Source organism: Heterodontus francisci, chromosome 15 (assembly GCF_036365525.1).
Source record: "Heterodontus francisci isolate sHetFra1 chromosome 15, sHetFra1.hap1, whole genome shotgun sequence".
NCBI lineage: Eukaryota > Metazoa > Chordata > Chondrichthyes > Heterodontiformes > Heterodontidae > Heterodontus > Heterodontus francisci.
In genome coordinates, this window is record NC_090385.1 from 8,924,466 (window position 1) to 9,068,644 (window position 144,179).

Here is a 144,179-nt window from a genome sequence, read left to right on the forward strand (position 1 = left end):
TCATTAAATAGAGCTCTGTGCATTTAGTGGGCAGACTTTGTGTTGGACAAGGAATAGGATGTCTGCTGTTAGGCAGAGGTTATTGTTAATATCAGAGTTTATGTGTGGGATGTGGTTACTGTGGAGTGCCACAAGGATTGGTGTTAGGGCCACTTGCTTTTCACCATCTTCATCAATGATGAGACTGAGGGCGTACAGGAAGTGTGGGGATAAAAGGACTTCTGATGAGAATAATCGATTATGCCAGATTTATACACGATGGGGAAATAGGCCCACGGCATTTAATATGAGATAAATGTAGCATTAATGTATGGGTAGGGCTAATAGCAAGCAGGTCTACACCATGCAGGGCTGTGAATTTAAGGCTGTTATGCAGGAGAAAGACAGGAAGGCTATTGTGAAAGCACGGAGAGTGTTGCCAGAATGATCAAATTCCAAAGAAAAAATACAATACTGTCCTTGTGTAGGAGCTTGATTCGACCTCAAGTAGAATATATTGTGTGCAGTTTTGTTCCCCTGATATGGTGGGTGATAGAGAAACTCTGGGAATGATTCAGAGGAAGTCCACTAATCTAGTACCAAGGTTAAACGCCCTTAGTTGTCATGTTAGGTGTAGAGAATCAGGTCTTTATACCCTGGCAAAGCATAGACTTTGAGAAAAAAAATTCAGGTCTTTAAAATATTAGAAGGATTGGATTTGATCTGTACAGACATGTTATTTGAGTTAAATAGGTTAGGGAGCACTGGGAAATAAGCATAGATCGAATAGATGGAGTAGTGAGTGATGCGTCTCTTGGAATTTGTTTGATCACTTTCAGGGTCCAGAAAGGAATTTCCCTAAATTGATATCATATTTATTTTTCTATTTCCTTTTGTCTTTTGGGAGATTGAGTGGCTGGATGGTGGGAGGGAGCAATGGATTTCCGAGTGAGCTTAAGTTGCACCATGAAAATGTTGGATAGGCTTGATGGGTCAGTTGATCTTTACAAGTCCATCATTTTCATATATATTTAACAGCTGACTGGAAAAATGAAGCAACAATCTACAATTTAAGAGCAGAGGACTTTGAATTTTCAAGGTTCATTCATTTCAGATCATCCGATCCTCCATTCAACAAATGACATTATTTTCTTAAATTTTAATTTTTTGGTTAAACCAGCTGAAGCATTCATTAATGGGATTGGGGAATGTTAGTCACCCATTAAATTGCTGGAGTAAATCGCATCGTATAATGAGCTGTAATGTTATTAAAGGATATTTCAGTAATTCCTCAAATACATTTCTGAATTCCAGAAAAGCCATATTGTCAATTTAAAGTAGCTGGAAGACTGACTCAACCAAATGCGCACTACTGCGCATGCTGAAAGTCTGAAATAAAACAGGAAATGTTGGAAATACTCAGCAGGTCAGGCACCATTTGTGGAGAGAGAAACAGAGTTCATGAGCTGAATTTTCCAGTGGGCTATGTCAGGACCAGAACATTGGGATGATATGGGGGTCCCGAGCACAATCATGTCACCAGAGTGCCCGCAGGCACAATTTTCCGGGAAACAGCCTCCTAAATGGATGCCTCCGCTTTCATGTCCAGCGGTTTTCCAAGGCAGAAGGCCCAATCAGAAGGCCTGCAGCATAGGATGGCTGGTGGCCCCAACTGGGGCATTGGGTGTTCCTGAGGCAGAAAGACAAGTGTGAAGTTCCCTTGGACTGCATCTGCAAATTTGAGAATGAAGAAGCCCACAGCTGGTAGAGCCATCGACGTGGAGGGGGATTCCTTCCACAGGATTGGTTTTAGCCACAGCTGCATCCTTTCCTCCTGGTGACTACTTCAATGGAGCATGGACTGGTGCTGGGAGGTTGCCTCCAAGGAGCTGTCAGGCTCCGCAATCTGTGGGAGTCCACCCCGACGGCGGAAAACTGCTGTCACCTTCGGAAAATATCCCTTAAGAGGGGCCTTAATTGTCCTAACTAGCTGCCTGCCTCTGTCGAGCAGGCTGCTGACTTTGTTCCCAGCCCGGCACCGGGAAATTCCCCTGGAGGTGGGAAGGCCCTGGGCAGCCGTCCCAATGCAGTTTCCCACTATTTTCCCAGCACCCTGCCCTTCCCCACCTCCAAAGCTGTCTCCATGGGGCTGGGAAATTCAGCCTAATGTTTCAGGTTGGTGAACTTTCACCAGTATCCTGCTGTGTTGGGTGGAGTTTCCCCACAATAAAGGTTTCTTTCTGCTTTTGGTCTGCTGCCTCTTCCTTCCCAGAGCATTTATCCTGGAGATCAGAGTATCAGTGACCTGCTCGATGGTTCTGTGCCCTGCAGATTGACTGATGTTCCATGTTGCCCCAGATGAACCATGGCATAACATTTCAGCACTGTGGAAGGTAAGGGATGTTCATTTACTCACAGACTGACTGGGGAGGTGTGAGGCTAAGGATAAATAAGAGACTTGATTCTTGTACGTTAAACCTGCTTACATCCCACCATAGATCCTCCTTCATATAAATCAAATATGCCAAAAAGAGAGGAATATCTATTGGGAATCCCCTATCCAGGGTTTAGACAAGAAATTCTGCCAGAAAATCTGGGACAAAACCTCCCAAAATAAGTAAGCTGACAAAATACAAATCATTGAATGAATTGCAGTGTCTCAAAGCCAGAGTTAAAGTCTACTTAACAATATGCTGAAACAAAAATACAAAATAAACCAGCTTCATCGGGAAACATTGACTTCCTGTGGGTCCTGACAGAATGTAGAGGTTAAAGTTCAGCTCAGGGTCAAATAGAAGACTGAAGTTACAGCATTTATGCCTAACAATTCTTTGTGTCATTGATTGTTATCATTTGGAAATTATGTCAGTCTTACAGATGAGGGTTTCACAGGACAGATGTTTTCTCTGGTTGGAGAGTCCAGAGCACGAGGTCAGAGTCTCAGGATAAGGGGTCATCCATTTCGGACTGAGATGAGGAGATATTTCTTCATTCAGAGGGTTGCAGACTTCTGGAATTCTCTACTGCAGAGAACTGTGGATGTTCCGCTATTGAGCGTATTCAAGACTAAGATTGATGGACTTTGGGATACTAAGGGACTCAAGGAATATAGAGATTGGGTACGAAAGTGGAGTTGATGTAGAAGATTAGCCATGACCTTATTGAAAGAGGCCCAATGGTCTACTCCTGCTCCTGTTTCTTATGTTCTTAGGAGTGCAAAATTTGCATGTTGGTTTATGTGGATGCCTTGGGTATCCATTGTTGACCTGGGTCTGGGCCGATGGCTGTTGCTGGTTAGAGGGAGAAACCCTAACTAGAATATTGTATCAAATTCTGGGCACCACAATTTAGGATGGATGTCAAAGTCTTGGGGAGGGTGCAGAGAAGATTTATTAAAATGGTACCAGGGATGAGGGATTTCAGTTCTGTGAAGAGACTGGAGAAGCTGGGATTGTTCTCCTTAGAGCAGAGAAGGTTAGGAAGACCTTTGATACAGGTGTTCAAAATCATGAAGGGATTTGATAAATTAAAAAAGGAGGAATTATTTCCAGTGGCAGGGATGTCAGTAAGCAGAGGATAAAGATTTAAGGTAATCGGCACCACAACCAATGGGGGAGATGAGCAGAATTCTTTTTATGAAATGAGTTATGATCTGGGATGAACTGCCTGAAAGGGTGGAGGAAGCAAATTCAATAGTAAATTAAATAGTTAGGAAATATTTGCAGGGCTACGGCAGGGGGAGTGGGATGAATTGGAGAGCTCTTTCACTGAGCTATCACAGACACGATGGGCAGAATGGCCTCTTTTTGGGCATTAAGCTTCATTGGCCCTGAAATTTCAGGGCAGTGGGAGAGAGCAGAGGAGCATGGTGGCATAGAATAGACACTGTGAGGCTGCGATGTTTATTGTCAGGGCATCAGCAAAAACAAAAATACTTACATTTCCTGGACAGCAGCCGGCCAAATTGACATTGTGCTTGTCTTTTGGGGAAAGGCCAATGAAAGGAGGTCACAACGGGGACAGTCCTGGGCAGTCGGGAGGGAGAAAGGCCAGAGATCAGGGCTTGATGGGGGCAGGGTTAGAGAGAGGCTATCGCAGGAGAGGGTAAGGCTCAAGATTGGGGCTGGAGGCAGGAAAGGAACCATCCATGATGGCGGTACACAGGTGACATCAGTACCTGGAGAAGGGAGATATGTGAACACGGCAGGATGAGGAGAGAGAGACTGCAATCAGCAGAGGGAAAGACAAAGTCTTCTTTGAGGCACCGAGGGAGTACTCCTGCTCTTCCTGACCCACAAGGAGTGATAGAAAAGGCACTTACCTTCTTGAGCAGTCATCTTGTGCCTCCCTTTCACTCTTGGGTTTCCCGACCTGGGAAACCTGGCCATCATCTGATAGATTCAAATCAGTCTCCCAATTGCGCTGTGGGGGCCCACATTAAATAGTTAAACGAGTGTTCCACCTCTCCAACACGGTGGAAAGGCATGCCTCACAACCCACCACTGGGAAAATGGCAATGTACCCAGTGGATTGGGGTTACATTTGTTATATTCCTGAAAACCAGTTGGTTAAGGATAGTACTGGAGCCAATCTTTACTTTGTGTAACATTTATTTACAGAGTGAAGCATTACCAGCGTACACTGCCTAACTCAACTACACCATTGTTTCAGTAAGTGTCTCTTTATATGTGTTCCAATGAATTCCCAATTAATGGCGTCCATCTGCATATAATTAAACACAATCGATACGCAATTAACAGCTTTCCCCGTTTTTTTCATTTTAAACCCTACCCATCAACCCTCTCCCACACGTCATTAGGCAGATGGTGGGGTTAATATTGAGGCTCAAGATTCTAACCCCTTTTTTTAACCAAAGTTATGGAAACAGCTACATTTAAGAAATGCTAAGAGCAGACTTTCGGAACAATGCCATGGTATTGATTAACTGTGCTGCTACAGTGCCATGCTGACCAGTACAAGGTCAACTGAAGTAGTTGGGGAATTAGATGGCAGTGAGCAGAAACAAGGGTCATCCTTCATCCTAAAGAACTATTCTGAAACTTGAGTTATTAATATCAGGCTGGTGAGCGATAGGCAGTTGCAATGCAAATACATCTGAAGGTCTAACAAAAATTGGAACATAAAGCTGTAAAAACCAAGAGAGCTTGGGCGCTACATATAATTGAAGATTAAGTGAAAGAGTAAATTTTTGTTTGCAGAGTGTGAGATCCACATCCTAATGGAGCACCAATGTTTTGTGTGATAGACAGGTTGCAGCAAACAGAGACCAAGCACATCTCCACCAGGATAGAGTGAGTCACACCAGATGCCTGCCACATGTCTGATTCCATCAAGACTGTGCTGAACACCTGAGACCAGGAGCCCGTCCTGACATCCTCTTGCCCAGAGTGCAGGCTCGGCAGTTTCAGCCAGGATTCACTTGGTTGAATCCTCACCTCCACATCAGAAATCATGGGACTAAATCCCACTCCAGTGACTTGATCCAGCTGATACCCTAGTGCAGCACTGTGGGACGGCTACATTGTTGGACGCGCTGTCTTTTTAAAAATTCATTCATGAGATGTAGACCAGCATATATAAACCATCCCTAATTGCCCTTGAGAAGGTGGTGGTGAGCTGCCTTCTTGAACCACTGCAGTCCATGTGGGGTAAGTACACCCACAGTGCTGTTAGGAAGGGAGTTCCAGGATTTTGACCCAACAACAGTGAAGGAATGGCGATATAGTTCCAAGTCAGGATGGTGTGTGACTTGGAGGGGAACTTGCAGGTGGTGGTGTTTCCATGTATTTGCTGTCCATGTCCTTCTAGGTGGGAGAGGTCGCGGGTTTGGAAGGTGCTGTCGAAGAAGTCTTGGTGCATTGTTGCAGTGCATCTTGTAGATGGTACACACTGCTGCCACTGTGCGTTGGTGGTGGAGGGAGTGAATGTTTGTGGATGGGGTGCCGATAAAGTGGGCTGTTTTGTCCTGGATGGTGTCAAGCTTCTTCAATGTTGTTGGAGCTGCAGCCATCCAGGCAAGTGGAGAGTATTCCATCACCCCCCTGACATGTGCCTTGTAGATGCTGGACAGGCTTTGGGGAGTCAGGAGGTGAGTTACTCACCGCAGAATTCTGATCTGCTTTTGTAGCCATGGTATTTATATGGGTACTCCAGTTCAGTTTCTGGTCAATGGTATCCCCCAGGGTGTTGATAGTTGGGAATTCAGTGAAGATAATGCCATTGAATGTCAAGGGGAGATGGTTAGATTCTCTCTTGTTAGAGCTGTTCATTGCCTGGCACTTGTGTGGCATGAATGTTACTTGCCAATTATCAGCACAGCCTAGATATTATCCAGGTCTTGCTGCATTTCATACAGACTGCTTCAGTATCTGAGGAGTCACGAATGGTGCTGAACATTGTGCAATCATCAACGACGTTATGATTGAAGGAAGATCATTGATGAAGCAGATGAAGATGGTTCAGCCTAGGACACTAGCATGAGGAACTCCTGCAGTGATGTCCTGGAGCTGAGATGATTGACCTCCAACAATCACAACCATCTTGCTTTGCACTAGGTACGACAGCTCTACCTGGGTCCCAGCCAGGTAGAGCTTTTGAATGAGATGTGAATGAGATGTGAAACTGAGGCCTCATCTGCTCTCTCAGGTGGACGTAAAAGATCCCACAGCCTACAAAGAAGAGCAGGGGAGTTCTCCCCGGTGACCTGGCCCAATATTTAGCCCTCAATGAACATCACTGGAAAAGAAAAATATCTTTCTGTTTATGGGAGCTTGCTGTGTGCAAATTAGCTGTCATACTTCGTACATTAAAGTAACTCACTTTAAAATTGTACTTCATTGGTTGTAAAACACTTTGGGACATCCTCAGATTGTGAAAGGTGCTATAGAAACGCAAGATCTTTCTTTCATTGGCAAAACTGGTGACACTGAATTGACTTCAATGAGAATGAAATCCACGTGAGCTGTGTAATATGTAAATGACTGTTTAATGCCCATTCCATACCTCTGACATGCGTTGAATTTCACTCCATTGTACATTACAGGGATACCAAGGAAAGAGCAAAAATGTCCTTGAAAATATAAACCCTCGGGAAAGAAATTATAAAAGTGTAGGCATAAACAACGTTCACAGTTAATAATAATAACATACAGAAGCATGTTGAAGCAAGTTCCATTTATACAGCTCGATAGTTTTCACATAACTCCTGAAGTAACTCCATTTCTATTTATTCTGTTACACAATCTTTAGTGATATCATGCCCAAGCTCTCTCAGACTTCGCAGCTTTACATTTCAATTCTTACGTAAGGACTTAAGAAATAGGGGCAGGAGTAGCCTCTGCCATACAATAAGATCATGGGTGATCTTCTTCCTCACTCCACTTTCTTGCCTGATTTCCACATCCCTTTATTCCCTTTGAGTTCAAAAGTCTATTAATTTCAGCCCTGAATATACTCAACGACTGAACATCCACAGCCCTCTGGGATAGAGAATTCCAAAGATTCACAACCCTCTGAGTGAAGAAATTTCTCCTCAACTCAGTCCTAAATGGCCGACACCTTATCCTGAGACTATGCCCTCTTGTTTTGGACTCTTCAGCCAGGGGAAACAGGCACTCAGCATCTACCCTGTCAAGCCCTCTTAAAATTTTACAATTTCAGTGAGATCACCTCTCGCTCTTCTAACCCCCAGGGAATATAGGCCCATTCTACTCAATCTTTCCTCATAGGACAATCCCCTCATCCCAGGCATCAATCGAGTAAATTTTCATTTCATCCCCTTGAAGGCAAGTTACACCTTCAGATGCATTTACAATGCAGCTCTCTACCTCATACGAGACTGACATTAGTGTTGCAGTTTAGGTTCCAGCTAGGCAGAGCTGAGGTCACATTTCTTGGCTGGTGCCTGTGTTATAGACGGGTGAGAGATGATAGGGATGGTTCCTCCTTTTTCACCTCTCCACTGACTGAAGACAGCGAGCTGGATTTTAAGAGGCCCTCAATGTCTTGATCTGTGGCGGCGGGGCAGGGGGGGCCTGAAGGTGGCTCTGGATGAAGCCCGCCATGGACCTCGACACCAGCAGGGCTGGGCCCGATCCTCCCAGCAGCGGCAAGGCTCCGGGAAGGTCCCCCCACCGCTGGGTGACAGGATCACGATTAACATATTCAAATCAATAAAATGAATACATTTAAATTCACTTACCGGAGATCGCAAGGGCCCACCATGACCTTTGGCGTGGCGGCTGGCGCTCCCAAGCCTTCAGATCCCCAGCCGAGGAAACGAGGCATGATACTGGTGGAGAGGGGGGAAGAAGTAAGTTTTATCAGTGCAGAGGATCGGGGGTGCGGGGTAGCGGGGTCAAATATTTGTACTGGGTGTAGGGAATGGTGGGAAGGATTGAACCTTAGACTTTGTGCAGATGGCGGGGGAAGCCCAGATGTAAAAGGACAGTGTTTGTTTTTGGGGGGGCGAAGGGCAAATACTTACTGTGTAATTGTTGTTGGGGGGGTGGGAAAGGGGCATAAGAAATTTATATATTTACTTTTGGGGGAATCTTTCTTTAAAAATTTAAATATGCGATAAGGGCGTTGGATGCCCTTTAATAATGGTGCCAGCACCTGCGCACAGGCAACTAATGCATTGCCAGTGACGGACAGCCCGCCTCTTCATGTGATTGGGGGGGTGGGGGGTGGCCACCCCAGCTATTTAAATGAGATTGTGACAGCTCTTTGGTGTGCGGCCCGTACGGCCGGGTGGCCATTTTTTTGAATTTGCTGCCTCGATCGGTAGCGGGCTCATAAAATCCATCCCAGTGTCTTGTTTTAAAAAAGGTGCTTTTTTGACCCCTGCATGCTTTAATGGTCAAGAACAGGTTTTCTCGTAAGTTTTTAAAAAGTTAAATGCTTATTATACAACACCCAAAATATATGCAACAACTCCTACGCTCATACAGATACACACATACTCAAGAAAAGATAAAGATTGTAAAGATAACATGCTTTCCGTCTGATGATTTGTAAAGAGTCATCTATTAAACTTGATTTTCCCTGGGGTGAAGACTTGAAATGGTGTGGACTAGTAATCTTTTCCATTGTTCACTGAAGAAAGACTTGGGAGGTTCAGGAAGATGGATGCACTGTTGCAGACTGCTCTTGTTATATTTCAGCCAATGGTGAAGTCCTGGTACGATTTCGCAGGTAGGGAGGTCAAGGCCAAACTGCCTACATGTAGTTTAAAGCTGGTAATCTTAGGCAGGGTTCTTTCTCTTCAATGCCATAGATGTCTGGCCAGAATATATTTTTATCAAAGTTCCTTATCAGAAATGTAGTTTCTGTCATGTGACCATAATTTCTCTTTCCATTGTCCTCATAAATAGTGTCTGATGGTGAGGCCATTGTTAGATAATGGAGTCCGGGTGCCATTCATTGCCTTGATAAAGTAAGGTTTTTCAAACCCATTCCTTGGATTTTGTGTTTGGGCCAAAACGTCAGCAACATCATTGTTAACCCAATCAGTTGGAGAGAAGCAGTCATTTCCACAGAAAAAGGTAATTTTCATTTTAATGATTTTTCAGAGATGTGTCCAGAAAAGTCATTTGTATTTTAATGACTTCTCCAAGACTTGACCAGACATGAAAATTAGCTCAGGGTTCTTGTAGCTCCATGTGTAGTGGCAGGAAAGAAAGGGTCACCTGACCTCTTACGCCATTTTGTTTACAAGAAAAGTGTCCATTTCGGGTTTACATCATAAGTTCATTTTATAGTTCACAAGTTTGAATTGCGTGGGCGTAACAACTGGCCGGAACTTTGTCCACTCAGCAGATAGCTATGCATAGCTATAGATACATAGAGCTATCTCCAAAAAGATAGAAATTTAAATCCCAGTCTCTAACCATTCAAATTAAGATCAGGTAAGTTTGCACACCCCTCTGGATGTTTGGCAAACCAGGTTTGGTACCTCACTGGATTTACATTTCATCACATGTCAATCAGCAGTGATGAGTAACTCCTGGGAGAGTAGTGAGTTTAGATTTACACTGCCACCAGAAACAACTTCATACAGACACGCAGCGTAAGTGCAACCTTAGACTGAAGGAATCTTATTTCAAAGAATTGAAAGTGATATGTTGAAAACAAAAAGAGAAACTTGACATGGACGCAGAGAGGGAGCACCAAGACAGATTAGCTTTGAAAGTGGGAGAAAGATGATTCATCCATGACTGACCCAACACCTTTAGCTAACAAATCTGATGTATTTATGATCATTTACATGCTTTTCTGGCAAACTGATGGCTTATCTATCTTTGATCTTCTAATTTTAAGAACATAGAATCATCGACTGATATAGCGCTGAAGGAGATTATTCAAGTCATCAGATCTGTGCTGCCTCTTTAAAAGAGCAATCCAATTAATTTCACACTGCTTGCTCCTTCCTCAAAGCCCGACAAATTACTTTAGCGTCTGAGTTGTTTGATCATTGAAAGAATAAAAATGACAAAGAAAAGAAAGACTTTCACTTTTTCATTCATTCACAGGATTTGGGTGTTACTAGCAAGGCCAGCATTTATTGTCTATCCCTAATTGCCCTTGAGAAGGTGATAGTGAGCTGCCTTCTTGAACCGCTCCAATGTGTCATAGTGGCTTTGGCAGAACTGAGTGGCTTACTCGACCATTTCAGTTGGCCATTAAGAGTGAATGACATGTGGCTGTGGGTCTGGAGTCACATGTCGACCAGATGTTGTAAGGACGGCAGATTGCCTTCCCTAAAGGACGTTGTTGAACCAGATGAGTTATTGAAACAATCTTGTAGTTTCATGGTCACCATTACTGAGAATAGCTTTTTATGCCAGATTTATTTAATTAACTGAATATAAATTCCTCAACTTCTGTGGTGGGATTTGAACTCATGTCTTTAGATTACTAGTCCAGGTATCTGGATTACTGCACCAATAACATAACCATAATCCTACCGTACCTACTGTATACCATCTTGCACCACCTCAGGATGTTCCAAAGCATTTAGCAGCTAAAGGGACGCTACAACCAATTTGGGGACAGTAAGCTCCCACAATCAGCAATGCAATAAATGATTTTGTACAGAGATTAAATCCACTACCTCTCCCTCTATGAACAAAGAGCAGCAGCCTCAGGTGAGGGTCAGAATGTAGCATATGGAGCATGTAGGACAGGTTATGATAGGTACCTTGCTTTGTGGAATAGCTAAATGTATCTAATTGGGTCTGGGACTTTAAGTCTTGTAGATCATACCAAAGATTTGACTAAATTTGAATTTGGATTAACTCTGACAATCTTACATAAATTATCCCATTATTCTGAAGGTTTATTTGAAGTGAAAGCCTTGAGATTTAATAAATATGAATTTGTATGTGCTTAGTTGGCTGTTCAGCAGTAAACAGAAAGTTCTTTATCTACAACATTGGAGAAATCTTGTCTTTATTTGAACAGCCTGAGGCAAACAACCAGGATCATCCAAACATGCAAAAACTAAATTCATCTTTAGAAATCATCGACATGAAGTTGAACAGATCTGAGACAGCAGGCTAGAAATTCATCTCGAGCAGCAGCACAAAGTAGGCGCTATCACAACGGCCATTTGTTATATGCCCTGCCTGATATATATTGACAGCAATGAAGCTGATTACCTGGCAGAATGGATACAGGGAGGCCACTATAATAAACTCGTTTTACGCTCCCACTCCAGGTAAATTTCAATCCCAGAGTTCATTCAATTAGATTTGATCTTTCTTTATAATAGCAACAACTTAACTTTATATAAGATCACTGCCTCTAAAGTGCTTGGGACATCCAGAAGTCTTGAAAGACTCTATATAAATGCAGGTTCTTTCTTTTTCGTTCCTTTGAAGCATCTTATCATGCTGCATAGGGCTGGATTGGCAGACAGCAAGCACGGGCCATGTGCCTCGATGCTGATGCTATCTAGAGCCTTGTGGCTCATTAGAATATGCAGGGTGGCCGCCCCCACAATCATGTGGTGGGAGCAGCCTCGGTGATGCCATGAACGGTGTCAACTGTCTCTGCGCAGGCACGGGCACCATTTTTTAAAGGATTGTCAGCCTTGCGTAGAGAATGTAGAGTTTCCCCCCATCAACCCCACTACACTGAAAATAAATGCTTGCCCCGTTCCCTCCCCCACTACACTACAATTGCAGAGTTAACCCCTCCACCCCCCCCCGCCCCACTACGCTAAAAACGCGGAGTTGACCACCTCCCCCACCCCCCCCCCCCCCACCCCCACGCCGCCGCTCCACTACAATAAAAATGCTGGGCTTCCCCCCTCCCCCACCTTGGTGGCGCCATCTTTCCCTAGACGGGAAAGCAAAGGCCCTAATGCTGCCCGTCACACTGAAGATACGGAACTGCCAGTAGGATTGCTGTGGCTTTGGTTTTAATGCATGCAGACACCCTATTTAAATATTTAAAGTCGGGTCCCATTGCCAAGTGGCGGAGGGGCCGCCACCGGGAAGATTGGGCCCGGCAATCCTGGCGTCGGGCTCCGTGGCAGGCCACTGCCACTCCAATCTTACGGCCCCCACCCCGCCCCTGGCACGGAGCCCGATGTTGGGAGCTGAATAAAATTCAGCCCATCATGAGGGGTGACAGACAGCTTGGTCACAGAGGTGGGTTTTAATGAGGGGTTTAAAGGAGGAGACAGTGACAGAGGAACAGAGGGATTTAGGAAGGGAATTACAGAGATTGGGACCTAGGCAGCTGAAGGCATGACCGCCAATGGCGGATCAAAGAGAGGAGGAAATACACAAGAGGTTTTAGGGTTCGACAAGGTTACAAAGGTAGGGAGTGTTGTGGCCATGGGGAGTCTCAATAAAGAGAACTACAATTTTAAACTATTGGGAACAGGGAGCTGGCAGGGACAAGGTGACGGGTGAGGGGAACTTGGTGTGGTATTGCACACAAATAGTAGAGTTTTGGAGAAGAGCATTAGCACTCATTTAAACATGATTCTCTCTATTCAGTTGCATTACTGTACATGACAGAGATAAGCAGAGAGGGCGGAGATCATTCAGCCCATCTTGCCCTTAGAAATCCATGGTCCTGTGTCTGTCTTTTGAAAGACTTCATATTTGCTGCTTTTACACTGATCTATCACTAGCAGTTGGTCGCACTGTCTCCTCTGAGCCAGAAGGTTGTGGATACAAGTCCCACTCCAGAAACTTGAGCACAAAAATCAAGGCTGACACTGCAGTGCAGTACTGAGGGAGTGCTGCACTGTTGGAGGTGCTGTCTTTCAGATTAGATGTTAAACTGAGGTCCTGTCGACCCTCTTAGGTGGACGTTAAATGATCCGATGGCATTATTTTAGAGAAGAGCAGGGGAGTTCAACCAGTTAATAAGAGAGTGAGCACTGAATTGGGATTTTTAAAAATTTTAATGTATTAAAACTCTGAAATTAAAAACTGAACATAATAGGATCATGTCAGTAGTGTTTAATACAGCTTTAGTAAATGTACAGTTATACCATGGAAATCATGTTGTAACAAGAGTGCTTTTAAAATCTGCAGTACCCCGTTGTAAATTAGTTTAGTTTTACAGATTGAGCATGCCTCTCATTTTGCTGCAGAACAAATTCCCATTACACAATTAAACAAAATCCATTTTATGATCTTTTACAAAGGGTTCCTGTAGTTTTTAGAAATAATAGCTTTTTTTAAAAGCTGTAAATGCTGAAAAGCTGCAATAAAAAAAGACATTGTGGAAAAAAAAACACATTTTGTAATTTCTGAGCTGCTGCTTATGATTCCATTGATTCCATTACTGTTGAAACAACAATTTGCATTTATATAGTGTCTTTAATATACTAAAACATCCCAAGATGCTTCACAGGAGCAATCATCAAACAAATTTTACATCTAAATAAAAAAAGCAAAATACTGCAGATGCTGGAAATCTGAAATAAAAACAAGAAATGCTGGAACCACTCAGCAGGTCTGGCAGCATCTGTGGAAAGAGAAGCAGAGTTAACGTTTCGGGTCAGTGACCCTTCTTTGGAACTTTTACATCTAACCTTCCTTTGTTGGCAACATCTGAAACTTGAGGCTAAATTTTTCTGCGTGGGTTGCAATCTTGACGTCAGTCTTAATTCTGGGTCAGGAAGCCCGAAGAGGCCGTGGCAGGACGTCACTCATGATTGTCCCAGATACGACCAATTAAGAAGCCGCTTCCAACAGCCCTGTCCAATTAAGGATGGCGGGCGGACCAGGGAAGCACGAGGCCCAAGGCCGCAACGATGTCTGGCCGGCAGCCCCACCGGGAGAGGTGGATGTTTCTGAGGCAGGTAGGGGAGCACAAAAGTACATCACCATGGATGCATGCTCCAACACCTTCTACAAATGATTGAAGAGGTCTGCAGTAGGCAGGGCCATTGGTGTGGAGGGTGCATCCCGCTACAGGACTGGTTTTGACCTTCTGTCTTGGCAGTGCATTTATTGGGGCATGGAGCTGTTCGCTTCAATGTCCCCCAGGCCTGCCACTAGGAGGCAGGCGCCGCGCATGGTGGTGGGTGGGGGGGGTGGGCGGTCATTCTGATGGCGGGAAGATCCCATCTCCATCGGAAAACGGCACCTAAAAAGGAGCTTAAGTTATTGGCTGTTAGGAGAGGACTGCTGACTTTCTTCCCCACCCACCCTGGGAAGCGGGAACGTGTTGAGGAACGCCACCTCGTGGCTTCCCCCCTGCTATTTTCCTGGCTCACCCACCTCCAGCCCAGTCTGTACAGAACCGGGAAAATTCAGCCCTTTGACTGATTTGCATTGAATTTCTGAATCCGGTGCATTTGGTGTGAGTTAGAGGTAGCAGAGATCCTAATGACATATCCTGGAGCAATCCCACCCGGTCATACCTCCTCTAACAAGTACCCATTGTTGTCTACACTTTGGACAACTCCTTATCCATTCTCAAGATTTATGCAAGATCACAAAGCTTTGAAATTAACCAGTTGGCTCTCATGTAGAAGTTCAGCAAATGCCTCAATCTTCATGCACAGAAGGACAGAAATTGAACTATATAGAATCTTACAGTGTGGAAGGAGACCATTTGGCCCATCATGCTTGTGAAGGAAAATTGCTGAAGAATTGTCCTCCAATTGCTTTCCTCTCTTCTGATCTTCCTAGCTTGTGCACATGAATTACATTATTATAACAAAGCCTCCTAATAAGATATGCCATTTTATACATTCATTACTCCACCATTAGCAGCCATATCTTCAGCTGTCTAGACCCTAAACTCTGGAATTCCTTGACTGAACCTCTTTGCCTCTCCTCCTTTCAGACTCACCAAGCTTTTAGTCACCTGTCCTAATATCATCCTTACAGTGTCAAATTTTGTCTGCCCACATTCCTATCAAGTGCCTTGGGACATTTTTAACTACATTAAAAGCACTGAATAAATGCAATTAGTTGCAGTTCACACAGTTATTATTTACAGCAGATGTTCCATTGCTCTGTTTAATCTGATGACAAAGTTAACCAGGGAGCTGGCTGAGGGCCAGTTACAATGGCTGAGCCAAATGCGGAGCCCATGTTACAATCTACTTATCCCAGTTCATTTCTGCTTTTCAACGTTGAATGACGTGAGGGGGGGGGGGGGGGGGGTGGGGGGGGGGGAATGGGGACATCACTGGGAAGATGACAATGCTGCCTGAATCTTTCAGCCGTGAATTTTATGTCTAGAGGCAAAAAACAGCAGCATGCTTGCTCTGAAATAACACAGGAAAGTCACTTGTAAAATTAGCCTTCTGTATGTAATGAGAATCAAAGAAGTTGAAAGCAATGTGCATAACAGCATGGCCTTTTCTACTGTACTGTGTATAAATGACACAACTAACAGTTGGAATTCAAAAGATCAGCATTAAAGCATCCAGCATTAAATGTGGTTACTTATTATAGTTAAGCCGATTTTAAAGTTCATGCTTCAACTGCTACGTAGAATTGCCACTCATTCGAAATCCCAGAACTATCTTCCTAACAGCACTGTATCTGCACCATACAGACTGTAGCGGTTCATGAAGAACATCCATCACCACCTTCTCAAGGGCAACTAAAGATGAACAATACATGCTGGTCTTGCCATCTCAAGTACGAATTGAAGAAAAAGATTTTACAGCTCACAAAGAACTATCCTTTTACCACCACTTCTATATTGCTGCAGCTTCGTTAAGATGTTTTCTGTGATGTAAGTTGCTCGACGTACATCTGGTTAGATGGGGAGTGTGTGTAGCATGATGCACAAGAGCACAAGGCATCCCATTTGTGTGGGACAGGCTGAATGAACCATTAGATATTTTCCTGGTTGTTATTCCTCCTGGCTTGGAATTTGTGTTTTTTTTTATGGTGAATTTTTAGCGTTCACTGTCATTACCCGTCTGAATCAGACTGCAATTTCAGGATTTAGCACAGGCTCAAATTAAGGAGGAAATCCCGATGTTGCGGTCAGTCGCTCACTGCTCCATCTCGGGTTGCTCTGTGGAGCCCTCCTTGAGCTGGCAATCAGCGAAATCAATTGATGTAGTGAGAACTTCCCCTTTTCTGTGCCCACATCACTGTTCAAAACCCCATAAAAAGGTACACTTTGTTCAATCAGGTGTAACTGTGTTTTTACCAGCAATCTGAGTAATAACATCTGCTGGACAACAGAGCTGGCCCTAAAAAAAATAATTTTCTAATTGTGGACTACTGTTAAATATCTCTATCACTGATTACTAGATCTTTTTAAACTAGATTTTATATAATTGTTTTTAAATTAAGTTCATGACATTTCAGCTTCTGCCTTAACCCCATGTGTATGCCCCAATCTTTATTTCTCTCTCAGTAAAGCTTTTAAAAAGCGATTTGATTTCTGTGCTTTTCATTTCCTGGTTGGCTGCCTGTGTGAATTCTTTAATGTGATTGGCTGCGTGGACAGCTTGCTGCCATCACTGTATCTCCACACTGGGAATCCCCATTAAACATAGAAACATAGAAAATAGGAGCAGGAGTAGGCCATTTGGCCCTTTCAGCCTGCTCCGCCATTCATTATGATCATGGCTGATCATCCAACTCAGTAACTTGTTCCCGCTTTCGCCCCATACCCTTTGATCCCTTTCGCCCTAAGAGCTATATCTAACTCCTTCTTGAAAACATACAATGTTTTGGCCTCAACTGCTTTCTGTGGTAGCGAATTCCACAGGCACACCACTCTGTGGATGAAGTAATTTCTCCTCTTCTCAGTCCTTAAAGGTTAACCCCGTATCCTCAGACCAGGACCTATGGTTCTGGACTCCCCCAGGATCGGGAACATCCTTCCTGCCTCCACCCTGTCAAGTCCTGTTCGAATTTTATAGGTTTCTATGAGATCCTCCCTCAGTCTTCTGAACTCCAGCGAATATAATCCTAACCGCCTCAATCTCTCCTCATACGTCAGTCCCGCCATCCCAGGAATCAGTCTGGTAAACCTTCGCTGCACTCCCTCCATAGCAAGAACATCCTTCCTCAGATAAGGAGACCAAACTGCACACAATATTCCAGGTGTGGCCTCACCAAGGCCCTGTATAATTGCAGCAAGACATCCCTGCTCCTGTACTCAAATCCTCTCGCTATGAAGGCCAACACACCATTTGCCTTTTTTACCGCCTATTGCAGCTGCATGCTTACCTTCAGTGACTTGTGTATAAGAACACCCAGGTCTCGTTGCATATTCCCCTCTCTCAGTTTATAGCCATTCAGATAATAATCTGCCTTCCTGTTTTTGCTACCAAAGTGGATAACCTCATATTTATCCACATTATACTGCATCTGCCATGCATTTGCCCACTCACTCAACTTGTCCAAATCACCCTGAAGCTTCTCTGTATCCTCCTCACAACTCACCCTCCCAAGCAGTTTTGTGTCATCTGCAAATTTGGAGATATTACATTTAGTTCCCTCATCTAAATCATTAATATATATTGTGAATAGCTGGGGTCCTAGCACCAATCCCTGCGGTACCTCACTAGTCAGTGCCTGTCATTCGGAAAAAGACCCGTTTAGCCCTACTCTTTGTTTCCCGCCTGCCAACCAATTTTCTATCCATCGCAATACACTACCCCCAATCCCTGCACTTTAATTTTACACACTAATCTCTTATGTGGGATTTTGTCGAAAGCCTTCTTAAAGTCCAAATAAACCACATCCACTAGCTGTCCTTCATCAACTCTACTAGTTACATCCTCAAAGAATTCTAATAGATTTGTCAAGCACCATTTCCCTTTCATAAATCCATGCTGACTCAGTCCGATTCTGTTCTCCAAGTGCTCCGCTATAAAATCTTTGATAATGGACTCTAGAATTTTCCCCACTACCGACGTCAGGCTGACTGGTCTATAATTCCCTGTTTTCTCTCTACCTCCCTCTTTAAATAGTGGGGTTACATTAGCTCCCCTCCAATCTGTAGGAACTGTTCCAGAGTCTATAGAATCTTGGAAGATGCATCCACTCTTTCTAAGGCCACTTCCTTAAGTACTCTGGGATGCATACCATCAACCCCTGGGGATTTATCGGCCTTCAATCCCATCAATTTCCCCAACACCATTTCTCTACTAATACTGATTTCCTTCAGTTCCTCCCTTTCACCATACCCTGTGTTCCCCAACATTTCTTGTATGATATTTGTGTCCTCCTTTGTGAAGACAGAACCAAAGTATGCATTTAGTTGGTCAGCCATTTCTTTGTTTCCCATAATAAATTCCCCTGTTTCTGACTGTAAGGGACCTACATTTGTCTTCACCAATCTTTTTCTCTTCAAATACCTATAGAAACTTTTACAGTCAGTTTTTATGTTCCCCGCAAGCTTACTCTCGTACGCTATTTTCCCCTTCTTAATCAATCCCTTGGTCCTCCTTTGCTGAATTCTAAACTGCTCCCAATCCTTGGGTCTGTTGTTTTTTCTGGAAAATGTGTATGCCTCTTCCTTGGATCTAATGCTCTCTCTAATTTCCCTTGTAAGCCATCGTTTAGCTACCTTTCCCTTTTTACTTCTGCGCCAGACAGGAATAAACAATTGTTGCGGTTCATCCATGCGTTCTTTGAATGTTTGCCATTGCATATCCACCGTCATCCCTTTAAGTAGCATTTCCCAATCCATCATAAGATTCAGGACCCTAGTCTCAGAATGAACTACATCACTCTCCATCTTGATGAAGAATTCTGTCATATTATGGTCGCTCATCCCCAATGGGTCTCGCACCACTAGATTGTCAATTATTCCTCTCTCATTACACAATACTCAGTCTAGGATGGTCTGTTCTCTAATCGGTTCCTCAGCGTATTGGTCCAGAAAACCATCCCATATACACTCCATGAATTCCTCCTCTACGGTATTGTGACTAATTTGATTAAAGAACACTACAATCCACAGCATGGTGAGAGAGGTGAAGTTCTCACCACTCGTTAGGTCCCTCATGTTTCTTCGAGGTCAGCTGAGAGTGCTCTTGCTTTGCCGCTGAATGTAAAATTCCGGCCCATGTGTTTGTATACAGTGGAGCTGAACTTGACCTTGTGTAATAATGTAAGATTGCTGACAGCGAGACTGCAGCAGGTTTTACAGCTCTCCTGTTGAAATCAGTGGAAATGATAATGAGATGTAAAAGGAGCCGGTGACTTGCTGTCACCTGTTTTACACTATCACGCAATGTCGAGGTCAACCCCCAGTGTGCATTGCAAACTGTTAGAATATCAGACACACTACACCTAAGCCTGGACCTGTCCTGGGCAATGTCCAAGAATGCACATCCAGGTTTCACTGAATAGCAATCAGGAGCAAGAAAACTGGCAAAGTCTGCAGCCTTCACTTGCTCAGGTACAGTGAGGCTACTTATTGTATGTTGGCTTGGCTCAGTTTGATAAACTCTTGCTCCAAAGCAGGAGGTAATGGGTTCAATCCCCATTAGAGTCTGGAATACATAAAGGCTGATATTGGACCTCATTGCACCTTGTTTTCTGGTTGAAAAATGGGTGCAAAGAGGTACAATTTAGCAGGCCAAACTCCTATGCTGCAACAGTGTTAGAAGCATGACCAATGCCACATTTGTTTCAGGCACTATAGAGACCTCCATATCGACCACTTGGAATAGGCATTAGGTTCCTTGAATATACCAATAAGTGGCCTAATGTCTATTACAGACTGCAATGGGAAATTGAATTGCCTTAAACACAGCTTGGATTACTAGATAAACATGTAGCCTCATGGTGGTCATTAAAGGTGCCAACACCAAAACGGTTTGTTTTTAATAAAGTGTTTACCTGAATGTGAAGCCTGGAAAGATCAGGATTGACCCGCCCAACCCCACATTAAAGTTGCAGGCCAGTTCTCATGAAAGGTCATCGACCTGAAATGTTAACTTGTTAATTCTGTCCAATCTAGAGTCAGGCAGGGCTGTCCTCTCTCCCCTGCCTTGTTTGTATGCAACATAAATGAGATGTATGGAGTCCAGTTGGTTGAAGCTCTCAAACAGGTTTATTAACAGTTGACTAGTATAGACAGAACAGAGCAAACTATTTACAGAACCTTCCTCTATGTGTTACAGTTGCCGGGTGAATGGCAAAAGAACCAAAGGCAACATGAGGAAAAAAGATTTTTCATGCAGCGAGTGGCTGCATAGCTTTCATAGCTTTCTAAAGCGAATTGGATAATTATCTCTGCTCCAGATCAAATTAATAACTATTGCAGGCTTTCGCTTATTGTGCCTGTTTGCAGACATTCAAGAAGGCTTTTTAAAATTAAGCTGGCTCTTATGGGGGAAGGATACTTATGCGCATTTTAAAAGCTTTTTTTTTATTTACTAAGAAACTGACTACTGTACCTCAATCAAACTAACAAATAGTTCTGCATAATTTTTTAAAGTGATTTTCAGTTATTAAACGTTAACATACACACAGGTGGCAGATTGAACTGCTTAAAAGTGCTTATCTTCTGTGATCGTCCCATTTCCAGCTGAAACGGTACAATGTCACTGCGCTTAAATATATCAAGGAATATTTTTAAAGCAATTTTTATTACATTGCATTCTAAACTGCTGCCGATTGCGCTAGATCATGGCAGATTTTACGTCTGGTGATCTACAAATGAGTTTGAGCATAAACTTGGGGTAAAAAAGCACTATTCAAAACAAGTGCAAATTACACCTGAATCACCGATTGCTCCCCCTGTCCCCCACTGCCCCACCCACCCCACCCCACCCCACCCCCACTGCCCCACCCACCACTCTCCCCCCCCCCCGTGCCCCACCCACCACCACCAGAAGCAGTCATTCATCTATTTCCTGTTTGTGAGAACTTACTTTTTGCAAACTGGCTCCCATGTTTTCCTGCAAAACAGTGAAAATAATCCATTGGTTGTGAAGACACAAAAGGTGCTATAATAATGCAAATTTCTTTTCTTTCCTGTCACACTATAGAAATCAGCTCTCTCAGCACAGAGTTGAAATTGATCCTGTGATATTTCTAGTTTGCATTCATCAGTTTCAGACTGGGTTCACTAACTGAGCTACATCCTCCTTGTTATTTTATAGGATAAGGAAGAGATAATGGGTAAAACCTACTTCCTGCCATTTAATTTTGTTAGTGCCCATATAAATGCAAGTATTATACATCATCCCAGGAGAGTGCTTTGGATTGAAAGTTAATCAGCATCGTAGAAGGACATGTTGATAGAGAGAGATGAAGTAGAGGTGACGGGAGGTTAGTGTGCACCATTAACAGCACATAGACTAGTTGGGCCAAATGGCCTGTTTCTCTGCTGTGAATTTGATGTTTTAACCAATATAATTATTTTATATAAATGCCTAAAATGCACTGAAATAGCTAGAGATACAGTGCAGTACTGAAATCCAGGGAATTATGCAGAATGCTTTCCTTGCATATCTAAGACATGAACAGATACAGCTAAGTCTAAAATGTACATGGAAGTGGAGATAACAGCATTAATTGACGCATGAGGCATCAAGTTTAAAGACAAAGGAAAATACTTCAGTGACTTGTACACAAAGCAACATTACAATGAGCTGCCTGGAGGCAAAGACTTGTGGGCTATAAATGTCTATTTCTGTAACCTAGCATGACTTCAATCATGCCTTGTGATTGTTCATTAGTTCATAGGTCAAAGGTCCCTCCATCAATGTGACACAGAAAGCTAACATCTTCATCTTATTACCAAAGAATAATCAGCATCCGTTAAAAGGGTTACTTATTCCTAATGTCTGATCCCATGAGGTTAGTTAATCCAACAGATCACCTGATAGAGTGAACTTATTTAATGTCATATGATTCAAGTTTCACGTCAAGCATAAAAATGTTTCATAATGTGTTATAAGTCATACATTAATAAAGTGTTGTTTGTGGCGGATGGAGGAAATATTACCAGCCTTCATGGTACACAATAACGGAAAGAAAGAGCTCCCTGTATTAAAACTGTTCAAGCACAGTTCCCCTTTTGTACTGATGGCCTTTGATCTGCCTCTATTCTGTGCACTAATGAGACTCTTCCTTGGTTTAGTTAAAAACTTAATCCTTAGCGTCTTCATATTTTGACTTTTTAACAAATGTTTGGCAATCTGTACAGTGGAACAGTTTCACTTACAACTCCTCCTGTGTCACATTTATCCTACAGTAAAGAAAGAAGGATTTGCTTTTATATGGTACCTTTCACAAACTGAGATGTCCCAAAGCACTTTACACCCAGCAAAGTGCTTTATAAACTATAATCACTGTTGTAATGTATTAACATTTTTCAGAATATCAGCAATAATATGCAATGCTCCTCACATCCTGTGAAAATTGTAGGACCAAGGAAAACACGATTAATGCTAGCTTGATGGTTATATTTTTTTAAATGCCATGTATATAGCATCATTCATGTTCTCAGGATGTCCCAAGATGCTTTACAACAAATGGATTACTTTAAGTGCAATTATTGAAGCAATTCAGGTAAATATGGCCACCAAGTGTCACAAGAAGCATATGGATGGATCAATGACCAGAAAAGGTGGTTTTAGAGTTACTGGTTAAGGGAAAGGTGTTGGCAAAGACTCTGTGAGGGCTGACTTCTCTTCATCAAAGGGTGTCTTGGAACCTTCTGTTGTGGGATGACCTTAAGTGGACCATCTGAAGAAGCTGTAAGTGATGGTCACCAGAGGAAGTGATATTGCATCATACACAACCAGGGAGTTGCAGGTGCAGCCCGACAGAGTGAGGTGTGTGTCGGTGTTGCGCTTGAAGTAGTTGTATGTATATATATGTTCCAGATAAGTTATAATAAAATCCCATGTTTTCTTTGGATGTGACTTGTAGTCCTGTGAGTCTTATAATAGTTCACATACCAAAGGAACAAGTAATATTATATGGTGGCAACATACGGGATTTTTTTTTCTGAAGACCAACAAATATTAGATCTTTGCAATGTTTCATTTTTTCTGAAGAACACACCAAGAGAGAACAAGGAACAGAAGGTTACTTATGTGGAGTGGCTGAAGATTCAGGTGAAGAGCAGAGAAAGGATCCTGGGAGATGTTGAAACTCTGTGCGTACTGTAGGCAATTTGCGAGGAGATCAGAGCTCTCAAGTAATCTTTCAGTGGCACTAAAAATTTAAGAAGAAGTAGTACATACATTGCTGCTTTAGTTTTCACATTTTGTTATGCATCATGAGCAGGGCCTAAGATGAAAATCATGGGAAGTGCTCAACAGCACCACTGGAGGTCCAGCAAAAAGTAAAAGGCTGGTTGTGGCAGCTGCCAGTACTGCAAGCTGCAGCTTTCTTAAGAAAAACTGCTGTGACTTTTAAAAAGAATCAATCAAGCTGTATAAACAAGGAATTGCTCTCTCAGTTTTTTAAAACAAAAACACAAGCTGTGTAAACAAAGCAGCCAATAGTCTTTTACTCTTAAAAGGACAGGCCTACAAAAAAAAACTGTTAAAAAAGGAAACAGAATGAAGTTTGCCAGTGAAAAAGAAAACCTGTGAAAATGCTGTATTTGTGAAACAGCAGGATCATCCAGAAAATGGCTTTCAAGTATCCAGTTATGGACTGGAAGGCTTTGGAGATAGCATCTGAATTTAAACTGTTTCGACAATGGATGGAACTGTGTTTCATGGAACAAGAAGTGAGCAAACCAGAGAAACAAGCAATAAAAATTAAGATCGCACTGGGCAACGAGGGCCTGTAATGAATCAATACATCAGGATTGTCAGCTGAGGATCTGAAGGACCCTAGCTAGCTATGGACATTTCTGAAGCAGCAACTCAAGGCAAAAGTCAATTTCTGAGTACATAGGCTTGAGCTTATGACCTACCGGCATAAGCAAAATTAGTCCATTGACCTGTTTATTGCAAGGTGCTGAGACAAAGCTCAAGAATGCGACTTTGCAGATATCGAATTGTTGGACCGGGTTATAGTAATCGGGTTATAGTAACCAATAGAGGCCTTTCAAAAACACCTTCTAGAAAAGGATAAAGGGCACACCATAGATGCACTACTCAATGATGGAAGGAAATTTGAAGCCATCAGAGCTGAGCATCAGCAGTTACAAGCGTTGGGGGCGGCTACGACAATTGTTATGGTAACCAAGGCTCAGACGTCTGCTAAGCCTATTGGCAAATGTGGTCTGACACCCAATTCACCGTTGTCCAGCATAGCAGGACCAATGCAAAGCTTGTGGCGTGTGAGTTCATTGGGCATTGGGCAAGGCAGTGCAGAAGGCCGAGCTCAGATTCTGAACACAGGAATAGTAGCAGATCACATGCAGAGAAAGAGTCTGCAAAACAGGATGGCAAATGCAACGAGAGCATGCCAACACCCAACAAAAACTCAAGCAAGTACATCAGGTCATCAGGGAGACAGATGGCCAGGAGGACACGGATGAAGAATGACTCATGTGAACAGCGAACATGCATTTCACATAGTCAATTTGGATCAACATGTTGATGCTAGTGCACAATCTGAGGCATTCACCATGATCAAGAATGTATGTCTGCAGAAGAGTGACAAGCATATACTCTGAGTAAAAATTGACACTGGAGCAAGTGCAAATATTCTGCCCATCCATATACTGAAGGACATGGACTTAAAGAAATGGCAATCTCTGCTACAACCCACCACAGCTAGGCTGACTGCCCACAATGGTTTTCAAATCAAGTGCATTGGAATGATAAAATTGCAGTACAGCGATGGGAGCTCTGAATGGCTATTACAAATGTTTTATATTGTAGACACAACTGGTCCAGCTGTCACAGGACTTCCAGTATGCCAAGGTTTCCAAGGTGTAACAATACATGAAGCCAGTAATGCACGGAAGATGTTAGAAAATATCCAGGTCGAGTGTATCAGGTCGGTCCATGTAAAGGATGACACAAAGGCTGGGAGTCTTGACAAGAAGAGATGATATGACTGGGAGTCTCTCCAGTGTCCTTGACGACCATGTGTGCAGGAAGTGTATCCATCTGCAACTACTGGCTACCCGCGTTACGGAGCTGGAGCTGTGGGTGGATTCACTGTGGAGCATCCGCGATGCTGAGGACATCATGGTTAGCACGTTTAGTGAGGTGGTCTCACCGCAGGTAATGGCTGCACAGGCAGAAAAGGGATGGGTGACCACCAGACAGAGTAGTAGGTGCAGGCAGGTAGTGCAGGAGTCCCCTGTGGCCATCCCCCTCTCAAACAGATGTATCGCTTTGGATACTGTTGGGGGAGATGACTTCCCAGGGAAAAGCAGCAACAGCCAGGTCCATGGCACCATGGAGGGCACAGCAGGGGAGGAAACGGGGTGGAAGAGCTATAGTGATAGGGGATTCTATCGTAAGGGGTGCAGATAGGCATTTCTGTGGCCACAAACAAGACTCTAGGATGATATATTGCCTCCCTGGTGCTAGGGTCAAGGATGTCTCGGAGTGGCTGCAGGGCATTCTGAAAGGGGAGGGTGAGCAGCCAGAGGTTGTGGTCCATATTGGTACTAATGACATAGGCAGGAAGAGAGATGAGGTCCTGCAAAATGAATATAGGGAGTTAGGCAGAAGATTAAAAAGCAGGACCTCTAGGGTTGTAATTTCAGGATTACTCCCTATGCCACGTGCTAGTGAGGTTAGGAATAGGAGGATTAGGCAAATGAGTGCATGACTGAAGAGCTGGTATAGGCGGGAGGGCTTCAGCTAGTTGGGTCACTGGGATCTCTTCTGGTGCAGAGGTAACCTGTACAAGAGGGACGTGTTGCATCTGAACTGGAAGGGGACAATATCCTTGCAGGGAGGTTTGCTAGTAATACTCGGGAGGGTTTAAACTAGTCCTGCAGGGGGGTGGGATCCAAAGTAATACTCTCTCAGATGAGATAGTTGAGGCAAATGTAGAGGTTAAAGCAAGCAAGTCCAGTAGGCAGGCCGGGCAGGGGTAGGACAGGGAGCGTGGAAGGTTTGGTAGGCTAAACTGCATTTACTTTAATGCAAGAAGCCTTACAGGTAAGGCAGATGAACTCAGAGCATGGATCGGTACATGGGATTGTGATATTATAGCTATTACAGAAATGTGGTTGAGGAATGGGCAGGACTGGCAGCTCAATGTTCCGGGGTACCGATGCTTCCGGCGTGACAGAGGTGGAGGTAAGAGAGGAGGGGGAGTTGCACTATTGATTAGGGAGGACATCATGGCAGTACTTAGAGAGGATATCCCGGGGGGAATGTCCAGTGAGGCCATATGGGCGGAATTTAGAAATAGGAAAGGGGTGACCATTTTGACGGGATTATACTATAGGCCCCCCAATAGTCAGAGGGAATTGGAGGAGCATATATGTATGGAAATCACAGATAGGTGTAGGAATTATAGGATTGTAATAGTAGGTGATTTTAACTTCCCTAATATTGACTGGGACTGCCTTAATGCTAAGGGATCAGATGGGGAAGAATTTGGTAAGTGTGTCCAAGATAGTTTTCTGAAGCAGTATGTGGATGGCCCTACTAGAGAAGGGGCTACACATGACCTCCCCTTGAGAAATGAGGCTGGACAGGTGGTTGATGTGTCAGTGGGGGAGCACTTTGGGACCAGTGACCATAACTCTATTCGCTTCAAGATAGTTATGGAAAAGGATTGGACTGGTCCTCAGGTTGAAGTCCTAAATTGGGGGAAGGCTAATTTCGATGGCATCAGACAGGTTCTCTCAAAAGTTGAATGGGAGAGGCTGTTTACAGGTAAAGGGACGTCTGGCAAGTGGGAGGCGTTTAAAAGTGAGATAGGAAGAGATCAGGGCTGGCATGTTCCTGTAGATTGAAGGGCAAGACTGGCAAGTTTAGGGAACCTTGGTTGACGAGGGATATTGAGGGTCTGGTCAGGACAAAGAAGGAGGCATATGTCAGGTTTAGGCAGCTGGGATCAAGCGACTCCCTCGAGGAGTTCAGGGGATGTAGGAGTACACTTAAGAAGGAGGGCGAAAAGGGGCCATGAGATTTCCCTGGCAGATAAGATAAAGGAGAATCCTAAAAGGTTCTATAAGTATATTAAGAGTAAAAGGGTAGCTAGGGAGAGAGTAGGTCCCGTTAACGATCAGTGTAGTAATCTATGTGTGGAGCCACGGGAAATGGGTGAGGACTTAATTGGGGGAAGGCTAATTATAACATATTAGGCAGGAACTGAAGAATTTAGATTGGGGGCGGCTGTTTGAGGGTAAATCAACATCTGACATGTGGGAGTCTTTCAAATGTCAGTTGATTAGAATCCAGGACCAGCATGTTCCTGTGAGGAAGAAGAATAAGTTTGGCAAGTTTCGGGAACCTTGGATAACGCGGGATATCGTGAGCCTCGTCAAAAAGAAAAAGGAAGCATTCGTAAGGGCTGGAAGGCTAGGAACATCCGAACCCCTTGAGGAATATAAAGACAGTAGGAAGGAACTTAAGCAAGGAGTCAGGAGGGCTAAAAGGGGTCATGAAAAGTCATTGGCAAACAGGATTAAGGAAAATCCCAAGGATTTTTATACATATATAAAGAGCAAGAGGCTAACGAGGGAAAGGGTTGGCCCACTCAAGGACAGAGGAGGGAATCTATGCGTGGAGCCAGAGGAAATGGGCGAGGTGCTAAATGAGTACTTTGCTTCAGTATTCACCAAACAGAAGGACTTGGTGGATGATGAGCCTAGGGAAGGGAGTGCAGATAGTCTCAGTCATCTCATTATCAAAAAGGAGGAGGTGTTGGGCGTCTTGCAAAGTATTAAGGTAGATAAGTCCCCAGGGCCTGATGGGATCTACCCCAGAATACTGAGGGAGGCAAGGGAAGAAATTGCTGGGGCCTTGACAGAAATCTTTGCATCCTCATTGGCCACAGGTGAGGTCCCAGAGGACTGGAGAATAGCCAATGTTGTTCCTTTGTTTAGGAAGGGTAGCAAGGATAATCCAGGAAATTATAGGCCGGTGAGCCTTACGTCAGTGGTAGGGAAATTATTAGAGAGGAATCTTCGGGACAGGATTTACTCCCATTTGGAAACAAACAAACTTATTAGCGAGAGGCAGCATGGTTTTGTGAAGGGGAGGTTGTGTCTTACTAATTTGATTGAGTTTTTTGAGGAAGTGACGAAGATGATTGATGAAGGAAGGGCAGTGGATGTTATCGAGATGGACTTCAGTAAAGCCTTTGACAAGGTCCCGCATGGCAGACTGGTGCAAAAGGTGAAGTCACACGGGATCAGAGGTGAGCTGGCAAGATGGATACAGAACTGGCTCAGTCATAGAAGACAGAGGATATCAGTGGATGGGTGTTTTTCTGAATGGAGGAATGTGACTAGTGGTGTTCCGCAGGGATCAATGCTGGGAACTTTGCTGTTTGTAGTATATATAAATGATTTGGAGGAAAATGTAGCTGGTCTGATTAGTAAGTTTGCAGACGACACAAAGGTTGGTGGAGTTGCGGATAATGATGAGGATTGTCAGAGGATACAGCAGGATATAGATCGGTTGGAGACTTGGGTAGAGAAATGGCAGATGGAGTTTAATCTGGACAAATGTGAGGTAATGCATTTTGGAAGGTCTAATGCAGGTGGGAAGTATACATTAAATGGCAGAACCCTTAGGAGTATTGACAGGCAGAGAAATCTGGGCGTACAGGTCCACAGGTCACTGAAAGTGGCAACGCAGGTGGATAAGGTAGTCAAGAAGGCATACGGCATGCATGAAGGACGTGGAGGCTTTGGAGAGGGTGCAGAAGAGGTTTACCAGGATGTTGCCTGCTCTGGAGGGCATTATCTATGAGGAGAGGTTGGATAAACTCGGATTGTTTTCCCTGGAACCACACAGGTGGAGGGGCGACATGATCGAGGTTTACAAAGTTATGAGCGGCATGGACAGAGTGGATAGTCAATAGCTTTTTCCCATGGTGGAAGAGTCAGTTACTAGGGGGGCATAGATTTAAGGTGCGAGGGGCAAAGTATAGAGGGTATGTGCGAGGCAAGTTCTTTACACAGAGGGTGGTGAGTGGCTGGAACTTGCCGGGGGAGGTGGTGGAAGCAGGTACAAGAAATACATGAATAGGATGGGAATAGAGGGATATGGTCCCCGGAAGTGCAGAAGGTTTTAGTTTAGGCAGGCATCAAGATCGGCGCAGACTTGGAGGGCCGAATGGCCTGTTCCTGCGCTGGACTGTTCTTTGTTCTTTGTTCTTTTAATGAATATTTCTCGTCTGCATTTACTGTGGAGAAGGTCATGGAAGCTAATGAGTTCAAGGGAGGGAACAGCGATATCCTGGAGCGTATCAACATTACAAAGGAGGAGGTGTTGGAGGTTTTGAAGTGCATTAAGGTGGATAATTCCCAGGGCCTGACCAGGTGTATCCTAGGTTGCTCTGGGAAGCAAGGGAGGAGATTGCTGGGACCCTGGCAGAGATTTTTGTATCATCGTTAGCCATGGGTGAGGTACTGGAAGACTGGAGGATAGCTAATGTTCTGCCTTTATTTAAGAAGGGCAGCAGGGATAAGCCAGGGAATTACAGGCCGGTGAGCCTCTCATCAGTGGTGGGAAAGTTATTGGAAGGGATTCTGAGAGATAGGATTTATATGCATTTAGAAAGGCAAGGTCTGATTAGGAATAGTCAGCATAGCTTTGTGCATGGGAAATCATGTCTCACGAATTTGATTGAGTTTTTTGAGGAGGTAACCAAGAGGATTGATGAGGGCAGGGCGATGGACGTTGTCTACATGGACTTTAGCAAGGCCTTTGACAAGGTCCCGCATGGTAGGCTGGTCCAGAAGGTTCGAACACATGGGATCCAGGGTGAGCTAGTCAATTGGATATAAAATTGCCTTGATGACAGGAGGCAGAGGGTGGTAGTGGAGGGTTGTTTTTCAGATTGGAGGCCGTGACCAGTGGTGTGCCACAGGGATCGGTACTCGGCCCTCTGTTGTTTGTCATATAAATGACTTAGATGTGAATGTAGGGGGCATGATTAGTAAGTTTGCAGATGACACCAAAATTGGTGGTATAGTGGACAGTGAAGAAGGTTGTCTAAGGTTACAACAGGATATCGATCAACTGGGAAAGTGGGCAAGGGATTGGCAAATGGAATTTAATGCAGACAAGTGCGAAGTGATGCATTTTGGGAAGTTAAACCAGGGCAGGACATATATAGTCAATGGCAGGGCCCTGGGGAACGTTCTTGAGCACAGGGACCTTGGGGTGCAAGTACATAGCTCCCTGAAAGTGGCAACACAGGTGGACAGGGTGGTGAAGAAGGCGTATGGCATGCTTGCCTTCATCGGCCAAGGCACTGAGTACAAGAGTTGGGACGTCATGTTACAGTTGCACATAACGTTGGTTAGGCCGCACTTGGAGTACTGTGTGCAGTTCTGGTCGCCGCACTACAGGAAAGATGTGATTAAGCTAGAGAGGGTGCAGAAAAGAGTCACAAGGATGTTACCTGGTTTGGAGGGCTTGAGTTATAAAGAAAGATTGGATAGGCTGGGTCTGTTTTCCCTGGAGCAAAGGAGGCTGAGAGGGGACATGATAGAGGTATATAAAATTATGAGAGGCATAGATAGGGTAGATAGCCAGAGTCTGTTTCCCATGGTAGGGGTGACTAAAACTAGAGGGCATAGATTTAAGGTGAGAGGGAGGAGGTTTAAAGGGGATCAAAGGGGTAAATTTTTCACACAAAGAATAGTGAGTATCTGGAATGAGCTGCCGGAGGAGGTGGTGGAGGCAGGAACAGTAGCAACATTTAAGAGGCATCTGGACAGGTACTTGAATGAGAAAGGCATAGAGGGATATGGAATTAATGCAGGCAGGTGGGATTAGTTTAGATTGGCCTTAAAGTCGGCATGGATGCTGTGGGCCGAAGGGCCTGTTTCTATGCTGTATGACTCTATGACTCTGTGACTCTAAGTGTCTTAAAGGAGGAAAGAGAGGTAGAGAGGCAGAGAGATTTAGGGAGGCAATTCCATAGCTTAGTACCCAGGCATCTGAAGGTCTGGCCACTGTTATGGAGAAAATAACTTGTCTCGAGTCCATGGGATTAAAGTAAATAAAGGATTATTTAAACACTGTGGAGTGGGAGAAACTCTCTGATCAGTCAAACAGTCTCTTCCTAAATCAAGTTTGAAACATACATTTATAGAACACAATCACCATTACTCCTTAGTCCACACTACCCCCCACCCCGTCCCGACACATTCCAAAGCTGCAGCTTGATCAATAAACTGAAGTGTATTGTCTCACTAATTGTCCCCCCCATGTCATCTCCTCCCCATTCCGAAGGCTTGCTGTTTTCACAGTTTATAATATCCTGTGCCTCCTGCAGTCACAGTCTTATCTCAAGGACAACATGTTTACACAGATGTAAAGGCAATTAGATTTCTAAGTTGTACAGCTTCCCATCATGTCCTGGTTCCCCACAACTACAACTACATCTTCCTTCTAAGACTGTTAATGTATTCTAATGCTGAATAATCTACTAATATTGCTCTACTGGTCCCACTTCGCCACCAATGGTCAGGCTAAGGAAACTGGGGATGCTCAAATGCCAGATTTGGAGGAGTGCAGAGAGGTTGGAGGATTGTAGAGCTGGAGGAGATTACAAAGATCAGGAGGGGTGAAGCCATGGAGGAATTTGAAAATGATGAGGGGAATTGTAAAATCAGGGTGAGATAGAAAGATCCTATTGATGTAATGACACTCTGATTCATTTAAATTCATGAGGAAGTCCCTGTTTCAGACCAGAGCCTCATCCACATGCAGCTTAACATCACACCCTGCTGAACACGAACAAGTTCTGAGTAGGTAAGTAATCTGCTCATTTTTAAATGGCCACCCACCTGGTTTCCTCAGGAGTTGGGTGTGGGGAGGGGGTGGTTGGTAGACAAGTGTTTACTCCAGCTAGATGAGTGCCAATTCTGGGAGGTCACAGGGCTGGGATTCTGGGAAGGTGTCAAATTTGGGAAGTGGGGTGGGAGCCCAGGACAGGGAAATGCAAACATCATCATCCTCCTGCTTCTCCACCTCCCCTCTCCTCCCCTCTCCATTTTTACTCCTCTCTCTGTACTCCCTTCCCTCTCTTCCTCCTCCCTTCCCTCACCTCTTCTTTTCTTCCTTCTGCCCCTCCTCTGCCCCTCCTCTTGCCCCTCCCTTCCACCTTCTTCTCCAACTCTTCTTTTCCTTTTACTTATCTTCCCATCCTCTTTTCCACTTCCTCTCATCCCTCCCATCTTCCTCCCCTCATCTCATGCTTTTGTCCCCCCCTCCTTCTATTCCTTCTTCCTCATCCCCTCCATCTGCTCGTCCCTGCTTCCTCCTCTCCTCTCCTGCTCCTTCTCCTCCTCCCTTTCTTTCCCTTCCCCTTCTTCACCACTGCCCCACCTCCTTTTCCCCTCCTCCACCCCTCCAGCTCCTCTTGCCCCTCCACCTGCTCCTCCTCATCCCTCTTCTCATCTTTTTTCCCTCCCCTCCTTTCTTTCCTGCTCCTTCTCCTCCTCTTCCTCCTCCATCTTGCCCTCCACCCTTCCCCTCTCCTCCCTCCTCGTTCAAACCCTTTTGACTGGATTCATCCAGCAGGAAGCTAGAAGGGTCGATTTTAATCCTAAACCCGCCCCCTCCCCCTAATGAAAGGAGGTGGACAATTAAAAATGAGTAGGTTACTGACGCACTCGGACCCTACTCATGTTCAGCAGTGTGCAACGTTAAGTTGTGGGTGGATGAGGCTTCTGTCTGAAACAGGGTCGTCCTCATGAATTTAAACAAATCAAAGTACAATTTCATCAATAGGATCTCAATGTAATATTAATGAGGACCTGAGCGGGGAAGTTACTGAGGCTTGATATGTTCACAAGACATTTACTTGCATTATAACAACAGTATTAACCAGTTTGTTTCAAATGCCTCTGCTAAAATATTGCACAGAGAAATGTCATTCTGTGTTCATCCCGTCACATTACCAGACTTACATCTTGAAGTATTTGATGTGAGGGATTTTAGACTGAGCACAGGTTGAGATCTTCGACCGCCATCCTTGTGTTTTCAACTGATACCTCGATGAATCAAATTGACACATTAACCCCTGAGACTTGTGTAGCTTTGATTTCATATTATCATCTGTGGGAATTTCTGCTGCAGGACAGCAAAAGGATTGACAACAATTTGCAAACTGATTGCCTTATCATCCATTGCAATAAATGAGGGATTGAAGCAATCGTGTTTCGCAAACTTGTGGTTAGTGAGCCCTGGTGATAAAGGACATGTTAATGCAATGCTACAATACACTAGTGCTCTAACACACCCTAAGCTGGCTCATGTCATTTGCAGCTCAATGGATAGAACTCTGACTCATAAAGGTTGTGGGTTCAAGCTCCCCTCTGGAGATATGAGCAGAAAAGTCTAGGCTGATACTGCCAGTACAATATAGAAGGAGTGCTACACTGTCAGAAGTGCCTTCTTTCAATAAACTATGTCAGTTGTGCTTGCTCCTCCTCCTGGATCAGCTTGGCCAATCAGGACATGGGCCAATTTGCTCCCATCTGCATTGTACAGTCTCACTATGTTTGTTCTCTAATCTATACTGGGCACAGAGAGTTTATCATAATGTTCTGAAAAATATTTGTCCCTCAATAACATGAATAAAACTGATTAACTGGTCATTATGTCTATGCTGTTTGTGGGAGCTTGCTGTACGTAAGTTGGCTACCGCATTTCCTATATTTCCTATAGCAGTGACTACACTTCAAAATATCTCAATCACCTAGGGTTGGCATGAAAGGTGCCATATAAATGAAAGTTTTCCTTCTTTAGAATTTCTCTGGCCACTTTTTTGGTGTCATTTTAACTGCATCATGAAGGCTTCCTCTGCTCAGTATTTGTAACAGAATTGTAAAGGCAGTTAAGAAATTCTGAATCCAACATGCAGTAGGACTCATTACAGCGACTCTCCAGACAGTGAGTTCCTGATCTCGGCTGTGCCCTAAGGGAGGGTGTTTCCTCACAGTTAGTGATGAAGACAAGTGATCCCTTGGTGTTCATTTGCTATGACTGAGGTGCATTGGTGGTTGGTTGTTTTTCCTACCCTTCAGTCACGTAAGGGAAGAAACTAAAGAGAGAATAAAATCTAAAAAACCAACATAGTATGTTCAAGATATTGTCAATACACCTTAAGAAATTTGGATGAAAAGCTGCCTGGAATCCTTAAGCTAACTGCCTTAATAAATGCAACCATAAACAGGCTCATCCATTGTTTCCTAGATAGTAGTTAGAGGGAGTTGTACACCCTGGTTCAGGATTGTTACCTGGCCCCTTTGGTGCTTGGAACCTAAGAACAGGAGGAGGCCATTTGGCCCCTTTAGCCTGTTGCGTCATTCAATGAGGTCATGGCTTATTGGTATCTCATCGTATCTCAACTTCATCTACTCACCTTAATAACCCTTAACAACATTGCCTCACCAAAGTTAGCTAGGGTCGTCAACCTTTCCAGATTGTCCTGGAGTTTCCCGGAGTTAAAGATTAATATCCTCCGGACCCAAGGAAAACAAAAGTCATAGAGATATTTTCTTCTCCTGATCCATTCTGGCCGTAATGGCAATCAACAGCAGCACAATAACATGCAATGCAGCCCTGAAAAAATCGGAAAATGGAGCCGAAACAGCATTACAGGAGTGGACTGCATCCTGCGCCCACAGCAACAGCAGCAGCTTAGATTTATATAGAAAGCATCATCTGATTGTGGAGATGGTATCAAGGTGGGCATATTGATGTTCAACAGATGGTTTCAGCCAGCCAGCACAGTTCTCAAAACACATTCACACTCAAGAACAGAGCCGTAGAGAGCACTGGCCAGACCTCATCTGGAGCAGTGTGTTCAGTTCTGCACACTGTACCTCAGGAAGGATATATTGGCACTGGCGGAGGTACGACGCAGATTCACCAGAATGACACTGGGGCTGAAAGTGTTAAATAATGAGGACACGTTGCATTGACTAGGCTTGCATTCCCTCAAGTATAGAATATTAGGGTGTGATCTTTATTGAGGTGATTAAGATGATTAAAGGAGTTGATAGGGTAGATAGAGAGAAACCATTTCCTCTAGTGGGGTGGAGTCCAGAACAATGGGGCATAACCTTAAAATTAGAGCTAGGCCATTCAGGGTTGATGTCAGGAAGCAGTTCTTCACACAAAGGGTAGTGGAAATCTGGAACACTACTGAGGATGGAGGTCAATTGAAAATTTCACTTCCGAGACCGTTCGAGTTTTGTTCGGCAAGGGTATCAAGTGATTTTTATTTTATTCGTTCTTGGGATGTGAGTGTCAGCCAGCATTTATTGCCCGTCCCTAATTGCCCTTGAGAAGTGGTGGTGAACCACCTTCTTGAACCGCTGCAAACCACGTGGTATAGGTACACCCACAGTGCTTTTTTCTGTAGTGGTTTGATACAACTGAATGATTTGCTAGGCCATTTCAGAGGGCAGTTAAGAGTCAACCTCATTGCTGTGGGTCTGGAGACACATGTAGGCCAGACCAGGTTGGGGTGGCAAATTTCCTTCCCTAAAAGACATTAATGAACCAGATGGGTTTTTGCAACAATCTGGCAGTTTCATGAATTTTATGTTCATTATTATTGAAAGGAACATTTTATTCCAAGTTTATTACTGAATTTAATTTAAATTTCCCCCAGTTGCCATGGTGGGATTTGAACTTGTGTATGCAGCATTAGTCTGGAGCTCTGGATTACAAGCCTAGTAACATTATCACAATTTTATCATCCTCTGTACCAAGGGATATGTAAGCAAGATGAGTGGATGGAGTTAACATATGGATCAGCCATGATCTAACTGAATGGTGGAACAAGCTCCAGTAGCTGAATGGTCTATTCCTGTTCCTGTAAAAACTCTCTGAGAGGTTGAGGTTTATTTGACACATATTGTTACAACTGAGGTGGGAGGAATGAGCTGTTGATTCTCGTTCCACTTCTCCATGGGTCACAACATATATTTAAAATTTTTGCCATTTACCAATACGCTCAGTCATAGGCCTGGATTTTAAGCAGCCCTCAATGTTGGGATCCATGGCGGGGGTGGGGTGGTGGTGGGTGAAGGGCCTGAAGATGGCCCCGGATGAGGCCCACCAAGCATCTTGACACCGGCAGGGCCCGGCCCGATTCTTCACGTGGTAGCACGGCATGATGGCGCCCACGCCCACCAATCCCCCCCCACCGCCCCCCCGCCCCCCCCAACCCGCTGCTCGGTGATGGGACCACAATCACCATATGCAAATAAAGTAAATTAATAGATCTGCATGTACTTATCATTAATCCTGATGTCCCACTATGATCTTCGGCCCAGTGGTCGGCACTCTTGCACCTTCGGATCCCCGTGCGGGGAAACAAGGCGTAACACTGGTGGGGGGAGGAGGTGCTGGGCAGGGGAATATGGTCAAATAAACCTTGCGTGTGCAGCGAATGGTGAAAAGGGTTGTAATTTAAAGTTTGTGCAGTTTGGGGGGGGGGGTGAGAGGGAAGGTCGGATGATAATTGTTAAGTGTTTTTGGGGGAAGGCAAATAATTACTTTGTTATTGAGGGGGTAGGAGAAGGGCAATATTTAAATATTTAAATATGCCAGTAGAACTGTCAGCCCTTTAAAAATGGAGTTAGTGCCTGCGCATAGGCAGCTGACGCTGCTGCCGGGAATGGAGATCCTGCCCCTCCACGTGATCAGGGGGGGGGGTGGGGCCTGTCCTGGCTATTTAAATGAGCCGCCACGCTTGGAAATGTGGCGGCTCTTTGGCATGCAGCCCGCACAAGCAGTCTGCCATTTTCTTCGCTGGGGCAGACGATAAAATTCAGCCCATAGACTCTATTTTTATCCCAGAATAAAACACACCAACCAGGTTTCTTTAAAAAACAATAAAATCATTAGTTGATTATAAAACTAGTCTTAACCAATAATGAAGGAAAGTATAAATACACAAATTGAAATATTAAAGTTCCCTTTTAACCTTAGCCCCTTATACACACGCACACCGGTTAACCAGAAAAATGAAAGGGAATATTGCTTTAGAGCTCTGTTACAACAAAAACAGACAAAAAAAACTCCACTTAGGCTGAATACTTGCCTATTCTTGAGGAATAAAAGAGACAGTATGGAAAGATGTCCTTTGTTTTGATTTGGCACCCCAAATGCATATAGACGGCTGTCACTGGGATCTTCCCAGAACAGTTCTTTCCAGGCGATGTTGAAGATCAGTTTGGGTAGGCTTTCCAAGAAATGCAGCTCCAGTGGCTTCAGATAGGCCTTACAGAAATGAGGCAACAGAGGTTTCAGTTCCCAAACAGTCGATACACAGGGTTTCTTGAACTGCAGGAGGAAAGAGGAGACTGACACACTGGATACGCAGGGTTTCTTTTCAAGGGAGAGAGATAGCGATGAGCTGGGTATTCTTTGGAAGGCAAAAGCCAACTGACTTTTTTAACTATCAAAGTGAAACCAAAAACATTCCAGAAGTCAAGCCTCCCGACCTCTATAAATCTTGACCTGCCACTTCTTTGTAAACATCTCCCCAAGTCAAAACAACAAGTTCACTATCTGAAAACAGATATCTTTCAGTAAGGGCCTGTTTACAAGCCACGTTCAGGAAGCTGTTGGTGACTTCTTCGAAAAAAAACACAAAGTTCAGCATCTCGTCAAGCTTCCAGATGGACCAATGTCCATAATTCAACTATAAGTCCTTAAAAACATATTTTACAAAAGAAAAGAAGCACTCTCGTAACAATTGAATCCCAGATGTACAAGCTCCTTAGAAGTCCCATCTCCATAACTTCTATACTGAAGCGTTTTAAAACTCTGTTGCCTTTCTTCACAGGAACAGCTGCCAGACTAACAATCTGATTGGCTGCAGTACAGAATGGAATGAAAGAAACATTTCCATCCAATAAATGAGGTAATTATTTACTTCTGAGTGCGAAACAAATATTTCATCCAATTATCCTGAAGAGTCGACCTTTGCTATTGTATAGGGAGCAGGTGCTTCTGTAGCTTTCAAGTGGATGCCTAATAGAAACAATATTTTTTTGGCGTTGAAAGGTATAATTAATGCTTTGTAAAGCTGTGGTTCTTTTAATTATGAAAACGATGTTGCACGTTGTGAATTAATTCTCAGCAGGAATATTTCCATTTTCACACAGTGATGGGACCTCTATAGAATTCAGAGTGAGTGCATTTTCTGTTACTTAAACGAAGACATTAGTGGCTCTCAACAAGCACTGTGAGATACTATTGTAACAGAATCGTAGCAACATCAGCTAGAATTCATCCCTCTGGTATTTTGGTTGAGTTGTTAAGGCACTTAAAAGAGATACCACCACCTTCTCAAGGGCAAATAGGGATGGGTAACAAATGCTGGCCTTGCCAGTGACGCCCACATCTCATGAAAGGATAAAAAAAAAGTTCAACATCTAGGGTAAAATAGCGACAGAGGTATTTCTGATGAATATAGTTTGAATGCTCGTTTCCCACCATCGTTTCAGAGCCAACATTCCAGCACTCCAGTTTTAAATTCGTTTTAACAGATTAATCACTTTTATGTTCGTGAATATAATTATAACGGAATAATGCAAAATATTGAACAAGAAATTAACACAGCGTGCATCTTTAATTTCATGGTATCCATTTTACAATTGTTTTGCTGTTTTTCAAAACTTGATTGGCTTGCAGGGAAAATTTCATAAAATAATTTAATATTACTGCTAAATCTTTAATAGAGTTCAAGATAACAACAACAACTTGCATTTTTATGGTGCCTTTAATGTAGCAAAACATCCCAAGGCACTTCACAGGAGTGTTACCCAACAAAGTTTCACATTGAACCAAATAAGGAAATATTAGAATAGGTGTTGAGTGGAGTTGAAGTCTAAGACCAGCCAAGACCATATTGAATGATGGAGCAGGCTCAACGGGCCATATGGTCCACTCATCCCATTTCTTGTGTTCTTCTTATCAAAACCTTGGTCAAAGAGGCAGGTTTAAAGCAGCGTCTTAAAAGAGAAGAGAGAGGTAGAGAGGCGGGGATGTTGAGGAAGGGAGTTCCAGAGCTTAGGGCCCAGGCAGATGAGGGCACAGCCGCCAATGGTGGAGCAATTAAAATCAGAGATGCTGAACAGGTCAGAATTGGAGGTGTGCAGAGATCCCAGAGAGTTGTAGGAAAGGAACGAGACAGTAGAGAGACTTGAAAAGAAGGATGAGAATTTTAAAATCAAGTCATAGCCAAATTGGGTGCCAATGTAAGCTGACAAGTACAGGTTAAAGTCTAAAGCAGAGAACAGGAAGAAATAGAGCAAGGTTGATAACCTCACAGAAAAGTGAACAGAATGTTTGTGACATTCACAAGTATTAAATCAAAAATATATTAAAGTATGATTGGAGAACATAAGTCATTTGTCAATTGATTCTAGTTCACCTCCTTGCAATACATTGAAGCCCTTGTATGAAATGTTACGCAATGTGTTTTGTTGAATGATAATTTTCTTTTGTTCACTGACTGGAGATCTGAATTTATATTTTTTTGAAGAAATTTTAAAAGAACATTTTAAAAAGGATGAGTGCTGGCATCTTAAGATGATCACCTAGTTTGCAACACTGTATCCTACATTGCAAAGGACTGTGAGGAGGGAGACACAATGACTGCATTTCCCAGCAAGAACCAAGACCTAGGAAGTTTAAAGGAACTACCTGTTCTTTCAGCAAGCGGAGAAATACTGCTAACTGCTATGTTTGAATCACTGAGTGATTGTCATGTGACAAGCCCCTCCCCATCTGTGGTTTTCAGCTGGTGTTTTTCTCTGCAGCAGAGGAGAAGCAACTGGACTCTGACATGGGTGGACCCTATGTAGGGATCCCTCCTCTCTCCCTCTCTCTCCATTCCAGCTTGAAAGCATCAAATCCTGCTTGTTGACTGACCACTTCTGCATACTCCAACTACAATCAGAAACCCCATTCTAGGAATTCATCTGCATCGCAGTCTACAAGAGACTCACCAAGTCAGTCATCTACCTCTTCAAACTAAAGCATCAGGACTACTGAATTCAGCTAGAAACCAGCCGAATCATCAAACTCCACAGACAGTATACCTTTTTTATGGACTGTAACTCAACCAATCAACCTTTCCCCACTCTGTATCCTATTTGTGTGTGTGAACCTCTAGTGTATGTGTGAGTGAAAGTTGGTACATAGCTTATTACTTCAATAGTTTGGTTTAAGTACAATAAAGTTAATCCCTTTCTTGTTAAACTCAAGAAAACCTGTCTGATTGGTTCTTGTAATGATCATATCAAGTAAGTAATCAAATACCTACTGAATTGGCCACACAGGCAGTACTCAGAACCTAACCCGGGTCGCTGGAGCTGTGAGGCTGCGGTACATCTACTTTAATAAAGAATTAAACTTGTTGAGGTCCATCAAAGAGAGGGAAACCCTTCGACCCCTCCTCCCTTGAATGTAACATGAGGTTTGCCTTGGCAGAATTCAGGTGAACATTTTGACTTTAGTGAGTGACTGAAACACACGCAACATATCCAATCTCAAGCCTGTGTTGATCTCAGTCTGATGTCAGGTACGCTCACCTCTCCTGAGTTAGTGAGGGGGGAAATTGGCCAGGATTCTGAAACTTATTCATTGTAACGTGATCCTTGGTGAAAGCGCCTGTGTGTGAATTGTAACTGAGGACAAGATTTGGCCGAGCTATGATGCCCTATGCAGTTTAACAGCCAGTTAGAACTCATGCACCAGTAACGTCCACTTAAAGAAGGTGGCTAATTCCTAGCTGGGGATAAGAGTCATAGATAGATACAACACTGAAACAGGTCCTTCAGCCCACCAAGTCTGTGCTGACCATCAACCACCCATTTATACTAATCCTACATTAATCCCATATTCCCTACTACATTCCCACACTTCTCCTACCACCTACCTACACTAGGGACAATTTACAATGGCCAATTTACCTATCAACCTGCAAGTCTTTAGCTGTGGGAGGAAACCGGAGTACCTGGCAGAAACCCATGCAGTCACAGAGAGAACTTGCAAACTCCACACTGGCAGTACTCAGAACCGAACCCGGGTCGCTGGAGCTGTGAGGCTGCGGTACTAACCACTGCTCCACTGTGCCGCCCAGAGGAGCACAGAAGTGCATGAACTCAGTGTCTTCAAGAGAAAAGAAGCCAGAACTTGTCACAAATGTCTTATGACAGCAGTATGGTAAATCTTTTATGCCAATTCAGACAATTTTTGAGGGCAAATGCAATCACTGGCCCTTTGTTGATATTCTGAGTCAGAATCAGAGAAGGCCAAAACTCACAGCTAAGAACTGTAGCCAGTATTTCTGGAGTAGTGATCCAGAATGTATGAAGTGAAACAAATGAATCAGCCACTCTAAAACCAGAAAATTATGATTACCGAACAGAAGGAGAAAAACCACAACTTCTTCAATCAATCCACATAACTGAACTCTCTCATCTTGTAATCATTCTCGTAAATCTTTCCTGCACCTTCTCTAATGCCTTCGTATCCTTCCTAAAATGTGGTGCCCAGAATTAGACATGATACTCCAGTTAAGGCCAAACCAGTGTTTTATGAAAGTTTCCCCTTGCTTTTGTACTCTATGCCTCTATTTATAAAGCCCAGGATCCTGTATGGCTTATTAACGACATTCTCAGCCTATCCTGCCACCTTCAGTGACTTATGCACATATAACCCCAGCTTCCTCTTCTCCTGCACTCTTTTAGAATTGTATATTTTAGTTTATATTGCCTCTCCTCATTCTTCCTCCCAAAATGTATCATTTCATATTTCTCTGCATTAAATTTCATCCGTCATGTGGCCACCCTTTCCACCAGCCTGTCTACGTTCTTTTGATGTCTTGATCACCATCTGCCTCACAGTTCATAATACTTCCAAGCTTTGTGTCATCCACACATTTTGAAATTGTGCCCTGTACACCCAAGTCAAGGTCATTAATATAGATCAAGAAAAGCAGGGTCCTAACGCCGACCCCTGGGGAACCCCACTATATACCTTCCTCCAGTCCGAAAAACAATTGTTCGCCACTACTGTCTGCTTTCTGTCACTCAGCCAACTTTGTATCCATGCTGCCACTATCCCTTTTATTCTATGGGCTTTAATTTGGTTGTGTGGCACTTTATCAAATACCTTTCGGAAGTCCATGTACACCATATTCACATATTCACCATAATCCACATCCCAGGCCAATGCCCTGGGGACATGGGTTCAAATCCCACCATGGCAGCTAGTGGAATTTAAATTCAATTAATTAATAATAATCTGCAATTGAAAGCTAGTCTCAGTAATGCTGCCAGGAAACTATCATCAATTGTCATAAAAACCCATCTGGTTCATTGATGTCCTTCAGGGAAGGAAATCTGCTGTCCTTACCTGGTCTGGCCTACATGTGACTCCAGACCCACAGCAATGTGGTTGACTCAATACTGCCCTCTGAAATGGCCTAACAAGCCACTCAGTTCAAGGGCAATTAGGGATGGGCAACAAATGCTGGCCTTGCCAGCCATGCCCACATTCCATGAAAGAATTTTTAAAAATCAGCCACGTTACCCTCATCAGCCCTCTCTGTCACCTCATCAAAAAGACCATGCAAGTTAGTTCAATATGATTTGCCCATAACAAATCTGTGTTGGTTTTCCTTAATTAATCCACATTTGTCCAAGTGACTGTTAATTTTGTCCCGGATTATTGTTTCTAAAAGCTTTCCCACTGAGGTTAAACTGACTGGCCTGTAGTTGCTGGGCTTGTCCTTTTTGAACAAAGGTATAACATTTGCAATTCTCCAGTTTTCTGGCACCACCCCTGTATCTAAGGAGGACTGGAAGATTATGGCCAGTGCCTCCACAATTTTCACTCTTACTTCCCTCAGTATTCTTGGATGAATCTAATCTGGTGCTGGAAACTTATTATCTTTAAGCAGGCCAGCCTTTCTAATATCCCCCTTTTATTAATTTTAGCCCAGCCACTGTCTGGCTTTGTATTTCCTACCTTTCCCCCTTGTGGAAATGTACCTTGACCGTACCCAAACTATCTCCTCTTTAAAGGCAGCCCATTGTTTTGTTACAGTTTTGCCTGCCAATCTTTCATTCTAATTTACATGGGCCAGATCTGTTCTCACCTCATTGAAATTAGCCCTCCCCCAATTATTATTTTTTACTCTGGATTGCTTCTTGTCCTTTTCCGTACCCAACCTAAACCTTATGATCACTGATCCCTAAATGTTCCCTTACTGGCACTTGAGCCACTTGTCCCACCTCAATCCCTAGAACTGGATCCAGCAATGCCTCTTCCTTTGTTGGACTGGAAACATATAGATCTAGAAAATTCTTCTGAAAATGTTGGAGACATTCGGCAGGTCAGGCAGCATTTTCGGAGAAACTGAGTTAATATCTCAGGTTGATGACTTTTCATCAGACCTGGAAGATGTCGGAGACTTAAACGGTTGTTAGCTAATAAAGAGCCAGAAACAAAAAAGGCGGCTGTGGAGAACAAAAGGGGTTTGTGATAGGGTGAAGAGCAGAAGGGATTAAATGACAAAGCGACAATGGTGCAAGACAATAGTGTGTGATAATGGGACAAGTAAAGAAACTGCAGATGTGTCTAGAGGAGCTCTGAATGGCAAAAGCAGAACAGCAGAGGGGAAAGAAAGCATGGACAATATTGCAATGCAAAGAGGGTTGCCCATGCCTGGGAATATGTACTGATCTGATGTATATGGAGGCTTCATTCACTAATACTGAGGAGTTTGACTTACAGACTACACACATTAATTAGCTCTCTTCACACTGTACTATACTGAGCACGTGACACTTTATTACAAAGACCTATTTATATAACACCTTTAATGTAATAAAATGTTCCAAGGTGCTTCACAGGAACAATATAAAACAAAATATGACATACAGTCACATCAGGAGATATCATGCAGATGGTCAAAAACTTGTTTAAACAGATAGGTTTTAAGGAGTGTCTTAAAGGAGGAGAGAGAGGTGGAGAGGTGTAGGGAAGATATTCCAGAGCTTAGGGCCTAGGCAGTTGAAAGCATGGCCATGACTGATGGTGCGATTAAAACCAGGGATGCTAATCAATGCAAATGATACTTGAATATATTAATGACAGAGAGCACAATCATGTGCTGGGAAACATTTGCCCAGTAGACTATTGTTTCACTTAGAGCCCAAATTTGAATTTACATCAGGTTACAAGTAAAAGGCTGGAATCTAATATTGGCATCTATTCATACAGCAACTATTTTGTTTAATCCTCAACTCCTCAGATCAGTCAATAGTAATTACACATATATCTTTTTCTTTTTAAAGCAACAAAGCAACAATGGTTTGTGGGCTTGGAGTAGTTGGCTGTCCACAACCAAGTGTATAGTTCATTGATGTGTCCTAAATTTAGCCAAATTCCTTCCACAAACCAAAGTGACCTTTTTCGCTATCCCGGGTCATATGTGGATGAATACTGCCTATATTTTTCTGCTGTTTAACCCCTGAACACTGTGAAAGAAAGCAAAGCTTGCATTTCTATATCACCTTTCACCACCTCAGGGCATTCCAAAGAACTTTACATCCAATGAAGTACTTTTGAAGTGCAGTTACTGTTGTAGGAAACATAACAGCCAATTTGCACAGAGAAAGCTCCCACAGGCTTGAATAAACATCTGATAAACAACCAGACAATCTGTTTTTAGTGATGGATAAATATTGGTCTGAACACCAGGGAGAACTCCCCTGTTCTTTTTCAAAATAGTGCCATTGGATATTTTATGCCCACCTGAGAGAGTAGACGGGGCCTCAGTTTAATGTCTCAGCCAAAAGGCAGCACCACTCCCTCAGTACTGTACTGGGACTCTGAGCCTGGATTAAATGCTCAAGTCCTAGAGTGGAACATGACCCCACAACCTTTCGCACTCAGAGGTAAGAGCACTACCCACTCAGCCATGGCTGACACCGTTGACTGTTTTAGTGCAGAACTAAGCCCTCTGCTAAATTAATTGATGGCGAACTGTAGCGCAACTGTGTTAAGGATTTGCCCACCAACACATTCAATTGTAAAGTTTAGTTATTTCCTCCTTAAGACTGTATCGTGTGTTCAGGTTAATGTAATGTGAAAAGAGAGAATTGATATATTATAGATTGGAAATTGATTTGTACACTTAAATTAATAAAATAGAGAATCATCTATATTAACAGAACAATTAACATCAAGATCTGGACAACAGAGGAAATAAGAACAGTAACTAAATTAAATCCAGAACCGTTTTCTCTTTTGATATTGGACAGGACTTTCAAATTCAGTGGGGGCGTAAAACTGGTGGCATTGGATCAGCCGTCTGTTATACACCCTGACTGATTTGCCATCAATCTCCCAGCATGCTTGAAAGTTCTGCCCATTGGGCTGAATTTTTGGGTCCCGCCAACATGGGGGAAGAGAGGCAGATGGGGCCCAAAAACTACAAGGCCAGCCGGTGTGCTGCCTTCCCGAACCCATTCCTGAAATGGCCCACACGTGTTCAGGGCCTGGGAAGGCTGCCCACCTCCACAGGATGGGCAGGCAATTAGGCTCATTAAGTTAAAGGTAGGTAACGGAGGCCAAATGGAATTTTCCAGTCGGCCTCCAGGTTCCTGACAAGATGTGGGTGGGGAAGGAAGATCAACTGCCTGGTGATGCGCACTCAGTGACAGGCTGGGGCTCCAGCCCTCCATGCAGGCCTACAGGCCCTCTCTGCCTGCCTGGGTGGGGATGCAGCTGATGGCCACTCCATAGAGGGGCTCCATCGCAACCCCCACCACCCAAATTAGTGGCCTGGCTGATTTTTGTGTTTTGTTAGTAAAGTTTTTTAAAAGTGTCTGAGAGGCCACTTCTTCTTGTGAAAGTTCGTGCTGCCAAATGCTTCTCTGAAGTTGGAAGGCCTCTGATTGGCCATCTAGCTCGGAGACACTGCCCGCTGCCCTTCATTGGACAGAGAACCTGTCTTCATGCCAATTAACCCACGTGAAAATCTTGACTTTAATCAGTTTCCCACCAGAGACAGGTTTGGGATGCGAAAACAGTCCCAACTCTTGTTTCCTGCCTTCGTAAGGAAAATTCAGCCCTTTGTGTCTGATTGGTATAATGAGAACGACCTTTCAGAATGATAAACTCTTTGCTGTATTATACTGTGGTTTGCTGAGGGGTGTACTTTTGAACCTCATGGTGCTCACGTAAAGTTCAAATTAATGCTCCCACTAATCTGCTTGTCTCTCAACTCTGGATATTCGACCCTCTTAAAGTTTTGGTTTATGTGGTGGGTTAAGATTTAGAAAAAAATAATCAGGGACAAAAAAATCAACAGGCACTTGGAGACGTTAATTAAGGGGGGCCAGCACGGATTTGTAAAAGGCAGATTGCGCTTGACTAATTGAATATTTTGATGAAGGAGCAGAGAAAGTTGATGAAGGGAAAGCAATGGATGTTGCTTATATGGATTTTAAGAAAGCCTTTGACAAAATGCCACATAAAAGGCTGATTAACAAAATTGAGGCTCATGGAATAGGAGGGTCAGTGTCAGCTTGGATAAAATATAGAAAACAGCACGTCGCGGTCAATGGTTGTTTGTCAGACTGGAAGATGGTAGTCAGTGCTGCTCCCCAAGGTTCAGTGCTAGGACCACTGCTTTTTTTGATATATATACATTACTTAGATATTAGAATATAGAGCAAAATTTCAAAATTTGCCAATGATTGGAGGTGTGGCAGCCATGATACCAATCAACTGTAACAGGACACAGATAGGTGAGCACAATGGGCAGACAAGTGACAGATGGAATCTAATACAGAGAAGTGTGAGGTGATGCATTTTGGCAGAAGGAATGGGGAGACACAATAGACTAAATGGCACAGTTCTAAAGAGTGTACAGGGAGGGAACTAGGGGCTCATGTGAACAGATCTTTGAAGGCAAGGCATATTGCAAGTGTAGTTAACAAAGTGTTATGTCCAGGTGAGAAGGGGTCTAGGGGTTCCCTCTCAGCCTTTGCCTGGTCTAACTATAAAAAGGTTTAATTTTAGAAACACAGTGTGTTCGCTCCCCCTCAGTGAATCCTTGTTCATCGCTTTCTAATTGTAAGGCAAAGAAATCAGACAGTTTTTCTTATATTAAACAAGAAAGGTGGAAGTTTCTTAATCTTAAACTCTAACTCGGGTAACAGCTGCGAATACACGACGCGACCACGCGAGCATGCTTACACGATAAACACACACGCAGATAGAGACAGAAAAAGTAGAAGGAATAAAGGGGAAAAGTTTGAGGCAACATCTGGTAGTTATTTATGGTCCTTTAAGTTCAATGTGGAGTCTTTGTTTGCCGGTAAGTCTTGTTTGTTGGGGCACGCTTCAATCTGTTTTGATGTAGGAGTATTTTCTCTCTTGAGGTTTACTGTCTTCAGTGGGTCCAGAGGCTTGTGAGAAAGCGAGAGAGAGCCAGCCAGGAGAGAGCTCTGTTGTTCCAGGTTCAGTTGCAATTTACAGTCTGAATTTAAACTGTACTGTGTCTAGTTCAAAAAGCCTGGACCAGCCAATTAGTTATGTGACCAGCTGGCTTAACCACTCCTGCGTTTGTGGATTTCAAAGCTCTCAGTCGGGGGGTGTAGCGCTGTCTCTTACCCCGACAAGATGTGGATCACCATTGTCCAGGCAATCTCTGTTAATTGAATCAATCTCCAAGCACAGTCTCTTAGTATGCAAATGTTTTTCGAGCCAAATGTCTGGTGATCTCTTGTAAAACAAGTCATTTCTTCACTCCAGTTTAAAATTAATGTTCATGACAAAATTAATATGCCTCATTCTTGGCAGGTGGGGTCTTCATAACAATATAGACTGTAAATAGCTGAGACCCCAGCACTGATCCTTGCAGCACTCTGCTAGCCACTAAATGCCAATTTGAAAATGCTTGGTTGATCCCTACTCTCTGTTTGTTAACCAATTCTCTGTCCATGCTAATATATTACCCTAACCCCATGAGCTTTTATCTTGTGCATTAACCTTTTGTGTGGCACCTTATCGAATACCTTTTGGAAACCCAGGTATACTACATCTATTGGTTTCCCTTTATCTACCCTACTAGTTCCATCCTGAAAAAACTCTAATAAATTTGTCAAACACGATTTTCTTTCATAAAACCAGACTTTGTCTGATCGTATTATGATTTTCAAGGTGCATTGTTAAGATTTCCTTAATAATGGACTCCAGCATTTTCTCGATGACTGATGTCAGGCTAACTGACCAGTAATTTTCTGATTTATCTCTCCTTCCTTTATGGAATAGCAGAGCTATATTTGCTAAGTTCCGATCTGCTGGGACCATTCTAGAGTCTAGGGAATGTTGTGAAATCATATTCCATGCATCCACTATCTCTGCAGCTACCTCTTTTAGAACCCTAGGATGTAGCTCACCAATGAAGCAACAGTATTCAAAGAAGAAACAGGGTCCCCAATATTCAAACAGGGCCAGGTTTTAGAATAAGGAGTGAAAGTGGAAATAAAACTGAGCTGCCAGGCTTCAGAGAAAAGTTGTGTTGGAGCACAGATTACATAAAGCCCAGGGATCATCGTTCAGACTTCCCTAAACTATGGTTTGAATAAGTCATAAGCCAGGCATAAAAACATGTGATTCCCTCATGAATCTCTATGTTTCTGCACCTCATATGGACAGAAGAGTCATAATTGTTTAATGGTTTTGCTTGTCATAGATCTTGACATAAAGCTTGTTATTTACTGAGAGTCCTTGGACGAGGAAGAATAAAACATATGGGCACAATTATTATTACGTTCGATTGAAAAAGCTACAATCATAAAATATGAATGTTGGCCTTTCACATTGCTGCAAAATGCTATGAAATCTTTGAAGTCTTTTAATGGATTTCTTAGTTATCTTGTTAACTCTTTCATCACTGAATTTCATCTCAGACTGTTGGGCACAATTAGATAAAAAAGACATTCAAAAAAAGACAGAACTTGCACTTATATAGCACCTTTCATGACCTCAAGATGTCCAAAAGCATTTTACATTTCATGAAGTATTTTTTGAAGTGTACTTACTGTCGTAATTTGGGAAAGGTGGCAGCTAATTTGCACACAGCAAGGTCCCACAAACAACAATGTGATAAATGATCTGATAATCTGTTTTGAAGAATTTGGTTGAGGGATAAATATTGGCCAGGATATTACACCACATTCTCTCTGTCCAGTGTAGATTAGATTAGATTAGAGGACTAATGCAATGAGACTTCAACATCTGCTGAGGGGAAGTTGGCCCATGTCCTGTACTCATTGGCCAGGCTGATCCAGTTGGAGGAGCAAGCACAGCTAACACATTTAGTTTACTGCAACAAATGTGTAGAGGCGCTACTTGTGAAATTGTTGATGAAAATACCTTCATGACTATATGTCAATAACTTTGAGTCTGTTATTGTACCTACTTTATAAATTCAATACTTATCTGCTGCCAGAATCCTAACTCAAAGCAAATCTCGTTTATCCTCTCCCCTGTACTCGCTGACCATTGTTGGTTCCTGGTATAGCAATTGCTGAAAGATAAAATTCTCATCCTTGTGTTCAAATCCCTCCATGCCCTCTCCCTTTCCTATCCCTGTATACACCTCCAGCCCTACAACCTTCCGAGATATCTGCGCTCCTCTAATTTTGGCTTATTGCACATCCCCGATTTTCATCGTGCCACTATTGGCAGTCGTGCCTTCAGCTGCCTGGGCCCTACGTTCTGGAATTCCCTCCCTAAATGTCTCCACCTCTCTACCTCTCTCTCCTCCTTTAAGACTCTCCTTAAAACCTACCTCTTTGACCAAGCTTTTGGCCATCTGAATTAACATCATCAACTTATGTGGCTTGGTGTCAAACTTTGCTTTATAACGCTTCTATGAAGCACTATGAGATGGTTTATTACCTGAAAGGTGCTGTATAATGCAAGTTGTTGTTGTTATTGTGAGGTGTAAAAGGACATGCAGTAAGTTATTTCTTGACAGGACATAGAAACAACATCAATCACTGAACCACAATCCCAATACACAGCTTCATGATTTGACTACATTACTAGGAACAAGCCTTTGGCATAGTGGTAGCATTCTCACCTCTAAATTAGCAGGACCCGGGCGGCACAGTGGCGCAGTGGTTAGCACCGCAGCCTCACAGCTCCAGTGACCCGGGTTCAATTCTGGGTACTGCCTGTGTGGAGTTTGCAAGTTCTCCCTGTGTCTGCGTGGGTTTTCTCCGGGTGCTCCGGTTTCCTCCCACAAGCCAAAAGACTTGCAGGTTGATAGGTAAATTGGCCATTAGCAATTGCCCCTAGTTTAGGTAGGTGGTAGGGAAATATAGGGGCAGGTGGGAATGTCGTAGGAATATGGGATTAGTGTAGGATTAGTATAAATGGGTGGTTGATGGTCGGCACAGACTCGGTGGGCCGAAGGGCCTGTTTCAGTGCTGTATCTCTAAACTAAACTAAACTCTAGTCAATCTCATTGAGTGCTGAGCTTTGGCTCAGAATAGCAGTTGATAGCCAATGGAGTTCTGGCTTATGGTTACTGTTGGACTGTGGAAGCCCATAATACTCTCCTGCTGTGCAGGACTAACCAACCTCTATTTGCTGGGTTAAAGATGATTATGGTCATTGAAAGAGTATTTACATTGTGGCCTGTCAGACTGTTCATCAGCCCATGAATCCATGGACTACTTCACATTGTTCTCCAAGAGAAGAGCATGAAGATATGAAAACAACAAAATCAATTAAATTGTGAACAAAATACAGAATGTTATTGTGGATTATGAAATGTTTAATCTTATATATGTTAAAAAATCACTGTGGCATGTTAAAATTTGATTTTTTTTTACCAAAATGGTAAATATAAAGCCATTAAATAATTTGAGTTTCTCTACACACATCTTATTTTTCATTAACTATGAGAAATAATTATTGTCAGTATATATTGAAAACATAGGATGCAAAATTTTAACTAATTAGGGTTTGAAGAGACAAAGGGTATTAATGTTTAATAAAAACACAAAGTGCTGGAAATACTCAGCAGGTCTGGCAGCATCTGTGGAGAGAGAAGCAGAGTTAATGTTTCAGGTCAGTGCCTTTCATCAAAACTGGCAAAGGTTAGACAAGAAATAGGTTTTAAGCAAGTGAAGATGGTGGGGTGGGGGGAAGGGTGGTGTTGGTGGGGAAGAGAACAAAAGGAGAGGTGTGTGATAGGGCAGAGGGCAGGCGAGATTAAATAACAAAGCAGTCATGGGACAAAGGCAAAGAGAGTGTTATTGCTTGTGGTGAAAGACAAAGCACTAGTCCATAGAGAACGTTAATAGGAACATAGGAACATAGGAGCAGGAGCAGGCCATTCAGCCCATCGAGCCTGCCCTGCCATTCAATATGATTATGGCTGATCATCCAGTTCAATGCCTTTTCCCCACACTATCCACATATCCCCTTATGTCATTTGTATTTAGAAATCTGTCAATCTCTGCTTTAAACATACTCAACAACTAAGCCTCCACAGCCCTCTGGAGTAGAGAATTCCAAAGATTCACAACCCTCTGAGTAAAGAAATTTCTCCTCATCTCTGTCCTAAGTGGCTTCCCTTCTTTTATTATTTTTATAACCTCTAACCTTGTCTGCTGATTTACTTTTAGATTTCTACTCACTGTCCCTTCCTGTCGCAGTCTGTTTATCTTTTCCATATTAATACCTTTCTCTCTTTCCTTGTCTCTACTCTTTGATTTACCACATCTTCCCAAATTTAATCCCTTGTGCCCATTATTTATTTAAAAACCCTCTCTACTTCCCTAGTTAAGCAACTCACTAGAACACAGGTCCCAGTACAGATCATATGTAAACCGTCTCAACAGTACAGCCCCCACTTTCCCCAGTACTGATGCCAGTGCCCCACGAATCTGAACCCACTATTACCACACCAGTCTTTGAGTCATGCATTGATTTCTCTAATCTTATTTTCCCTACTCCAAATTGCACGTGGCTCAAGTAATAATTCAGAGATTATTACCTTTGACGTTCTGCTTCATAATTTTGGTGTCTAGCTCCTTGTACTGAGTTTGCAGAATCTCTTTCCTTGTCCTGCCTATGTCGTTGGTACCCACATGGACCACGACAACCGGATCCTCCCCCTCCCACTGTAAGTTCATCTCCAAACCTGAGGAGATGTCCCAAACCCTGGCACTAGACAGGCAACACAGCCGTCTGGACTCTTGTTCTTTGCTGCAGAGAACAGTGTCAATCCCCCTCACTGTCCCCTACTAACATTACTTTCCTTTTTGCTTCCCCTGCTTGAACGGCTTCCTGTACCATGGTGCCATCGTCAGTCTGTTCATTCACACTACAGCCCTCGCTCTCATCCATACAAGCTGCAAGAACTTCAAACTTGTTGCTCAATTGCAAGGCTGAGGCTCCTCCACTCTTCCTCTGTGATCCCCTTACCTTACTCACAGTCACACACTCCTGTCCCTGAACAATGACCAAAACAGATGACCCCATCCTCAGGGGTGTGTCTGCCTTCTTGTACAAAGCGTCCAGGTAGCTTTCCCCCTCCCTGATGCATCGCAATGTCTGCAGCTTGGCCTCCAGTTCATCTACTCTGAGCCGAAGCTCCTCAAGCCACAGACACTTACTGCAACATGGTTGCCATGGAGTTCTGTGGCATCCAGGAGCTCCCACATCACCTATCCTGTGACACATCACCTGTCCTGCCTTCTTTATTGTGTTAATTAAATTAAATTGATTTTCCTTAATTAATCTATACTTCCCCTCCTCACCAAACTCCCTCACTTTACCCAACTCCCTTCTTCACACACTGTGCACTCCAGCAGCACTCAGTTCAGATTTGAAAATGTCTATTTATTTGAGTTATTTTCTCAAGAATCACCAAAGAAGGATGCGTTGTACAATTATCTTTCTCTCTTGTTCAGAATGCAAAAGGCCAGGAAATCAAGTGAGACATTATAGTTACTTTCCAACTTTAAGAATTTACTTGGAAATGCAACATGACAGTTTGGACCAGAAAGAAAGCAGTAACTTTTCATACAACCATTTTCTTACTAGCAAGTAAGAAAGACAAAGATCAATTCTCAAGAAAAAGAACAACAATTTGTATTTATATAGTGCCTTTAATGTAATAAAATGACCCAAGGCACTTCACAGGAGCATTATTAAGCAAAATTTGACACCGCGCTACATAAGACGATATTTGGGCAGGTGACTAAAAGCTTGGACAAAGAGGTAGGCTTTAAAGAATTGATTAGTTTTTCATCTTGGGATGAAAACGAGGCTCCTTTTCTACATCATCTTGTTCTGATGTTGCCTGTACTTCTCCTCCAAACCCTCGTAGAACAAACTGCTTTATAGGCTTTCCTCCCCAAAAGTGCTGTGGAGGATGATGACAAAGATGACAGCGAGACTGAGGACAATAGATAAAAGTGGGTGAACTAGAGGCAGAGACACTAGTGCGAGCAGAGCGAGCGAGCCTGAGGGGAAACAGCACGAGAGTCAGTGTGAGCAATAAGTCAGAGTCAGAATGTGGAAATCTGAGAAAGAAATGCAAAAGTGGTGTCACTGTCACAGAACAAGCAGATTGGGGGGGAAACAGGGTGGTGTTAACTTGCCGGTTTGCTTGCTGAAATTGTTTTTCAATGTTGAAATTAACTTGACTGTTTTAACCATGTTTTAGATGGATAGATATCATTGCCAGTGCCTTTAGTTAACTTTTTGCTATTTCAGTCTCAATCTTTCAGTGGTCAGTTTGTTGGAACTTTATAGGACTGTGTCTCAGGTTTTTATTAGATTTTTAGAGCTCGGTGTTAAATGTTTTAGTAGTCAGGGTCTCAGAGATTTAGAGGTCAATGGATTGACTAATATTGCACGTCACCTGAGACCATTGCATGTACATCTTGTTCTTTGTTGGAACTCCAGGACACTTCATGTGTCCTGGTTAATCATGTGTGTAGGAAGTGCTGCCAGTTGCTCGAGCTCAAGCTCCAAGTTTCGAAGCTTGAGGAGTGGCTGGAGTCACCTGTAGTGCATCAGGGAGTTTGAGAGTTTCCTCGAACATAGGTTCCAGGAAGTGTTCAGTCCACAGCTACAGAAAGGTGCAGGAGATGAGGGTGTGGGTGACCACCAGACAGGGTAGGAGGAAGGCACAGATAGTGCAGGAATCCCCCGAGCCAGTGGCACTCGCTAACTGGTTTTCGGTTTTGAATACTGGCGACGGTAGCAACCCCTCGGAGGAATGCAATAATAATCAGACCCACAACACCATGGGAGATTTGACTGCATACAGGGGAAACAGAAGAGTAAAAATGCAGTAGTCATAAAGGGTCACAGGCATAGACAGGCATTTCTGTAACTTCAAACGTGACCCTGAATGGTATGTTGCCTCCCTCATGCCTGGATAAAGGATTTCACTGAATGGGTACAGAATATTCAGCGAGGGAAAGGGGCACAGGCAGAAGTCATGGTCCATAGTTGAACCCTGTGATTGTAGGACACATCTCAGCTTTTGTTAGGACTTATAAAGTATCTTTACTGGGATGAAATGCCCCAAGGTGTTTTACGAAGAGGAGAGGTAAATATTTGAAGGAAGAAAATTGCAGGGATATGGGATGAGGATGGGGGAACAGGACTAACTGGATTCCTCTTCGAAAGAGCCGATGGTGACTCAATGCGCTGAATGGCCTCCATCTGTGCTGTACTATTCGAAGGCTCCATGATTTCTTTTTCTGTATTTGAGTTGAATCTATTCACATTATTTCCTCCCCCGACCTTCCTTTCTATCCTCCCTTTCTCTCTTTTTCCTCTTTCTTTATCCGTCTTTTTTTCTCTTTCTTTCTCGCTTATTTCTTTGTGTTCTTCATTAGAGTCATCGGCTGGATTTTATGCATTCGCCACCGGCAGTGGGCAAAAAAAAATGGCCTGCACGTGCATGCTGCATGCAGCCACGATCTTCCTCGTGGCGGCCCACAAAAATATACCAGTCAGGCTTCTCCCCGCATCAATCACTTGGAGGGGGCAGGTTCTCTGATGCCGGCAAAGGCGTCAGCTACCTGTACACAGGTGCTGGTGCTATTTTTAAAGCCCTGTTGGCTAATTTAAATTTTTAAAGTTATACCCCCCCACCCCCTCCACACAGTACTGATTAAACATCTTGGCTTGGTGATAGGAGGCAGAGGATGGTAGTGGAGGGTTGTTTTTCAGATTGGAGGCCGGTGACCAGTGGTGTGCCGCAGGGATCGGTGCTGGGCCCTCTGTTGTTTGTCATATATATTAATGACTTGGATGTGAATGTAAGGGGCATAATTAGTAAGTTTGCAGATGACACCAAAATTGGTGGTATAGTGGACAGTGAAGAAGGTTGTCTAAGGTTGCAACAGGATATTGATCAACTGGGAAAGTGGGCAAGGGAGTGGCAATTGGAATTTAACGCCGACAAGTGCGAAGTGATGCATTTTGGGAAGTTAAACCAGGGCAGGACATATGCAGTGAATGGCAGGGCCCTGGGGAGTGTTGTTGAGCAGAGAGACCTTGGGGTGCAAGTACATAGTTCCCTGAAAGTGGCAACACAGGTAGACAGGGTGGTGAAGAAGGCGTATGGCATGCTTGCCTTCATCAGCCGAGGCATTGAGTACAAGAGTTGGGACGTCATGTTACAGTTGTACATAACGTTGGTTAGGCCGCATTTGGAGTACTGTGTGCAGTTCTGGTCGCCGCACTGCAGGAAAGATGTGATTAAGCTAGAGAGGGTGCAGAAAAGATTCACAAGGATGTTGCCTGGTTTGGAGGGCTTGAGTTATAAAGAGAGATTGGATAGGCTGGGTCTGTTTTCCCTGGAGTGAAGGAGGCTGAGAGGGGACATGATAGAGGTATATAAAATTATGAGAGGCATAGATAGGGTAGATAGCCAGAGTCTGTTTCCCATGGTAGGGGTGGCTAAAACTAGAGGGCATAGATTTAAGGTGAGAGGGAGGAGATTTAAAGAGGATCAAAGAGGTGAATTTTTCGCACAAAGAATAGTGGGTATCTGGAATGAGCTGCCTGAGGAGGTGGTGGAGGCAGGAACAGTAGCGACATTTAAGAGGCATCTGGACAGGTACTTGAATGAGCAAGGCATAGAGGGATATGGAATTAATGCGGGGAGGTGGGATTAGTATAGATAGGCATTATGGTCGGCATGGAAGCGGTGGACCGTAGGGCCTGTTTCTATGCTGTACGACTCTATGACTCTATCTGCTGCCCCTTTCCCACCCCCCAATAACAATAAGATTCATTATTTGCCCTCTCCCCCACAAAGCACTTACCTTCTACACTTGACCTTCCCCCTGCAAAATGAACAAAGTGCACAGGTCACACCTTCCCACCATTCCCGACACTCATGTAAATTTGACCCCATCCCTCACCCCCTTCCACACCACTGCAGCGCCTGCTTTCCCCAGACGGGAAAGTGAAGGCACGTGAGTGCTGGCCGCCGCTCAGAAGATCACGGCCCAACAGTAAGAGGGAGACAATTTTATTTAAATGGATGCCTTCTGCTAATTTGAATATTTTAACTGGGTCCCGTCGGCCAGTGGCGGGGGACTGCCATGGAGCCTTGCCACTGCTGGGAAGGTCGGACCCGGCCCTCCCAGCATCGGGCTCCATGGTGGGCCACTTCCTGTGCACTTTCTAATAGATTTGCTGAGATTTTAATTGTTGAATGTGGAATTTATCCTACATCATTCTGAAGGTTTATACCTCGCTCTTATGGTTTTTGTCAACAAAGTAATGTGGTCCCTTTCACTCATTGGTATTCAGCTGTCTCTCACCCGCTAGCTGTGATGGACATTCTGAGGCAAAGGAAAGATGGCTATGGAATTAAAGCACCAATGAAGCCAACAGTAACTCACAACATGTTGTGCTAACTTATGGGGTATACCTCACCCAGGCTGCAAATCACTCTTTGACAAGACCTTAAAAATGCCAACAAAATAAAACCAATATGATCTGATGCAATTCTTTATAGCATCTGTTAGAATTTACAATAAAAATGCACGTAGCATACTGATAAATGCAATGGCAGCATGCAATAAAACTAGTGATTGTCTCCATGTGAGGAACTATGAATCCTCTCTGTGGTGTGTTATATTTTATTCTGAAGAAATCATCCCAGTGTGATATCGAAGTGAAGCAAATAATATTTCTGTGTCAGTAGCACGAGTTATGCATCCTCCATATGAGCTCCAGTTATTCATCTCGTAAAACTATTGAGATGTGCTAATATCAAAGGCAGAAAGTATATGTTATTAAATGTGTATTCAGTATAGCGGAACTAACAAGAGCAAAGAACATCACACACCATTGAACATTCCAGAAATGTTAGCAGCTCGACACAAGAGAATAAATAGGCAAGATCATTAAAGGTTCAAATTTAACCATGAATGGAAGCAGAAAAGAAGACACTTGAGGAAGGAAGGAAGGAAGGGAGAATAACCCCAATTAGTTCAAGGCTAAAGGAGAATAAGCCTCATAATTTGTAAACAGGCTTCATTAATTCAAGGTCAGATATGTATAGGGCTGGATCTTGCTGGAGTGAGACAGTTAGATAGACACTTTGCTACTCAAAAAAAAATTGTGCCTTAAATAGCGGAGAGGGTGAGCTGATGATATTGCAAATAACAGAGCATCGGGAGCTTAGTAAAGGGTGGGTCCAACTGTCTATCTTCTTAACCAAAGAGATTTAAGGATAGAGAAATAAACAGAGGAATGACAGAGGGGAAAATAGTGTGAATTAGAGCCAATTCTGATACAGAAAGAGAAATCATGGAGCCATAAAATAGTACAGCACAGGAGGAGGTCGTTCAGCCCACTGAGGCATCATCAGCTCTTTTGAAGAGCAATCTAGTTAGTCCTACTCCCTCACTCTTATCCCATATCCCTGCAATTTTTATTCTCCTTCAAATATTTATCTAATTCTCTTTTGAAAGTTAATATTCAATCTGTACCCACCAACACACAAGGCTGTGCATTCCACATTCTAATCACTCATTGCATAAAACAAAGTTTTTCCTCATGTCGCCTCTGGTTCTTTTGTCAAACACATTAAATCGATGCCCTCGTGTAATCAACTCTTCAGCCACTGGAAACAGTTTCTCTTTATTACCTCTAGCTAAATCCTTCATGATTTTAAACACCCTCTATAAAATCTCCTCTTAGCCTTCTCTTATCCAAGGAGAACAACCCCAACTTCTCCCAGTCTATCCATCTAACAGTAATCTCTCATTCCTGGTATCATTCTAGTAAATCACTTCCGTACCCTCTCCAAAATCATCACATCCTTTCTAAAGTATGATGCACAGAATTGAACACGGTGGGCTGAATTTATCCAGCCCTGTGGTGACAGGCTGGGAGGTGCGAGGGCTGGTAATGTGGTAAGGGTAGGCATCAGGTGGGGAGCATGACGTATTCCCGCTGTCATGGCAAATTACCAGCAGTGGGAAACTCAGTGGCACGGCCATCCACTGGGGGGGGGGGGGTGGGGGGGAGCCAATTGTGCCACTTAAGTCCCCAATTGAGGGCCACTTTGCGACCCTGCCGTCATTTTTCCTGTGACGGGAGGGCCCGCTGCCACATGGGAGACCACCAAGTAAACACTGGCGGCCTCGCAGTGGGTTCCCAGGGAGGGGGCCGCCCTCTTTTATGGCCGCTCTAAGGCCCATGGAAGGACCCCTCAGTTGCAAAGGCCGCCCCCCACCCCCTCGCAGCTAAGGTGCTGCCGGCTGGCATCTGGCTCCACCTCCCCCACCCCACCCCGATTGCCAGGGCCAGCTGCCTGACCCCAGCTTGTTGAAAGAAACCTACCCGTCTTGGAGGGTGCCTCAGCATCGAGGATTTCCTCTCCTTCATGCTGCAGCCTCAGCAGTGGACACCGCTAGTGGTGGCATGCCAAGGCTGCCAAGCTGCCAGCCCTCTGAATTGCACCGGCAGCTCTGGTAGGCGAGCTGCCATCCCATGGCAGCCTGTTAATTGGCTGCTGCCTGTAAAATGCCATCCCAGAGTCCCGCCACTCACCAAGCCGGGGTCGGCTCCTGCTTTCAGTGCTGGCGGCGGCACTCGATGATCACTGGCAAAATTCAGCCCAGTATCCCAGTAAAGCGAGGGAAAGATAAATCAGATTAAGTGTGTAAGTTATAATAGACAGAAAGGTAAAGTAAGAAAAAAATTGAAGAATTAAAATTTGACTTTTTAAAAATCTCTTGCAACAATTGACAATATACAGGAATGAGATTGAACAGACTAAATTTTCCCATTTCTGAGCCAGAGTTTGATTCGCATTGCATTGATGACAGATGCTTGCACTGTTACCTTCCAGACCTAAAATTCAGTGGTGAGTTTAGTGGGCAATTAAGGTGCAAATCTGGCAAGTTGTTAAAAATTATGGGGGAGGCTGAGGGCATGATGCTGTTCATGTGAAGAGAGGCGTAAATTGTTCTGGAGATTCACAACTCACTGCTGAATGTGCTCCCTAATTTAAGGGGCTGATTAACAATTACACACCCTTTCATTTCAGCCTCTCCATTTAAAAAACAGAGCTTTAAATATCTCTGAGTATTGTTACTTTGTTTTTAAATTGCATGAATTCCCATCCTGAACCTGAGTTCTAAACAACATACTGTACAATGCCAGTCAGCACTTAAAACAGTTAAATTACTCTTCAGCAACAGTGCTACTGGCTCTGTCAAAAGATAGCAAAACAGCTGCTTTCCATGAAAATCTGCTTTTATACTGATCAGTCATCTGAGGTGAAAAGAATTGAGTTTTGACATATCTGCATCGTCAATAAGACCACCTATTTCCACCTCCGTAACATCGCCTCAGCTCATCAGCTGTAATCCACATTGATGCCTTTGTTACCTCCAGACTTAACTATTCCAATTCACTCCTGGCTGCTCTCTTCCATTCTACCTTCCATAACTTGAGGTCATCCAAAACTCTGCTGCCCGTGTTTTAACTTGCACCAAGTCCCATTCCCCTATCACCCCTGTGTTCGCTGACCCACATTGGCTCCCGTTTAAGCAATGCCTCAATTATAAAATTCCCATCCTTGTTTTCAAATCCCTCCATGGCTTCCCCCCTCCTTACCTTTGAAATCTCCTCCAGTCCTACAACTCTCCGAGATACGTGCTCTTCCTCAATCCCTGGTCACTTTGCAAACCTACCCGAGGTTAATTTGAATATATGGAGAGGAAACGATTCTCCTGGACCTGTATTTGACTTGGGATGTTTTTTCTAAGTTCAAGGCACTATATAAAAACTTCTTGTGGTCGTTGTAGTAGTAAAAGTAGTTGTAATAGTAATGGTATATCCAAGTATACACTGAGCCCTCTCTTATACAGTTAAGGCTCCAGCCAGGCAGGATCGAAGCAAGGTAAACAGGGCTCTCCTGATGTGGAATCTGAACAATATTTACCGATTTCAGACTGGTAGCTGCAGTGTAAATGCACCATCACAAGCCAACTAGGTTTCGATTGTTTGGTCTGTACTCTGTGATAAGTTGTCTGATCTCAGCCATTGCAGCCGTGCATGATTGATAAAGCCTTGTTAAAGCATCAAAGCAAATCTGAAGTGTCTTAAAGATAAGTCAACCATACCAAATCAATGCTTTGTTACCTCAACTTTGTTCTGGGGATGACGTTTGCTTGAAATGAGTCACATTCTTCTAGGCACTCTTCGAAAGTATCAATTAGCTTGGGTAATTCCCTAGAGTCTCCTAATTCAAAATAAGACAGTCATGTCATTGAAATCCTGCAGAAATTACCATCTTCTCTTCTCCTCCTTGACAGAAATGAGCAGTTCAGCTCACTTCCTACAGGAGGAACCATGTTCTGTCTGCTCTTTGATTGGAATAATTGCCTGACTAACTGAACTACAGAATGAAGAAATATGCTTCCATCACTTTTCCCAGGAGAAATGAGGAGATATTAACAAGAAATAAAGAATCCTTACATGCCACTTAAATAGAGCAACGTAAATTCTCAGGACTGGAAAATTAACATAATTCCAGCCAGATTAATCTAGCCAGAGATAAGGATGCAGAATCAGAGCTCCTTAGCACTAAAGTGAACGGACCATCTTGTTTTGAGATATTGGTGAGCAGCAATAGCTGAAAACAATATCCTGGCTGAGTACAGTGCATTAGCAGAACCAAAGAGCTACAGGAGTTAGACCAAAAGGAACTAAAAGAAGGAAAATATACGTGGCTTGACAGAGTGAGAACATTTAAACATTAGCCTTTGGCCTGCTCCAGTTTTCCAGTGAACATCAACGCAAGCTCGAGGAGCAGCACCTGATCTTTTGATTAGGCACTCTACAGCCTTGCGGACTGAATATTGAGTTCAATAACTTGATGAGCATGACTGGCCTTTTTTTATATTCTTATATTTTGCATTTTATCTTATTTTCTAACTATTTGCCTGTTTTTCATGTGGACAGAGCTGCTCATTATTCCCCAGGATCTGATATTCTACATCCCAGAGTGTTGAAAGAGGTAGCTATGGAGATAGTGGATGCATTGGTGATCATCTTCCAAAATTCTATAGATTCTGGAGCGGTTCCTGCAGATTGGAAGGTCGCAAATGTCACACCACTATTTAAGAAGGGAGGGAGAGAGAAAATAGGGAATTACAGCCCTACATCAGTCATTGGGAAAATGCTAAAATCTGTTCTAAAGGATGTGATAAATGGACACTTGGATAATAATGATCTGATTGGGCCTAGTCAACATGGATTAATGAATGGAAAATCATGTTTGACGAACATGTTGGAGTTTTTTGAGGATGTTACTAACAGAATTGATAAAGGGGAGTTGGTGAGCTTGGAATGCTTTTATTTTCAAAATGCTTTTGATAAAGTCCCCCACAGGAGTTTGGTTAGCAAAATTAAAGCACATGGGATAGGAGGTAATGTACTGGCACAGATTAAGGTTTGGTTAACAAGCAGAAAGCAGAGAATAGGAATAAATAGGGCATTAAGGTGGACAAGTCCCCAGGTCCGGATGGGATCTATCCTAGGTTACTGAGGGAAGCGAGAGAGGAAATAGCTGGGGCCTTAACAGATATCTTTGCAGCATCCTTAAACACGGGTGAGGTCCCGGAGGACTGGAGAATTGCTAATGTTGTCCCCTTGTTTAAGAAGGGTAGCAGGGATAATCCAGGTAATTATAGACCGGTGAGCCTGACGTCAGTGGTAGGGAAGCTGCTGGAGAAGATACTGAGGGATAGGATCTATTCCCATTTGGAAGAAAATGGGCTTATCAGTGATAGGCAACATGGTTTTGTGCAGGGAAGGTCATGTCTTACCAACTTAATAGAATTCTTTGAGGAAGTGACAAAGTTGATTGATGAGGGAAGGGCTGTCGATGTCATATACATGGACTTCAGTAAGGCGTTTGATAAGGTTCCCCATGGCCGGCTGATGGAGAAAGTGAAGGCGCATGGGGTCCAAGGTGTACTAGCTAGATGGATAAAGAACTGGCTGGGCAACAGGAGACAGAGAGTAGCAGTAGAAAGGAGTTTCTCAAAATGGAGACGTGTGACCAGTGGTGTTCCACAGGGATCCGTGCTGGGACCACTGTTGTTTGTGATATACATTAATGATTTGGAGGAAAGTATAGGTGGACTGATTAGCAAGTTTGCAGACGACACTAAGATTGGTGGAGTAGCAGATAGTGAAGGGGACTGTCAGAGAATACAGCAGAATATAGATAGATTGGAGAGTTGGGCAGAGAAATGGCAGATGGAGTTCAATCAGGGCAAATGCGAGGTGATGCATTTTGGAAGATCCAATTCAAGAGTGAACTATACAGTAAATGGAAAAGTCCTGGGGAAAATTGATGTCCAGAGAGATTTGGGTGTTCAGGTCCACTGTTCCCTGAAGGTGGCAACGCAGGTAAATAGAGTGGTCAAGAAGGCATACGGCATGCTTTCCTTCATCGGACGGGGTATTGAGTACAAGAGTTGGCAGGTCATGTTACAGTTGTATAGGACTTTGGTTCGGCCACATTTGGAATACTGCGTGCAGTTCTGGTCGCCACATTACCAAAAGGATGTGGATGCTTTGGAGAGGGTGCAGAAGAGGTTCACCAGGATGTTGCCTGGTATGGAGGGCGCTAACTATGAAGAGAGGTTGAGTAGATTAGGATTATTTTCATTAGAAAGACGGAGGTTGAGGGGGGACCTGATTGAGGTGTACAAAATCATGAGAGGTATAGACAGGGTGGATAGCAAGAGGCTTTTTCCCAGAGTGAGGGATTTAATTACTAGAGGGCACGAGTTCAAAGTGAAAGGGGAAAAGTTTAGGGGGGATATGCGTGGAAAGTTCTTTACGCAGAGGGTGGTGGGTGCCTGGAATGCGTTGCCAGTGGAGGTGGTAGATGCGGGCACGATGGCGTCTTTTAAGATGTATCTAGACAGATACATGAATGGGCAGGAAGAAAAGAGATACATACCCTTAGAAAATAGGCGACATGTTTAGATAGAGGATCTGGATCGGCGCAGGCTTGGAGGGCCGAAGGGCCTGTTCCTGTGCTGTAATTTTCTTTGTTCTTTGTTCTTTAAATGGGTGATTCTCACATTGGCAGGCTGTGACTTGTGGGATATTGCAGGGATCAGTGCTTAGGCCTCAGCTGTTCACAATGATTTGGATGTGGGAACCAAATGTAGTATTTCCAAGTTTGTGGATGACACAAAACTAAGAGGGAATGTGTGTTGTGAGAAAAATGCAAAGCGACTTCAAGGGGATTTAGACAGACTTAGTGAGTGGGCAAGAATGTGGCAGATGGAATATAATGTGGAAAAATGTGTGGTTATCCACTTTGGTAGGAGGAATAGGTGTGCAGAGTATATCTTAAATGGTAAGAAATTGGAAAGTGTAGATATGCAAAGGGACCTGGGTGTCCTTGTCAATAAGTTACTGAAAGCTAACATGCAGGTGCAGCAAACAATTAAGAAGCCTCATGGTATGTTAGCCTTTATTGCAAGAGGATTTGAATAAAAGAGTAGTGAAGTCTTGCTTCAATTGTTTAGAACCTTGGTTAGACCACACCTGGAGTACTGTGTGCAGTTTTGGTCCTCTTACCTCAGGAAGGATATTATTGCCATAGAGGGAGTGCAACGAAGGTTCCTCAAACTTGTTCCTGGGATGGTGGAACTGTCCTATGAAGAGAGATTGAGAAAACTGGGCCTGTATTCTCTCGAGTTTCGAAAAAGGAGAGGTGATCTCATTGAAACCTACTGTTGGCCAGGGGCTGCAAGAAATACAGAATCAGTTACAAACTGCTGGATTGTTTGTGACCTGTAGTAACCTGGAGCTCAGACACTGGCCTGTGCTGGTAAAAACCAGTTTGAACTAATTAATTTATGGGACAAGACAAAGGAGCGATCACAGGAAAGGAGCCTTATTTGGACATGGTGTGATACCAGGTCTTTGGGCCTGGGCCAATTAGGAGAAGATATGAACAAGGTGAGCAGGCTTAAACCAACCGGAAAGAGGCAGCTCAGTTCTGGAGAGATAGAGAAGGAAAATAAGAATAGAGCTTTTGGGCATAGAGCCAGCAATAAACTTCGGAGATCAACCATCGTGGAAGTGGAAGACCCTGCGCGAGCAACGTGGCGATGACGTAAAAGAGAGAGAGAACGGAACGCCGGCCAGTGTCAGCTCTCCCCTTTTTCGGGTATTATCCTTTGTTTTCTGTGACTAGATCAGGGAAAGGTCAGAGGAACCTAGTGGGTGTGCTAATCAATTCTAGCTAGCTTTGTTATTAACTGTATAACTCAGTTTGAGTTGCATGCTTTTGTCTAACTAAGTGTATAAGCCTCATTCTTACATTGTACAACATCGAGAATAAAGTAAATTGATAGTTAAAGAAAGGACTGATTTTCCTCCTCTTTGTACTAAGCCATTAACTGTAGCTGTGGATTAAGTGGAGGGTGGCTCTCCTGTAACCCGATATCCCAAACACCCAGCCTGAACCTGAATTAAGAGGACTTAGTCCCACGTGACGGCCAGGATCAAGTTTGTGCAGGGAATAAAGGGGCCAAGGGGGAGTTGACTCCGAGCCACGGCTAACACTACAAAATACTAAAAGGAATAGACAGGGTCGATGCAGCTAAGATGTTTCCCCTAGTTGGGGAGTCTACAACCAGGGGAAACACAATTTCAAAATAAGGGGGAAACCACTTAGCACAGAGATGAGGAGAAATTTTCTTTACTCAGAGGGTTGTGAATCTTTGGAATTCTCTACCCCAGAGGGCTGTGGAAGCTCAGTCATTGAGTATGCTTAAAGTAGAGATTGACAGATTTCTAAATACAAATGATATAAAGGGATATGAGGATAGTGTGGGAAAAAGGCATTAAAGTGGATGATTAACCATAATCGTATTGAATGGCAGGGCAGGCTCGATGGGCTGAATAGCCTACTCCTGCTCCAATGTTCCTATGCTCCTATCACACTGAAAACACTGGCATTTCCTTCACAATGTCCTCTCTCCTGCTACATGTTTCCTCACTTTCAAAAGCCTCCACAAACTTATTTTATCCAGTCGCATTGTCAGTCAGCTCTCCTAACATCTGCCACCCCTCACCTATCAACCTCTTACTCGGTGTCTGTTTTCCCCTTTGGAAAGTATCTTGGGATATTTCATCCCAGTAAAGATACTTTATAAGTTCTAACAAAAGCTGAGATTTTTCCTCCAATCACTGTCCGTGCTCATCAGTAGCTCTGCTCTTTACAGGGAGGTTCCACAAGATGTCAACTAAAAAATGGTCTAAAATCAGAGCAGAAAGTATATTGCTGCAGCCTGATTATCACTAATTCAGTCATCCCTAAGGTAAAGTTGATCCTCATTTTTTGCTTCCTCAATGACTAGCATAGTACAACATCATCAATCTTACATATGTAGCGATGTGGTGTATTAATTCTACAAGTCTAATAGTGCCCCAAATACGCTTAGTGATTCAATATCGGAGCAGAGGTAGGATAAATACTGGCCATTCTTTTTTTGGGTCTCAGTCAGAAAATATCGCAGGGGCATGGGGGGATGGGTGGGAGAAAAATTGTTTTTCACCAGTAGCACAAAATACACCACGCCCGATTTTCTATTCCATTGTGATGATAGTGGGTGCGGTGCGTAAAATGGATTGCCAATTCACTATGAGACGACCACCTTCACAGAGTGTGGAACGCGCTACCACAGGGAGTGATTGAAGCAAATAGTATAGATGCATTTAAGGGAAGGCTGGATAAACATATGAGGGAGAAAGGAATAGAGGGTTATTCTGATCGAGTTAGATGAGGAAAGATGGAAGAAGGCTTGAGTGGAGCATAAATGGACTGGTTGGGCTGTATCTGTGTTGTATATCCTATGTAATCCAATGTAATCCTTTCATACTGAATTTCAAAATCATGAGGAGTCTAGACAGAGTGGGTCGACAGAAACTGTTTGCATTGGCAGAAGGGTAGAGAACTAGAGGATATAGATATAGACTGATTGACAAAAGAATCAAAGGTGAGATGAGGAAAAACTTTTCTATCCAGTGACTGGTTAGGATCTGGAATGCACTAACTGAAAGGGTGGAGGAGGCAAATTCAATCATGGCTTTCAAAACAGAATTGGATAAGCACCCAAAGGGAAAAAGATTTCAGGGCTAGGGGGGGGATAGAGCAGGGGAGTGAGACTAGTTCAATTGCTCTTGCAGAGAGTCAGCATAGGCATGATAGGCTGAATGGCCTCCTCTGGACTGTTACCATTCTATGATTCTACATTCTATGAATCACCATGTTTCATGTTCATTAGGAAAGCCTTGTGTCTCACTTTGAGAATGTTAGGATCCCTGACAAGCTCTTACACCAACAGGATGCAGCTGGTTCATGATTGTGACAGATTGCTCAAGCTACTTTTCTCGTTCTTGTACCCTATTTAAATATGCATGTGGTGATCACAGCCTTGATAATGAAAAATAAACAAAACAAATAGAATGGCATAAAGCACTAATCTTCTGTCAGAACGCCTGTAAAATTTAGTAGAATCAAAAATGATGTAGAATGCTTTTTTCACATTACTGATATAATTTATGCAACTGCAAAGTATGCAATGATTTGATCAGCGACTTATACCCATGACGTGAAGGTGCATACATTACCTGCAAGGCTAATGGAAATATGTATATTTGATTCATGTATTTTTGCAAAACACAAGAAAGTACAAACTTGCATTTATATAGCATCTTTCATGAACTCAAGATGTCCAAAAACGCTTCACAGCCAATGAAGTGTGGTCACTGCTGTAATGTAAAGAAAGGCAGCAGCCAATTTGTGCACAGCAAGCTCCCACAAACAGCAGTGAGATTTAGCTTAGGGATAACTATTGCCCAGGAGACTGGGAAGAACAAAAGCAAAATACTGCAAATCTAAAATCAATATCAGGAAATGCTGAAAATACTCAGCTGGTCAGAGAGAAAAAGAGTTAATGATTCATCAGAACTGGAAAAATGTTAGAGAAGTACCAGGTTTGAAGCAAAAGGGAAGGTCTGTGATAGGGTGGAAGGCAGGAGAGATTGAATGACAAAAGGGATAATGGTGCAAGACAGAAGGAGAGAGTAATGGGATAAGTAAAGAAACAAAAGATGTGTGTAGAGGAGATGTAAATGAGGAAAGCAGAATAGTCATCAACAGCTACCATCCAGAAAAATTGGGGCAAAGGTTACGATCTGAAATTGTTTAACTCAAATAGTGCCATGTGATCGTTTGCATCCACTTGAAAAGATTATTATATCTTTTGAAAAACAACACCTCTGACAGTGCTGCACCCCTTTAGTATTGCACTGGAATGCCAACCAGGATTAGACACTCAAGTATCTGGAGTGGGACTATGATCCCACTAACTCTTATCTCACTGTTGAGAGTCCTACCTCCTGAGCCATAGCTGCCATTTCCAAACTCCAAAATATATTAAATGCATTGGATTGATGAATTGCAGGTTTCTTGGTTTTTCTGAATTCATGCTCCCAGCTGGACCCTCATCCAGCCAGAATGAAAACTGGGAATTTCAAACATTTGCACACGTGGGGCTGAATTTAGTCACACCGGCCGGGCTCCCAGCACCAGGCTGAAAAGGCAAGGGGAAGCTCGTCTCGGCCTTTTGGAGCCCCCTCCCCTGGCACAATTCAACAATGCGCAGGAAATTAACAGCCTAGCACTTGGATCCCCACCCCTTTAAGGGCAGGGATCCCACATCCAATCGCTGCCCGTCAATCAGAGGGCTGGGAGCTGAGTAATATTGGCAGCGCTACTGGGAGCAGAGGCCACTGCTGGTACTACAAGAGTCCCAGGACCAGGACCAGCGCTGGAGCCTGGACCAAAGGTGAGTGAAGCAGGGTCGCTAGGGCCAGTCTGGCAGACCCCAGCAATGGGAGAATGAGAGTGGGCAATAAGGGCGGGGGGCTGTTACCAGAGGGGTGGCCCTTTGCCACCGAGGGGGTCCTCCATGGACCATAGATTTCCCACGGAGGAGGCTTTCTATGCCAAGGCCTCAGGGAGTTGATCTTGTTTCACTGGGCATCCTCCCTGCGTGGCGGAGGACCCCCTCCCCACTGCTAGTTTAATTCCAGCGGCAGCAGGAAGAAGCCCTTAAGTGGCTACTGATTGGTCACTTAAGGGCCTCAAGTGGCCTCTGGGAGGGAAGGCCATCTTCAGTCTTTCCTGCTCCCAAATTAATTGTGGTGCGATGGGAAGGCGACAGGCCCTCCGCACCCTGCCTTCTGTCACGATTCTATGGGGCCCCGCTCGCCTCCGAGGCAGTGTCTAGGGGGCTCATTAAATTCCACTCTAGTACCCTGCAAGTCAATTTCACTTCTGATAAGCGAAATAAGCAAAAGAAAAAGCAATGTCTCAATTTTAAATTTCCCATTCGTGTTTTAAAATCCCTGCATGACTTCACCCCTCCCCAACTCTGTAATTTCCTCCTGCTCTACGACTCTCTGAAATATCTACATTCCCTCAATTCGGCCCACTTGCACGTCTCCAATTTTCATCTCTCCCCCATTGTCGGCCGTGCTTTCAGCTGCCGAGGCCCTAAGCTCTGGAATTCCATCTCTAAATCTCTCACCTCTCTTAAAACCTATCTCTTTGACCAACATTTTGGCCATCTCTCCTTATATTATCTTAAGTTGCTCAGTGTCAAATTTTGTCTGATAACATTCCTATGAAGAGCCTTGGGATGTTTTTACTACATTAAAGGTGTTATATACATGCATAAAGTTGCTGCTGTGATGGAGATAAATATAATGAGAAGTCAAATTTTGAATAAAAATTGTGACATATGGGTCAAATGCACTCATATGAAGTTCCCCTTTCAGCAATTTTAATGGGTTATACTAACCCACTTACCTTAAATGGTTTAATGGCTCCCTGTAAAATTGTAAATGTAGCAATTTCATAGAAAGTCGTTAAGCCCTGGTACACTAATATTGCACAGCATGGTTTTACCCTAAGGGTACTGCAATATGTTGCAAAGTAGAAATTATGTGATTAAAGGAGTTGCTTAAGGATGAAAGTTGTTACCATCAATCAATGCATAATAAGGCTTGGTATACAAAGGTTAGATTTTTCATATTGAGCTCCAGTTGTTCTGACTAGCTGAGGTGTTTATCTTCAATAAAATGTCTAATAGTCTGTTTCATGTTGGAACCCGAATGAAAGAGAAATAAACCAGTTCAGTTGTTTGAGTGCTAAGAGGATTTCACTTGCAATAAGAAGACCTCAGTTAAAATTCCAGTCTTGATTGACTTTCATACTTGAATTCACTCGAAGACAAGTTCCACCAGTTCCCAGCAGGGAAATTAGAAATAACATTTTGCATTTCATTGAACGAAGAACTATTAAGGAAAACCCATATCACAAAACTGCATGAATTGGTCACAGAGCAGTTGTGATAATGGCCTTGAGCCAAGTTTGCAATTAGATCGACAAGCCCTGACATTTGAAAGTTGGAAAAAGACAAAGTTGGAAGAAGGCAGAGAGGAACAGAAGCAGTCGACTGCAAGACAAAACGAGAATGGGTCTGTTCATACCTTATTCAAGAAAATAAAGCAAGTGCATGGTTGTATGTGCATCTGTGTGTGTGCAAATACAGGCACATAAATGTGAAACCTCATAGTTTTTTTAATTATGCATTCATGGGATGTGAGCATCACTGGCAAGGCCAGCATTTGTTGCCCATCCCTAATTGCCCTTGACAAGCTGGTGGTGAGATGCCTTCTCGAACTGCTGCAGTCCATGTCATCTTCCAAAATTCTATAGATTCTGGAATGCTTCCTGCAGATTGGTAAGTAGCAAATGAAACCCTACTATTTCAGAAAGGCGAGAAAGAGAAAACAAGGAACTACAGGCCTGTTAGCCTTATATCAGTAATAGGGAAAATGCCAGAATCTGTCACAAAGGATGTGATAACTGGACACTTAGAAAATAATGGTAGTATTGGGCAGAGTCAACATGGATTTATGAAAGGGAAATCATGTTTGACAAACCTGTTAGAAATGTTTGAGGATGAAACTAGCAGAATAGATAAAAGGGGGACCAGTGAATGCGGTGCATTTGGATTTGCAGAAGGCTTTCAATAAGGTCCCATGCAGGTTAGTAAACAAAATTAAAGCACATAGGATTGGGGGTAATATACTGGCATAGATTGAGAATTGGTTGATGGACAGAAAACAGGGAGTTGGAATAAATGGGTCATTCTCAGGTTGGCAGGCTGTGATTAATGGGGTATTGCAAGGATCAGTGCTTGGGCCCCAGCTATTCACAATCTATATCAATGATTTGGATGTGGGGACTAAATGTGAAATTTCCACGTTTGCTGATGACTAGATGGGAATGTGAGTCATGAGGATGATGCAAAGAGGCTTCAAAGGGATTTAGACTGCCTAAGTGAGTGGTCAAGAACATAGCAGATGGAACACAATGTGGAAAAATGTGAAGTTATCCACTTGGGTAGGAAAAGGAGAAATGATGAGTATTTCTTAAATGGTGAGATTGGGAAGTGTTGCTATCTAAAGGGACCTGGGTGTCTGTGTTCAAAAGTCACTTAAAACTAGCATGCAGGTGCAACAAGCAAATTAGGAAGGCAAATGGTATGTTGGCCTTTATTGCAAGAGGATTTGAGTACAGGAGTAAATAAGCCTTGCTGCAATTGCATAGAGTCTTGGTGAGACCACACCTGGAGTATTGTGTGCAGTTTTGGTCTCCTAACCTAAGGAAGGTGTCATGCTAGGGCCCTACCTGCCAAGAATGAGGCACATTAATTTTGTCATGAACATTGATTTTAAACTGTTACTGGAGTGAAGAAAGGACTTGTTAAACAGATCAGCTGTGCCTAGAAAAGGCATTTGCATATTAACAGACGATGCTTGGAAGGACAAACGACCATTCCCTGACACATTCAACCCACAATGGACCTTGATCACCAGGTATTGTGGGTAAGAGGAGCATTCCAGAGACTGCTCAGGCAATACAATCCAAGACATGGTCAGACCTGTTAGTCACATAACTAACTTGCTTGGCAACCTGAGTTTTTCTGAATTGTACAAACAGTTTGAACTCAGAGAAAGTCTGTTTGCTGCTGAACTGAGAAGATCTCTCCTGTCTGCTTCCATCTCATTCTCACAAGCCTCTGAATCCACTGAAGAGACATTCACCCCAAGAGAGAAAAGTCTCCTACAGCGTTTAAGAAGAATACTGGGCCCCAATGAAAAACAAGATCTATCTACAATCAAGGACTCTACAGTGAGCTTGAAGAACCATAACAAAAACTCTTCAGATATTGCCTCAAACTTTTACACTTTATATTTTGTCTGCTCTTTTCTGTCATATTTGCATGTATGTATCGCGTATGCATTCTCGCGTGGGTGTATCGTGTATCTGTAGGTGTGAACCGAATTAGAGTTGAAGTTTAAGTTTAATAAATGTCAACTTTTCTTCTTTAAACCTAAGAAAGCCTGTTTGTACTGGTTTCTTTGCCTTATAATTGGAAAGTGGTGAACAAGGATTCACCAAGGGGGAGCTAAAAACAGTATGTTTAAAATTAAATCCTGTTATGGTAAAACCAGGTGAAGGCTGAGAGGGACCCCTAGACACCTTCCTCACCAGGTCATAACAAAGGATATACTTGCCATCAAGGTCGTGCAAAGAAGGTTCACCAGACTGATTTCTGGGGTGGCAGGATTGTCCTATGAGGAGAGATTGAGGAGACTGGGCCTGTATCCTCTAGAGTTTAGAAAATGAGAGGTGATCTCATTGAAACATACAAAATTCTGACAGGGCATGACAGGGTGGATGCAGGAAGGATGTTTCCCCTGGCTGGGGGTCTAGAACCAGGGGACACAGTTCAGAAAAAGAGGTAGACCATTTAGTACTGAGATGAGGAAGAATTTCTTCACTCATAAGGTGGCGAATCTTTGGAATTCTCTATTCTAGAGGGCCATGGAGACTCAGTCATTGAGTATATTCAAGACAGAGAACAATAGATTTCTAGAATAAAAACAAGAAATGCTGGAAATACTCAGCAGGTCTGGCAGCATCTGTGGAGAGAGAAGCAGAGTTAACGTTTCAGGTCAGTGACCCTTCTTCGGAACTGGCAAATAATAGAAATGTCAAAGGTTTTAAGCAAGTAAAGCGGGGTGGGGCAAGAGATGACAAAGGAAAAGGTGTAGATAGGACAAGGCCACAGGATAGCTGACCAAAAGGTCATGGAGCAAAGGCAAACAATATGTTAATGGTGTGTTGAAAGACAAAGCGTTAGTACAGATAGGGTGTTAACGGACTGAAGATTGAACAGCAGCAAGTACAAACATGAAAAGAAAAGTGGGTAAGCAAACTGAACAAACTAAGATGAAATGAAATAAACATACAAAAAAAATGTAAAAATGTAAAAAAGAAAAAGTAACTAAAAATAAAAGTAAAATGGGGGGCTGTCATGCTCTGAAATTATTGAACTCAATGTTCAGTCTGACAGGCTGGAGTGTGCCTAATCGGTAAATGAGATGCTGTTCCTCGAGCTTGCGTTGATGTTCACTGGAACACCGCAGCAAGCCCAGGATAGAGATGTGAGCATGAGAGCAGGGTGGAGTGTTGAAATGGCAAGCAACCGGAAGCTCAGGGTCCTGCTTGCGGACTGAGCGAAGGTGTTCCGCAAAGCGGTCACCCAGTCTGCGTTTGGTCTCCCCAATGTAGAGGAGACCACATTGTGAGCAGCAAATACAGTATACTACATTGAAAGAAGTACAAGTAAATCGCTGCTTCACTTGAAAGGAGTGTTTGGGGCCTGGGATAGTGAGGAGAGAGGAGGTAAATGGAATAGATTTCTAGATATTGAAGGTATCTAGTGTTGGCTGCTCGAGGAACTTCGGCTCAGAGTTGATGAGCTGGAGTCCAAGCTGTGGACACTGCGACACATCAGGGAGGGGGAGAGTTAACTGGACAATGCGTTTCGAGAGACAGTCACACCCCTTAGATTAATTACAGAAAATTTGGACTGTGGTTAGGGACAGGAGTGTGTGACTGCTAGTGACGGAGGTCTGGGGATCCAGAATTTAGCTTTGGGGGAGCCTCAGCCAGTGCCCTTATCCAATAGGTATGAGGTTCTTGCTCCCGGTGTGGACGAGGGCACAGACCGCAGGGAGGATGAGTGAACTGACCACAGCACCATGGTTCAGGGTGCCATTCAAGTAGGGGAGAGAAAAGAGAAATGTTGTAGTAATAGGGGATAGCATAGTTACGGGAATAGATACTGTTCTCAGCAGCAAAGATAGAGAGTCCTGAAGGCTGTGTTGTCTACCTGGTGCCAAGGTGAAGGACATCTCTTCTGGGCTGGAGAGGAACTTGGAGTGGGAGGGGAAGGATCCAGTTGTCGTGGTCCACGTAGGTACCAACGACATCGATAGGACTAGGAAAGAGGTTCTGGTGAAGGACTATGAACACCTCAGGGCTAAATTAAAAAGCAGAACCACAAAGATAATAATCTCCAGATTACTACCTAAGCCACGTTCAAATTGGCGCAGGGTAAATAAGATTAGAGAGGTAAAGGTTGGTGTGGGAGAAATGGGTTCCAATTCATAGGGCACTGGCACCAGTACTGGGGAAAGAGAGAACTGTTCCATTGGGATGGGCTCCATTTAAACCATGCTGGAACCAGTGTCCTAGCAAATCACGTAACAAGGGTTGTAGATAGGACTTTAAACTAATTAGTGGGGGAGAGGGTTCAATTGAAGGGAAGTTTAAAAAATCAAAACGAAATGAGAGAGCAGAGGTGCTGGGTAATGAAGAGGCGAACGGTAATCAAAGTGCGACAGGAAGGGGCAGAAAATATAAGCAGAAGAGTGCAGCAAAAATTAGAACCAAAATGAGTAATAATGGTAAAAAGCCAAAGCTTAAGGCTCTTTATCTGAATGCACGCAGCATTTGTAACAAGATAGATGAGTTGACGGCACAAATAGAAATAAATGAATATGACTTGATAGCTATTACAGAGACGTGGTTGCAGGATGACCAAGAATGGGAATTCAATATTCAAGGGTATTTGACTTTCTGGAAAAGTAGGCAAAAAGGAAAAGGAGGTGGAGTACCTTTGTTAGTAAAGGAAGGTATCAGTGTGGTGGTGAGTAATGATATATGTGCAATAGATCATGATGAGGAATTAGTTTGGGTGGAAATAATGAATAACAAGGGGAAGAAGTCACAGACAGGAGTTGTCTATAGGCTCTCGAAGAGTTGCCTCACTGTAGGACAAAGTATAAATTGGGAAATAACAGAGACGTGTAAGAAGGGTGCTACAATTGTCATGGGTGATTTTAATCTGCATATTGACTGGACAAATTAGACTGGCAGAGGTAACATGGAAGATGAATCTGTAGAGTGCATCAGGGATTGTTACTTCGAGCAATAAGTTGCAGAACTTACCCAGGAACAGACTATTTTAGATCTAGTAATGTGTAACGTGGTAAGATTAATAAGAGATAACATAGTTAAGGATCCTCTAGGGGGCAGTGATCACAACATGATTGAATTTCAAATTCAGTTTGAGGTGAGCAACTCGGGTCTCAAACCAGTGTCCTCAACTTAAACAAGGGCAATTACAGGGGTATGAAGAAAGAGTTGTCTAAAGCGGGCTGGGAAAATAGATTGAGGGGAAGGTCAGTGGATGAGCAGTGGTAGACATTTAAGCAGATATTTCATAACGTTCAGCAAAAATTTATCCCAGTCAAAAAGAAGTACTCGATGAGAAGGATGAACCACCCGTGGTTAACAAAGGCGGACAAGGAGAGTATCCAAGGCTTACAAAATGGCGAAAACTAGTGGTAGGCCAGAGGATTGGGAATTTTTTAGAAATCAGTACGAGATGACTAAAAAGCTAATAAAGAGTGAGCAAATTGATTATGAAAGTAAATTGGCAATAAATACAATAACAAACAGCAAGAGCTTCTACGGGTCTATAAAAAGAGTGTAGCTAAAGTTAGCATGGGACCTACGGAGGATGCAACTGGAGAATCAATAATGGGGAACAGGGAAATGGCAGATAATTTAAACCAATATTTTGCATTGGTCTTCATGGTGGAGGACACTATAAACATCCCACAGATATCAGATAAGCAAGGAGCTAATGGGAGGAAAGATCCTGTAACAGTCTCTATCACGAGGGGCAAAGTATTTGACAAACTAATGGGACTAAAGGCAAACAAGTCGCCAGGACCTGATGTCCAACATCCAAGGGTTTTAAAGCAAATGGTTGCAGAGATAGTGGAGGCATTAGTCGAAATATTCCAGAACTCACGGGAGGGTCTCAGCAGATTGGAAAACCATTAATATGATGCCCTTGTTCAAGAAAGGAGGGAGACAAAAAGCAGGAAACTCTAGGCCAGTCATCCTAACATCAGTCATTGGGAAAATGCTAGAGTCCATTATTAAGGAAGAAATAGCAGGACTTTTAGAAAAGCTTAACGCAATCAAACAGAGTCATAGAAACATAGAAACAGAGACAATAGGAGCAGGAGTAGGCCATTCGGCCCTTAGAGCCTGCTTCACCATTCATTATGATCATGGCTGATCACCCAACTCAGTAACCTGTTCGGGCTTTCGCCCCATACCCTTTGATCCCTTAAGACACAAGAGCTATATCTAACTCCTTCTTGAACGCATACAATGTTTTTGCCTCAACTGCTTTCTGTGGTAATGAATTCCATAGGCTCACCGCTCTCTGGGTGAAGAAATTTCTCCTCATTTCAGTCCTGAAAGGTTTACTCCGTATCCTTAGACTATGACCCTGGTTCTGGACTCCCCCACCAACGGGAACATCCTTCCTGCATCTACCCTGTCAAGTCCTGTTAGAATTTTATAGGTTTCTATGAGATCCTCCCTCACTCTTCTGAACTCCAGCGAATATAATCCCAACCGACTCAATCTCTCCTCATACGTTGGACCCGCCATCCCAGGAATCAGTCTGGTAAACCTTAGCTGCACTCCCTCTATAGCAAGAACATCCTTCCTCAGATAAGGAGACCAAAACTGCACACAATATTCCAGGTGTGGCCTCACCAAGGCCCTGTATAATTGCAGCAAGACATCCCTGCTCCTGTACTCGAATCATCTCGCTATGAAGGCCAAAATACCATTTGCCTTTTTTTCCGCCTATTGCACCTGCATGTTTACCTTCAGCGACTGGTGTACAAGAACACGCAGGTCTCACTGCATATTCCCCTCTCTCAGTTTATAGCCGGTCAGTTAATAATCTACCTTCCTGTTTTTGCTATCAAAGTGGATAACCTCATATTTATCCACATTATACTGCATCTGCCATGCATTTGCCCACTCACTCAACTTGTCCAAATCACCTTGAAGCCTCTCTGCATCCTCCTCACAACTCACCTTCCCACTAAGTTTTGTGTCATCTGCAAATCTGGAAATATTACATTTAGTTCCCTCATCTAACTCATTAATGTATATTGTGAATAACTGGGGTCCTAGTACCAATCCCTGCGGTACCTCACTAGTCACTGCCTGCCATTCGGAAAAAGACCCATTTATCCCTACCCTTTGTTTCCTGTCTGCCAACCAATTTTCTATCCATCGCAATACACTACCCCTAATCCCATGCACTTTAATTTTACACGCTAATCTCTTATGTGGGACTTTTTCGAAAGCCTTCTGAAAGTCCAAATAAACCACATCCACTGGCTCCCCCTCATCAACTCTACTAGTTACATCCTCGAAGAATTCGAGTAGATTTGTCAAGCATGATTTCCCTTTCGCAGATCCATGCTGACTCTGCCCGATTCTACCACTGTTTTCCAAGTGCTCTGCTATAAAATCTTTGATAATGGACTCTAGAATTTTCCCCACTACTGACGTCAGGCTGACTGGTCTCTAATTCCTTGCTTTCTCTCTACCTCCCTTTTTAAATAGTGGGGTTACATTAGCTACCCTCCAATCTGTTGGAACAGTTCCAGAGTCGATAGCATCTTGGAAGATGACCACCAATGCATCCATTATTTCTCGGGCCACTTCCTTAAGTCCTCTAGGCTGCATATCAACAGGCCCTGGGGATTTATCGGCCTTCAATCCCATCAGTTTTCCCAACACCATTTCTCTACTAATACTGATTTCCTTCAGTTCCTCTCTCTCACTAAGCCATGTGTTCCCCAACATTTCTGGTATGATATTTGTGTCTTCCTTTGTGAAGACAGAACCAAAGTATGCATTTAGTTGGTCAGCCATTTCCTTGTTCCCTATAATAAATTCCCCTGTTTCTGACTGTAAGGGATCTACATTTGACTTCACCAATCATTTTTTCTTCACATACCTATAGAAAGTTACAGTCAGTTTTTATGTTCCCTGCAAGCTTGCTCTCGTATTCTATTTTCCCCTTCTTAATCAATCCCTTGGTCCTCCTTTGCTGAATTCTAAACTGCTCCCAATCCTCAGGTCTGTTGTTTTTCCTCGCAAATTTATATGCCTCTTCCTTGGATTTAATGCTATCTCTAACTTCCCTTGTAAGCCTTGGTTTGGCTACCTTAATTAAAAGCAAAATACTGCGGATGCTGGAAATCTGAAATAAAAAGAAGAAATGTTGGAAATACTCAGCAGGTCTGGAAGCATCTGTGGAGAGAGAAGCAGAGTTAACGTTTCAGGTTAGTGACCCTTCTTTAAAACTGGCAAATATTAGAAATGTAAAAGGTTATAAGCAAGTAAAGTGGGGGTGGGGCAAGAGATAACAAAGGAGAAGGTGTAGATAGGACAAGGTCACAGAATAGCTGACCATAAGGTCATGGAGCAAAGATATGTTAATGGTGTGTTGAAAGACAAAGTATTAGTACAGAAAGGGTGTTAACTGACTGAAAATTGAACAGCCGCAAGTACAAACATGATAAAAACAGTGGGTAAGCAAACTGAACAAACCAAGATGAAATAAAATAAAATAAACACAAAAGAATATATATAAAAAAGGAAAAAGAAAAATATAACTAAAAATAAAAGTAAAGTGGGGGGCCCGTCATGCTCTGAAATTATTGAACTCAATGTTCATTCCGGCAGGCTGTAGTTTGCCTAATCGATAAATCAGATGCTGTTCCTCGAGCTTGCGTTGATGTTCACTGGAATACTACAGCAATCCCAGGACAGAGATGTGAGCATGAGAGCATGAGAGCAGGGTGGAGTGTTGAAATAGCAACCTTTCCCATTTTACTTTTGCGCCAGACAGGGATAAACAATTGTTGCAGTTCATTGATGCGCTCTTTAAATGTTTACTATTGTCTATCCACCGTCATCCCTTTAAGTAACATTTCCCAATCCATCATAGCCAACTCACGCCTCATACCTTCGTAGTTTCCTTTACTAAGATTCAGGACCCTAGTCTCTCTCCAGCTTGATGAAGAATTCTATCATATTATGGTCGCTCATCCCCAAGGGGTCTCGCACCACTAGATTGTCAATTATTCCTCTCTCACTACACAATACCCAATCTAGGATGGCCTGTTCTCTAGTTGGTTCCTCAATGTATTGGTCCAGAAAACCATCCTGTATACACTCTAAGAATTCCTCCTCTACGGTATTGTGACTAATTTGATTTGCCCAATCTATATGCAGATTAACGTCACCCATACTTACAGATGTTCCTTTATTGCATGCCGCTCTAATTTCCTGTTTAATGCCATTCCCAACATCACCACTACAGTTTGGGGATCTATATACAACCCCCACTAACGTTTTTTGCCCCTTAGTGTTTCTCAGCTCTACCCATACAGATTCCACATCGTCAGAGCTAATATCTTTCCTCACTATTGTGTTAATTTCCTCTTTAACCAGCAATGCAACTCCACCACCTTTTTCTTTTTGTCTGTCCTTCCTAAATACTGAATACCCCGGATGTTCATTTCCCATCCCTGGTCACCTTGCAGCCATGTCTCCGTAATCCCGACTATATCATCCCCGTTTACATCTATTTGCACGATTAATTCATCCACTTTATTGCGAATGCCTCGCACGTTAAGGCACTAAGCCTTAAGGCTTGTCTTTTTAACATTACTTGTCCCCTTCCCACTATTTTTCACTGTGGCCCTGTTTGATTCTGGCCCTTGATTTCTCTGCCTATCACTTTTCTTATTCCCCTTACTGTCTTTTGTTCTTGTCTTTGATCCCCCCTCCTCTGACTCCTGGCAAAGGTTCCCATCCCCCTGCCGTTTTAGTTTAAACCCTCCCCAACCACTCTAGCAAATACTCCCCCAGGACATCAGTCCAGGTCCTGCCCAGATGTAACCTGTCCAGTTTGTACTGGTCTCACTTCCCTCAGAACTGGTCCCAATGTCCGAGGAATCTAAAACCCTCCCCCTCACATCATCTCTTCAGCCACGTGTTTATCCGATATATCCTGCTATTTCTACTTTGACTAGCACGTGGCACTGGTAGTAATCCTGAGATCACTACCTCTGAGATCCTACTTTTCAACTTACTTCCGAGCTCCCAACATTCTGCTTTTAGGACCTCATCCTTTTTTTTACCTATGTTGTTTGTACCAATGTGTACCACGACCACTGGCTGTTCACCCTCCCCCTTCAGAATGTCCTGTAACCACTCTGAGACATCCTTGACCCTAGCACCAGGGAGGCAACATACCATCCTGGAGTCTCTTTTGCAGCCACAGAAATGCCTATCTATTCCCCTTACAATTGAATCCCCTATAGCTGTTGCATTCCCACATTTTTTACTCCTCCCCTGTGCAGCAGAGCCAACCGTAGTACAACGAATTGGGCTGTTGCTGCTTTCCCCTGAGAGGCCATTCGCCCCAACAGTATCCAGAGCAGTATATCTGTTTTGCAGGGGAATAGCCACAGGAGATTCCTGAACTGCCTGCTTAGTCCTCTTGTTCTGCCTGGTGGTCACCCCTCCCCTTCCTGCCTGTGGAGTCTGAGCCTGCGGTCTGACCACCTCTCTATATGTGCTATTCACAATACTCTCCACCTCGTGGATGCTCCACCATGTCCCCAGCTGCCGTCCAGTTCTGAAACCCGGGCTTCCAGGAGCTGCAGCTGGAGACACTTCCTGCACACATGCTGGTCCCGGGCACTGGAAATGTTCCCGGCTTCCGACATGGAGCACGAGGAGCACACCATGGCCTTGAGCACTCTTACCATGACTTAACTCTTTTAATTACCCTTTTGGAAGATCTTAATGTCAAATAATATCAGTTACTCTAGGGCTCTTCTTCCCTGGTCCTCATTACTACAGAACTCCCTAAAAAAAACTACTTATTATATATGAAAAAAAAACTGTAAACCTTTCTTACCTTAGATACTTACTCAGCTATTTAGAGCTATTCCCTAACAGCAGTGATTCACCAACCAATCACCTTGCAGCTTTCCTGTGACGTCACTGTTGGCTTTTTTTTTTTCAAAGCTCCGCCGCTGGTAGAGATCCAACTGCTCTCCGCTCCTGAAGGTAAGTGAAGGCCCCAAGCCTCGCGTTGGATTTATCTGCTCCCGGTTCTGGTTGTTTCCACACAGATCCGACTGCTCTCCGCTCCTGAAGGTAAGTCAACATGGTTTTGTGAAAGGGAAATCAAGTTTGGCAAATTTGCTAGAGTTCTTTGAGGATAGAACAAGCAGAGTTGATAAAGGGAAACTGGTAGATGTAGTGTATTTAGATTTCCAGAAGGAATTCAATAAGCAGCTATATAAAAGATTATTGCACAAGATAAGAGCTCACGGTATTGGGGATAATATATTCGCATGGATTGAGGATTGGTTAACTCACAGAAGACAGAGAGTCAGGATTAATGGGTCTTTTTCAGGTTGGAAAGACGTAACTAGTGGAGTGCAACAAGGATCAGTCCTAGGGCCTCAATTTTTTACTGTCTATATTAATGACTTAGAGGAGGGGGTAGATACAAATTTGCTGACGTACAAAGATAGGTGGGAGGGCATGTTGTGATGAGGACATAAGGAATCTGCAAGGTGATATAGATAGGTTGAGTGAGTGGGCAAAAACTTGGCAGATGGAGTTTAATGTAGAAAAGTGTGAGGTCATGCACTTTAGTTGGAAGAATCAAAAGGCAGACTATTATTTAAATGGAGAGGGACTTCAAAAAAAGTGCAGCACAGAGGGATTTGGGTGTTCTTGTGCACGAAACACAAAAAGTTAACATGCAGGTGCAGCAAGTAATTAAGAAGGCAAATGGAATTTTGGCCTTTATTGCTGGGGGTTGGAGTTTAAAAATAGGGAAGTATTTGTACAACTGTACAGGATGTTGGTGATGCCGCACCTGGAGTACTGTGTACAGTTTTGGTCCCCATATTTAAGAAAAGATTTATTGGCATTGGAGGCAGTTCAAAAGAGATTCACTAGGCTGATTCCTGGGATGAAGGAGTTGTCTTATCAAGAACGGCTAAACAGGTTAGGCCTTCATTCATTAGACTTTAGAAGAATGAGAGTGAACTTATTGAAACATACAAGATTCTGACGGTAGATGTTGAGAAGATGTTTCCACTAGTGGGATAGAATAAGGGGACACTTATTTAAAACTGAGATGCGACGGAATTTCTTCTCTCAGAGGGTAGCGAATGTCTGGAATTCTCTACCCCAGAAAGTTGTGGAGGCTAGATCACTGAAAGTATTTAAAGAGGAGATAGATAGATTTTTGAAATATCGGGGAGTGGAGGGCTATGAGGAGCTGGCACGAAAGAGGAGTTGAGGTCTGGGGCAGATTAGCCATGATCTTATTGAATGGTGAGGCAGGCTTGAGGGGCTGAATGGCCTACTCCTGCTCCTATTTCGTATGTTCTTATGTTCTTCTATCAAGGGATACGAGGTTAGTGAGGGAAAATGCCGTGGAGGTAGAAGATCAACCATGATCTATTTGCAAGGTAGAGTGGGCTTGAGGGTTTCGAATGCCCTACTCCTGCTCTTATTTCCTATGTGTCTACGTTCTTATGGTGTATATAGACCCAGAGTGCTGTTAAGAAGGGAGTTCATGTTTTTGATCCAGCGGCAATGAAGGAACGGCGATATGTTTACAAGTCAGGATGGTGTGTGGCTTGGAAGGAAACTTGCAGGTGGTGGTGTTCCCATGCATCAGCTGCCCTTGTCCTTCTAGGTGGTGGAGGTTGTGGGTTTGTAAGGTGATGCCGAAGGAGGTTTGGTGAATCGTTCCAGTATATCTTGTATATGGTACATACTGCTGCCACTATGCGCCAGTGGTGGAGGGAGTGACTGCGAAGGTGGTGGATTGGGTGCCGATAAAGTGGGTTGCTTTGTCCTGGATGGTGTTTAGCTTCTTGAGTGTTTTTGGAGTTGCACTCATCCAGGCAAGTGGAGAGTATTCCAACACACTTGATATGGTCAAGTGAGGATGTGTCAAAGAGATTGTCTCTTTTCCCTCTCCTTGTTTGACCATAACAGGTTTAATGCTTTCTTAAAGTGGATGTACTGGACAATTCAGTAGGTGTTTGATTATTTACTTGCTATCATCGTAATAAGAACCAATCGGACAGATTTTCTTGAGTTGAACAAAGAAAGAGGTTAACTTTATTGTACCTAAACTGAACTAATAAAAATAATAAACAACGTGCCAACTTTCACTCACACACACACATTAGAAGTTTACACACATACAAATGGGTCACAGAGTGGGGAAAGGTAGATTGGTTGAGTTAGAGTCCACAGAAAATAAAAAAGGGGTTTGGTGATTCTGCTGGCTTCTAGCTGAATTTGGTGGTCCTGAGGCTTTTAGTTTGAAGTGGTAGATGACTGGTTCAGTGGGTGTCTTGGAAACAGCTATGCGGATGATTTCCTCAACGGGGTTTCTGATTGTAGCCCGAATATGTAAAAGTGGTCAGTCAACATGCAGGATTTGAAAGCTTTCAAGCTGGAATGCAGAGAGAGTGAGAGAGACCCCCATTTGAGTCAGCATGTGTCAGAGTCCAGTTGCTTCTCCTCTCTCTGCCTGTGAAAAACACAAGCTTAAAACCACAGATGAGGAGTGGCTTGTCACATGACAGTCACTTAGTGATTCAAGCATAGCAGTTAACAGTATTTCTCTCTTGCTAAAAAGAACAGGTAGTTCCTTTAAACATCCTGGGTCTTGGTTCTTGCTCGGGCATAAGCAGACATTTTGTCTCCCTCCTCATAAGCATTGCAGTGTAGGATACAGTGTTGCAAATTAGGTGTCCATCCAAAGCTGTCAGCAAAGTCATCTTGAAGATTTTCTTTTTTAAATGTCTTTTTAAAAAAAAAATATAAATTCAGATCTCCAATCAGTGGACCAAAGAAAATTGTCATTCAACAAAGCACATTGGTGTAAGAAACTCCTGACTTGTGCCTTGTAGATGGTGGATAGGCTTTGTTGAGTCAGGAGGTGAGATACTTGCCGCAGACTTCACAGCCTCTGACCTAGTCTTGTAGCCACAGCATTTATATAGTTGGTTCAGTTAAGTTTATGGTTAATGGTAATCCCCAGGATGTTGATGCTGGGGGTTTCAGTGTTAGCAATGCTGTTGAATGACAAGAGGAGTTGGTTTGTTTCTTTCTCATTGGAGATGGTCATTGTCTGGCACTTGTGTGGTGTGAATGTTACTTGCCATTGTAAGATTTAGATTCAGGAGTTACAGACACCCAAAGAAGTGGGGGGGGGGGGTGTCAAAGTCATAGACATTTTTAAAGTAGTTTATTAAGAAGCAGCAGTTTAAATATAATGATGCATAAGCTAAATAGACAGAAAAGGCATATGACTCATGACAGGTTGAACAGATTACCGATCCCAGATCATACAGTGGGGCAATACAATGTTGGCAGTCTCCCCAACGGATGAGGCAGGCAATGTGTTGGTTGTCACTTTGGTTCTCGGGTTCTTCAGTCTTCTCAAGTTAACCAAAGTGTTAGGCCGAAGCCCAACACTCAGCCGAAGCCGAACTTTGGGAAGTTCTCCTCCTGTACAAAGAAGACTGAAAACTTCTCTCCCAAGCACCTGTTTATATATTTTATTTCTAAGGGCTGGTGAGTGTTCCATGCTAATCACTTGTTTGATTCCAATTGCCCAATCATCAAGGGACAGGTACTCAAAGTAAACCTCTCCAATACCATCACTCTGAGCCCCAAAGTCAGCTTGTGGCTTATCGCTGGCTATGTACCATTTGTAAACTTCTGCCAGAGACTTGTCTAGAGAGTGTATGAGGCTCCATCTTATCAACTTTAGGAATGCCTTGTTTCAGAGCCTGTGCTGGTGTTATGTTCTTCGCAGAGATAACCGGCCCACGCTGTCCTTACTGCCTACTATAGAATCTATCTTAAGAGAGAGAGAGAGAACTATTTCTAAAAGATAGAATTAATTTATTAAGCTTGTATAAGGTTATTAGACAGCCATTTCTTACAGATCTCCCTACCTTGAGAAGGAAATATTCTTATTGACTTTTCACAATTGGTCCCTGACTAACCTAGCTATTTCTCAGCTGCCACGTAGAATAAATGTAAAAACGTTTCCAGTAAAATGTGATTACTATTGATTTAGATTGGTGCTCCCCAACTAGAGGTCATTTCATTCAATTCTAAATTATTGGCTTGTCATAAATACAAATGGTTCAAAGAAAAGATCATGCAGAGACTTAAAAGATTCTCGAGCTCTGTTCACCTGTATCCACCTTGTGGATAATTCTTACTAAATACTCGACCTTGCCCTCAATTGTCTTAATCCATATTCCATATCCCTCTTTACATTAAGTGCCCAACAATTTTACTCCCTCTGTCTTATTTTAAAGTCAGTTTCTCTATGGAGTATATATCAATGCCTTAATGATCTAAAATGTTATCTCACTCTACCAGCCACAATAACCATCCCATGATGTGTTGTTGTCAAGTAACTGAGCATGTCTGAGACCTGTTCTTCTGTGCAGGTTCACCATGCATTTCTGCAAGTTAGTTGCTTCACATCTGCACACTCACACCATTATCCCGATATCATGCCATATGTTCCATCCAATACAAGCCATTCTTGGACTTTCAGATGATCTTATCAAAGGATCAAGGTGGGGGTGGGGGGGTTTGGTGGGGGGGTGATGTTGTCTCTCTGAAGACCTTTGCATGTCTCCCCCTGCATGGACCCAATGTCTCGGGTAGTGGCGAGATAATCAAATGCAGTTTTCTTTAAAAGTTTGTCGGCAAGGACACAGATCTCCAAGAGAAAGCTATCAATTACAAGGATGATTTTTCCAATTCCCATTTGGTCGTGTGATTTTTTTTCTGTCTCTATCACTTACCTTCAATCACTCACTCAATCCAATCCAGTTTTACACACATCATTAGTTACCATTCTATCTCATTGATGAGCCCTGAAGGAACTTTACAGTCCAAAACAATATTCTCATAATATCTTTAAAACCGAATCAAACATTTCCATTTGATTCCAGGCATTAACACATTATTTTTGTCTTGCATCTGATGTTTTGGGATAATTCACAATTATCCCAAATTTAAATAACAGTGCCAGGTTTTGTCAACGTTCAATTAATTTCTCCCCAAAAACAATTTTATTTCTTAATATTCAGGAACTACCTAGACTGTTTTTCAATCTTTTTTTTTGTTAAATGAAAATTTGATTTTCCCCTTAAATTTCAGGGTTTTTTTTTCTTTGAGTGCTTGAAATAACTACTTATATCAATTTTATTTTATCAATTCAAATCTCAGACATAATTAAGGTCAGGTTTGGAGGTTTAACATTTCTAGTTGGCTTCCATATCTCCCCTTCTGAAGCACTTTCTCTTGGAAGATAACAAATGGGTCATAGGCTATAGCCAAATCTTGAAAAGGCAAAGGCCAGAATTTTACACCCCCTAAAAGAGTGAGCTGGTGACTGCGGGGGTGGGGTGGGCGGTATAAAATGGAGTGGGAGGCTGGGCGGGGGGACTTCCCGACCCGGTCCCGCCTCAGCTGCAAATTATGCGGGGCGGCGGAGGCGAAGAACGACCCATCCGTGTCAAGCCAATCAAAGCCCTTACGTGGCCTATTAACTGCCACTTAAGGGTTCTGCCCACCACCATGGGTATTTTACCCTTGGCAGGCAGGTGGCTGAGACCTCAGAAAGCCTGCCTGATGAAACTAGGTGGCCTTCTTGCAGGCTGAGGGTCCCTCCTGATTGGGCACCCTGTGCCCCTCAGAGGGCCACCCCCGAAGCCTCAACCGGCCACAATGCACAAAACACCTCCCGGCCCCCCCCAACCGACCTCCCTTGCCTCGCTGGAGCCCAGCCGATTGTCCCCGGCAAAGCCCTAAAAAACCTACCTTTTTTCTGGAGCTGTCCTTCATCTTCATCTTGAAACTGGGCTGCAGTCCCAGCAGTGGCCACCAGTCCCGGTGGCACTGCTGGGCCTAAGAGTTGCCGGCTTGCTGATTGGCCAGCAGCTCTATTTGGCAGGACTTCCTGCCTCAAGGAGGTGGAAATCCTGCCCAAGACAATTAAGGGCCCGGGGAGTGTAAGATCCGGTCTGGATCCCCTTTTCGGCTGGTGGACGGGGCCCCACACCCAACAAAAAATTTCCGGCCAAAGTCTTTAGTTCAAATCATCACCATGCTGTGACGTTCTATCTCTGCAGATAAGTTCTTAAATTCTGAAAGCTGCTAAATCTTTTGCTATGTATCACTACTCATGTCCCTCCATGGATTGCCACCTTGACATAGCGGAGCGACTTGTGCGCTCCAACAATTACTTGAGCAATGTGGTCAGGAGATCCATGCTCCTGGTGGACCGCCCGTGGTGACAAAGGTCGGGGGGAGGTGCCAGACAAAGTCAGGACCAAAACGTCCTCAACAACAGAACAGGTGAAGGAAGACTATGCGTCTCACCGGCTGCACCAAGGCAGAAGAAGACTGCAGTGGCAATGTTATCTTGGTCATTGTGGTTCGACTCAACACTGCAATCTGACCACCAACCCGTCAAGATTGTGTGGGCAATCACAGCGCCCCAAGGTCCCCACGTTAAACAAAGTCACGCGTGGGCTTCTACCAGAGTCCCATGATCTACAGTTTGTGGATGACTGCTGTGTTGTTGGTCACTCTGCACCAGATTTGTAAGCCACTCTCGATCTCTTCAATTCTGCATGCAGGAGACTCAGCCTGTCCTTGAATGTGACCAAAACAAAACTCATATATCAGCCCACATCTGGTCAGCCAAATATTCCATTTGGGCCCCACCCAGGAAGCAGTGTGTTGGCACAAACGGCACCACGCTACCCCAAATAGCTGTATTGGTTGTGTTGGCTTTTTATCAGTCTTTTTCAAGCCTGCCTTTAAATCAACCTGCACTGGCCTGATCCGAATCGACTGATTGCACCCCTTTGCTACAGTTACTCACTGTTTTCAACAGAGTGCTGCCTGCAGATAGTGCTTTACCTCTCAGAGCTCTGTTGGCAGCTTCTGCTTCCCGTGTAAATTGCTGGTGTCATCCCAAGCTGAATCTGATGCTCTCCCGATGTGCCTTAAAACCTCAAAATCTTTGAACATCCATTTGCTGTCGCTATATTGTGTTGCCTTCTATCCTTCAAACACAAACTCATCAATCACTCAGGTAGGATTAGTAAACTAAACTGTGAGTTCTTTATTCAAAGATTACAGTAGTTTATACATATTGCTGGAGAGCTCTTATTAGTACGTCTTGCTTGGTCAACTAACATATTCCAACAACTGTGTCGTATGAAAGATGATATCATATCCTGTCTGATGATATATACAAATTATGGACATACCCACTTAAAGATCTGCTACAATACTCGGTACCATTTGTAAACTTCTGCCAGATACTTGTCTAGAGAGGGTATGAGGCTCTGTCCTATCAGCTTTAGGAATCTCTCGCTTCAGAGTCTGTGCTGGTGTTATGTCCTTGGCAGTGATAACAAGCCTTTGCTGTCCTAGCTGCTTGCTATAGAATTTTTCTTAATGAGAGGGAGAGAACTATTTCTAACAGATGCAATTAATTTCTTAAGATTTTATAAGGTTAATAGACAGCCATTTCTGACACCACTTATCAGCCCAAGTCCAGGTCTTGCTGCATGCAGGTACGGACTGCTTCAGTAACTGAGGAGTTGTGAATTGAACTGAACACTATGCAAGCATCAGTAAATATCCCCACTTCTGACATTATGATGAAGGGAAGTTCATTGATGAAGCAGCTGAAGATGGTTGGACCTAGGTTACTACCCTGAGGAACTCCTGCAGTGATATCCTGGTACTGAGATGATTGGCCTCCAAAAACCACAACCATCTTCTTTTGTGTTAGGTATGGCTCCAACCCTGAGCTGAACATCAAACGTCATGTCCTATCCACCAACAAGACTGCTTCCCGCCATCTCCACAATATTGGCCATCTCTGTCTTTCCTCACTGCCTCATGATTTGACTTTTCCAATGCTCAGCTGCCACCCTCCCGATCTCCATTCAAAACAAAATAATTTCATCGAAGGATCTGCTGCCCGCTTCACCTCCCAAATTAAGGTCCATTTTCTCATTGTTCCAGTTCTCACCAACCTCTACTGGAATCCTGACTTTCATATATCTCTCCATGACCTTGCTGACTTCCTCCTAGAACTCAGCTATGCATGGCTGCTCTTCAAGCCTCTGATTCCATCCAGCTGACCATTCTTTCAGCCATCTGTCTCTAACTCTAACTGCTGCTTGGTGTCCAAAGCTCCTGTATCAAGTACCTTGTAGTATTTTCTACATAGTAAAAGTAAGTTGTTCTTCTTGCTCTACATCATTTGCTTAACATTTATATTTTATTTTGGATTTGGAAATGAACAATAACAGTCTAAGCGTGAAAACAGTGGGCCGCCCCTCCGAGCCCTTGGACTCTGCAGATCGTTGGATGCATCAGGGCTAACGTGCGTCATTCCTGACCCTGCTATAAAATTGCAGTTGACCTGTCCAATAGTTTTGTAATACTACTTATGATGTTATAGTAAATGTAGACTTGTAAGATTGTTATTTTTATTGGACTGTCTCATAGCAAGTTAGTTACCGGCACATTAGATTTTTTTTTCTACTTTCTTCCATTTACCTGTGGGGAGGGGGACTGGGGAGAGTTCAAACCTACAGGCCATAAATAAAAGATAGTCACAATAAGGAATTCCAGAGAAACTTCTTTACCCAGAGAGTGGTTAGAATGTTGAACTCACTACCACATGGAATAACTGACGTGTACACTATAGATGCCTTTAAGAGGAAGCCAGATAATTGCAGGAGAAAGGTATAGAAGGATGTGTTGATGGAGTAAGATGAATTAGCGTGGGGGGAGGCTCATATGGAGCATAAACACTGCCAAGGATATGTTGGACTGAATGGCCTGTTTCTGTGCTGTACATTCTATGTAATTCTATGTAGTTTTGTTTCCATGTTACAATTTTCTATTAATTTTTCTCCAGCCGCAGAGGGGAGATCCTCTTGATCAGTTTTGAGGCCTCATGCACTCCCTCTTGGCCTGCATTTGTCTGTTTTGTTGCATTCACTATTCTTCCCTCAAAGCGTCAGCCATGGCTCAGTGGCTAACACTCAAGTCAGAAGGTTGGGTTCAAGTCCCACTTCAGAATCCAGGCTGACACTCCAGTGCAGTGCTGACAGAGTGCTGTACTGTCAGAGGTGTCGTCTTTCAGATGAGATGTTAAACCGAGGCCCTGTCTGCCCTCTCAGATGGATGTGAAAGATCCCTTGGCACTATTTTGAAGAAGTGTAACAGAGTTCTCCCCAGATTCCTGGCCCTCACTATCAGTCCCTCAACCAAAATCACTGAAACAGATTATCTGATCATTTATCTCATTGCTTTGGGAGCTTGCTGAGTGCAAAATGACTGCTGTGTTTCCTACATTCCAACAGTGACTACACTGTATTGGCTGTAATTTGCTTTGGAATATCCTGAGGTTGTGAAAGGTGTTATACAAATGCCTGAATTACTCTTTCAATGCCTTTGCTTCACTATTACAAACCAAACTTCTTATTAATCTCTCTTGTTTACTGGTTAAGTGGTTTGTCTTATCGCTCTACATACGAAAATTTATCATGGATTTTTGGCGTGATACTTCATAAGATTTAGGAACCTGTCAGTAGCTTACACAAAGCAGCTGTTTAAATCTATCATAGGCTGTATTTGCTGCCTGTATTGTGATGCATCTTTGTCCTTCTTGCATTGACAACTCTAATCTTTCCTTATTGATGTTGGGATAATGCAGAATTAATTTATCTGTGTGCTTAAGCAACTGTTATTGTTCATTTGGGCATTGGAATCATGAAGCCATTAATAGAAATTGTTTTGTTTCATGTTGAGTTTATTGGTGGATTAACATTTCCTTCTATAGCATTGATTGTAAAATTGGTCGTGTTCTAATTTTGTCACAGATTTGTCTCATTGTAGTTCATCATTTTAGGCCCCAATATAATGAAGTGCATCTTATTTATGCTGTGATTTTAAAAAGGAAGGAAAAAACTGCAGATGCTGGAAATTTGGAAACAAAAATAGGAAGTATTGGAAACAGTCAGCAGGTCAGTCAGCATCTGTGGAGACAAGAAGTGAGTTGATCTTTCAGGTATGGATGCTTCATCAGAACTGAGGGATGTACATCGGAGCAGCATTTTGAAAAGTTCAAGGTCCTGTTGGAAACCCCTGTCTTCCACTTGTTTTTTCTTTAAAATAAACATGACAAAAGGCAATAAAACATACATTTGCAAAGACAGACACAAACGCACATCCGCAAACATAAAATCGCAAACACGCACACAAACACATGCACCCACAAGTACATCCAAATACACACAGACCCAAACATGCACAGAAGCACAGACATGAACACAAACACATACACACCCAAACAAACACACACACCCAAATGCAAGCACAAAGACAGGCACATACACCCGCCCCCCCTCCAAACACATACACACACATGCGCAGATACACACACTCAGACATGAACATACACACACAAATACACAGACATGCTCACAAACACAGACCAAATACACACAGACCCAAATATAAACACACATACTCAAACACAAATACACATACAGCCATAAACACCCAAACACATACAGACGTAAACAAACACACAGACACAAATACAGAGACATGCTCACAAACACAGACCAAATACACACAGACCCAAACATACACACCTACTCAAACACAAAAACATACACACATACAGACATAAATACCCAAACACATGCAAACATAAATACACACATACACACACAGATACACATAGAAACACAGTCGCAGGGGTACACAGACTCACAAGAAATAGAATGACGGATAAAGTGGACATAAGGAGATTGTTAAGAAACTGAACTGATTTTCACATGAGGCAATTACACATAATGAGAGAAATTAAAGATATTTATTGTTCTCCCCTGACTCCCTTTGCCCCACCATTGGCGGCTGCCCTGTCAGCTGTCCAGCCCCCCAAGCTTTGGAATTCCTTCCTGAAACATTGCTGCATCTCCATCTCACTTTTAAGCTGTTCCTTAAAACGTACCTCTTCACAGAATCATAGAAACTTGTAGCACAGAAGGAGACCATTTGGCCCTTCACACCTGTGCTGGCTCTTTGAAAGAGCAGTCCTTCTTCATCCCACATACCCACCTTTTGTCAGTAACCCTGTGAGTTTCTCAACCTTAAGTACCTGTCCAACTCCCTTTTAAAATAACTTATTGAATCAGCTTCCACCACCTCTTCAGGCAGAGCTTTTCAGATCCTGATAAATCCCCTCTTGATCTTTTACCAACGCTTTTAAATCTATGACCTCTGGTTATCTAGTCTATCAAAACCTTCATCATCTTGCAAACCTCTATTCGGTCAGCTCTTAACCTTCTCTGCTCCAAGGAGAGCAGTCCTAACTTTTCCAACCTCTCCTCATAACTGAAGTCCCTCATCCCTGGTAAACCTCCTCTGTACGCTTTCTTTAAGGCCTTTACATCTTTCCTGCCACAGATTGTCCAAGCAGGAGAGCCACCCTCAGTCTCCCAAGCTCAGCTTGTAGGGAGGCCACCTGGTTTTCCAGGTCAACCTCCCCACGTGGTAGAGCTCCCACCAGCCGCTGGTAAAATGCTAGCATTGATGGGAAGAGATGACCTCCGGGCAGGAAAGCCATCCCTAGCCTTCCCTGCCCCTGACAAAATTCAATGGTGTCGGTAAGGCGACAGGCACTCCATTTCACCGCCTTCCCTCGATATTTTCTGGGCTCCCCCACCACACTGCCCATCCCGAGACGGGTGATAAAATTCAGCCCTTTAATGTTCCTCTCTGTGTCTGAGTATCACCACCTCACTTTTGTATTCGAATCCCCTTGAGATAATGCGAGCAGTCTATTAGCCTTTTTGATTATGTTTTGCACCAGTGCAGTAGCTTTTAATGAATTGTGCACATGGTCACCCAAATTGCTTTGCTCCTCCACAGCTCCTAATCGCTCATCATTAAGAAAAAATTAAGGAAAGTAAATCACCCTCTTCTAATTGAACTGATTTATGTAGGAACTCCTTCCAAATAGGGCATTACACAGAAAAGTCCGAGGGAAAATTCTCAATCCCTATCAGCAACACTAAGGATTGTTCCTCTAACATACTCACATGACAAAGTTGACAGAAAATCCAACTAGTCACCTAAGGTTTCAATTTGTGATACTGGGTATTTAAAAGGATAGTCCCTTTCTCAAGTACTATTTTTACCCAGCTGTGCTCTTCACATATGGAAATTTCAGTAAGTTATCTCATCCTCCTGCCCAGCAACCCTCCGAGATCTCTGCGCTCTTTCAATTCTGGCCTCTTTCACATCCTTTGGGCTGGATTTTACAACCCTCCCGATGTTGGGCGTTGTGGCGGGGGGGGGGGGGGGGGGGGTGGCTGGAAAATGCCTCTGGTAGAGGCTCACCACGGGCCTTAACGCCGGGAAGGCCCGGCCCGATATTGCTGGCGGCGGTGAGGCCTCATGGTGGCGATGGGGCAGAATTTACATATTTACAAAATGCAAATTGACAAATTAGTTACTTACCCACTCCCACCATCTATCCTGCTCTGACAATGGTGCCGGTGGCCGGCACTTCCGCGCCTTCATTCTCCATCTGGAGATCCGATGCGGGTCGCTGGTGAGGAGGGGGGAGCGGGTGGGGGAGCAGGGTCAAGCTAATCTGATTGATGTAGGGGATGGTGGGAAGGGGTGAAGTTAAAAGTTTATGAACTTTGGGGAGGGAAAGGTCAGGTACACAAGGTAAGTATTTTGTAGGGATGAGCAGAGGGCAAAGAATGAACTATATGGTTATTGTGGGGTTGGGAGAGGGGCTGGAAACATTTATTTGATTTTTTAAAAAATAAATTTTAAATACCTATATCTTTAAATATTTAAACTAAATGGAAGGGCTCGAAGCCCTTGAAAAATGGCGTAGACGCCTGCACAGTGGCGCCTGACGCCATTGTCGGGGACGGACCGCCCGCCCCCTCCATGTCATCGGGGTGGGGGTGGGGGGGGTACAATCCGTCGCGGCCATTCAAATGAGCCTCCTTGTTTAATAACGCGATGGCTCCGCAATGTGTGGACCGCACGGGCAGACCGCCATTTTTGAAGCTCGCTGCCGAGATCGGCAGTGAGCTTATAAAATCCAGCCCTTTATTTTCATCACTCCATCTTTGGTGGTCATGCCTTCAGCTGCCAAGGCCCTAAACGTTGGAATCCCCTTCCTAAACCTCTCCACCTCTCTACCTCGCAGTAGAGGCACAGTGGCGCAGTGGTTAGCACCGCAGCCTCACAGCTCCAGGGACCCGGGTTCAATTCCGGGTACTGCCTGTCTGGAGTTTGCAAGTTCTCCCTGTGTCTGCGTGGGTTTCCTCCGGGTGCTCCGGTTTCCTCCCACAAGCCAAAAGACTTGCAGGTTGGTAGGTAAAATTGACCATTATAAATTGTCACTAGTATAGGTAGGTGGTAGGGAAATATAGGGACAGGTGGGGATGGTTGGTAGGAATATGGGATTAGTGTAGGATTAGTATAAATGGGTGGTTGATGGTCGGTACAGACTCGGTGGGCCGAAGGGCCTGTTTCAGTGCTGTATCTCTAAATCTAAAAAAATCTAAATCTCCACCCCTCTATTTTTAAGACACTCCTTAAGACTCATCTGCTTGACCAAGCTTCTGGCCACTTATCCTATATCTCCTGATGTGCCTCAGCATCAATGTTATTCTGATGGTACTCCTGTGAAGCACCTTGGGATGTTTCATGACTTTAAAAGTACTGTATAAATGCAAGTTGTTGCTAACTTCTTTAGGCCTCAAATTGATTGTAAGATCTGCCTAAGACCACCGTAAGGCAAGTAATTAGATCTTATGGCTTTCAAAGAGCACACCATATTACACACTTCTCTGTCTGAGCAGCAGGATAATACACGATATGTTGCATGGTAGAATGTTGCTAAGCTTCTAACCTCTGACTTAGCATGAGCAATGCCACATCTGCTAGGATTATTAAGTGGGAAAATGTTGCTGTTTGTTATGATCATTATCATTTTCTAAGGAATTTCCTAGCCATAAACGGCCTCCCATGATTCTCATTATGCGACCTCACCTCAACTGCATTTGTAGAAACTTCATGCACAATGACTCCGCTTAAAGAAAGAAAATGAGGCTTTATCACGACAAATGATATAAGGAGCATTGCTGTGTTTTCTTTGCTCATTCTTGGGATATGTGCACCACTGACAAGGCCAGAATTTGTCTTAAAGCCTTACTTCATTACAGCATGAAGAGTTCCTTTACAAAAAGGTTCAAATTACAATATCCTGTATTGCCAGCTCTCTCCCAGTTCCTTTTAATAGGATCAAAAGCCTAGAAATGACTCTTGGATGGAAAACTTACTGATTCTACCTTTCTATACTACCTTGCTCCTTGTAGTAATAAGGTCATACCTCTTTCCAATGTTACTTCTGGTTCTTCCATGTGAACTCTTCCACTACAGGAACAAGTTGTTAGCTCACGGCAGATGAAATTTAATGCAGAGTAGCGTGAAGTGATGCATTTTGGTAGGAAGATGCGGAGAGACAATATAAAATAAAGGATACAATTCTTCAGGGTATGCAGGAACAGAGAGACCCTGGGGGCATATTTGTACAAATCATTAAATGTGGCAGGGTAGGTTGTGAAAGTGGTTAATAAGGCATATGGGATTCTGGGCTTTATAAATAGAGGCATAAAGTACAAAAGTAAAGAAAATATGGTGAACTTTTATAAAACACTCGTTTGGTCTCAACTGGAGTATTGTGTCGAATTCTGGGCACCACACTTTCAGAAGGATGTGAAGGCTTTGGATTTGTTGCAGAAATGATTTACGAGAATGGTTCCGGGGATGTGAGACTTCAGTTATGTGGATAGATTAGAGAAACTGGGGCTATTCCTCATTGAGATGAGAAGGTTGAGAGGAAATTTGATGGGGATGTTCAAAATCATGAGTGGTCTGAACAGTATTGATAGGGGGAAACTGTTCCCATTGGAGGAAGGGCCAAGAACCAGAGGACACCGATTTAAGGTGAATGGCAAAAGAACCAACAACAACATGAGGAAAAACTTTTTTACGCAGTGCATGGTAGAATCTGGAATGTACTGCCTAAGAATGTGGTGGAGGAAGATTTAATTGTGGTTTTCAAAAGGGAATTTGATAATTATTTGAATAGAAAAAATTTTGCAGTGCTGCAGGGAAAAGGCAGGGGAGTGGGATTAGCTGAGTTGCTCTTGCAGAGGGCCAGAATATACATGACAGGCAGAGTGTCCTTCTGTGCTGTAACCACTATGATTCTATGCTTCTATGTGTAGCCTGCGCATACTCAAGTGTGACAAAAACCACACCTACCAAAAGTAGGACATATTAATTTGTTATATTGAACATTTTTAACTGTGGCTGGATTTGAAATAACTTGTTTGAGCAGACCACTGCAGTGACTGAAAACATGGCTGCACATTTGCATTCTAAAAGACAGTTGAAAAAGAGAGACAATGAAACTGCTCCCTGATTCAATTAACCAGATGGATTTTGATTAAGAGACATTGAATGTGTAAAAGGCCAGCATTTGTGTGCATGTTTATTGCGTATGCATGCTAGCATGGTCACATCAGGTATTTTCAGTAGTTTTAACTGAATTAGAAATTTAAGGTTAATAAACTTACACTTTTCTCATTTAAATCTAAGAAAACCCATCTGGTTGATTTCTTTGCCATTAAATTGGAGAGCAGCGAACCAGGATTCACTGAGGTGAATTTAAAAGCGTGGTGTTTTAAAAATTAAGCCCTGTTACGGCCAGACCAGGAACAGGCTGAGAGGGGAGCCCCAGACCCCGTCCTCACCTGGTTGTAACACAAGAAATTCAGAACTGAATTGGATGAGTTCCTGGCTATGACTGATATAACAGCATACAGTGGTTAGCTGGGCTGTTGGGCATTCTGCCCCAAGGTCACTGTGGTCTATTGGAACTCAATTTCATCACCTTTGAGAAGTCGGAGAGGAAAGTCCTAGATTTTTCATCACAAATTAGCCAACTCTTACTTTTTGTCTCTTCCAGGAGGGTAAAAGAAAGAAAGAACTTGCATGTATATGCCTGAGGAGGAAAACAATACCATTCAACTGGAAATAAAAAGCTGGCATTAGCAGAAGCGACAATTAAACTGTTGGAGTGTCGTAAACACCCAACTGATTAACCAATCTCCCTTTAGAGAAGGAAAGATGAGGTCCTTACCCGTTGAGTAAGGACCTCTCCCTCACCAGCATGGTTGACTCTTAACTGCCTGCTGAAGTGGCCAGTCAGCTTTTATCAAACCACTGAAAGGAATGTCCTGCAGATGATCTAGAAGAATGACCACCATCCCCTTCTCAGAACAACTTTGGATGAGCAATAAATGCCAGGCTTTCCGAAGAATGAAGCATGGCAGCTAAGAGCCAGCGGCGGATTGCATGCTTCTCAGATGAAGCTTTTCTGACCTTGTTAGTGAAGCGTGCAGTCAATATATTCAGCATGACTGGCAGGATGACAATACTGCAGTAAAGTCAGCAAAGCCTATGAGGCTGTCATTGCTAGTGTCAATGCCATGTCTGGGAGCTGTCACACAGATAACTTTAGAAACTAATGCAGCAAGGCAAGAGATCAGCATTCATTTACCATAAATGGCATCTATGGCTCATGTGATCTATTAGAGGGTCAAAAATTATTTTCCAAATGCAGAACAAGTACCCAGCGCAGGAATATTTCTTATAGAGGCTTAATCAAGAAATCTCATTACGAGCACCAAACTGGAAGCTGTAAGTAAAGCGAAGTTGCTCGGTGACCCACTGACACGCAGCTCTTATTATCAAACATGCAAACAGTGTGATCCTTGCTAAGCTATGTGCCTGACTTCCAGAATACAGCAAGGCTGCTAAGCAGAGGATATCAAACAAGATCTTGTTGCTAATGAAGATGGTGAGGTAAGAATGAGGGCACAAAGTATACGTTGTTAGCAGAGACACAAAGCTGGAGTTGTCAATGCCTGTGACATGGTGGCTGCTTAATATGTCTTCCTTTTGTTGCAAAAGTTGGATCTCAAAAGGAAAAGGTAGTAGTGGACTGAAGGTGACTCATAGGAATTGGAGGAGGCCATTGAGCCCCTCGAGTCTGTCCCACTGACCAATTAGATCATGGCTGATTGATCTGTACCTCAACTCCATTCACCCACATATTCCTTGATACTCTAACCCAACAAATATCTATTGGTCTCAGTCTGAAAATGTTCAATTGTCCTTCAGCATCCACAGCCTTTTGGTGTTGGGGAGGTTGAGTGAGTTCCAGATTTGTACAGCCATGGGCTGAATTTTATCAGCCCTCAAGGGACAGGCAAGATAATGGGGAGGCCCATAAAATAGTGAGGAAAGGCAGGGGGTGGAGTCTTCGCAACGCCATTGAATTTTGTCAGGGCTGGGGGAAGGCTGAGGACGGCCTCCTACCCTGAGGCCAATTGAGATCTTGGAGTGGCGTATTAATGGCCACTTAAGGGCCTTTTCCCGCCGCTGGTGAATTTACCAGCAGCTGGTGGGAGCCCCAACAGGTAGGAAGGCCGCCCAGTAAAACCAGGCAGACTCCCACAGTGCTGGGGCAATCTGTGGCCCATGGAAGGCTCCACTTGCGGCAAAAGCCACCCCTGCACCAACACCCCATCCTCTGCCTCAACAACCACCACCACCCCTCCACCCCTTGCCGGGGGCTGCCTGACTGACCCCAATGAGCCCGCCCCACTTACCTGCTGCTCCTGGTCCCCGCCCTCCTGCAGTCCCAGCAGTGGTCACTGATCCCAGTAGCACTGGTGGGACTGCTGAACTGGCAGCCCTTTCATTGGCTAGCAGATCCAGGAGGCGGGATCCCCGTCCTTTAAGTGTCAGGGACCGCGGCACCAGGCAGTTAACAGCATCCCTATAACGGCCGAGCTCGGGTTCCATTCGCCTTTCTGGCCCGGTGTCAGGGCCCCCTGCTGCCTGCATAAAATTCAGCCCATCATATGTGTGAAAAAGTGCTTCCTGAATTCATTTCTCAACGGCAGAACTCTAGTTTTAAGATTGTGCCCTCCATATTTTGGATTCCTCCACCAGTGGAAATCATTTTGTGTCACAGAATCACAGAATCACAGAATAATACAGTGGAGAAGAGGCCCTTCGGCCCACCGAGTCTGCACCGATGCATTAAAACACCTGACCTGTCTACCTAATCACATTTGCCAGCACTTGGCCCATAGCCTTGAATGTTATGACGTGCCAAGTGCTCATCCAGGTACTTTTTAAAGGATGTGAGGCAACCTGCATCTACCACCCTCCCAGGCAGTGCATTCCAGACCGTCACCACCCTCTGGGTAAAAAAGTTCCTCCTCAAATCCCCCTTAAACCTCCCACCCCTCACTTTAAACTTGTGACCCCTCGTAACTGACCCTTCAACTAAGGGGAACAGCTGCTCCCTATCCACCCTGTCCATGCCCCTCATAATCTTGTACACCTCGATCAGGTCACCCCTCAATCTTCTCTGCCCCAGCAAAAACAACCCAAGCCTATCCAACCTCTCTTCATAGCTTAAATGTTCCATCCCAGGCACCATCCTGGTGAATCGCCTCTGCACCCCTTCCAATGCAATCGCATCCTTCCTATAATGTGGCAACCAGAATTGCACACAGTACTCCAGCTGTGACCTTACCAAAGTTCTGTACAACTCCAACATAACCTCCCTGCTTTTGTTGACCCTATTGAATCACTTTATCAGTTTAAACACCTCGATTAGATCATCTCTCAACTTTATAAACTCAAAGCAACAGCATTCAGTAACTGTCTTCAAGGCTGAGATTAATAGGTTTTTGGACACAAAGGGATATGGTAATAGTGGGGAGTGGAGTTGAGGTGGAGGATCAGTCATGATCTTATTGAATAGTGGAGCAGGCTTGAGGGTCCATATGGCTTGCTCCTGCTCCTATTTCTTAAGTTCTTAGGTTTTATGTAAGCCCTGCTAAGAGGTAATAGATGTTCTAGATGTCAAAACCTTGGAAGTAGTGGATGAGGCAGAAATTGGATGACAACTTACAGTCTCTGGTTAGGGCCATTGCAATGAGAAGCTTTTTATGCTGTCTGATGCAACATAAATGAGATGCATGGAGTTCAGTTTGTTGAAGATCTCAAACAGGTTTATTAACAGCTAACAATAGAAGAGCTACCTATTTACAGAACTTGCCTCTTGGTGTTACAGTTACAGAGAGAGTCTGGCTCTGAGTCATTTGACTGCATCCTGGCATGTAGCTCATTGACACACTAAGATCTTAAAGGGATATCACTCTTAAAGGCAATCACACAACAGCCATGTTTTGTATATTTTGAGGTTTCTTTCTTATAAATGTTGGAAGACATAGTGCCTTATATTGCTAGGGCCTTCTGATGTCAAGGTAGCAAAATATTCTGTTGCATGTTGGAAGTATGATGACAGTGACACATACCCAGAGGCTGCACATTGTGATATTGAGATGGGAGTCACTACTTAATAACGGGCAAGGAGAGGGAAGAGTTGGAGTCAGTGGAAAGCTTAGATTGGAATGGTCCCTATTGTAACCTTTCCATCCTCATGGTCAATGAGAATGGGGAGTGTTGGGGGAGTGGGGTCTTCTTGTTGACCCCATGCCATGCGCCATTTCAACAGGTGCATTTTTGGACAGGCGAGAACTTCATTGAGATGCGAAACTGGGGTCTAGTGATGCCATTCAGAGCCACTGCTATTTTTTGTTTCATGGAATACGTTCCACGTCCAGTACTAGCCTTACTAGGAACACTGAGCCCCAAGGAGCAGAGGGCCTAGAAGGTAAGTGATTTTTTTTTAAGGTGTCCTTGTGGGCCAGAAAAAGCAGGAGCGCTCCTCCTCCAGGCCCCACGTGGAAACTTTGGGCTTCTCTTACCCTGATCTTTCTGCCTCACCCGCAACTGCGACCAAACAGACCACCACCTGATCCAGTCACCTGACCATTTGGGACAGTGGCCTCCTGCCTCACTCGCCTCGCTCCTGCCTCACTCGCCTCGCTCCTGCCTCACTCGCCTCATTCCTGCCTCACTCGCCTCGCTCCTGCCTCACTCGCCTCATTTCTGCCTTACTCGCCTCGCTCCTGCCTCACTCGCCTCATTCCTGCCTCACTCGCCTCGCTCCTGCCTCACTCGCCTCATTCCTGCCTCACTCGCCTCATTCCTGCCTTACTCGTCTCGCTCCTGCCTCACTCGCCTCATTCCTGCCTCACTCGCCTCGCTCCTGCCTCACTCGCCTCATTCCTGCCTTACTCGCCTCGCTCCTGCACACTGGCCTGTATGCCAGGGTGTCCCACCTGAGCTATGACAATGAGATTCAGGAGTTAAAATAGCCCAGCCCTCACATCAGAACTCCCACTCCATTTCCTCCACCCACCCCTCACCCACTCTCATGCCATACTGACCTCTTATGCTGAGTTAAAACTGGGGCTAATATTCCTGTTGCAGCTGAACTAACAACTTGTCTCTGTTTATACTTCTCCGATTTGATTTTGCACTCTAAGCCCCCCCATTTACAAAATATTTTCCTTTACAACATGTCACCCCACTTTAAAAAAAACAAGTGTTGAACCCCTAACTCTCCCTTCTTCTTTCTATTATTTCCCATTTAGTGTACACATCTTCTCTTTCTTCACCTGTCAAATCTATCTGCCCAATCTACCACCCTTTCATGTACTCCTGAAGTCACTTACAGTCCTCTTCAGAACCAACAATGCTGTTTATTTGTGTGTCAGCTGCAAATGTTGATATTGTGCTGCTTAAAGTGCAGGCAATCATCTCTTGTATCAAGTGAAAAGCAGTTCTGAGGCAAGCTGACTTTGCTCTTTCTATTGCCGCTGTAAAGTGAATTGGATGTAGTTGACCATACATAAAAGAAATCAACACGTTTCATTTCTTTGAAGACAGAGTGGGTGCAAATTGGCTGAGATATTCCCCAGTGAACATTGGGAAGCTCCTGCAATGTTGCATTGTCAGAATTTTAACTGCTATTGAGACTGGACTAGTCATAGTCGAGTGTGTTTGCAGGTCCTGATGTAAGAATTGGTGAAATATGTTACTGGTGATCTTCATACTTTACATGAGCTTCCTCAAATACTTTTCCACTGAAAATGAAAAGAAAAATAACAAAGACTTGCATTTCTATAGTGCCTTTCACAGCCTCTGGATTTCTCAAAGTGCTTTACAGCCAATGAAATATTTTTGTAGTGTAGTCACTGTTATAATGTAGGAAATACAGCAGCCAATTTGCACACAGCAAGATTTCACGAAAGGCAATGTGATACTGACAGATCATCTATTTTTGTGATGTTGGTTGAGGGATAAATATTGGTCCAGGACACCAGCGATATCTCACCTGCTCTTCTTCAAAAAAGTGCCATGAAATCTGTTACATCTTCCGAGAGGAAAGACAGGGTCTTGGTGTACCATCTGTCCAAAATGGCAGTGTTTCTGACAGTGTAGTGCTCCCTCAGTACAGCAGTGGCAGGATCACCCTCACTTTTCTGCTCAGCTTTCTGCAGTGAGACTATGAACATGTGAGCATCTGACCCAGAGGCAAGAGTGTTCGCAATTGTGCCACCAAGCTAACACCAAGCCCTTTCTCTCTGTCTCTTACACAATACACTGATCCATCTTATTTCTGTATGGTTGGTATACTTCCATAAGCCAATTTTCGCGATATTCCATTTTCAGTCGTTTGCCTCTTTGGATTATGTCGCTATTCCATAGCAGACTGTATTTGTGTCAATATTTCAGCTGAGAAGCCCAATTTGCAGCATTTACTAAAAAGTAAATTCATTCATTACCTTTCTTCCCTTTTCAGAGCCCACCGCAAACAGTTTCCGACTGAGAATTCATTCAAGAAATCCATTTCCAGCTGAATTGCTGTGCTAATCTTGTAATAGCCACAAGGGGGTGGAAGAGAGCACGATGAGCTGACACTATCCTTTGGTCGTGAATTCCTCCTTGTGGAGAACGACATTTCTGAGTCTGGGCGTTGGAGAGTAATGAAGGCCAACACATGTCCTGTTATGATGTTTCAGGACAAATTAACAGATCAATATCTGTTAGCCCTGTTGGAGCTCCCCCTTGGTCAATCATTGTTCACCGCTTTCCAATTATAAGGCAAAGAAATGAGCACAAACAGGCTTTCTTCGGTTTAAAGAAGAAAAGTGAAATTTATGAAAACTTCAACTTAAACTCTGATCTGGTTAACGCCTACGGATACACAATGCGCTCACACTAGCATGCATACATGATACACACATGCAGATAGGGACAGAAAAGAGCAGAAGAAAAAAATTAGGTCGAAAGATTTGAGGCAATATCTGAAGAGTTGTTACGGATCTTCGAGTTCACTATGAGACCTTGCTTGCAGGTAATTCTTGCTTTTCATTGGGGCTCAGGATTCTTCTTAAACCTTGTTCACTGTTGGAGACTTTTCTCTCTTGAGGTTCTAGCTCCTTTTTTTCCAACACTTCTTCAGATCTGAAATAGTGTTGGAGAGTGAGATGCACTCAGGGGTCTCCTGCACTACCTGCCTGTTCTTCTTGACTGTCTGATGGTCACTGTCATGCAGGCCCCCACCTGCCAAGAATGAGGCACATTAATTTTGCCACGTGGACATTAGATTTCACATTGTTGCTGGGAAGAAGCGAAGGCCTGTGACACGGAATTGCCAGGCCCCTGGCCAGAAAGACATTTTTGCATATTAGCAGATGGTGTTGGAAAAAAAGGAGCTATCCCCTGCTCCCATACAATACACAGAAAAGACCTGGTCAAGCCAGTCAGTCATGTGACCACCCTGCTGGCCAACTTGGGAGTTTTAAATTCTCGAGACAGTGTTTGAACTGGTAATGAAGTTCTTTGCTCTTAGATAGAAAAGATCTCTCCTGGCTGGCTCGCAGCAGCCTCTCTTGTCTGCTCCCATCTCTTTCTCACCAGCTTCAGAATCCATTGAAGAGACATGAACCTCAAGAGAGAAAAGTCTCCGACAGTGAACAAGGTTTAAGAAGAATCCTGAGCCCCAATGAAAAGCAAGAATCACCTGCAAGCAAGGTCTCATAGTGAACTCGAAGATCCGTAACAACTTTTCAGATATTCCCTCAAATCTTTCTACTTTATTTTTTTCTTCTGCTCTTTTCTGTCCCTATCTGCATGTGTGTATCATGTATGCATGCTAGTGTGAGCGCATCGTGTATCCGTAGGCGTTAACCAGATCAGAGTTTAAGTTGAAGTTTTCATAAATTTCACTTTTCTTTTTTAAACCAAAGAAAGCCTGTTTGTGCTCATTTCTTTGCCTTATAATTGGAAAGCAGTGAACAAGGATTGACCAAGGGCGAGCTCAAAACATGGTGTGTTTAAAATTAAATGCTGCTACAGGACACTTTTCACACCTGGTTCTAACAGTCACCCATTCTCTCTCTCCTTGCATATTCTTAAGCTGGGGGGTGACCACATCTATAAACATGCTATCCACGAAACTCTCATCGTTTCCTGTTTAACCTCACATTTATCCACATTATACTGCATCTGCCATGCATTAGCTCACTCACTCAACTTGTCCAAATCACCCTGAAGCCTCTCTGCATCTTCCTCACAACTCACCCTCCCACCCAGTTTTGTGTCATCTGCAAATTTGGCGATATTACATTTAGTTCCCTCATCTAAATCATTAATATATATTGTGAATAGCTGGGGTCCTAGCACCGATCCCTGCGGTACCCCACTAGTCACTCACTACCTGCCATTCAGAAAAAGACCCATTAATCCCGACTCTTTGTTTCCCGCCTGCCAAACAATTTTCTATCCATCGCAATACACTACCCCCAATCCCATGCGCTTTAATTTTACACGCTAATCTTTTTATATGGGAGTTTGTCGAAAGCCTTCTTAAAGTCCAAATAAACCACATCCACTGGCTCCCCCTCATCAACTCTACTAGTTACATCCTCGAAGAATTCGAGTAGATTTGTCAAGCATGATTTCCCTTTCGTAAATCCATGCTGACTCCATCCGATTCTACCACTGTTCTCCAAGTGCTCTGCTAGAAAATCTTTGATAATGGACTCTAGAATTTTCCCCACTACCGACATCAGACTGACTGGTCTATAATTCCCTGCTTTCTCTTTACCTCCCTTTTTAAAAGAGTGGGGTTACATTAGCTACCCTCCAATCTGTAGGAACTGTTTCAGAGTCTATAGAATCTTGGAAGATGACCACCGATGCATTCATTATTTCTAGGGCCACTTCCTTAAGTACTCTGGGATGCATACCATCAGGCCCTGGGGATTTATTGGCCTTCAATCCCATCAATTTCCCCAACGCCATTTCTCTACTAATACTGATTTCCAGTTTGATACAACTGAGTGGTTTGCTAGGCCATTTCAGAAGTCAGTTATGAAGCAACCACATTGCTGTGTGTTTGGAGTCACATATATGCCAAACTAGGTGAGGACATCAGATTTCTATCCCTAAAGGACATTAGTGAACCAGATGGGTTTTTACTTCAGTATGATAGCTTCATGTTTGCCTTTACAGAGACAAGTGTTTTATTCTAGAATTATTTAACTAATTGATTTAAATTCCCCAAAGCTCCTATAGTGGGATCTGAAGCATTAGTGCAGGCCTCTAGATTAGTCGATCAGTCACTGGCAGCATTATTGCTCTGCTACCATCCCCTAAATTGCAGGGGTAGGGGGCTAAGAGCAGGGCTAATTGAATACCTCTTTCTGTGAGCTGGCACAGGCAGGGTAGGCCAAATGGTCTCCGACTGGTCTGTAAAGTTTCATGTGTTTTCAAGTGCCAGGCATCGAGGTACTTTGGACAGATTGGGAGTGATAAGCATGCATGTTTATCTTTCAGCCTCTGATATCTAGTGTAGCGAGGCGTGTGGGGCTAACCACTAGCTCGGAAGGAGATTCCTCATACAGCAGTATGTGGTGTTCAGGCTCAGCAACTAGTTGTACATTTATGTATACAGTGTCAGTCCTTGTCAGAAGTTAATATAGTCCTTGAGCCTGAAAAGGGATTTGTAAATAGACTGTTCTTTGCTTGGAATTGTTCTACCATGGTATAAGGAACCAGAGTTAAAAGCAACATCTTACCATTGGCAGTAAATCAAATAATTAATTTTAAAAAACATTATCGGGGGAGATCTTAACATTGTGCGATAGTAGGTGCTAGCAATAATAACCTCTATTTATACAGCACTGTTAGCATAGATAAATGTCCCAACTGGCTTCACAGAAGCAATTATCAACCAAGATTTGGCACTGAGCCAGATAAGCAGATCTTGGGACAGATGACCAGTAGGTCAAAGAGGTCGGTTTTAAGGAGCTTCTTGATGCAAAAGAGAAAGGTAGAGAGGAGGAGAGGTTTAGGGAGGAGATTCCAGGGTTTAGGTTTTAGGCAGCTGAATTGTGGAGGTTTATAATCCCAGCCCCTTTGGAACTATCCTGGATCAGGTGTACATCTCAGATGTTCATCCTCAACTTAAGGTTAAGGTAGCCAAATCCTAAAGACACTTCAATGAGTCGAAAGGTCTGGTCTAACTCTCCCCAAAGGAAAGGAACAAACCAAGAATTTTACTGTCCTCCAGATAGCTGTTTTTAGCAAGTTCCAGCCAGATTATAATGGTCCGGATATTTTAAGGGTCTACGGTTACTCCTCAGTAATATACCTCTTCACCAAAGAGTGTACGGAAATGTGGTTCATTAGTTAGCAATACAAAAGACTATGTGAGACAATATAAGTTCTAAACTATATAGAAATTCATCAAAGAACTAACATGCAATTTACAGCTGGTGAGATACGGCGTGAAACAGCTAGCTTTACCTGTTACTCAGATATTGTTGGGCTTTCAATACCTTATCAATTAGTTAGCGTATGGTGGGCCCCCTTGGTTCAGGAAGTATGGTTGTTATTCAGTCAGTACTCTTCAACAGGTGCCATAGAATAAATATTGTTGGGCTTTTAGCAAAGAACCCCTTATCAATTGGTTAGTATGTTGTGAGTCCCTTTTGTTTAGGAGCAATGATTATTATACATTGCCGCTCTTCAATATGTGTGTCACGAAAGCGTGGTAGGCCAAATGATGCTTTTTTTTTTATTCCACCCGCTGGAAACCTAAGTTAAATTTTTTAAAAAGGTAAAAAGGAAAAGATAAAAAGTGACTGCTAGCAGCTAAAATGGCTGCCACAATTTGCATCACTATATCCTACATTCCAATGCAACAAGGTGGAGATGTAGTGTCTGCTCAGTCCCCAGCAAGAACAATGACCCTGGAATTTTGAGTGAACTACCTATCCCATCCCCATAAACAAGACATTAAGGCAATCACTTGGGACATTAAACTGATGGAGCCGAACCATTCAAACCTAATCACTTGAACAATGGGAACCTCATTGAGAGAAGGGAATTCCTAGACATGAGCTGATTAAGTTGTAAGAGGAAATACACACTGGGTGACAGTCATGTGACAGGCCTACCATCTGTGTGTTTAAGCTGTTTTTCTTTTTCTCTCTGCAGACCAGACAAGCAGCTAGACACTGACCACAGAAGTACCAAGTGAGGTCCCTCTCTCTCTCTCTCTCTTCAGTCCACCTTATAAACTTCAAATCCTGCCTGCTGGCTACAACTTCCAAGGCCTATCACTGCTGCAGACAGAAGGAAATCATCTGCATCGCTGTTCTCCAGGGAAATCCCCAATCAGCTGAACACATCTGCAAGCCAGAAGTCTCAGGACCACTGAGTTCAGCGGGAAGCCGGCCGAGTCACCAAACTCCAGAGACTGTATACCCCTTTTTATTGTTCCGGAGTCTAATGTGATCAATCTATCCTTCCCCACTCTGTAACCTATTTATGTGCATATATGAACCTCATGTGTGTGTGTGTGTGCGTGAAAGCTGGAGTATAATTTATTATTTTACTTAGATTGGTTTAAATAGAATAGAGCTAACCTCTTTCTTTGTTAAACTCAAGACAATCTGTCTGATGGTTCTTTCATGATCATAGCATGTAAATAGTTAAACACTCACTGAATTGGCAAGCACATCCACTTTAAAAAAGAAATAAACCCTGTTGAGGTCAAACAAGGAGAGGGACAAGAGGCAGCCCTTCGACCCCCTCCTCACCTGATTGTAACATGTGTCTTAGAGTAGTTTAGGTATTGTTGGGCTTCCAGAAAATAAAACATCTCCTCAAGCAATTATCTTCCTGTGCATACTGTTTGCTTGGGAGATGTGCTTGTCACAGAGTTTGGTGCCCTTTACTTCGAAAGATGAAGTAAGCAGTAGGCCCCCTTTAGTTAGAAGGCAGTAGGGCTTCTTTGCTTCGAAAGCAGTAGTTTAATCCTTTGAGTCCTCAGGACTCAATTCCTTCACAGATAGTGGGGTGATAAGCAAGAGATCAGAACTGGAGGAGTGCAGGCCATGTCTTCCCTCTCAGGTGGATGTAAACAATCCCATGGCACTATTTAGAAAAAGAGCAGTGAGTTATCCCTATCGTCCTGGCCAATATTCATCCCTCAAGCAACATTGCTAAAACAGATTATCTGGTGATTATGTGATTGCTCTTTGTGGGATCTTGCTGTGCGTAACTCGGCTGCCATGTTTACTAAAATACAACAGTGACTACACTTCAAAAAGTACATCATTGGCTGTAAAGGACTTTGGGGTATCCTGAGGTCATGAAAGGCGCTATATAAATGCAAATCCTTTCCTTTTTGAATATTGTCCTATTTGCACATGCAAGCACACTCAACGATAAGACGGGGAACCTTCATCATTTCTACATGCATACTCCACAGAGCGCAGCATTGAATGCATTCTCTGCAGTATTGATTAAGATGGTAGCCATTACACAAATGATTTGAAACATATTGATATATCTGTTCGTGGTAATAAGAGCCAGTCTAGACCTGACTTGCAGTGCTGATGGTATACACCATTTCAAATTTAGAAGTAAACTGCAGTACTTAAGTTAATTGAATCTGCTTTCTTCCATGCATTACCGCTTAAGTTGTTTTTCAGTCCATCAATGTTCAACATTTGTCAATATATTAAGCCAAAATCAGTAAACACAATCTGCCACTGAGACCACCTGAAGTGCCTTTAATAGCTGGGCTGCTATTTTCCATGTAATAGAATGGCAAAGTAAGAATTCAACCTGTTGTTCAGCTTTGCATGCCTTTGTGCTTGTGAAGTATCCTTCTGACAGAGAAAGTATCACTGGAGCAAAATAATTTTACGCTTCATCCTTTTTCTCTAGCAGTTACTGAATTTGTGTTTTTTTAATTTAAGATGTTGGATCTTCAGTTACGTGGATAGATTGGAGAAGCTGGGGTTGTTCTCCTTAGAGAAGAGAAGGTTGAGAGGAGATTTGATCGAGGTGTTCAAAATCATGAGGGGTCTGGACAGAGTAGATAGGGAGAAATTGTTCCAATTGGTGGAAGGGTTGAGAACCAGAGGGCACAGATTTATGGTGAATGGCAAAAGAATCAAAGGTGACATGAGGGAAAACTTTCCTACACAGCGAGTGGTTAGAATCTGGAATGCATTGCCTGAGAGTGTGGTGAAGGCAGATTCAATCGTGGCTTTTAAAAGGGAATTGGATAAGCACATGAAGGGAAGAAAAAATGGCAGGCTATTATGTTCGCGCTAGGTTGATAGATATATTATGTATATCTGATTTATCTCAGAGTAATGCAGATATCACAGTTGTATTAAATCACCAACTGGTTTATTTACAGCACTTTAAAATATATCAGTTCTTGCAAGATCTCAGTACAATGTCTTCTTTGAGCAGTCAGTGTGTTTTCTGCAGAAGATTCTAGTTCTGCCTTTTAGTTTCAGTTTTAACTCTTAAGCTCCACCCATATGTTTAAGCAATTAAGCACAGTGAACACATATAAGAGGACAGACTAATACAATCAAATCCAAATAGCGTTGGGGGGTAATATATTAGCTTGGATGGGGGATTGGTTAACAGACAGGAAACAAAGAATAGGGATAAACAAAGCATTTTCAATTTGGCAAAAAGTAACTAATGGAGTTCTGCAAGGATCAGTGCTCAGGCCTCAGCTATTTACAAATATGAAGAGACTGAGAATAATGTATCCAAGTTTGTTAATGATGCAAAGTTAGGTGGGAATGTACATTGTGGGGAAGACACAAAGAAGCTGCAAAGAGATATAGACAGGCTAAGTGAATGGTAACAAGGTGGCAAATGAAATATAATATGGGGAAGTGGTAGTATGAAAGTACGAATAGAAAAAGAAAGAATAGGAAAAGAAAATAGAAAGAAAAAGAATAGAAAAGCAGAATATTGTTTAAAAGGTGTGGAACTTGTAAATGTTGATGTTCAGAGGGACTTGGGTGTACTTGTACAAAGAACACAGAAAGTTAGCATTCTGGTACAGCAAGCAATTAGGAAGGCTAATGGCATTTTGGCCTTTATTGCAAGGGAATTGGAGTACAAGAATAAGGAGGTCTTGCTACAATTGTACAGGGCTTTGGTGAGACCACGCCTGGAGTGCTTTGTGTAGTTTTGGTCTCCATATCTAAGGAAAGATATACTTGCATTGGAGGCAGTACAGCGAATGTTCCCTAGATTGGTTCCTGGGATGACAGGGTTGTCCTGTGATAAGCGACTAAGTAAATTGGGCCTATGCTCACTTGAGTTTAGAAGAATGCGAGGTGATCTCATTGAAATATACAAGATTTGGAAGGGGCTGGACAGGGTAGACACTGAGGTTGTTTCCTCTGGTTGGGGAATCTAGAACATGGGAGCACAGCCTCAGGATAAGGGACCAGTTATTTATGACTGAGATAAGGAGAAACTGCTTCACTTAGAGGGTTGTGGACCTTTGAAATTCTCTATCCTAGAGGGTTGTGGATGCTCCAATGCTGAGTATATTTCTTCTTTCTTTCTTCTTTCTTCTTTTGGGCCTCCTTATCTCGAGAGACAATGGATACGCGCCTGGAGGTGGTCAGTGGTTTGTGAAGCAGCGCCTGGAGTGGCTATAAGGCTGAGATAAACAGGTTTTTGTTCTCTCAGGAAATCAAAGGATGTGAGGAGCGAGTGGGGAAGTGGAATTGAGGCAGAAGATCAGCCATGGTTATATTGAGTGGTGGAGCTGGCTCGAAGGGCGATATGGTCTACCCCTGCTCCAATTTCTTATGTTCTTATCTTCTCACCTCTGGGTCAAAGGATTGTGGGTTCGTGCCACACCCCAGAGACTCGAGCATATAATCTAAGCTGACACATCAGTGACATACTGAAGGAGTGCTATACTATTGGAGGTGCCCTCTTTCAGATGAAATGTTAAAGCAAGGCCCTGTCTGCCCTTTCAGGTGGATATAAAGGTCCCATGGCACAATTTGAAGAGGAGCAGAGGAGTTATCCTTAGTATCCTGAGCCAATATTTATCCCTCAACTGACATCCCTAAAACAGATTATCTGGTCAGTATCACAATGCTGTTTGTGGGCACTTGCTGTGCGATAATTGGCTGTTACATTATAACAGTGACTATACTGCAAGAGTATTTTATTGGCTGTTAAACACTTTGGGACATCCTAGAGAATCACAGAATGCTTACAGCACAGAAGGAGGCCATTTGGCCTGCTGCGTCTGTGCTGGCTCTCTGCAAGAACAACTCACCTACTCCCACTCCCCCTTTCCCTGTAGCCTTGTATTTTTTTTTGTCTTCAATTGTTTATTCAATTCCTTTTTGAAGGCCACAATTGAATCTGCCTCCAACACACTCTCAGGCAGTGTATTCCAGATTCGAACCACTCGCCGCGTAAAAATGTTTTTCCTCATGTTGTCCTTGGTTCTTTTTCCAATCACCTTAAATTGGTGTCCTCTGGTTCTCGACCCTTCTGCCAATGGTAACATCTACTCGATCTGTCTAGACACCTCACGATTTTGAACACCTCCTATCAAATCTCCTCTCAAGCTTCTTTTTTCAAAGGAGAACAACCCAAACTTCTCCAATCTATCCACATAACTAAAGTCCCTCGATCCTGAAACCATTCTTATCAATCTCTTCTGCATTGTAAGGAAAGGTTTAATTGACTGTGTTATGCCAATGTGCTTTGTTGAATGATAATTTTCTTTAAGAAAGTTTAAAGGAACTACCTATTCTTTCAGCAAGCAGAGAAATACTGCTAACTGCTATGTTTGAATCACTGAGTGACTGTCATGTGACAAGCCCCTCCACATCTGTGGTTTTAAGCTGGTGTTTTCTCTGCAGCAGAGGAGAAGCACCTGGACTTTGACATGAGCAGACCTAAATGGAGGTCCCTCCCTCTCTCTTTCTTTCTCCATTCCAGCTTGAAAGCTTTCAAATCCTGCCTGTTGACTGACCACCTTTGCTACAATCAGAAACACCGTTGGAGGAAATTATCTGCATCACTGTCTCCAAGAGACCCACTGAACCAGTCATCTACCTCTTCAAAGTAAAAGCCTCAGGACTGCTGAATTCAGCTCGAAGCCAGCTAAATCACCAAAGTCCACAGACTGCATACACTTTTCTCTATGGACTCCAACTCAACCAATCTACCTTTCCCCAATCTGTAACCTATTTGTGTGTGTGTGTGTGTGTGTGTGTGAAAGTTGATGCATAGTTTATTATTTTATTAGTTTGGTTTAGGCATAATAGAGTTTCTTTTTTAACTCAAGAAAACTTGTCCGATTGTTTCTTGTTATGATCATAGCAAGTAAGTAATCAAAAACCTACTGAATTGGCCAGTCCATCCACTTTAAGAAACCTGTTATAGTTAAACAAAGAGAGCGAAAAGAGGGAAGCCCTTCGACCTCTCCTCACTTGACCATAACTGGCTACGAGCTCAGAGTAGTGCTTGTTAGCACTGTTAGCTTGTTAACAGGAAGGGTGCGGTGCAGTGATGTGTGCTGAATTGAATAGGACAATTTGAATTGAATAGAAGAGTTAATCACAGCAGACTGATCAAAACCAGACAGTTAATCACAGCAGGACAGGGAGAAGTCTGGATATTGCTAAGCCAATGGAAGACAACTTGGGAATACACTAACCAACCAACAGCTGCTCACACACCCAACTAACCAATACACATCCAGAAAAGGATCATACATGAGCTTTTTCACAAACTGTATTCCGTATGTAAACCCCTGAAAAAGTCCTTAATGGCAGGGCTCAAGAAAGAAGACAGAGAATACATATTCACAGGAAGAGTCCCATTGAACCAAACAGGAAGATGTTGGTCAAAGATCACTCCTAAGTGACTTGCTGACATCTCAGATTGACCACATTAGGGATAATGGTTATGATTTAGTTTAGTTTAGTTTAGTTTCGAGATACAGCACTGAAACAGGCCCTTCGGCCCACTGAGTCTGTGCCGACCATCAACCACCAATTTATACTAATCCTACACTTATCCCATATTCCTACCACATCCCCACCTGTCCCTATATTTCCCTACCACCTACCTATACTAGGGGCAATTTATAATGGCCAATTTACCTACCAACCTGCAAGTCTTTTGGCTGTGGGAGGAAACCCACGCAGACACAGGGAGAACTTGCAAACTCCAAATTGAAACTGTTTATTTAAAATTCTCATTAAATGTGTTGGATTTAGTGTGAGATTGTGTCAATCGTAATTCCCGGTCTCCGAATTTAAGAAAGAGATAAAATCGCCTACAGCATCCTCTCTAAAGCCTTCACAGTCCTTCATAAAAGGCGATGCCCAGAATTGGACACAATACACTAGCTGAGGCCAAACCAGTGTTTTATAAAAGTTCATCATAACTTTCTTGCTTTTGTACTCAATGGCTCTATCCATAAAGCCCAGGATCACATATGCTTTATTAACTGCTTTCTCAACCTACCCTGCTACCTTCACTGATTTGTGCACAAATACCTCCAGATCTCTCTGTTCCTGTTGTCATTTTGTTTTGGTGTAAAATGTCCTTGCTTTCCTCACATGGATAATTTATAAATCAATGAGAGGTGAACAGTGAATTGCCAATAAGTAACCTTTAGTCCTTCATGTCTGACAATCAACTACGCAATCCAGCTCAACTAAAATTTCGATCCATCATTTCCTGGATTAGATCTTTTATGGTTGAACAATGCTTTGATTTAAAAACTAATTTGGCATGTACAAATATGTGACAAATGCAATAATCTTGTCCAAACATTAAATGAGTGAGATGTCATATTCAATAGTTGGGTCAGATCAATACCAACAGTGCATTACAGACTTGAGTTTTGGTTTATCTAATGGTTTAGTAAACAGTTGGGCTGTAACAGAAACGGGATAAGAAGTAACTTTTGTTACCTTTTGTGGCAGCAGCTTTTTCTGAAGCAGCGATAGTGCGAGTGAGGTGTCAGCTGGGAAGGTGAGTTTCAGTTTAAAATAACTTACCTCTTGTTTCGGCAGACACGGGGACTGCTGGGTAAGTAAACCTATATATTCGGGCAGTGGCTAAACCCGAAACACTACACGTGTAGTGTCTCCCACCCATCCTCCTCCTCTAATCAAAAAAAAAGGACTCTTGTGTGGAGGGTTTGGTAGGGTAAGGTTTTCCTTTTTTTTATAAAATCTCTGTTGTCTATTTAGTGCGGAGGGGATGGAAGCTAGGGCAGTTGCATGCTCCTCTTGCAGGATGTGGGAGGGAGGTGAACTTGTGTCCCTGCTGACGTCACCTGTGAGAAGTGCACCCAACTCCAGCTCCTCGCAGACCGCGTTAGGGAACTGGAGCTGGAGCTGGATGAACTTCGGATCATTCAGGATGCTGAGGGGGTGATAGCGAGCAGTTATAGGGAAGTAGTGACACCTAAGTTACAGGATAAAGGTAGCTGGGTAACCGTCAGGGGAGGGAAAGAGAATAGGCGCACAGTGCAGGGATCCCCTGTAGCCGTTCCACTCAATAATACGGATACCGTTTTAGATACGGTTGGGGGGGGCCGACCTACCAGAGGAAAGCCACAGTGGCCAGGTCTCTGGCACTGAGCCTGGCTCAGTGGCTCAGAAGGGAAGGGGGAGAATAGGAGAGCGATAGTGATAGGAGATTCAATGGTTAGAGGAACAGACAGGAGATTCTGTGGTCGCGAACGAGACTCCCGGATTTTAATGGTGCCTCCCGAGTGCCAGGGTCAGGGATGTCTCGGATCGAGTCCACAGGATTCTTAAGGGGGAGGGGGAGCAGCCAGAGGTCGTGGTACATATATGTACCAATGACATAGCGAGGAAAAGGGATGAGGACCTGAAAAGTGAATAGAGGGAGTTAGGTTGGAAGCTGAAAGGCAGGACGAGCAGAGTAGTAATCTCAGGATTATTACCGGTGCCACGTGCTAGTGAGGCTAGAAACAGGGAGCGAGTGCAGCTGAACACGTGGCTACCGAACTGGTGTAGGAGGGAGGGATTCAGATATGTGGATCATTGGGATACCTTCTGGGGAAGGTGGGACCTGTACAAGAAGGATAGGTTGCATCTGAACTGGAGGGGCACCAATATCCTGGGCGGGAGGTTTGCTAGAGCTCTTCGGGAGGGTTTAAACTAGTTTGGCAGGGGGATGGGAACCGGAGCCACGGATTAGTGGATGGGGTAGCTGTTGAACAGGCAGATACTGAGTGCAGAGAGTCTGTGAGCAAGGTTAGACAGTTGACAGGGCAAAGTTGCAGCCAGTATGATTGGTTGAAGTGTGTCTATTTTAACGCAAGAAGTGTCAGGAATAAGGGTGATGAACTTAGAGCATGGATCAGTACTTGGAGCCAGGATGTTGTGGCCATTACGGAGATGTGGATATCTCAGGGGCAGGAATGGATGTTGGATGTTCCGGGGTTTAGATGTTTCAAAAGGAATAGGGAGGGAGGTAAAAGAGGTGGGGGAGTGGCATTGATAATCAGGGATAGTATCACAGCTGCAGAAAGGGAGGTCGTCGAGGAGGGTTTGTCGACTGAGTCATTCTGGGTGGAAGTCAGAAACAGGAAAGGAGCAGTCACTTTGTTGGGAGTTTTCTATAGAGCCTCCAATAGCAACAGAGACATGGAGGAACAGATTGGGAGGCAGATTTTGGAAAGGTGCAGAAGTAACAGGGTTGTTGTCATGGGTGACTTCAACTTCCCTAATATTGATTGGAACCTCCTTAGTTCAAGTAGTTTGGATGGAGCAGTTTTTGTCAGGTGTGTCCAGGAAGGTTTCCTGACTCAATATGTAGATAGGCCGACTAGAGGGGAGGCTATGTTGGACTTGGTGCCTGGCAACGAACCAGGCCAGGTGGCAGATCTCTCGGTGGGAGAGCATTTCGGTGATAGTGATCACAACTCCCTGACCTTTACTATAGTCATGGAGAGGGACAGGAGCAGACGGATGGGAAAATATTTAATTGGGGGAGGGGGAATTACAATGCTATTAGGCAGGAACTAGGGAGCATAAATTGGGAACAGATGTTCTCAGGGAAATGCATGACAGAAATGTGGAGCTTGTTTAGGGAGCACTTGCTGCGACTGCTGGATAGGTTTGTCCCGATGAGGCAGGGAAGGGATGGTAGGGTGAAGGAACCTTGGATGACAAGAGATGTGGAACAGCTAGTCAAGAGGAAGAAGGAAGCTTACTTAAGGTTGAGGAAGAAAGGATCAAACAGGGCTCTAGAGGGTTACAAGGTAGCCAGGAAGGAACTGAAGAATGGACTTTGGAGAGCTGGAAGGGGACATGAAAAAGTCTTGGCGGGTAGGATTAAGGAAAATCCCAAAGCGTTCTACACTTATGTGAGGAACAAGAGGATGGCCAGAGTGAGGGTAGGGCCGATCAGGGATAGTGGAGGGAACTTGTGCCTGGAGTCGGAGGAGGTAGGGGAGGTCCTAAATGAATACTTTGCTTCAGTATTCACTAGTGAGAGGGACCTGGTCGTTTGTGAGGACAGCGTGGAACAGGCTGATATGCTCGAACAGGTTGAGGTTAAGAGGGAGGATGTGCTGGAAATTTTGAATGATATGAGTACAGATAAGTCCCCGGGGCCAGACGGGATATACCCAAGGATATTACGGGAAGCGAGGGAAGAGATTGCTGCTCCTTTGTTTAGTTTAGTTTAGAGATACAGCACTGAAACAGGCCCTTCGGCCCACCGAGTCTGTGCCGACCATCAACCACCCATTTATACTAATCCTACACTAATTCCATATACCGACCAAATCCCCACCTGTCCCTATATTTCCCTACCACCTACCTATACTAGGGGCAATTTATAATGGCCAATTTACCTATCAACCTGCAAGTCTTTGGCATGTGGGAGGAAACCGGAGCACCCGGAGGAAACCCACGCAGTCACAGGGAGAACTTGCAAACTCCACACAGGCAGTACCCAGAATTGAACCCGGGTCGCTGGAGCTGTGAGGCATCGGTGCTAACCACTGGCGATGATCTTTGCGTCTTTACTGTCCACTGGAGTAGTACCGGATGATTGGAGGGTGGCAAATGTTGTTCCCTTGTTCAAGAAAGGGAATAGGGATAATCCTGGGAATTATAGACCAGTCAGTCTTACGTCGGTAGTGGGCAAATTATTGGAGAGGATTCTGAGAGACAGGATTTATGATTATTTGAAAAAGCATGGTTTGATTAGAGACAGTCAGTATGGCTTTGTGAGGGGCAGGTCATGCCTCACAAGCCTTATTGAATTCTTTGAAGATGTGACAAAACACATTGATGAAGGAAGAGCAGTGGATGTGGTGTATATGGATTTTAGCAAGGAGTTTGATAAGGTTCCCCATGGTCGGCTCATTCAGAAAGTAAGGAGGCATGGGATACAGGGAAAGTTGGCTGTCTGAATACAAAATTGGCTGGCCCATAGAAGTCAGAGGGTGGTAGTAGATGGAAAGTATTCAGCATGGAGCTCGGTGACCAGTGGTGTTCCACAAGGATCTGTTCTGGGACCTCTGCTCTTTGTGATTTTTATAAATGACTTGGATGAGGAAGTGAAAGGCTGGGTTAGCAAGTTTGCCGATGACACGAAGGTTGCTGGAGTTGTGGATAGTGTGGAAGGCTGTTGTAGGTTGCAACGGGACATTGACAGGATGCAGAGCTGGGCTGAGAAGTGGCAGATGGAGTTCAACCTGGAAAAGTGTGAAGTGATTCATTTTGGAAGGTCGAATTTGAATGCGGAATACAGGCTTAAAGACAAGATTCTTGGTAGTGTGGAGGAACAGAGGGATCTTGGGGTCCATGTCCATAGATCGCTCAAAGTTGCCACCCAGGTTGATAGGGTTGTTAAGAAGGCATATGGTGTGTTGGCTTTCATTAACAGGGGGATTGAGTTTAAGAGCCGCGAGGTTATGCTGCAGCTCTATAAGGCCCTGGTTCGACCACACTTGGAATATTGTGTTCAGTTCTGGTCGCCTCATTATAGGAAGGATGTGGAAGCTTTAGAGAGGGTGCAGAGGAGATTTACCAGGATGCTGCCTGGACTGGAGGGCATGTCCTACGAAGAAAGATTGAGGGAGCTAAGGCTTTTCTCATTGGAGCGAAGAAGGATGAGAGGTGACTTGATAGAGGGGTACAAGATGATGAGAGGCATAGATTGAGTGGATAGCCAGAGACTTTTTCCCAGGGCGGAAAGGGCTATCACCAGGGGGCATAATTTTAAGGTGATTGGAGGAAGGTTTCGGGGAGATGGCAGAGGTAGGTTTTTTACACAGAGAGTGGTGGGTGCGTGGAATGCGCTGCCAGCGGTGGTAGTAGAAGCAGATACATTAGGGGCATTTAAGCGACTCTTGGATAGGTACATGGATGATAGTAGAATGAAGGGTAGGTAGTTAGTTTGATCTTAGAGTAGGTTAAAGGTTCGGCACAACATCGTGGGCCGAAGGGCCTGTACTGTGCTGTACTGTTCTATGTTCTATGTTCTATGTCCAAGGGAAAAAGACAATCTGCTTCCCCAGATAGTGGCTTGAACCTTCTCTACTGCTTGGAGATCTCTCTATAAATGCCATGGCACAACCACATCTCACCCTACCTTCCAATGTCCCCTCAATACTTCTCTCTTTGACCACCTTTCCATTTCCACATCCCTCTCCATGTCATTGACTAGTGGGGTAAATTATGAGGCGTTTTTAGATAAACCTGGCTTACATTCCATTGAGTTTAGTCGATTGAGGTATTGATCTTATTGAGGTGTTGAAAATGCTAGTTGCATAGATACAGAGAAGTTTTTCCTGGTGAGGGAGTCAAGAACAAGCGGACATGATCATAAAATTAAAGACAGGATGTTTAGAAGTGAAATCAGGAGTCACTTTTTGACACAAAGTGTAGTAGAAATCTGGAACTCTCTCCAAAAGGTCCTGGATACCAGAGGACAATTGGGGCTTTCAAGGCTTTCGAGATAGAATGATGTTTATTAGATCAGGCTATCAATGGATATGGAGCTTAAGGTGGGAAAATGAAGTTATGAATACAGATCAGTCATGATCTAATTGAATGGTGGAGCAGGCTTGAGGGTCTGAAAAGCCTACTCCTGTGGGTTTGATAAAACATCCCAAAGCGCTTCACAGGATTGTAATCAAATAAAATGTGACTCTGAGCCACACAAGGCGATATTAGGCTAGATAACTAGACCATAAAGGGAGGTTTTAACAGGTGTCTTAAAGGAGTAGAAGGAGGTGGAGAGGCAGAATGCTTTAGGGAGTGAATTCCAGGGCTTAGGCCCTAAGCAACGAAGGCATGGCCACCAGTGGTGCAACTATTATACATGATTTTCACAGAAAAAAAAGTCAAGGGCCGTGTGTGCTGGGGGCATGAAGTACCCCTATGATGTGGCAGCAACTTTAATGTCAGACCTCAAACAAGTACCTTCAGGCCTAACAAAGTGTCAAAATTTGGGACCTGTGGAGACGGATGTCCATATTCCCCACCTACCCGTATTGTGGAAGTACCTTCCCTTCATAGCAGTTCAGAATGAAGGTCCACCACTACCTTCACAAGGGGCTACAAGTGATGGGCAATAAATGTCAACCTTGCCAGCAATATCCACATCCCAAGAATGAATGTTAAACAAAACACATTTATTTATAAACTGCTCAATGGAATAACAGAACAATGGTTAGGATACTGAGCTATTGACTCAGTAATTGATGACTTCAAAACTCACCATGGCAACTTTTTGTGAAAATAAACACTGGTAATTTGCACGAGGAAAAATAAAGCTTCTAAACTGTTGCATAAGCACAGCTGGTTCATAATTGTCCTTCAGGGATGGCGATCTGTCACTCCTACCTGATCGCACACGTGATTCCAATCCCACACTATATAATTGATTCTTAATGTCATTCCAAAGTGACTTAGCAATGCAGGCAAGGACAATGCCCACTATCAACGTCCCAGGGCAATTACAAATGGGCGGTGAGTGGCTTGCTGTCATCCCGAGAATAATACAAAGAGAAAAGGCCTTGGCTAAAATGATGGACAGGAGAAATACAAATGAATGCATATCATTATAGACTGCTGCAACTTGCCAAACCTCCTTCAACAGCATCTTCAAAACTTGTGACTTCTACCACCTAGAAGGACACATGGGAATGCCACCAGCTGTATGTTTGCCTCCAAGTTACACACCATCCTGACTTGGAAATATATCACTGTCACTGGGTCAAAACCCTGGAATCCGCTCCCTAACAGCACTGTGGGGGTACTTACACCACATGGACTGCAGTGACTCAAGAAAATGATTCTCCAGCACCTTCTCAAGGGCAATTAGGGATGGGCAACAATTGCTGAATTTGCCAGCGAAGATCACATCCCATTAATAAATAAAAAAATATTGTTTGTTTTGTAAAAATCATTCACTAATCTCCCACAGCTTCATTATTAGGCCTTCAGCTGATTCCATTGTCTAAAAAAAAGACATAAACATATAAAGTGTCCTGGATCTAAGTCATATCATCCATTAGGAAGACATATGAACTGAGATTTTTAAAAATGTGAATATGACACAAGAGCACAGTAGAACATTTTTATTCGAATTCTTAATCTTGCATTGAAGCAAATGAGAGTATCAAAAGTTCAAAATTCATTAACAGTTGGAAAACCTAAAGGAAATGATCAGAGAGACGGGAGCATAAATGCAGCATTGAGAGCTGTGAAGGCAAATTGCTGTCAGTATGTAATTATTTTATGTCAAACTGAATTAATGGTTTATTTGAATAGTGTCAAATTAAATTTTGAAGCATTACTGTCAGTTCATAAAGGCTTGAGAAAAAAAAAGTGCTAATGGCCTTTATCTTGCTGCTTTAGCAACAGGAGTTTTATATATATTAAAATAAAGGGTATTTGCACACTACACCCTTATTCAAACTGATAAATCTTCTGTACCATTGTTCACAAGTCGTCTAGGGCTCGGGCGACACATTCTGAGCTTCCACTGCAGTCTGAATATGACCTCACACTTCCCCATATTCAATTACATCTGCTGCAGTTTTGCCCACTCACTGAATATATCAATGTATGTCTCTTTGCAACTTTCCGCTCCCACCTACCTTACTTTCTGTGGCACCTAACTTTGTGTCACCAACAAACTTGGATAACTGTTCTCTACTCTGGCATCTAACTCATTTTAAATATAGGAAAAACTTAAAGCTTCAATATATCCTGATTGTGAGAGGAAAAGAACTATACACCTTGTTAGAACAGGGATTAAATTCTGTGTGTTCTTATTTATAACATATTCCCTAAATCAGTAGGGTTTGCAATAGTGAGTGTTAGATGTCATAGATTTATTAAGTACACAGTAATTAAACATATATTTCAAAGCAGTAATTACAACAAAAGCCTTGTGGGTTTAGTCAAGGACTTAAACGTGTTACATTTTGGAGCTCAGTTTAAAGGTTGATTGGACCTTAATTGAATTCCTAAGCATGTGTTCTAATAGTCATTTTTTCTACCATTTTCTTACGCTTTCCATGGGAAAATTTACATGTTTCTACATTACCTACTCCAACTCCTTATAAGGTGTATTTTAATAAGTTGGTCCCTTATCAATAATTTTAAGTCTTTCCTTTATTCATTCACTGGATGTGAACAAGGCCAGCATTTATTGCCCATCCATATAGAATTGAGTGGCTTGCTAGGACATTTCAGAGGGCAGTGAGAAGTCAAACACATTGCTGTGGGGCTGGATTCACTTACAGTCCAGACCACGTAAGGACAGCAGATTCCCTTCCTGAAAGGACATTAGTGAGCCAGATGGGGTTGTGCAGCAAACCAGTAGTAGTTTCATGGTCATCATTACTGGGACTAGCCTTTTTTTTAAATTAAATTTTGAATTTATTTAATTAACTCAATTTAAATGCCTCAGCTGCCATGGTGGAATTTGAACTCATGCACCTGGATCATTAGTCCAGACCTCTGGTCTACAGATCCAGTAGCATAGCCACTATGCTGTTGTTGCTGTAGTCCCAAAGGGCCATAGGCATCTCGCTCCATTAGAAAGAGACAGTTAGTAATGTATAGCTTGAGGATCTGTCCTCTGTAAACATGGGACAAGGCAGGCCTCCACAAACTATCACAGGTGGTATGGGGATTGAAACCACAAAGTTAGTGTATTTCTGCATCACACTCTAGCTGTCTAGCCAACTGAGCTAACCAAACCCCACCCACTCCCCCTCATGATGTTACTGCGCCCCTTTTCCATAAAGCAGCAGAACTCCCCACCCCCTTGTTATCTTATTGATGGATTCAATCTTGTTCAATTCTATCAAAGGGAACTTCTAACTATAAATCTGTACTATTTTGTACCAATCTACTGCTTCTAAAAAGGATGATGTATTTGCAGATGTTTCCACCTGCAGAATCTGTTATCGACTAATTTAAGTAGTCTGAAGTATATGCATCAGTGCCCACTGGGAAATTAGGTATGAAGCTGACCATTGCTTTAAAGTGATTCTTAATCCAACAGTTCAGTAGTCATTGTATCTAAAATGACTTTTAATTTCTCGCTTAAGAGGCAAAAACTAAATGTTACTGTTACTTCAATATGAGGAGAAATCAATAGCAATATAACATTGGTCAGATACCAAGGGACACAGATTTAAGGTGACTGGTAGAAGGATTAGAGGGGACATGAGGAGAAACGTTTTCACCCAGAGGGTGGTGGGGGTCTAAAATTGGCTGCTAGGAATGGTGGTAGAGGCAAAAACCCTCAATTCTTTTAAAAGGTACCTGGACATGTACCTGAAGTGCTGTAACCTGCAAGGCTATGGACCAGGTGCTGGAAGGTGGGATTAGTTTGGGAGACTAGCTTTTTCGTCCGGCGTGGACACGATGGGCACGATGGGCTGAATGGTCTCCTTCTGTGCCGTATTTTTTCTATGGTATTATTAACAGACTTCAGGACAGTCTGATTAACCTTTCCTTATTTCCTTATGGCACTGAATGACACAGGGGCTCAAAGGAATAATATTTGTCCTATTATTTGCCAAATATGTTATAAAACCTGCTTAAGATGCAAGTTACTGTGTTTTTCTGTCACTCAGTTATTTATATAAAAACAGTTGTATTTATATAGCTCCTTTAACATAGCAAAACGTCCCAAAGCGCTACACAGGAGCATCATAAAACAAAATTTGACACCAAGTTACTTAAGGACAGGTTACCAAAAGCTTGGCCAAAGTTGCAGGTTTTAAAGAGCATCTTAAAGGAAGAGAGACGGGAGAGGTTTAGAGATGGAATTCCAGAGCTTAGGGCCTAGACAACAGAAAGCATAACCGTTAATGGTGGATCATTTAAAATCGGATATCGTCAACAGGCCAGAATTCAAGGAGTGTTGCTGATATTTTGGAGGGTTGTGGGGCTGGAGGAGATTACAGAGATGGTGGAGGTGCAAGGTCATGGAGGGATTTGAAAAGAAGGATGAGAATTTTTAAATCTTGGCATTGCATAGCTGAGAGCCAATGTAGGTCAGCGAAGTGATGAGTGAACAGGATTTGGAATGAGTTAGGACATGTGCAACAGAATTTTGGATCTCTAAACATTTGAGGGAAGGCCAGGGAAGTTGACAAAGGATCTGGCACTTTGCAAACCCTGATCTGCACTCTTTGCATTGTTCAAAGTAAGTGGTGCAGGACTCCTCCCTTCAGAGAATCTCAGTCCACTTCACTTGGGAGTCAGTTGGAACACTGATTCCAGAGTTACACTTGCCCATTCAATGTCATTAGAGAGTAGAAATGACTCAGTACCAGTGCTAAACTTGCCGTGCAAATGCACCTTAAGATGCAAATGCTTGATTTCTTTGTCTATTCTTTCTTCCTCCTTTCTTGACTTCTCAATTACAAAAGATAATTTTTCTCTCATTCAGTTCCATATTTGGAGCTATAACTCTCACCATGAGTATTGTTATGATTCTATAATTTTTTGGGGGGGGTTTCGGGAAGAATGCGGTATGCCTTTCAGGCTGGAAAAGGAACCATACTGCTTTAAGAACTAGCAAGCCTCAGGGGTTAGAGAAAGTGCATTCTAGTTGCTGCTGGATATAAGCATATGAAGAGGGAACCAACCAGCTTCAAAGAATGCATCCTGGTTACCCGGTAACAGGCATTCAGGGACCATTGACTGGATATACAATGTTGCAATTATCTTTTGAACAGGCTTTTTTAGTTGAAACAGCCTGTTCCAACAGAGGAAACAGGCAGGCAGCTGTGTGTTAGCACCTGAAAGGAGGGCTCTCAGACCATTTAAACTGAAGGAAGAGAATTTAGTCTGTTTATTTATTATTCTCAAAATTCTAAAAAGTCAAGTCAAAATAGAGATCTATGATAATTTAAACTGAAGGAAGGGAAGTTAGACTGTGACAATGTTTTATCCCTCAAAAAATTCTAAAGCTAAATTGATTCATTAAAAGTGTTTGCAAGTTGTTAATTGTTGAAATTCATCGCTGGAGAGGGACCAACAATTTTGACTTCTGAATTAGACTACGGACTGTTCTACTGTTGAAAAACCTTCAAGAAACCTTGGACTCTTCCACATCTGGCAGGAACATAAATCTGCTAGGATTCTAATTTTTTTCTATTTTAAATGTTGTTTAGATCTTCATAGTGTTTAAGAATGTAGTTTTTCTAATTAAACAGTTAATTTGTTGATTTAAAGACACCTGGTTTGTTTAGCCTCTTTCAGGGGTTAATAGATGGTACAATTTGGCTGGGTCTTTCTTTAATTTAGAAAGTTTAAAATATGTTAGGTGATCTGTGGAGGGACGGGATTGAATTAACAGTGTGTTTCTCCTGCCACAATTAGAATTGTATATTTTGATTAGGGGCTTTGACTGGAGCAGTCGGTTATAACAGTATATTGTTGCATCTGGGATGCTTTCACTACGGTTGAGTCTGAAATGACCAGCATCTCAACCAGGTACCCATTTGCCATGCCCCATGGCTGAGCAGTTGACTGATTCAGGATTCAATGCCCAAGTTCAGTAGCAAAGCATCTCAGGAACATTCCTCTCTGGCCCTCATACAGATATCATTCTCCTTCAGGGGCACAAGAATAAAACTCTTGTCACCAATGGCACCACTAGCTCAGAATCTTTGTGTCATGTTTTGCGTTATATAAAACCAGCACGCACTGTCATCTTTGTACCAGAAGATTCTGAGATCAAGCCCCACAGAGCAGCACTGAGGGAGTGATGCACCATCTGAACGTCTGGCTTTCACCAAAGATATCAAACTGAAGCCTTATCTGCCTGTTCAGGTGGCTGCAAGTTTGCCAACATTCCCAGATTGGCCAGGAGTCTCCTGGAACTGAGGATCAATCAGCCTCAGTTACGTTCCATTAGTAGTTCATGCCTCTAAAGACTGGAGCTGCACTCAATCACCAATAACTCCGAGTTCAAGGAGGTAAAGTCAATGCAGCGAGAAGTAGCAGGCAGCTGGATAGTACATTGTGTCAGAGGCAAGTACTGGCCAATAGGATAAGCAAGAGTAGCTCCTTTTCTAAAATTGTTTCGGCCTCAGCTCCTGTAGCTTTGATTTGCCAGAGAATGGTACTGCTTTAATTTTGTGGAGAAATGACTTTTATAGTTGTGCCTTGCATTAATTACAATCCACTCTGATGCAGAAGGGTTGTAGCTCATGTGCAGTGCTGTCAGCTTGGACTGGGGGTTAGTGGCACCTCTACTGGGCAGGTGAATTTTATTTACAGTTGTCAGGGCTAGTGTGTCATTTTTCAGCTTGTATTCAGCACAACCTGTGTTCAGTTGTGACATATAGTGTGGTATCTTTATAACATGTCTTAGAACAATGTGATCCTCCTTACAACGGTGCATATTGTTCCTTGGCAAGAGCGTGAAAACATTTCTTTTTGTTTTACGTGCGGTTACTTATTTCCACAAGAAACATTTAAGGAGATTGCAAGGAAAATCAGAGTGGGAAAGAAAATCACTGATCATTATGTATAACTGAATCTGAAAAAGGTTCAGAAAAATTTCCTCTGCTGTTTTGTTCAAGATTGTAAGAATGCTATGAAAGAGCCACAAAGCAAAGATTTACTCAAGTACTTGCATTGAAGTAAAAGAGTGACCCAAAATTGGGACAGGAGAAAGTAAAATTTGGGAGAAGGTAGCATGCATTTTGCAGAAGATTTTTTTAATATAAATAACGTGGGCCTGGAGGCGGTCACATGATCAACTGTAACACATTGGGTACAACCATTATTCATTAGGCTTTACTGGAAGAAGGGATCTATCCTATATCTGGTTTCTTTGTTTTGCTCTTCATGTTTTATTTGCTTTAATATTGTCTATCTCTGCATCTCCAACTCCCTTCCCCCCCCCACCATTGACAGTCGTGCCTTTAACCATTTGGCCCTAAGTTCAGGAATTCTGTCCCTAAAACTCTCCCGCTTTCTCCTCCTTAAAAATGCTCTTTAAAGCCAATCCCTGAGAGCAAGCTTTTAGTCAACTCTCTGACTATTTATTTCTGTGGCTCAGCGTCAATTTATTTTGTTTGATTACACTCCCGTGAAGTGCCCTGGAACACTCTAATGCATTAAAGGTGTGATACAAATGTAAGTTGTTGTTGTTAAAAGGACTTTCATGCAGATGTATTTTTATTATTAATATCTCACCTCGGAACTTGAGTCCGATAATTGCTGCTTTGAAACAGACAGAAAGACATTAGTGCTGGCCACACGCAAATCCCAAAGGATGGAGAGGCAATGTCATGTATCGGTTTGCTTAGTCAGTAAGCTAGTGAGATCTTTGCATCTTAAAAATAGATGCACCATTAACCTGTTCATATGCCAGAATACATTCTTGCTGAATTCGGTGATATATTGATGGCATTTTTTTTTTAATTGCACAACAGAGACACCGTAAGCTTTAAAACACCAGGTGCACAGTCATTAACCCGAGGAGTTTTAACATCAATTGAAAATGCTAATTCATCTCGCTCACACTGATAAATTCAGCAATACGTCCAAGCCAGTACCCACAAGGCTCACCAGCACTCACAGTTCAAGCACAAATACCTCAATCACTAAGTCAAACAGACAGAACCAAACTGAAGGCACCATCTCCCAATTGTGCTTCCTTCACAGAGTGGGACAGTGCATATTGTGGAAGAAAAAAGCGAATGACAGCATTCCATAATTTGCACGTCAGAGAAAAGAGGGTCAGCATGAGGCACAAATATATGATTACCACCTGCAATAAAACAAAAGGGCTCAGAGAAACTTAGTACTAGCTAATTAGGCTACTTAAGAGAGCAATGCTGACTTGACAGCGTATCATGTAGGGTGTTCTCATTTGTCCAAAACCCATGAATATATGGGTTTTCTGGAATGTGCTCTATGTACGTTATATAAGAATGCAAATATTTGTGACATGGCACAGTAGGTATCACTCTCATCTTTGCTTCAAAAGGTTGTTTTTTTCAAGTTCCACTCTACCGACATGAACACATTACCCAGGCGAACACTCTGAGGGAAGGAGTGGTTCTCTGTCAGAGGTGTTGTCTTTTGGGTGATACATTAAAAGGAGACCTCATCTGTCCTCTCAGGTGGACATAAAAGACTCCATGGCCACCATTTTGAAGAATAACAGGGGAGTTCTCCCTGGTGTCCTGGTCAATATTAATCCCCCCCATCAGCATCACTAGAACAGATTATCTGATCTCATTGCTTTCTGGGAGCTTGCTGTGTGCAAATTGGCTGCCAGTTTTCCTACATACGAACATATGAATTAGGAGCTGGAGTAGACCATTCGGCCCCTCGAGCCTGCTTGACCATTTGATAAGATCATGGCTGATCTGATTGTGGCCTCAACCCCACTTTCCTGTCTACCTGCGATAACCTTTGACTCCCTTGTTAATCAATAATCTATCTAACTCAGCCTTAAAAATACTCAATGACCCTGCCTCCACTGTTCTCTGGGGCAGAGATTTCCACAGACTGACAATCCTCTGAGAGAATTGTTTTTTATTCATTCATGGGACGAGAACATCGCTGGCCAGGCCAGCATTTATTGCCCATCCCTAATTGCCCTTGAGAAGGTGGTGGTGAGCTGCCTTCTTGAACCGCTGCAGTCCATTTGGGGTAGGTATACCCACAATACTGTTAGGAAGGGAGTTCCAGGATTTTGACCCAGCGACAGTGAAGGAACGGCAATATAGTTCCAAGTCAGGATGGTGTGTCTGTCTTGGAGGGGAACATGCAGGTGGTGATATTCCCATGCATTTGCTGCCCCTTTCTAGTTAGTAGAGGTTGTGGGTTTGGAAGGTGCTGTCTGAGGAGCCTTGGTGCGTTGCTACAGTGAATCTTGCAAATGGTACACACTGCTGCCACTGTTTGTCGGTGGTGGAGGGAGTCAATGTTTGTAGATGGGGTGTCAATCAAGTGGGCTGCTTTGTCCTGAATAGTGTCAAGCTTCTTCAGTGTTGTTGGAGCTGCACCCATCCAGGCAAGTGGAGAGTATTCCAACATACTCCTGACTTGTGCCTTGTAGATGGTGGACAGGCTTTGGAGTAAAGGTCTGGAAAGGAAACCTGACCCGAGCCCGAATACAGGACCTGGAAGTTTGACCCAACCAGACCCGCATCCGACACATGTCGTCGGGTCCCGTCGGGATCGGGTCAGGTAGCAGGCCTTTACCCATGTACGCCTGCTACCTGATCTGACCCCGACAGATCCCAATAACATGTGTCAGGTTCGGGTCGGGTTGGGTCGGACTTCCGGGTCCTGCATTCGGGCTCGGGTCGGGTTTCCTTTCCAGACCTTTACTTTGGAGAGTCAGGAGGTGAGTTACTTGCCGTAGGATTCCTAGCCTCTGATCTGCTCTTGTAACCACGGTATTAAATGGCTACTCCAGTTCAGTTTCTGGTCAATGGTAACCCCTTGGATGTTGAAAGTGGGGGATTCAGCGATGGTAATGCCATTGAATGTCAAGGGGAGATGGTTAGATTCTCTCTTGTTGGAGATGGTCATTGCCCGCCACTTGTGTGGCGCGAATGTTACTTGCTACTTATCAGCACAAGCCTGGATATTGTCCAGGTCTTGCTGCATTTCTAATAGGCTGCTTCAGTATCTAAAGAGTCGTGAATCGGGCTGAACATTGTGCAATCATCAGCGAACATCTCCACTTCTGACCTTATGACTGAACAAAGGTAATTGATGAATCAGCTGAAGATGGTTGGGCCTAGGACATTACTCTGAGGAAATCCTGCAGTGATGTCCTGGCGCTGAGATGATTGACCTCCAACAACCACAACCATCTTTCTTTGCGCTAGGTATGACTCCAACCAGCGGAGAGTTTTCCCCCTGATTCCCATTGATTTCAGTTTTGCTAAGGCTCCTTGATGCCATACTCGGTCAAATGCTGCCTTGATGTCAAGGGCAGTCACTCTCACCTCACCTCTTCAGTTCAGCTCTTTTGTCCATGTTTGAACCAAGGCTGTAATGAAGTCAGGAGCTGAGTGGCCCTGGCGGAAGCCAAACTGAGCATCAGTGAGCAGTTTATTGCTAAGCAAGTGCCACTTGATGGTACTGTCGATGACACCTTCCATCTCTTTACAGATGATTGTGAGTAGACTGATGGGGCGGTAATTGGCTGGGTTGGAGTTGTCCTGCCTTTTGTGTACAGGACATACATGAGCAATGTTCCACACTTGTTAGGTAGATGTCAGTGTTGTAGCTATACTGGAACAGCTTGACTAGGGCCGTGGCAAGTTCTGGAGCACAGGTCTTCCATACTATTGCCGAAATATTGTCAGGGCCCATAGCCTTTATAGTATCTGGTGCCTTCAGTCGTTTCTTGAAATCACGTGGAATGAATCACATTAGCTGAAGTCTGGCATCTGTGATGCTGGGAACTTCAGGAGGGGGCTGAGGTGGATCATCAACTGAGCACTTCTGGCTGAAGATTGTTGCAAATGCTTCAGCCTTGTCTTTTGCACTGATGTTCTGGGCTCCCCCATCATTGAGGTTGGGGATATTTGTGGAGCCACCTCCTCCAGTTAGTTGTTTAATTGTCCACCACCATTCATGGCTGGATGTGGCAGGACTGCAAAGCTTAAATCTGATCCATTGTTTATGGGATTGCTTAGCTCTGTCTATCACATGCTGCTTATGCAGTTTGGCACGCAGGTAGTCCTGTGTTGTAGCTTCACCAGGTTGACACCTCATTTTTAGGTGTGCTTGGTGCTGCTCCAGGCATGCCCTTCTGCACTCTTCATTGAATCAGGGATGGTCTCCTGGCTTGATTGTAATGGTAGAATGGGGGATATGCCGGGCCATGAGGTTACAGATTGTGGTTGAATACAATTCTGCTGCGACAGTAAGTACACTTCCTTGGCTGTAAAGAGCTTTGGAATGCCCTGAAGTCATTAAAGGCACTGTAGAAATGTAAGTCCTTCATTTTAATGCAGCATTATAAATAATTAAAGTAGGGAAACTAGTTTAACAATGGTGTAATGCCTAAAATGTGGCAGTAAAGCATACAGACTAGAAGGTCAAGGTCAGGCCCTTTTCTGTACTACACTCGGCTGATCTCAACCAGAACAGAAGTCATAACAGGTATTATTATTTATCATTATTAATCAAGAGAGTTCCCTGCTCCTAACTACGACCCAAATGACTCCCTCTTGAAACATTGGGAAGAATATTGGTCTTGGGTGTGATGCACTCTGTGGTTGAGGAGCTTGATGACACTCAGTTTGAGGCTTTATAATATGGTGGAGGCTAGCTGGTGCTCTTCCCTGTCCATTGAAAGAAATGGATGAATATCACTAAGAATTTCCAGGCTGCATAGTCCACGATTGGCAGTACCTGTAAAAACAGACCCCAGCTAAGAGCATGGCATTGTTTACTCTGAAGAAGAGAAGGCTCACAGCAAATACAGTCCAAGCATCCACAATCCCAAAGGGAACAGATCAGCTGAACTCCAATATTAAAAAAAATCACCTTTTATAAACTTTGGACATCCCAAAACCAATGGAGTACAGTCACTATTGTAATGTAGGAACCAGGGAAGCCAATTTACACACAGCAAGCTCCTACAAAGAGCAATGTGATAATAAGAAGATCATCTATTTCAGTGATGTTGATTGAGGGGTAAATGTTGGCCAGTGTACTGGGGAAAATTCCCCTGTGCTTCTGTAAAACAGTGACATGGGATCTTTTACTTCCACCCAACAAGGCAGATGGGTCCTCAGTTTAACACTTGATCAGAAAAATGGCACTTCAACAGGGCAGCACTAATTCAGTCCTGCACGGAAACATTATCCTGGATTACACATCCAAGTCTCTAGGGTAGGACTTGAACCCATGACCTTGCACTTCAGAGGGGCATGTGCTGCCCATGAGCTACAACTGACACGCATGTACAATTAGCACAAGCTGACATGAGTAAATTAAGCAGATAGAAGTTGTTAAAGTTTTATGTCTGTGTCAAAGACATGTAAATCAGAAAAGTTAAGGCGTACAAGCAGTTTAGAACTATCGGGACATAGATTTGGGGTGCGCCCATTTTAGGGCATGATACCTGCATCTGAATGGTAAGGATGGAAATGTGCTTGGTTTCGGGCCACATGCATCATTAAAATGCACTGGGCATGGTGTGAATAGCCAGACAGTGAAGAGATCAAGTTTGGATAAGTGAAGCTAGGAAGATAGGAGATGGGGAGCAATTGGAGGTGGTGGGGGATGGGACGGTTGGGAATTATAAGAACGTAAGAAATAGGAGCAAGAGTAGGCCATTCAGCCCTTCAAGCCCACTCTGCTGTTCAATGAGATCATGCTGATCTTCTACTTCAACACCATTTTCCTGCAGTATCCCTGTAACCCTTGATGTTTTTAATATGTAAAAATCTATCGATCTCAGTTTTGAACATATTCAATGACTGAGCCTCCCCAGCCCTTGGGCAGAGAATTCCAAAGATTCACCAGCGTTTGAGTGCAGAAATTCCTCCTCATCTCGGTCCTCAATAGCCTGTCCCGTATTTTGATTCTGGGATTGCTTAGTTTCCTTTGACAGTGCACCAGGGTTTTGAAACTTCTAAATGCAAAGATATTTCAGCAATCGGCACAAGATGTGGGAGAATTTCAAAGCATAGCATTTTTGTGATTGATCTCTATTTATTTTCAATGCTCCTGGTACAGCTACAATAAGCCCCTGGCAAATCATGAGTTACAAATCTATTCAGTATCAATATTTCAACCAATGGAACTCCAAAAGACATATATGTCTGAAAAGTCTTCATGATGAGTTTTATTAAATGAAATGAGAGGAATCAGTAGGACTACATTACTCCAACATTTTTCTACATTGGAGAAGAAACCACAATCCCCAAATCTCTTGATATGCATATGTTTTAATTGCTATTTTAAGCTCTTTACTCTTATAATAGCTTACATGCTATGACCCCCTTCTACCTTAAACAAGGAGATAATTTCACAGATGCACAAACACCATAATGAATCTTTTACCCAACACCCCTCAATAATCTATGTAAATGTTACATGAACCCTGTTATCTGCCTTTTTTTTTGTTCATTCACAGGACGTGGGTGTCACCAGCATTTGTTACCCATCCCTAATTGACCTTGAGAAGGTGGTGGTGAGTCGCCTTCTTGAACTGCTGTAGTCCATGGGGTGTAATCACACCCACAGTGCTGTTAGGGAGGGAGAGCTGGGGGAAATGGTTGCATTATTATAATGTTACTGCACTAATTCAGAGGAATTGACTAATACACTGCAGACACGAGATCAGATCTGACCATGGCAGCTGGGGGAGTTTTAAATTTAATTTATCAATCAATTAATAAAATGCTAGTCTCATTATTAATGATCATGAAACTACCAGATTGTTGTAAAAACCTATCTGGTTCACTAATGCCCCTTAGGGGAGGAAATCTGCTGGTCTACATGTGACTCCCAAACTACAGCAATGTGGTTGACTCTGAGTTGCTCTCTGAAATGGCCTAGCAAGGCACTCATTGGATCAAACCTCTGGAGAAAAGTTGAATAATGAGTAAAACCGAATGGACCTAGGCACTGAAATGTCAAAGGCACACCCTGCCCAATCGACTCTGCAAAGTGCTCCTCACTAACATTTGGGGACTTGTGTCAAAATTGAGAGAATTATCACATAGACGACTCAAGCAATAGCCTGACATACTACAGACAAAGTCCCAGATTCCTCCATCACCATCCGTGGCTAGGTCCTGTCCCACTGACAGAACAAACGCGCCAGACTAACAGCACAGTGGTATACAGTCAGGAGAGAGTGGTCCTGGAAGTCCTCAACATTGACGTCAGACCCCATGCAGTCTCACACATCCAGTCAAAGATAAGCAAGGAAACCTCCTGCTGATTACCACCTACCACCCACCTCGACTGATGAATCAGTGCTTCTCCATGTTGAACACCACTTAGAAGAAGCACTGAGGGTAGCAGGGGCACAGAATGTACTCTGGGAGTGGAACTTCAATGTCCATCACCAAGAGTGGCTTGGTAGCACTACTACTACTGGTCGAAACCTGAAGGATCCTGATAGCAAGTCCTTGTGGAGACAGAGGCTGCTTTTGTACAGAGGACACCCTCTTTCGTGTTGGGCTTAGACTCAGAAAAAATCTAGCAGCTCAAAACTGGGCAATCATGAGGTGCTATGGGCCTTCAGCAGCAGGAGAATTGTACTCAACCACAATCTGTAACCCAATGGTCCGGCATATCCCCCACTCTACCATTCCCATCAAGCCGGGGGATCAACCCTGGTTCAACAAGGAATATAGGACAGCATGCCTAAAAATGAGATACCAACCTGCTTCTCCATGTTGAACACCGATTGGAAGAAGCATTGAGGGTAGCAAGGGAACAGAATGCACTCTGGGTGGGGGACCTCAATGTCCATCACCAAGAGTGGCTCGGTCGCGCCACTACTGACCAAGCTAGCCTAGTCCTAAAGGACATAGCTGCTAGACTGGGTCTGCGGCAGGTGGTGCGGCAACCACCAAGAGGGAAAAACCTACTTGACCTCATCCTCACCAATCTACCTGTCGCAGATGCATCAGTCCATGACAGTATTAGTAGGAGTGATCACTGCACAGTCCTTGTGGAGACAAAATCTTGTCTTCACATTGAGGATACGCACTATTGTGTTGTGTGGCACTACCACCATGCTAAATGCAATAGATTTCAAACAGATCTAGCAACTCAAAACTGGGCATCCATAGGCACTGTCGGCCATCAGCAGCAGCAGAACTTTACTCGACCATAATCTGTAACCACATGGCCCGGCAAATCCCCCAATCACCATTACCATCAAGCAGGGGACCAACCCTGGTTCAATGAAGCCTCCAGTAGGGCATGCCAGGAGCAACACCAGGCATACCTCAAAATGAGGTTTCAACCTGGTGAAGCTACAATCCAGGACTACTTGCATGCCAAACTGCATAAGCAACATGCAATAAACAGAGCTAAGCGATCCCATAAACAACAGATCAGATCTAAGCTCTGCAGTCCTACCACACCCAGTCATGAATAGCAGTGGACAATTAAACAACTAACAGGAGGAGGTGGCTCCACAAATATCCTCATCCTCAATGATGGAGGAGCCAAGCACATCAGTGCGAAAGACAAGGCTGAAGCATTTGCATCCACCGTCAGCCAGAAGTGCCGAGTGGATGATCCATCTCGGCCTCCTCCTGAGGTTCCCAGCATCACAGATGCCTGTCTTCAGCCAATCCAATTCACTCTACATGATATCAAGAAACGGCTGAAGGCACTAGATACTGCAAAGGTTATGTGCCCTGACAACAGTCCAGCCATGGTGCTACAGACCTGTGCTCCAGTACCAGCCACGGCCCTAGCCAAACTGTTCCAGTACAGCTACAACACTGGCATCTACCCAGCAATGTGGAAAATTGCCTAGGTATATCCTGTGCAAAAACAGCAGGACAAATCTAACTGGGCCAATTACAGCCCTATCAGTGTACTTCCGCTCATCAGCAATGCGATGGAAGGGGTCGTTGACAATGCTATCAAACAGCACATGCTCAGCAATAACCTGCTCAGTGACACTCAGTTTGGTTTCCGCCAGGACCACTCAGCTACTGACCTCATTACAGCCTTGGTCCAAACATGGACAAAAGAGCTGAACTCCAGAGGTGAGATGAGAGTGACTGTCCTTGACATCAAGGCTGTATTTGATCGAGTACGGCATCAAGGAACCCTAGAGAAACTGGAGTCAATGGGAATCAGGGGGAAAGCTCTCCACTGGTTCCAGTCATACTTAGCATAAAGGAAGATGGTTGTGGTTGTTGGAGGTCAATCATCTCAGTCCCAGGACATCACTGCAGGAGTTTCTCAGGGTAGTGTCCCAGGCCCAGCCATCTTCAGCTGTTTCATCAATTAATTTCCCTCCAGCATAAGCTCAGAAGTGGGGATGTTCGCTGATGATTGCACAATGTTCAGCACCATTCCACGACTCCTCAGATACTGAAGCAGCTCATCTCGAAATGCAGCAAGACCTGAACAATATCCAGGCTTGGGCTGATAAGTGGCAAGTAACATTCATGCCACACAATCTAACCATCTCCCCTTGATGTTCAATGGCATTACCATTACTGAATTTCCCACATTGGCCAGAAACTGAACTGAGCCAGCCCATAAATCCTGTGGCTACAAGAGCAGGTTAGAGGCTGGGAATTCTGCAGAGAGTAACTCACATCCTGGATCCCCAAAGCCTGTCCACCATTTACAACGCACAAGTCAGGAGTGTGATGGAACACTTGGCTGGTTGGGTGCAGCTCCGACAGCACTCAGGAAGCTCGACACCATCCAGGACAAAGCAGCCCATTCACCACCTTCAACATTCACTCTCACCACCACCGACGCACAGTGGCAGCACTGTGTACCATCTACAAGATGCACTTCAGCAACTCACCAAGCTTCTCTAGACAGCACCTTCCAAACCCGTGAACTTTATGACCTAAATGAATAAGGGCAGCAGATGCATGGGAACACCACCACCTGCAAGTTCCTCTACAAGTCACAAACCATCCTGACTTGGAACTATATCACCATTCCTACACTGTTATTGGGTCAAAATCCTGGAACTCCCTTCCTAACTGCACTGTGGGTGTACCTACGCTAGATAGACTGCAGTGCTTCAAGAAGGCGACTCACCACAATCTTCTCTAGGGCAATTAGGGATGTACAATAATTAATTGCCTTGCCAGCAATGCCCACATTCCAAGAACCAATATAAATAAAATTGTCCCAGTGACAATGAAGGAATGGAGATTGCCATTGAATGTCAAGGGGAGATGGTTAGGCTTTATCTTGTTACAGATGGTCATTAGCTGACACTATGTGTTGTGAATGTCATTTGCCACTTATCAGCCCAAGCCTGAATGTTGTCCAGGTCTTGCTGCGTGGAGGCAAGCACTGCTTCAGTAACTGAGGAGTAAATGGTACTGAGCACTGCAATAATCAGCGAACATCCCCACTTCTGAAGTGATGATGCAGGGACGGTCATTGATGAAGCAGCTGAAGATGGTTGGGCCACATCACTACCCTGAAGAACTTCTGTGGTGATAATACAATATATATTTTATTTAATGCACTTCTGATCGTTCTTGTGAATGTGATTGGTACTCGGATGGTTGCTATTCTTCATTGTTTACATGATTACAGCTGTCCCATGGAAGTCATAGGACTAGTTTGCAAGAGGTTACTTGAAACTTCAGGCTGATGTTCCTTAATTGCTTTTATATTGGAACAAGCTACTTCAACCAAGTTAGAAGTTTTACTGTCAAAACCTCTCAACATGCTCACGTTTTAATTGCTGAGGAGAAGGGAACAGAGGCTTATGCTGATAGGGTTAGATGAGGAAAGATGGGAGGAGGCTCAAATGGAACCGGTATGGACTGGTTGGGACAGAGGTCCTGCTTCTGTGTGGTATATTCTATGCAATTCTTGGAGAGGTTGAATGTCAAGAGCCATCCTAGATTCACTGAAGGTCAGCACAGTGGCGCAGTGGTTCGCACCGCAGCCTCACAGCTCCAGCGACCCGTGTTCAATTCTGGGTACTGCCTGTGTGGAGTTTGCAAGTTCTCCCTGTGTCTGTGTGGGTTTCCTCTGGTTGCTCCGGTTTCCTCCCACAGCCAAAAGACTTGCAGGTTGATAGGTGAATTGGCCATGATAAATTACCCCTAGTATAGATAGGTGGTAGGGGAATATAGGGACAGATGAGGATGTGGTAGGAATATGGGATTAGTGTAGGATTAGTATAAATGGGTGGTTGATGGTCGGCACAGACTCGGTGGGCCGAAGGGCCTGTTTCAGTGCTGTATCTCCAAATCAAATCAGACTTGTCAGATACAAACCATTTGTCTGTATTGACTTCGAGTTCTTTTTTTCATTTCGATCTGAACTAGCCTAGTTTATTCTTATCATTCCCCTTAGTCAGAAAGACAGGGGTGGAGGGGGGCTTCAACTTGTAGATATTGCACAGAATCTTTTTTTTTATGTTCACCTGTGAGTTCAATCGAGGCCTCGATTGATGTTTTTGTACGTCATTGATGTGTCAGGATAGACGATGTGCCCGAGTTTCTGGAGTGAGGCTTGAACTTGCAAACGCTTGCCTCAGAGGCTGAAGTAGTAACACTAGCCAAGCTGTTACTAATACCTACACTGGGGTGTAGCTCCAGTGTTGCAGATGCCCCTTTGTTACTGCACCCAAGTTGGCTGTGTGTGAGACTAGTCAAGAAGGATTTACAGGCTATTCAACTGCACAGGCATCACTGACGCTGTTCCCACCTAATGTCTTTGTCAAGCAGTGATCATTGGATAGCAGTCATCAGTGAGAAAAATATCCAGCGTCCCCTATCCTAACCATGGCCAGTTGGAGTCAACCGTACTGATGTCCTTGGTCATTGGCAAGGAGCCAGTACAAGTGCGATGGTGTCCTTCTGTACTATGAACTATTATTGTAACTCAACACAGATCAAGATCAAACCTGGCTATTTCTTGGTCTTGTTTAGTGACATGATTCTTCAGGATTGACAAAGGAAATAATAATAGTCATTCTTTCAGTGAGTAACAGGAAGGGACTAGAAGACGTGACAATGACTTGCAAAATATGAATAATTCCTCATGTTTGATGAGATATTTATGTAGAGGTAATACTGCAAATTTTGTACAAACTGCACCAGAGCATGGTATGAACATGACATGGGTAGCACGATTAAAAAAACAAATAAGAATGAAATGTTTTTCTCAATTCTTGACTGAGCCAATCTATTGTTTGCTGCAGACACAAAGCTTGCCATGCATGAGGGAAACAATGTACCCAGTGCCAATCAAACCAGTTGCAGTGCTGACATTGAGGGTTGTAAACTCAAACCATTCTATGTACTAATAAGCAACCTGAATACTGGAGGAATGAAGACTAGAAATAAAGAAATAACTGCATGGGTCAAGATTAAGGTGCAATTCATTGTATCTTTAAACTCGAATCCTTTTCATCACAATGTTTCTGCTTCACTATTTGGATAATATAGAGGTCTGAAAGAGCCAACTCACATCTTAGGGGACAGTTTAAATCCCAGGTGAGAATGTGGCCTAGGGAGGGGCCAGTCTACCTGGGTTTTGTCAGCAGGGAAGGCCCAGACAACGCTAAAGGCTGAGACTCGTTTGTATGACACTGGCCCACTGTTCAATTGGGCGACAGGAGTAGGGCTGCCAAATCTGGTTGGATGCATTCCGGGAGGTTTCATCGCATGATGTCCCATGTCCAATGGCTCCATGCCCCCATTCTTCCACCATTGGTCGCCTGACACGTTCATCTTCACGGTGCCCCGCCTTCTCGTGCCAACTGGAAAGCGAACAGACTCTTTCGCGACCCACTTGGATGGTTCTTGACTGTCACTCAGTCTTTTTTTCCAACCTATGATATTTTTTAAATCATTAAACAAAAACCTTCCAAGAAATTGAAAGCAAAATACACAATTTTTTTTTTTACTGCCCTGTGACTTTTCTCCCATAGTTTCTTGCAACAGTGTCAGGGAGATGAATCTTTCATTTCTGGAGGTGCCAAGATGATTCTGAAAAGTTGACAACTCTAGTCTGGAGGGCACCACCAGAGATCAAGAGGAATGATCCCAGTCACTAAGCTCATGAGGGAACATAGGACTCGGAGCAAGCCAGTACACAGAGGTGTCATCAGACAATAAATTGACAGCAAGGCACAGAAGGAGATATTTGAGGGGTAACTGAAAACTTGGCCAAAGAGTTGGGGTTATAAGGAGGATCTATGATATTGGACAGGTAAATTCCATGCCTCTTTCAAGTTTGTAACCATGGCTTTCAAATTTTGAACAGTATACTAACATTTCAATTCTTAATGTGTTCTCTCCGCTATTGTATGCAAATACTAATTCATATATTTAACTAACTGCGGACATTTGAATACTAGGGTTCCAGAGTGGAAGGTTGCATCATCAGACCAGATGCGTCGGAGACGGAGAAACTGGGAAAATGAAATGGAGTCCTTACAGGAAACCGGGTGTGAGGTAGTGTAGTCAAGGTACCCGTGGGAGTCGGGCTTATTGCAACCTTCCACAACAGCGCTTCTGATATGTCTCCCTTTTTCCTCAACCGAGGATTCCCCCCAACTGTGATTGATAGGGCCCTCAACTGTGTCCGGCCCATTTCCCACACTTCTGCCCTCACCTCTTCTCCTCCCTCCCAGAATTGCGACATGGTTCCACTCGTCCTTATTTTCCACACCACCAGCCTCCTCATCCAAAGGATCATCCTCTGCCATTTCTGCCACATCCAGTGTGATGCCACCACCAAACACATCTTCCCTTCCCCTCCCCTGTCAGCATTCTGAAGGGATCGTTTCCTCTGCGACACCCTGGTCCACTCCTCCATCACCCCTGACACCTCGTCTCCTTCCCACGGCACCTTCCCATGCAATCGCAGGAGGTGTAATGCCTGCTCTTTTACTTCCTCTCTCTTCACCATCCAAGACCCCGAACACACCTTTTAGGTGAAGCAGCGATTTACTTGTACTTCTTTCAATGTAGTATACTGTATTTGCTGCTCACAATGCGGTCTCCTCTATATTGGGGAGACCAAACGCAGACTGGGTGACCGCTTTGTGGAACACCTCCACTTAGTTCGAAAGCATGACCCCGAGCTTCCGGTTGCTTGCCATTTCAATACACCCCCCTGTTCTCATGCCTACATTTCTGTCCTTGGCCTGCTGCAGTGTTCCACTGAACATCAAAGCAAGCTCGAGGAGCAGCAACTCATCTTTCGATTAGGCACTCTACAGCCTTGCAGACTCAACTTTGAGTTCAATAATTTCACAGCATTACTGGCTTTTTAAAATAATTTTCTATTCCTTTTCATTATTTTATTTCATTTCATTCTGTAACCATGAACCTGTTTTTTTTTCCAGATGGACAGAGCTGCTCATTATTCTGCCATAACACTCTCTCTGGACAAATGCTTTTTCTTTCACCACAAGCATTAACACACTTTGTGCCTTTATCCCATGATAACTTTGTTATTTAATCTCTCCTGCCCTCTGCCCCATCACACACCTTCCCTTTTGTTCTCTTCCCCACCAAACCACCTCCCCCCTTCACTTCACTTGCTTATAACCTAATTCTTTTCTAACCTTTGCCAGTTCTGATGAGAGGTGACAGACATGAAACGTTAACTCTGCTTGTATCTCCACAGATGCTGCCTGACCTGCTGAGTATTTCCAGCACTTCCAGTTTTTATTTCTGATTTCCAGCATCTGCAGTATTTTGGTTTTATTCAAGGTCTAGTAGTTGTGGACATGCAGCCCTTAATGATTCTCCCTCTGATAGGCCCTCCTTTCTTTTGTTAACAAGCCAGACTCCAATTCAACACCTCCCAGGCACCAGCCCCCCACCCGCCAAAGGTCCCTGTGTTGGTGTGTGACAGGTAAAACAAATTGCTTGTCAAATACAAAACTGATCCAAATAAGCTGATGAAGTCTTGGAGTAATATCATCTGGATGAAAGCATAATGTACTTCTTATTTTGTTGAAAAATTAATTAAAATATGCATGCCAAATGTCGTATGCTTATTACATTTCGAAAGCCAAATGGTGAACTTGCAGAGGCTGTATCCAACAAAGCGGAATATATAAATAGTTAAAATAAAGCATATCCCTTGATCACTTCCCTCAAATATGAAAGACTAAAAGCTGTGTTACAAGGCAAAACATTTGTTCTAACACCATGCTGAATGTTTGTATGTCGACACAAATATTCTTCTGGTTGAAAAACAAAATGAATTGGATGCTGCCTAATGTGAGCATGCAAAATAAATGAATTGTTCACGTTAGGCTAACTAACTGCAGCAAAATTCAATCAATGCTGGAACAACTGATCTGTTTACAGCCATTATGAGATTTTTGGCATGGAATAATCTCTTCTTAGTGTAATAATGACATCAGCGCAATCTGAATTGGCCGAACCAGTGCAAAAGATCGAGGAAATGTTAAATATAAGTGAGTTACATCCAATAGCACTTACATTCGTGTTTTCCATGATCTTTTACATTGGTTCTGTTGTATGACGCTGCCACCATATTATGTTATTAATTTCTCAGCACAAATGTACCAAACAATCTGAGGCTGAATGGTAAGTTGAATGAAGGGTCCTTTATTACAAAATAACAGACTTACAAGAGAGCTCTAAGATACACGTGCTTACTGATGATTAACAACTGCTATATCACATGTTGGTTTACATCACTTTCTGTGATGATGTATACTAAACTATTTACATATTCAACAGTATGTTAATTAATATTCAAACAGTTAAAGCAATATCACAACATCACCCTTTCCTTAAATGGAAATGTCGTAAATCATAAGCTATGTACATAATGAAATAGGATAGTTGTGAACAATTTTAACACATGTATTGACTCTCTTGTTCATTATTATTGTTATTATTATTGGTTATCCCTCGCAGATGAGGATGATTGTCTTCCGTGAATCCGAAGGTGACTGATGAGGCTGATTCGAGATCTACAGATTTTATGGTCCGGAGGGCATTTGTTGTCATGTGGGATGTCTGGTTGTGTATTATTAGTTCAGGTCATGGCTTGTTCTTTTCGTTGTTCTCACTTTTCGTCTTCATTTTGTCATCGTTGGGTCTCAAAATGCTGGGATCGTTCCCACAGACTCTGCCTCCAACTGGTTCAGTTCAGGGCGATGGTCTCCCAGGAGTTGATGTCAATGTTGCATTTCTTCATGTTGGCTTTCAACACATCCTTGAAGTTCTTCATTTGTCCTCCTCTGGTGCGTCTGCCCTGACTGAGCTGGGAGCTTTGGGAGCCTGGTATCCGACATTCGCACTATATAACCAACCCAACAAAGCTGATGGTGGATAATCATAGCCTCGATGCTTGTGGTGCCTGCTTGTGAGAAGCCACTGATCTTGGTGCGCCTGTCCTCCCATTTGATATGTAGGATCTTCAGCAGGCAGCATTGTTGATACAACTCTAGTGCTTTGAGATGCCTTCTATATATTGTTAATGTTTCAGCCCTGTACTATAAGGTAAGGATCACGACCGCATGGTAATCCATGAGCTTGTTTTCAGTTTTGATGGTGCGATCTTCAAACACTCACTTCCTCAGGTGGCCAAAGCTGCACCAGCAGATTTCAGGCAATGTTGGATTTCTTTGTCAAAATCATCCTTCTATCAGCTATATACAGAATGAAATAGGATAGTTGTGAACAATATTTACACATGTATTGACTCTCATGTTCATTAATTAAGTGTCTCTGACATGTATAAGTGGCCTGGAGACTCAACCTGACCTTGTAATTGTGCAACTTTATTGAGATCTGGCATTGTCAATTCTTTTCTCTTGATTGGTTGGTTTGGACAGACAATTATCTTGTACTTAAGTGTT

At 43.5% G+C, this 144,179-nt stretch overlaps 1 long non-coding RNA gene across 3 annotated transcripts; it reads left to right on the plus strand.

Moving 5' to 3' along the window:
* The first annotated feature begins 15,991 nt into the window (after positions 1 to 15,991).
* LOC137377478 (uncharacterized) lies at positions 15,992 to 114,940 on the plus strand. 3 transcript variants are annotated; one of them, XR_010976420.1, is made up of 4 exons: positions 15,992 to 16,224; positions 38,355 to 38,432; positions 81,585 to 81,626; positions 108,282 to 114,940. It is a non-coding gene; the product is annotated as an uncharacterized lncRNA (long non-coding RNA). The 3 variants fall into 3 exon arrangements; XR_010976421.1 differs by lacking the exon at positions 81,585 to 81,626; XR_010976422.1 differs by lacking the exons at positions 81,585 to 81,626; positions 108,282 to 114,940 and adding an exon at positions 40,059 to 40,751.
* Positions 114,941 to 144,179: the final 29,239 nt, after the last annotated feature.